Source organism: Zosterops lateralis (genome assembly GCF_965231275.1).
Source record: "Zosterops lateralis genome assembly, chromosome: 2".
Classification (NCBI taxonomy): Eukaryota; Metazoa; Chordata; class Aves; order Passeriformes; family Zosteropidae; genus Zosterops; species Zosterops lateralis.
The window spans coordinates 5,386,770-5,514,760 of record NC_139763.1 but is presented as its reverse complement, the minus strand read 5'-3'; the positions used below and the strand labels follow the sequence as shown (position 1 = coordinate 5,514,760).

The 127,991-nt window shown below is 43.2% G+C and overlaps 4 protein-coding genes across 7 annotated transcripts; 2 read left to right on the top strand and 2 right to left on the bottom strand.

Annotated features, from left to right (window-relative positions):
• Positions 1–9,029: 9,029 nt before the first annotated feature.
• SLC37A1 (solute carrier family 37 member 1) lies at positions 9,030–44,217 on the bottom strand. Of its 3 annotated transcripts, XM_083854666.1 has the most exons (21): positions 44,199–44,217; positions 43,886–43,980; positions 40,256–40,532; positions 38,509–38,590; positions 37,560–37,680; positions 35,704–35,782; positions 34,749–34,884; positions 33,189–33,265; positions 31,165–31,331; positions 30,155–30,192; positions 25,555–25,638; positions 21,611–21,733; positions 19,943–20,033; positions 18,959–19,021; positions 18,042–18,127; positions 17,348–17,396; positions 16,472–16,545; positions 15,569–15,647; positions 14,259–14,356; positions 12,304–12,356; positions 9,030–11,666 (listed from the first exon to the last, which is right to left on the bottom strand). In XM_083854666.1, exons 3-21 carry the CDS (start codon positions 40,309–40,311, stop codon positions 11,651–11,653), a joined length of 1,572 nt encoding a protein of 523 aa, XP_083710792.1. In that variant the 5' UTR covers positions 40,312–40,532; positions 43,886–43,980; positions 44,199–44,217; the 3' UTR covers positions 9,030–11,650. The 3 variants fall into 3 exon arrangements, with proteins under 3 accessions (XP_083710792.1, XP_083710791.1, XP_083710793.1); XM_083854665.1 differs by lacking the exon at positions 44,199–44,217 and having other exon boundaries at positions 43,886–44,100; XM_083854667.1 differs by lacking the exon at positions 44,199–44,217 and having other exon boundaries at positions 40,256–40,527; positions 43,886–44,100.
• A 10,954-nt stretch (positions 44,218–55,171) lies between these two features.
• RSPH1 (radial spoke head component 1) lies at positions 55,172–62,110 on the top strand. 2 transcript variants are annotated; one of them, XM_083855212.1, is made up of 9 exons: positions 55,172–55,247; positions 55,864–55,977; positions 56,071–56,176; positions 57,173–57,263; positions 57,499–57,634; positions 57,935–58,006; positions 59,507–59,672; positions 60,089–60,208; positions 61,954–62,110. In XM_083855212.1, exons 1-9 carry the CDS (start codon positions 55,188–55,190, stop codon positions 61,974–61,976), a joined length of 888 nt encoding a protein of 295 aa, XP_083711338.1. In that variant the 5' UTR covers positions 55,172–55,187; the 3' UTR covers positions 61,977–62,110. The 2 variants fall into 2 exon arrangements, with proteins under 2 accessions (XP_083711338.1, XP_083711339.1); XM_083855213.1 differs by lacking the exons at positions 56,071–56,176; positions 57,173–57,263 and having other exon boundaries at positions 55,864–56,027.
• A 12,776-nt stretch (positions 62,111–74,886) lies between these two features.
• Positions 74,887–97,344, bottom strand: UBASH3A (ubiquitin associated and SH3 domain containing A). Its single transcript, XM_083855495.1, has 14 exons — positions 96,896–97,344; positions 93,029–93,082; positions 91,359–91,545; positions 89,177–89,375; positions 88,315–88,484; positions 86,611–86,819; positions 85,682–85,799; positions 83,506–83,605; positions 81,897–82,019; positions 80,504–80,596; positions 79,399–79,543; positions 77,333–77,439; positions 76,724–76,830; positions 74,887–76,026 (listed from the first exon to the last, which is right to left on the bottom strand). Exons 1-14 carry the CDS (start codon positions 97,000–97,002, stop codon positions 75,889–75,891), a joined length of 1,857 nt encoding a protein of 618 aa, XP_083711621.1. The 5' UTR covers positions 97,003–97,344; the 3' UTR covers positions 74,887–75,888.
• A 2,408-nt stretch (positions 97,345–99,752) lies between these two features.
• TMPRSS3 (transmembrane serine protease 3) lies at positions 99,753–117,891 on the top strand (the record flags this gene model as incomplete). Its single annotated transcript, XM_083854473.1, has 13 exons — positions 99,753–99,770; positions 101,063–101,207; positions 102,777–102,887; positions 103,783–103,899; positions 105,309–105,432; positions 106,448–106,573; positions 107,275–107,318; positions 108,604–108,769; positions 111,448–111,617; positions 112,938–113,033; positions 114,155–114,297; positions 115,460–115,612; positions 117,709–117,891. The coding sequence occupies 13 exons, from the start codon at positions 99,753–99,755 to the stop codon at positions 117,889–117,891; spliced, it is 1,596 nt and encodes a 531-aa protein (XP_083710599.1).
• Between the last annotated feature and the right edge of the window lie 10,100 nt (positions 117,892–127,991).

Genomic DNA, 127,991 nt, shown 5'->3' with positions numbered 1-127,991 from the left:
GAGCTCCTCCATGCAGAGCACGACTGACCTTTCCAGCCCAGCTCTCACTCCTCTCCACAAACCCACAGAAAGAACATGGCATGCTGCACATGGAAAATTTACCTCACTTCTTTGCACATTTCTTTTACACCCTGCCAGATTTCCACAGGCCCAGTCCTGGAAGTGATCATATTGAATGTTAATTAGAGAATGACTGATTATTAATATTGGGACCTCTATAGGATTTGTCCACACAGGCCCTGAAAACCCTGGAAACACCTGAAAGTGGTGTTTGGGTGAGTTTGAGGTCATTCTCCCTGTGTCCTGTCCCTCTAAACCCTTGTGAAACATCCCTCTCTATCTCTGTTATATACAACCATAAATTACATGATCAGGGCATTTATTCTTGTAAGATTTTTGAGGGGTTTTTGGGTGGGTTTTCTTGTTTGCTTGTTTTTGGTTTTTTGTTTTGTTTTGTTTTAACTAATTAACTACCAACTCTGTAAGGCTGGAGTAAATATACAACAGTATATTTAAAAATATTTTAATTACATATTTGTCTATATATATACTATGTATATATATGTATATATATATACATAGTATATATATAGACATATATGTATACTATATATATACACACTATATATATATAGTGTGTATATACACTATATATACTATGACTTTAAAAAAAAAGTTGATTTCTTTCTAAACTTCTGGAACATATTTATTATAATTATTCTACTTGTAACTTTTTTTTTTTTTTTTTAATAAGGGGAGAGAAAGGTTGACCTGCCCACTCAACAGCACAGCTCTCCACCTCACTCCTGGCTCCAGCCCTGGTTTTTGGGTCCTGTTGCTCACCCCAGCCCTATTCCCAGTCCATGCAGTACAGCCACACTCTCTGTCATCCTGGTTTCCATGGCAAACCCCCAGGAACGTGGGCAGGAAGGGAGCTGTGACATCTGACATGGCTGGTCCGGGGCACTGGGGTGCAGGAGCAGCTCTGTGGGCGGGAAATGTGGGATTACTCACTCTGGAACCAGCTCTGCTCTTTAATCCAGCAGCCTTGGCCACCTCACTGATAATTCTGCCTTTGTTTTCTTCACAGCTCTAGGGAAAATTTTGGTACCTCTCAGGAGTTCTCGCTGTGTCTCCACACTCAGAGCCAGTTAATAGGCTCAGATCTTGGGGAAGTGAGAACAGCCACCTCTGTTACCTCACAAATATCTGTGTGTGTGCAGTGCTGGTTTGGAGAAGAGCAGACTCAAGCCATGGGCAATCCTTCCATTTTATAAAGCACTTGTCCAATACAGCATCTGGTGCTTCTTGGCTTTTCTCTTTTGTCTGTTGAGGGAAAAGCCCTTTTTTCCTCCTGCTCTATGTTAGCAGCTTTCCCAGTGATCTGTTTTCTACCACAGTTGCAATACCTGGCAGGTCCCAGGTTGGTTTCCTGAAGGTCTCCCAGTGGTGTCTTTCCCTGCTGGGGGTGGAAGGAGCTCCCTCTCCATTCACTGTAGCATTTCTTTTCACTCTAGCAGAGGCACCAGGTCCTTGGCACAGCCCACCCTCCATCCTGATTCCACTTTCCATCAGCCCCAGTAGCCACAGGACCCCAGGAATCTCCATGCCATGGTGTCCCTACAGAGAGCCTTGGCTGCCTTACTTTCTCACTGCAACCTCTCTGCTTGATTTTCAGCTTCCCTTCCCTCTCTGCTTTCCATTTTCTACCTCTTTGTTTCCCACTGCCATCTCCTCAACCCAGCTGTCTGCTCCTAGGCTTTCATTTAAAGTAGGAGAGAGCCAAGAATCCTGTCCCAGGCACCTCTGCAGGACTTGGAGCTTGCAAGGCAAAACACACACAGACACACACACAGGGGCCCCAGCTGGCTGCTAATGACCCTGCTGCATCCCTGGGACAGAGCTGTGTTTTCATAAGGTTATGGAAGGAATTAAGAGACCCAACTGGAACTTTCAAGAGCTGATGAGAAAAAAAAAAAAAAAAAAAAAAAAAGGAATTAAGTGTGCCTGGAGTCACCCACTAGATCATTTAGAGGGGTGATGGCCAAGAAGTGGAAAGATCAATTCCCTCCACTGGGCAAGCTTGGCTCATGCTCTTGGCAGCAAAGTCTGAGCAGGGGCTGCAGCCCTTGATCCCAGACTGGAGAGAAGGGATAAATGGCTCAACTTAGAGAAAAGCAGAAAGCTGCCTGGCATTTTATGTGGTGCAGGAAAGTGAAGTTACTTCAGATGCCTGTTTTGGGAGGCTGCCATGTGAGCAGCTCGGAGCTGTGCAGTGACTCACTGTAAATCAGCTCCTCCATCTCCCTGACAAGCAGACCTCAGACACCCCAAAGTCTTGCCAACCCAAAGATTAACCCAGAAACTGAGGGCTGCTGGTCCTGGTGCCAGCCTGATGCAATCTGCCCCACAGTTCACAGAGGGGACAGGGGATGTCTGGGCCAAAGACCCGACATGGGCAGAGCACGAGGTGATCATCGCTGCATCCCTGACTCATCCCTGGGAGCCTCCTTGTCTGCAAGCTGCTGATCAGCCCCTCCAGCAACATCAGGAGCAGTGTCTGCAAAGTGTTTCACTGCTTGGAGCTGCTTTTCAATGGGTAAGAGATCGTCCCTCAGCTGCATCATTCCAGAGAGAGTCACTGGAATTCCTGGGGGGGTCAAGCAGACTTTGCACAGTTCTTTGCAGTACGTTAAAAATTAGACTTTCTATGTTAACATTTTAAAAATACCAGTCTTCATAAACAGCTACACAACCTCTCAGACAGATGACTTTTTTTCCTGTGATGGAGGTATTTTCTCATATTCGTTCTGTTTGTGCAGGGCTGTTTCCATTAACAGGCAGAGGAACATTTTCTCAATAGAAGAGATTAAAGAGTCTCAGCTTTTAGGGAGGGAGGCCAAAAATCTGCCACAGAATCCATGTGAAAAAGATGACAAAAGCCTCCAGTAGCACTGAAAGTGTCTGATCTGCTCTGCCAGAACATTTGAAGCCAATGTGAAATGGGGACAATTTTAACTAAATTCCCAAAATTACGAGTACTTGAGTGTCACTTTTCCTGGGAGTCACACGACTCTCCAGAGTGTTCTTACCATCTCCAAAAACCACAGGTCATGACCAAAGGAAGTGAAAAGATTGGATGACAAATCATTACTGCCTGCCTCCAAATAACACATTTGTGGCTCTTCTTTTTGGTTGTCTCCTCTTTACTGAACCTGACTGCTCATCCATGTCAGGTACATAAGATTCCCTCTAGAACTCTAAGAGAGCCAGAAACTCTTGCTGAGGAAAATTGAACTGAGATTTTCATGCAGTAAGACAATCCAATTTCCTGAGGAAACAGTAAACATCATGGATTAATGGTATGGTCAGGAGAGAGGGCAGCATTGAAGAAATGCAGAAAATGAAATAGAAGGAGCTCATGGGGGGAGGGAGTGCCTCATACAGAACTTGAATTTTAGTTTATTTTTAGATTACTTTTGACTCTGCTTTCTCCAGCCTCCAATTGATTGCACACAGCCCAGGTTTTCACCTCAGTGCTGGGTTTCAGCCTCTGCCTCCCCGTCCCTCCTGTACCCACCTTTTCTTAGAGGTGGCTCCAGGCAAACTTTTAGTAAGAAACTTCTTCCAGAGGGGCTTTGTTAGAGGCTGGACCCTCTCCAGTCACACTCCAACACAGCTGAAGCTGTCTCCCTCCTGGTCCTTCATCCTCCTCTTTCTCCTTTTCCTTTGTCTTTGAATGATTGCACCAGATTCACATAATTTTATTTTTTTTTTCTCCCCCATAAATCCTGTCCTCTCACCTTCAGCTGCTTCCCCACAAACCTGGGCACTGGATGTGAAGGCTTGTCCTCTCCTTGGACCTTAGTCCCTGCCTAAAGGACTGCAGTAGGCAGGAAGGAGGTTTCAGACAAGAAACTGAGATCAGGAACAAGAAACTGAGATCAAGGACGTACAGAAATAAACACACAGAAATAAAGTGAAAACCCAAGAGCCCTCCGCTAAAATGGGCACAACGTTGTGCCCAGCTCTTTTCTCCAACCCCACACTTTTTTCCTGCACTTTTACTCATTTGTTTTCCCCTGCTGGTGTTTCATCATCACCATCATCTCTGGCCAATGCTCTGCTCCCCATCTCTGCCTCGCTGTCTTCACCTGCCCCACTCCATCCCAGGGGTGCAATCTCCCTTCCATTTGCCATCCAGCCCTTCTGCCAGCAGAACCACCAGATCTCTGCCTCCCTCTGCCCCAGAAATTGTGCCCAGGGGCAGCAGCAAAGCCCCAGAGCCAGAATCACTCAGCAGCCCAACAGGATTCCTGCAGAGGAACCCAAGCCCTGCTTACTTTGGAGTGCATGAGTGCCTGACCCTGGTGCTAGGGAGAAAGCCAAAGGCAACACAGCATTTTGTTTCTCTTCATAAAATGGTGCTTTTGGGCTGTTTGATTTCTCCACACTGCTCTCCCCTCCTCCCTCCCAAACACATCACTTTCCAAGGGTGAGTGACTGAGGCTGGAGTTGTGTTTGAAGAAGAGGAGCTGCTGCTCAGTGGAGTGCCTGGGTTGTGTGCAGGTCTGTGAGCACAGCCACGTCTGGGAGAGTCTCTGCAAATCTGAAGGCATAACCTGCACTGTGAACAGGCTTCCTTCCCCCTCAAACACACACACCACTGAGACTGGTGGTGCCTCCGTGAATTAAATATTGCTGGCTTCTTACAGCATCACGTTGCTACAAACATCACCATTAGCATTGCTGAATATTAATTTTAGGAATTCCCACTGAGTCCTCTGCAAGGAGACACAGGCCTCCAACAAGATTACGATATCCCAACACAACCCAAGAGGAGCCCCACACTCTCCTCGTGTCTTTGGGATCCAGTTTTTCCCCAGTGCTTCCTCTGCTGCTCCCTGTTTCTTTGGCCATGATCCCTTGGGAGCCTGCTGGCTGCAGAAACCAGCTCTGCCTCTCACTACAAAGGTGAGAAGGTTTAAACTCTACTAAATCCTCCTGAGACACAGACCCCATCACTCAGGATCACTTTGTGAAAGCATCCCTGCCCTTGTCATACCCCAGCCCAGCCTCCAGCAGAAGCAGGAGCTGCTGCAAGGCAGCTCAGAGACCTGCACAGGCAGAGCCCAGCAAAGGCTGCTCCAAAACAACCCAGGATTTGACTCTGGGTGAATTGAACTGTAATTCACAAAGTAATTGCTTGGACAAACCTGCTTGAAAGCAGACTCACACCACAGAATACTAAACCTGCACGGAAGGCATGCAGCACTACAGACTTATTTTTTTTTTTCCTAAAAACTAAGACCAGCAAGGCAGTTTATCATGGGCGTGGGTTTTCTTTTGCTGTTGTTCCAAGCAGAACCCATTTATGTGGACAATTCCAACCATGCTTGAAAAACAGAGACAGAAGAAACAATGCAGAAGGCAGCTCCTGATGTTTACAGAGATGCATAAGGTGAATGTACTAGAGCTGCTAATCATATCTTTTGACTGCTTTTATGGGTCTGGGAAGAAAACCCTGGTCTCCTGAAGAAACGCTGTGTATGGGAGCAAGTCTGTTTTGGAATAACATTTCCTTTTGATGACACAGAGGAATGACATTTGACAGATGCATTATTTTATTAGAGGATTTCAAGCAGACAAACAGGAGAGCTTTGTTTTCCCTGTTACTGTAAAGCTTACATCATCTGCAACCTTTCTACCAGGAGGTCTCATTTCAAATGACAGTGAACACTGTTCTGAGAAATGAATGTGTTAGTTCTGCTTCAAATATTCACAGGATTTCATCCATTCTAGCTCCATTTCTAGGTGCCTTGCTGGTGATGGACTTCACCTTCCTCAAAGGACTATTTGCTGACACTTGGGGTAAATTTAGAGCGACATGATGTGCCTGACAGGGGTTTGTATGGGAATTAAATCTAATTTAGCTCTAACACAGGTTATCAGTCCTAAACCAAATCTCCCCAGGCATCGTTGCTTGCACCCCAGATTTGTCAGTCACGCTGGTTCTGCCTTTTTGGGCTGGTGACACCTATTTTGAGAACTGCCACTGTGAAAATCAGAGCAAGGAAACCCAAAGGTTTCTTTTTTTCCTCTGCTTTCAGCAACTGCACAGATTTACAGGCAGACACACAAACCAGCTGTGATAGTGGATCTCTCTTGGTGGCAAGCAAGTGAGCAAAATTTGGAAGAAAGAGGATGCTCTTGAGACATTTTTTGACCTCTTTTATTCTTTTTTTTAAACCACATTTTCTTCCTTTCATGTAACTGAAAAGCTGCAGCCAGAGAGAGAGAGGAAGATTTACAAAGACTTTTAACAGCAATGGCTAAATTGAATCCCATTATTACCTCTCAGTATAAAATTAAACCTGCAGATTCTGCCACAGGAGGACACAACATTCAGCTGCTTCCAACCAGATGATCCCAGCAATTTAAGAATAAAATCCAGAACCTGCTGTACTCAGTAAGCTTGAAGCCTCATGTGGCCTGTGGTGAAATTGGGTGACTCAGACTCGAATACAGTACCCTGTCCTTGCAGCAGAAACAACAGCAGTGTGTTTGGCGGAAGATTCAGAGGGAACTCACCCCTTGCAAAGGTTTTGCCTGTGTCATTCAGCTGTGAAGGGCTGCCCACACCAAAAACCCTTCATATTACGAGGTGATGTGAACTCAGGAATTATTGAAGGTGAGAACTCAGAAATTATTGATTACTTTGTTTCACCACAGGAACTCAGGCTGCTGCTTCCAGTTCTGGCCCCAACACTGGAAGCAGCTGCTGGTTTCTGCACAACCCATGAAATTCAGACCACCTGTTCAGGGTTTAGGTACCAGATAAACTGAAAATAACTCCAGCCTTGTAACAACATAAAGTTCATTCTTACATGGCAGCACATGGGAAGTGGGTTTAGTGTCCTCCTCTGCTGAAACAAACAACTGGAGCAAAGGGAGTATTGTGGAACTGTGGGGTTTTGTCAGCTGCTTTGTAAGAGAAGGAGGGAGAGAAACCCTACCCCAGTATCATAATGAGGTGAAGAAAACATCCTTGAAATCCTCAGTGTAAAGTACAGCATCAGGAGACTTGGCACACATTTTTGTAGCTGATCTCCTGGTGCAGGAGTTGAGCAGGTTCCTGAAATATGCTGAAGAAAGTTTGGCTCTTGTTCTCAGTTTACAGAGCAGTCAATGGTTCACTGCAGCCAAAGGGTAACTGGTAGACAGAAGAATTACAAAGGGGAAAAAAAACCCAAACCAAAACAAAAAAATACCCCAGGCATTCTGAAATATGCTGCAGAAAAATTGGTTCTTGTATTCCCAGTTTACAGAGCAGTCAATGTTTCACTGCAGCCAAAGGGTAACTGGTAGACAGAGAAATTAGAGGGAAAAAGAACCCCAAACACTCCCAATTGATGCCAATTATCTCCTTATACCAAACTGGAAAATAACCAAAAGAAGGGAGACAAAGGAGGAAAGAACTAACACTTTCTAACAACCCAGTTAATTAAACTCGTGGGCAGTGAGACACATAACCCAGAGCTTCAGGTCACTGGACACGAGGCTGAATTATACCAGCAGTTAAATCCTCCCCTTCCCTCTCCCCAGCCATAAAGATGACAGTCACATTTTTAACTCAGCATGGCAGCAAATGTAGTTCAAGGTCCCCAGAGCCCCAGAGCAGCAGACACAACCCCCAGGAGTGTCTGCAGTCCCTGCAGGCTGTGACAGTAGGGCAGGACGTGTCCCCACCATCCCCTGGCTGGCTCAGCAGAGAGCAAAACAAAAACAAACCAGCCTTGCTCCAAGGTGAAAAGGGCATAGGTCAGCAATCAGAACATCCTATCAGAGCTGAGGACAAACCATGAAATAATTTAATCTAAACACTTACATAACACACAGGCCAAAATTTACTTCAGACCAGAGGCCACCATTACCAGTCCTGGGCCTCCTTATTTGATGGAATTGTAATCAATCCTCCCCAAATTAATTCCTTATGAAAACCATCAGCCTCCAACAGCTCTAAACACCCCCTGATTTAATTTAGAACCACCTTACACCTGCCGCATCAGGAGCAGCACTTTTTTTGCACAAACAAGCCCAGGCATCAGTCGCTGCAGAAACTTCCCAGCATCAACCAAAGAACCCTGAGCCTGAACACGAGGAGTTCAGCCAGAGTCTGAGGCAGCACAGCTTTGGCACAAACACACGTGGAGGATTCCCACTGTTATTCTAAGGATGTTATGCCAGAAGCACATGCAATGATCTCCTTAAAGGAATGGCAGAATTTCCTTCTGGAATTTCCCCTTCTAGCAAAACACACATGATTAAGTCTTGGTGCACGGAGTGGGTTCGCAGAACTTACAGGCAGAAGGAGTCTCAGAGTGACTCGTGAACGCCACACTGCTGTCCCTGCTACTTACTTACCTCCTTCCCACCCTATAAATCCCTCACACACAGAGATAAACCTCCCCTGCAGTGTGTCCAGCAACAGCTTTACAAATATTTTCACAAGGGAGGCTCCTGTTCCCCATCAGCCAAAACAAAAACTGAGGTTTGAATCTCCCTTCTTTTATAAGGCAACCCAGCTAATATTTGCCTATTCCTAGGAAGCATCTTGGGCACATTTTGATCAGAAATTCTGTAACCAGAAGTTGTTTTCCTTTCCAATCAGTTTTTCTCCAGAGCATCTGTGGTTTGGACATTGTCAGGCAGAGGCACAACCCCGCCCCCCCCAAACATTTTAAGAGAATCAAGACAATAAATCTTGGAGATGATCAGAGCTAGAGAGAAAGGATGAAGCTTTTCCATGTCAATTCCATATATACTGAAGAACAAAGCTGACAACAACAAAAAAATCACCTTAAAAGTCACCATAGGAGCCACACTCAGCCCCTGGGTCAGGCAAATGCCCCAGCAGGGATGTCTGTCCTTCCAGCCAGTAAATGGAGCATTTCTTCATGGAGATGTAAGAGAGAAAAGTACTCAACAATTCTCTTTTTAGAACAGAATCTATTTTTATTCAACACAGGATGGTGAATGGATAAAATTCACAATAATCAGCACTAAAAAAACCCCAACAAACCAACCCTGCAGTCACATTTAAATTTGGCTGTACCTACTGGTCACTCACATTTTTACATACAAAATTTTGTCAGTCTTGCCCATTTCCAGATTAATGGATATGGACAGCTGATACTAACAAAACACACAGTTTATTCACTATTTGGGGGACCTTTAGGGTTTGGTTTATTTAAAGGAAACCAGATCTTTATCTTTTTGTCCAACAAATTTGTAGCTTGGAGGGAACTGAAATGTAAATCTGTCATTACCCCATACTCAAGTCACTGCAGTGCAAAAGCAATTCAAATAAATAAATAAATAACAGCAGCAGCCCCAACGAGTAAAACCCAAAACATATTTAAATACCTTCAGAAATACAACCAAAAGCTTTTAAACCTCAGACTTCAGCCCACAGGGAATAGCTTCTCAAAATCTGAGTGCAGCAGAGTTTGAACTCTTTCAGTAAACTGGTATAAAGCTCTACACATATTTTTGGGAAAAGGGATTGGAATACCCAGCTCAAGTGGTTCTTCATCCATCTCTCCCTCCCCACACAGGCACTGAAGTTGTGCCAGGACGGCTGTTTTGGGGTTGCAATGTTATTTTTGCCCCATCAGTGGCTGTTTCAGTGGTGCCCCAGGTTCAGTCTGGTTGAGCAAGGAGCAGTTTGACATTCCAGGAGCAGTTTCCCATCCCGGGAGGATGGAATTCCTTTCAAGTAACACACTGCTGCACAGTTCTGTCACGTTTAACCACAGCCAAAGCACAGCACAGACTGTTGAGTTCACATATTGAGTATCCCCCCTGGTTTACTGAAAATGTGTGAGGTCAACCTTCCACCCAAGTGAGTGCAGGGACAGGACCCTTCTAGAGCTCCCTGCAAGGACCTGGCACCTTCCCCAAGTCCCTGTGGGTCTGAGGTCATCCCTGCACCTCTGCTCAGCAAAACAGATAAAAATGAGCCCGTTCTGACACTGTTCAGGTCAAATGAAGCACTTGTGCTCCACAAGATCCAACTAGTGAAGCAACTCAAAGACTGACCAGGTACAAAACAGCCCTGGAAATTAAGTGTTACCAGCACCTGATGGGACATTCCTGAATATTTTTCAGGGTTTTTAAAGTGTTTTGCTAATCAAGTGGAAAGACTCCTGCGCTGTCTCACAAACCTTAAGAGCACAGAGCAAGACGAAGGCCTAGAGCTTTAATAAATACAGTTAAGGACAACACACAGTTTAAATTACCAAATCTTTGTGATCTAAGTATAAACACCCCATTAAAAAAAAAGAGATTGCTTTTCACAAAAAGAAATCTTTTCACAAAAAGATTTCATACCCCCCAAAAAAAAACAACTTAAAAAATAATCACAGAAACATTCTGTTTGCAAAGCAGACAGCTGTACAAAGAAATGATACATACTGAAGACATTAAACCATCAATTTTCTGGGTAGCACTAGCTACTCAAATGTTCTCTTACAAACTACCACCCACACAGGTAATTTTTCTTCTCTAGTATTTTGGCTCCAAAAATCTGAAACCCAGAGCCACTTGAGAGAGATTTCTGGATATTAAGGCCCAGATCTGACAATGACTTCCACGTGCAGACACCAGCACTGAAAGCCAACAGAGATTCCTGTGCCAGAGGGCACCAAAGCAGCTCCACTGCTCAGTCCTGTGGGGCTGAAGCAGTTCACAGCTCTCCTCCACCCCAAAAAAACCCCTCTCATGCCAGCCCAGCCCAGCAGAGCAGCACAATTCTGTGATGTCTGCACAACCAGTTTATAATGCCCTGAAAAATCATTAGAGCCCTCACTGGAAATTCTGACTCATAAACTGCTTTTTGTTGCTTAGGACTCCTGTTTGGTTTTTTTTGCATAATCCTAATGGAGGACTAACATCCATCCAGAGGATCAGTGAAAACTGCTAACTGCAGTACACAGCCAAGAGTAAATTCTATTTTATAACCTACCAAAAGGCTGGATGGTGTCCTTGGGAAGTAGTACTGGAGCTAGAAACTAATAATACAGCAGGGTGGTTATTGTCTGAGCAGCTTCAAATACTAATAGCAGCACATCTTAATAACCAGCTGATATTGTCCTCTATAAAGTGATGCTCTCAGTGTACACAAGATGACATAAGAGACGCATACTTTGCTCACTGACACTGGCACAGTCACTCAGAGACTCTTAAAATTTCAACTTCCTCCTGTGCTCTAGCTTTGCCTTGATTTTTGGCAAATACACAGTCCATAGTTTCAATTAAAAACATCCTATCAAAAGAAATAAAAAAGGCACTTGGTACTTCTCTTTGGCTCAGTTGAGGCCTGCTGCTGAAACCTTCCCAAAGTCCCCATCTCTTCATCTGATGAACAGTTGCCATCCTGAGGTACTTATTCATGTGCAAAAATCAGAGCTTCAGGGATTTACCAGCTGCTCCCAGCAAACCTGCAAGGCTCTTCACCTCTTCACCACACAGAGACTCTTCAAACACAGAACAAGGTGTCCCTCTTTAAACACAGAATAAGGTGTTTGGTTTTTCAGGGAAGAGCTCCATCCACTGGCACATTTCTTATTCCCAGGTCTGGTCTCGTAGCTCAGTGCTCTTTGAACCTGGGGAAGAACAGCAACCAGGCAGGAAAAGCTGAGGTGTGAGGCAGAACAGACACCAGAAGGCAAGATCCAGCCCCTGCTGTGCAGTTTTATATTATCTCCATTTTACTTCTCCAAAATTCTACAAGGCTCAATTTAGATTTTGGGTATTGATTCAATAGATTTTTTTTCCCCTCAATTTAAAATACTGTAAATTCAGAGCCACCTTTTTCTTTAAGGAGAACTTTTGGAGAAAGTTACATTTCAAACTATTTTAAACACCGGGCAGGCAACTCCCCCATCTGCACAATGAAACACATGGAGGATTAAACATTTGGGGAAAAAAAAAAAAAAATCCCACAAACAAGAAGCTGTGACAGAGGTGTGTTTTCAGATATTTTTCAAAAGTAGATGTTTTAAAAGAAAATATCCATGATCTGAAAACAAACTGAGGTTACTCTTTTGAAGCAGAATTAAGACAGAAATGGACAAAAAAGTTTAACATGTCCAGTCTACATTTAGGTATTATGGGACAAAGGCTGGAATTGATCTTGGAGGTCTTTTCCAACCTCAATGATCATTTATGACTATATATGGAAGGCTTAGAAATGTGTTTTCAAAGTGTTATTGAAGAGCAGCAGCCATAAAAAACACTTACAGGGTGTGATCTGCGTGACACTGAAGTTCCTTCTGGATAAGACGGAGTAAGAGCTGCAAAAACAATCACAAAATCTCCTTCAGTATCATCCAGACAAACAAGAAGCAGAATTATTCACTGTTATTTGGAGAGCCTCTCATTTGAAGCATTACCCTGTAATGCTGAACTTTTTTTAAAAAAATAAATATTTACAGATGCTCAATAATGTTTGGAAGAGGAGATTTCACAATAAGAAGGCAAGAGGAAAATAATTTCCTTTTTGAGTCTGAGAGGTCAATTTCTTCACAAAACCCACAATGGTTTTCTGGTTATTTTACCACCAAATGGGTAAAGAAACCAGCAGAGGGACCCCGAGGCAAGAAATTTTGGAGCATGGAAGTATTTTAGCTGCTATTCCCCAAAACAACCCTGTGTGTGAAAAGTTTTAATTCCACAATTAGTCAAGGTGAGAACAGACAGTCACATTCGCTTGTCTGTGCAGTATCGGGGCTTCCAAGTGCACTTTAAAAGGATTATTGAGATTGTAGCAGGAAAGTGATTTTACAAATACAATTTGGAGGTTCTCATGTACATTAAAGACAGAAATTGAGCTTTCAGGGTTCCTCACTATTTCAGGTTATCTTATCCTCAGAATCTCACTACTGTAAGTTTTCTCACTGTTGTAAATATGAATGTTTTAAGAAGTTAAACATATTCAGAGACACAGAAGTGGCCAAGAGTAACAAAACTGAATGCCACATAAGAGGCTAAATCTCCCTCCAGGTATCCTTGGAGAAGTAACATTTGAACACAGGTATCCATATGCTGCACTGCAAAAACCAGGAAAAGCAGAACAGTTATGCAAAAAAAGTATTTATTACAACTGCAGAGTCAAACCTCTCAAAACCAGAGCTTTGCAAAGGCATTTTAATGGATTCTGCAAAGAAATGTGGCATTTTTAAAATTTTAATCAATGACTGTAAGGGAAAAACAATGAGAACTTTATCTAAGGAAAATATAACAACCCCCCAAGCCTCACTCTGCAGCATGAAATACCAAATACTGAGACCAGCAGAAACCAGGATGTGCTGCTGTGGATAAAGTTGCTGACTACAAGTGGCACCACACTTCAGCTATTAACTTATCCAATTTTTTGATTTAATTTCCAGAGAATTACTCCGAAACATGAAAGAAAAACAAACAAACAAACAAACAAAAAAAACCACACCAAAACACAAAACAAAACAAACAAAAAAAAACAAAACCACAAAACTTTTAAAGTTGGGGTTTAATTTGAATTTAGGGCGGGAAAAAAAGCCTCAGTTGTAACTCACAGGCTTTCTGATTTTCTTGTGTCAGGAAGGGAATAGTCTGACACTCTCAGCTCCTCTGCAGGAGCCCAGAGCTCAGTGCTTTGGACCAAACCACCATCCCTGTGCTCTTTTTATTCCCCCAAACATCTGCTCGTGGTTACTGTGAAAAGCCAGGATTTTCAGTTCTTCATCTCACTTAGTACAGCTGTTTCAGGGCCCTCCTGGAATATGTGATGCATTAACTTTCAACAGCTTCATTATCAGGGTGATTTTAGCGATACAGCAATGTAGGAAAACGTTTTTTATGGCTTTGGTAACCAGGCTTTAAAGAACACTGAAGTGATTCTTCTGTGAGTGGAATTGAGGCAACTTCTAGGTTTAAATATGAAGGTTTACTTGCAATTATGCCTGCCATAAGCTGCTCAGGCAGCAATTAACAGCTGGGTATTTGCTCAGGAATTGAAGTGCATCAGAATTGATCTGCACTTTTCATTAAAATTAGATGAGAATTTCAAAACCAGCAAATCTCCTGTTAGACTGAAAACCTCCTACACCACTGGATGTCTAATACAACACAGAATATTGAAATGGCAAAAGGAAAATTTGCATTTTGAGGTAGTTTAGCACAGAGGAAATACACATAATCTAAATTTTTAGACTTACTAGCAAGGCACATGCATCTGCCACCATGAGCATGTAAAACACGTTGTTCCAACCAGAAGGGGAAATAAGGCCAGCCAGGAGAGGTCCCAAAGCTGCACCTAAAATACAATATTGGCATTATATTTTGGTATTTTAGATTATATACTGACAGAGCTGTGCAATGTAAGATTTACTGTACTGAAATGCAGTTATTCAGAATCAGAGTATTCATTTTTCCACCTAGCTAACTCACTATTACCTGATGTATTAAAAAGTCCCAGGAAGTGCAAAACATTACTGGTACAGATGGGAAGCTGGAAGACTTGGATGTGTGATAAACATCTGCCTCTGGCTCAACAAAATGCTCATCCAGTACTGAGCTGAATTTTACTGTTTTCCCTTCCACAGGGAGGGCATAAATAAAATATCCCTGATCCCAGGAAAGCCCAGTGCCATCTCCTTTTGCTGTCTTTGCCCAGTATCAGTGATCCCCCTCTTCCTCCCACCCTCAGGTGTGGCACCACTGAAGTTTCAGGTAAAGTTTGTGCTATTCCCCATTGTCTTGGGTTGCAATGCAAGATGTAACCAGCAGTATGTATTCTATTGCCAGCTGTTAAAACCAGGTTGGGGAGTGTTCTTTATCTCTTCCACCACCCATCCTCCCTCCATGGGATCTCTGCTGTCCATGGGCCATCCAGGCTCACTGCAGGGCTGATACAATTCCATCATCCCACTGGGATGATGCTCCATCCCACTGGGTGGAAATGCTCCACCCAGCAGGAGGACCTGCATTCCTACCTGGATAAAACCTGAGATTCAGAACACCAGAGCAGCCTGTTTGCACTGGATTCCCAGAGGAAAACCAGACTCATCTCACCACCACTGGACCCTTCTACAGGATCATCTCTGCTCCAACAGAACCACATCTGTCAGTCCAGGAGGATTTATTTGGACTGATCCTAACACCCTGACCCACACGGTGTCAGGTTGTGTTCTCACTCTGTCAGTGTTTTCCTTTTTGTTTGTTTCCTCTTTTTGTACTACTACATTTTTATTTTTTAATATCCCTAGTAAAGAACTGCTATTCCTATTCCCATACCTTTGCCTGAAAGCCCCTAATTTCAAAATTGTAACAATTTGGAGGGAAGGGGTTTACATTCTCCATTCCAAGGGAGGTTTTGGCGTTCCCTGGCAGACACCCGTCCTTCCAAACTAAGACACTGATTCCCAAAACTGTTCTGAGTCCCGGCAAAATGTGAACTGAAGAGCCCAGATTCCCAAAAATGTTTTGTTTTAACCTGTCCCAGCTGGGGCACGTGGCCTTGGCTTACCCACAGATCCCGTCCCATCGATGATTGCCGTCACGGTGGACAAGGCTCTTGCGTTCCCTTTCAGGCTTTTGTGGGTACCCTGGAGGGACAGAGATGGCTTGGACCCATCCTGAGCTGAGCTCAGAGAAAGCCCTGGTTAACACTATCCATCTCCCACCCCTCCACACTGCTGTGTGACACCTTGCAGTGTCAGCCCGTTGAGCAAGGCTAAGGACAAAATGGACATTGCCTAGTGGTCACCTCGGTCCTGCCAACACCACCAGGCCAAGGACAGGGCTCCAGGGGAGCCTGCTCCTTTTCCTGTATTTAAAACATTCCTGCCTTTCAGACAATAGGAGGACTTTTGCCTCTTGCTTGGTGCCCTGAAGAACCAACAACACATTACAAACCAAACTTCCAAAGTCTCCCTACTGAGCAATGTTAATGTCTTCACGTGGCACTTGTGACTTGAGTGAGCTGATCCTGCTGCAGGTGCTGGCAGCTTAAGTACCTGGACTTCTTATTTTCACATACTTTTACTTCTGTGAAGGTCTGTACAAGATAGAGCGTTCTGATGGGAATTAAATCACCAGCTCATGTCCCACACAGGTACCGCTCCTCCAATAATTTAAAAACGCAAAATGGGGACAAGGCACTTGTACAGAGGCCTGGCTTTGCATTCAATCTGGGCTGCCACCCACAGTCTTGTGAGTGGTCAAGAATAATTTAGAAGCCTCTCACAAGCATGGCACTCATTCATACCAGAACATAAACTCTAAAACAGATCTCAGTGGCTGAGTTCAGCACTGCCCTTCCAGCTCCTCACTCCTTTGCTCTGGGACAATGCAGCCCCTTCCCTGGTGACCCTGCAGAAGTCAAAGGACTTTCTCTGGAGGCCAATGTAACAGGGAAAGCCAAACTCACCAAGTCAGCAGAGACAGCAGTGGTGATCAGGGCATAAGGGCCATTCACCAGGGCACCGCTGATGAGCAGCATCACTGTTCCAAGTTTAAAAAAAAAAAAAAAAAAAAAAAAAAAAAAAAAACGGAAAATGTGAGTTGCATGAAAAACTGTTCACCATAACAACAGGAGACATCACAGCCTATGGTTCCAAGTGGTTTAATCCTTCCTTGGCTCCCCTGACCCAATACAGAATTGGGAAAGGATGAAAACCAACATCCATTCCTCTCTCTTTTCAATGCTCACTCCATGATGTGAATTCTCAAACATACCAGAAGATGGGGCTGAGACAAAAAGCACCTCCCAGGGTCTTTACCTTCTGAGAGGTCACAGAAAGAGGAATGTTTGATCAAACTGACCATGAGGGCAGGAGTTGCTCACAAGATACACCCACAAGTCCCTTCCCTCCTTGTACAGCACCAGAGGACCCTAAAAGTGAACTCATGTTTTCATTTCTGGTTTGAGGTAACATAGAAAGCCAAAGGTGAATTCAGCCTATTCAAGTAAAGTTAATGCTGCTGTCTAAAAGTACTACAGGCAACATTTAAACACCTCTGACATTTGGCACAAGGGATATAAAAACGCCTGTGCTGACAGAAGAAGCTCCAGAAAGACCAATGATATTAACTATATCTGTTCTCTTGCCACCCCTTACTCATTTCCTGTCTTCCCACTTCAACCTGTAAAATGCCTGCAAGACCAAATCTAAGGAATTTGATTCCACACTTCGTCCTCTAAGAAAAAGATAAAATAGAAAACAAAGAACAAAAGGAAGATGCATCAAAGGTCATAAATGCGAAGTTCATAGAAAGCTGGGCAGAGTAACGTAAGAATACTCACCTACAGTAGCCTCAAGGCCCATTTTACTGACTGCAGAGAACATGTATAGCTGGAAAGAGAATAAGTAACCACTCAGAATACCAACATATGGACTAATCCTTAGTTCCCCATTTACCCCATGCTAACTACAAGATATCTTAGCTGGCATTACATGAAAGTTCCAGGTTTTACTAAACCCTTTTAGGCCACAGCAGAATGATTGTTTGATTGGACACAGAAAGGAGATAAGATTCTCTATGTCCTTTCAGAAGGAAGGGCTGTGCTATGAGACCACTCAATCTTGAACTTTCCAACTGCAGCTTCAACATAGCACAGAATACAACTAATGAAACATCAAATAAAAATGTCTCTCTCATGTCCATCTGCTGGTTTTCCAACAGTTACAGCTCAGAAATTTTAGCCTTTGAGCAGGTAAAACCCTTGCTAACAAATGAACATCAAACTTTACAAGAGAGTGAAACTTTCCATATATTCTGTAACAAAAAAACCCAAAACATAAGATTTGTTTGCTTGTTTAGTAAACAAGCTTGTTAGCTTGTTTAGCCCAAATATCTATACTTGCTCAACTTTTCATGCCATTTTTTAATCTGGCCTGGACTCTTTACACCCAGGCTGAGAGGTGCTGGCTGCAGAAGTGTCCAGGGCATGGTGTCACAGCCTCAGGCAGGGCTGTGAGAGAGGGACAGGCTCTTACTGTGGGTGCTGCAAGCAGCAACATCATTCCGCAGGTGGACGCCCTCTTCTCCAGCCTGTCTGAAATCAGACCTGCCAAAATCCCACCTGAAAGAACACACAAGGTGTGAGGAAAACGTTCAGTGTGTGCTTTGCACAGAAGACAGCAGTTTAATTCAATGCAACAGAATCCAGTGGCTTTTACTGCACAGTTACACAATTCAGACAGCAACAGCCTGATTAACCCAACCAGTTCTGACCTGAAGCCAGGTCTCATTGTTTCTCCTCATTATTTATTCCATATATCCAAGACAAAAAGCCTTTTACCAGGTGCCACATGGCCCTATTGCTGGAGTTCTGGTATCCACTCACTGGTCTCTTAATTCCTCACATGCAATAGAAAACTTGCTTCCCTGTCCATGTCCCATTGCAACCAGGGAAAGGAACTAAACTGTCTGCACTGGCATGAAAATTTATTCAGTGGTCACCTTGAAAATTATAAAGAAATAGCCTAGTCCTTATCCAATTTTATCACATACATTTATGTAAGACATCAAAAAAACCCCAAACCAAAACACTTGTGGCCATTAACCTTTGTGCCCACGAAATCCACACCACTGAGCAAACAGGGACAGTTCTCTTAATTTAGACTGACAAAAGGATGTATTTTGATGGGGGGTGACCAAGACTCATGGGCCAGAGCTGACAGAGATAAAAGATTCCATAATTTGACTATTCCAATCTGTACTGGAAAGTATCACTGGCTGTGAAAGTATTTTACAAGATTTTCACTTTTCAACACAACTCACAGCTCATTACCTTTACTGCTACTCTTTTTCAGTAGAAATAATGCATGTGAACTATAAAATACGTAAGCTGTGCATACCAGAGCCTTTCCTGAACTGGTGTGATCAAGAGTGAAGTAACATTAAAACTCACCAAAGATCCCACCCACATCAAATAGCGTAGAAAGGTCCCCAGCTCTTTTGGCATCAAGATGCTCTGGTGAGAGAAGCAAAACATTTGTCTCATTCCTGGGCTATAAAACATGGAAATCTCAGCAGTTTTGTAAAGCCAGGACAAAGGCATCTTACAGCAGAATTCTTTATTTAGAATAAGCCATAATAAGTTGATGTTGTGTAAAAGAAATACGAACAAAAGTAGGTATTCAGCAATACAGACTTTCCAATGCAATTACTCTCACTGGAAGAGACATTTTACCACTTTTATAATCACAGAATTCCAGGATGGTCTGGGTTGGAAGGGATCTTTAAAGGTCACCCAATCCAACCCCTCTGCCATGAGCAGAGATTTATGATGGTCTTCAATTAGATCAGGTTGCTCAGAGCTCCATCCAGCCTGAGTTTCCTGGATTGGGGCATCCACAGGTTCTGTGGGCAGCCTGCTGCAGCATTTCACCACCCTCATTGCAAAAAATTCTTCTTTATACCTAGTCTAAATCTACCCTCTTTTAGTCTAAAATCATTACCCCTTCTCCTATCACAACAGACCTTGCTAAAAAGTTACAGATACTCCATCTTGCACTCTGTAAGTATAAAAACATCAAAACATCAGTACTGAACAGATAAATTAATTTGCATTATTTTGTACACATTTTAATAGGACACTTCAATCACGAAAAATATTGTTAGAAAGCAAAACTTTGATTTGTTTGCAAGAGCCAAAGACACAGCATTTATGCCTGGAATTACTGAAGATAAGCCAGCCACTTCTGTTTGCTTTGAAAATGCTCCCCCATAACACTGAATTCATAAACCTGCTTGGTGACTTACAACTCCCCTGCTATGCCAGCAGAGAAAGCCTCTTTTAGAGCCAGTAATGTTTATTTTCTTATTTATTCCAAGCTCATATTTGCAGAGACTTTGTAGCCATAATTCTGTACCCCTTTCCTGTAATACTCACCTACATTTGTGATGTAGAGGGGAAGCCAGAAGAGGAAAGTGTAGCTCACCAGCTTTGCAAACAGGAGACAAAGGGAGAACTCCACGACTCCCTGAGGGAATAATGAAAACAGGGAGTTAGTATCTTGACAGAGCTATTTGCTTTCACAGACCATTATGAAAATGGTTTCTAGGAAGCATTTAGGCTTTTCTTTTCCTCCCATGAATTCCCAAGAAGCATTCTTCCCCTGAGAGCACAAAGATTGCACTCTGAGCAGACTGTGGTATTTTACTTACATGTTTCAATTGTACTCAACTGCCTGAAGAGAGATCACTAAAATGATACTGAATAACCTGAGCAGAGAATACAGAAATTAATGTGAAGGATTTCATACTGTTTGGGACACCTGCATCACTCATTTCCCTTAAATAAAGTTGTTATACAGCATTAGAGCAGGTTTGGAGTGTGTACCAGAGAAACTGGCATATTTTTGTGCTCTTTATCTCCTTTCTTCTGATGGGTTCAAGATTTCTCCCTTATTGTTCAGCTCTTTAAAAAGCCAGTAAACCAGTCTGACACAGTTCAGATCAGAATGTGGTAAGAGCACATCACAGACTGAGCAAAGACCTGCTTAAAGCTCTAACCTGCTCCATCCTCTTTCCTGCTGAGCACATAAAAATTCATTTACTGCACAGAGCTGCAACTAAACTGCCAAATTAACCCATTTTCATTTCCTTCACCATCTGATAGGTTCTTGTTTGAAACCAGAAATCTTAAATCTCTGGCATGGGGGCTGCAGTTATCCTGAGGAACAGGATTACATACATTCCACATGCAGCTGTGACCCTTCCCACCAACAGGCAGGACAAGTATCACAGGGTTTCTGAGATTCCAGTGGCAGCAGCAGCAATTCTTCACCCACTACTTCCACTTTGCCACAGGAAAAACAGTTGAGGACCAGACTGAACATGACAAGAAGAAGCAGGAATACAGAGGTTGGGTGCAGAATTTTTTTTTTTTTATACTCTACACATGGTCCAAATAAATCTCCAAATAATCCTACTTCTGCATTCAGGCTTCAGGTTGAGAGGACAAACAAAAATGACAGGTTCTGACCTTGAGGAAGCTTCCTTTCCTTTACCAGCAGACCAAATGTTTGGGCTGCCTGAAACTTCTCAAGAAAGAGGTTTTAAGATTAAAGCTTTTTAAAACAATGTAAAAAGGGGAGCTATAGGAGGAAGTTCTGACACACAGAAGTGCTTATGGACTCAGTTTGCCATTTCACCCTTAACAAGGACATGTCATTAGGTTCAGTCAACTTTTACAACAGACTTTAGGACAGAATAAACTATTTCAGCCAAAAAGGAAGGACCTACAGCAACCCACCTGTCCAACTGCTAAGCCCCTTCAGGGCAGACACAAGCTGAAGCATCCTGATAAAGCCATTATCCAAATGCCTCTTTAACATTATCAGGGAGAGATCAGCAGCTCTCTCTCCACCTTCCCTCCTTAGGAAGCTGCAACGAGCAATGAGGTCCCCCCTCAGCCTCCTTTCCTCCAAATATATCAAGCCCAAAGACCCCCACATGATGCAAAGTTAATATCCATTACTGCTCCATCCAAGACCTCATAGAAATATGAATTCTGAGGCAAAATTTCATTCTTAAGAGGATCACCACAGGCACTCACAGGTATCCTCAGGGCCCCAAGGAAGCTGATGGCTGATGTCCCATGCCTTCCTTCCCCAGTGCTGGAGCTCAGTGACACGCTGCAGTTCTCACTGTCAGGGAGTAAATGCTGCATCTCTGCATCCTGCAACATCCCCCAGCAACAGATGAGAGGGAGAAAAGAACAAAGAAACAAAATATGCATCAAGAAATCAAACAGTTCCAAAGTAATTTTTAAAAACAAGCATCTACTTTGTCACAGAAAGTTACAGCTTTTAAAAATGTCTTGGTGTGGATATCCAGAGCATACAGACAGAGCAGAGACTATATTGAGAATATCAGCTGCTATCTGGCTGTTTCTGTCTGAGTGCACACAGTCCATAATAGAACCAAGTTTCTGTTCTATTAAAGAACAGTTTCAAGTTGCAAGACTCCCACATATTAAGAGTACATCCAGTGGAATAAAAGAGTTTCCAATTTTCCCTCACCCCACTACATAAATGTGGTCAAATTAAAGCTGACAAGCTTCTGAGTCCTACAGCACTGTGTACAAGGAATTTCCACAAGGATACATTTCTGTATAAAATCACGTATTATCTTCTTTCTGGACAAATACTGAGCCTGTTTCTCAGATTCTGTAATATCATCTTATTGACTGATCTTAGTACAGGCCATCTTTCCACATGAATTATGGACAGTGAGTGCTTTATGTTAAGCAATCACTTCTTTTTCAAATCTGTTCCATTTGAGCATTGCAATTCCCACATTATAAAAGCCTGGAGCTCACCAGCATTGCCTAAGTTGTGAATTCGGAGTTCTTTTCTAATACTAGGAAGGAAGGATTCCATTGGCTGCTAAGAATACTTGTGGAGCAAGTTACCACTCCACAAGAACAAGCCATCCCAGTGTAGCCAGGAAGGTTTATGTTATTTTTAATCCTCTACCAGACTGAAGTGAACTCTCAGAATAGAACTGGAAATTTACATCTTACAGCTGTACACAGAAAAAAAAAATCAGGTATAAACAGACCTCAGTACTTCTTTTCCAACTTGGAAAAAGGATGGGATGTAGCTATGCTCACTTTTATCTGCCTGCTGAAAGGCTTTACCAAGCTGTGTACTTTTCCTAGTTATGTATTCTACACACTGTCTTCTTTCTCCTAATTCTTCAACATCTGAGCAAAGCCTCAGTGAAGAATTAAGCCTCCAATATATATATGACTGTAGGCTAGAAAGGATATAACAGCAGGCTGTTCCATTTGCAGTGCTTATTGCAAAGATGAAAACTTTGATTTATATTTGCTAAGCTGATGGAAGAAAAAAAAAAAGTAAGTGCTGGGAAAATTCAATTCTGCTATTTTACACTCAATTATCCTAAATAAATCCTGTTTTTAAAGAATATCATTTAGGAGAGAGCACCAGGGAACCATCTGGACACCTGAGCCCAGATATTCAGCACAGATTTAGAAGCTGCCATGCTGCATCCAAAATTATTATGATTATTAGATGGGATGCAGGATTTACAGGAGGCCAGTGTCTGGGCTCAGGTGATAAAGCATTAACCAGAAGACAGAAAAAAACCCTAGGGACCTTTGACATGGCCCTACAAACCTGTGTCATAGCCCAGGAGTCACTCCATCATCATAAAAAACATTTGTGTTCTGAATTACTGGAGCAACTTCAAAACTTCATCTATTTTAACAGCACCAATTAAAACCATAAGCTATTGAATTTTTTTTAAAAATCAGAGAGGGGAAAAAGAAAGGTTTAAGCAATGAAGCTCCTCACTGGATACTAGACGGTGTCTGAGTATCTCTTTCATGATCAGCACAGCAAACTCAGGCAGGACTGTCTGAGACAACACCGCTCACTTCTCAGACAAGCAGCACTAAATCTGTTTTAGGAGAGTGGGTAAATATTGCAGCAGAGGTGACCCAAGTCCAAATAACTTACTTAAACTCACGTTGGAAACTTTTGTCAATGATTTGGGGGTTTTTATGCTGCACATAGTCAAAGGATGAATAAACCCAGCAGCTTGTGCTTGGCACAGGTGATGCTGTACAGCCTTGCCAGCTTGTCTCAGAGCATGATTAGGCATATGGCACACTCCTGGTCTCTGGGGAAGGATTCATTATCCCACAATTTTATATCCTACATTTTTAAGAGGCCAACCTAACATAAGCAGCAAAGAAGGCACAGAGGTATTCAAGTCACACAGCCAAAAACACATTCTGCTTTCAATCACTGCAGATCCTGAGTATTTGCTTCCTTTTTACAGTAATTGTAGAGGTCAATGAAAACCCAGTAAAAGCTGCCATCCCAGTGTGCTTGGAGACCAACCCATAAATGCAAAACATCTGCTGTTTGTAGAGGCTCAAAAGCTGACTGTGAAAATCAGCTCCAAATAACTGCAACACAAGCCCTGCAAAAAGGGGAAGATGTTCAGCTTGGCTCTGACAGGAAAAAGATGTTCTCTTGTCACTGGCAGAAAATCAGGAAGCCCCAAAGAGCGACAGAAAAAGGGTTTTAATGATTTTGTTTCTTTTTAAACCTTGTAAAGACTCTGTATCACAAACACACCCCAGCTGGCAGGGGAAGATATTCCCAGGATTGCCAGCAATTCCCCCAGGTTTGTTGTCCCTCTGTCCTGCTCCCAAGGGACACCAGTCAGTGGGACAGGGGGACATTTTCCTCACCCTTTGCTAGGCAGACGCTTCACAGAGTGGCAGTAGAGCCACCAGCAGAGTTAATCAGGAAATCTCTGTCTGCTGATTTGCTGATTTATGTGGTTTTTTACCTTTGTCATCATCATTTAGAATCACAGATTGGTTGGGGTTGGAAAGGACTTGATGATCATCCAATTCCAACCCCTTCCACTATCCCAGGTTGCTCCAAGCCCTGTCCAGCCTGGCCTTGGACACTTCCAGGGACAGGACAGCCACAGCATCTCTGGGCCACTTGTCCCACTGCCTCACCATCCTTTCTTCTGTAAATTTAAATGTATTTCTTCCATAAATTCCATCTTTTCTAAAGGCACCTGCTGATATTCTTACATCTCCCCTTACCTTCCAGCTGCTTGTGAAATAACACTGACAATTGGTTTTTGGGCAGGAGACAGCTGTTGGGCAGCTCAAAACAAAAATAATAAACTCAGAACAGAGGGGGTTTAAGCTGTATTGAAATGTCTCCTTAGTAAAAATTTCAAAACTTCTTTACCAACACTGATTATTCCACCCTGTGAATGCTCATTATTATTCTATTCTATGGACAAAGGATAAAGAGAACAGGAAGTTTCTATTTTCCTGGAAAAGTCTGAAAGAAGTTTAAAAAAAAAAAAAAAAGTAGTTATCCTCCCAGGATACAACATGCCAAGTGTACTGAATACAAATACATAATTTCAAATGGAAATTTTCAGCTCATGTCCATCACAAGATAAAATGGTTTTTGCGCCCACAAAATGGGCAAGTCCAAAATTAATTTTGTAGTGAGAAATAGCAGTCCTTATGGTTACGAGTTTTTAAGCAAGATTTTTGTGAATAATTGAGTATATTTAGAACTTTCCATTTTCACATATAATCTTGTAAGTACAGAGAGCTGTTGAAAGGAAAAGGGAGAGAAGTGAGACTGCAAGGATGGGACACAATAATTTATATTATACATAATTTAAATATTTCAAGTGGGCTGTCTTTAAAGTATTTTGCAGGGCATTATTTTGGATGGAATTGTGTCAAGATCACCAAGAGGAAAAAAAAATCAATTGAGCAAGCACTGCCATCTCCTACAGCTCAGTTTGCATTATTTATGGCAGGTGATGCTTTGTTCCTTCATCTGAAGTTACATCTCTGTGTGAAGATGGAAGCAGATTTCTGCATCATAAAAAGAGGAGCAAACTTTGCAAACAGTAAAGGTTTCATGTGAGCTGTAAGAAGCCTTCTATGCTATTTTACAGCAATATTTTATATTTTACCTGAGGTTTGCCATTTTCCTTAGCATTTAAGGTTGGCATCTGGATTCTGCACCGAGAGGAGCCATTCAGGAAGGTCTTAGAACTCTAAAGAAGGAAAACAAATAAACTTTATATTTTTGCTGCTTGGTTTTTTTTTTTTTTTTTTTTTTTTTTTTTTAAGGATGACATTAGTGTCAACCATCTCTCTGGCAAAAGTTTTTGTGCACTATAACATAAACTTAACCCCAACTGGAGCATCTTTAATTTGATGACTGTGTGGTTTGAGATTTTCAAGCTCTTACACAGATCTGTGGCAATGGACATAAAATGCACTCACAAATTGATCTGAATGTTTATTTCAACACTGGTTTTATACAGAAGAAGCTGAATTCAGAGCACACTCATGCCCCTCTCATTATTTTTAGCTGTTCTTTCCTCTACTGCACTTACTGATGTTGCAAACTAAGTTTTTGCTCTTAAGCAGATGATTCCAGCAACAACTACAGCAGTTGATTTCATGAAAACCTTAATTTTTCACTTTCCTAATCTCTTTTAAGAGAAAAGCTCATCCTTTTAGCTTATATTCTATAACACTACGTTCTTTTAGCCCATAAATGCACTGTGTTCTTCTGCACAGGAGTACTGATGAGGAGTCTGAGCACCTCCAGCAAGTTCCAGAAGAAAAAATGAGACAAAAAGTTGAATTTTAGGCACCAGATGGGACTTGCTTTTAATCCTTACTTATTAACAAGTACATTCCTGTGTCAGTTCACACCAAACTGCATTCACTGGAGAACACCATTCTGAGATCTTCAGTCTAAAGAGATTTACCAGGGACATTCGGATTTGTTTGCTGAAGTAAATATACAGCTCTAAAGTAAGTTTGCAGTCAGGTATGGACAACCTAAGACCAAAAAAAGCACTGTGTATTCCTCAGGGATGAGATGCTGAAGTGTCTGATCACATACTGGATGTCACATTGAAAAAAAAAAAAAACAACAAAAAGCAAGATAGAACACTAAAAAACCCTCAAACTCCACCAAATAACCCCCTACTAAAGATCACCACCACAAATAAAAAAAGAATGCAAATCCTCACTGAACAATTCAGCTCAAAATCAATCACTAGGTAATTTCCCCCCCCCCCCCAAAAAAAAAAACCTGAATATGAATTTCAGTATTTTTTAGACAAATTGCCCTTCATCAATCAAATACTTCTAAGAAGAAAAAAAATACTTTTGAGGATAAACTGTGGTATTTCTGCTCCTCAGAACAGAGCTGAGGCACAAGCAGTCTTGGACATGCATTCCTCAAAATAAACCAACAAGGCTCAAGCCCCCGAGGTCTGATAAAACAGATTTTTAAGTTTTATCTTACAGGAAATCTGGCTTTTGTCAAAAACGTGATTCACAAGAAACCACAGGGAAGAAAACCCATCACCTAGAGACAAGTCATCTACATTTTTCATCAGCAGCTCAGCAGAGGAAAAATGAATGACTTTTTCATTTGACTGCCAAAAAATAAGATTTACTGTGGTAAGGAGAAAATGTGTAGGGAAAAGGACTAGACTGGGAGGCTGCACATTTAATATTCAGACTTTTTCTTCCTTTCCAGGAGATAAAAATTGCAGCCTGGTAATTCTTAAATGCACAAGCACTTTGCAAGAGGAGTTTAAGAGAGGGAAGTTTTCTGGGAATGCAAAGACAAAGGAAGTTCCTGGAGTACAAAGGCAGGTTTGTATGAACATGATGTAACTATGGGGGGAAAAAAAAGACACAGGGAGAAAAGATGAGAAGTAATAAAACCAGTTCTAAATCACATTTCCCAAAGGGGGAAAAAAAGAAATTAAATCTCCTTTTAAACTTTCATAAAGGAAGTGCAGGAATTCTGAATAAAGCCCACTGACTTCTCACTTGCATTTGTCATAGGTACAGCCCTTCAAAAAGTCAAGATTAAGCCTCCAACGCCAGCATTTAAAAGCACTTTATTGTCCTCAAGCATTTATTTGGAAACAAATTTCGGATGGGTAAATCAGAGCCAAGATGAATTCAGGCAAATGAAGCACAGCCCAGGAAACCAGAGAATAAAGAGAAAGAACCACACGCTCGAGGCTCTGTGCCTGACTCTCCATCTGTGGTTTTGGACAACTCAATGAAATCAGATTACTCACCACTGCAAACTCTGTGGAAATATTGGGCTCACGACCACGCTGCAAATAAACAGTAGACCAAATTCATCCAAGACAGTGACATCACACAGAGAGGACCCTGATCTCTGAATCTTAATATAAACCTTAAGTCCTTCCCTCGTGCTGAGCATTTATTTTAGTGGTGCTTAAATTTAACTGGCCTCATTCTTCCACAATGAGATTTAGTTTATAGCAGCAGCCAGCAGAGCTGCCTGCACCTACCCAGGACATCTGGCCAAAATTACCTGCCACAGCCTTATGAGAAAAGCAAGTGTGTACTTTTAATGCCACAAAAAAAAAAAAAAAAAAAGATTTCTAACTGTTTGCAAGAGAACACAAGGTTGTTCAGGTTGTTACTGGAATGACTGAATGAAAAAAAAAAAAAAAAAGGATGGAAAGTATTTTACAGATGCCAAATTCTAACCCTTGTGCGACATAGATGAAATATTTTTTCCCTATTTTACTACATGCTTCAATTAGCATTCACTTTTCTTTACAGTCATAAACTGTCATCACCACACCTACACCTGGACATCCTGAACTCTTACCTAGCTAATTTCCTTAATTTCTAAGGCCACCTTCCTGTGGTGAACAGAAGCTGTGAGCCCTTTCCACAAGGGTTTAGAATCCTCTCAGACTACACAGGACTGAAGTATTTGAGCACTTCCAATGACATAAAGCTCTTCCCAGGACAAGGCAAATCTCAACCTGAGAAGGGTCCAAGACAAGTGGGGAAGCCCTGTCAGAAACTCCTCCCAGATTTCCAGATGTGAAATGGCAACAGGGAAGGAAGAAGTGATGCCTTTTGCTCTGCAGAGCGACGTTTCCAGGGAAACAGAAGATCAAATGCATCTCACCCAGTGAGAGTGAGCCTGGAGCAGTGACCCTGCTGCTGTGCTAGTGAACACTGAGTCAAATGCTTCTCCTTTTCTGCATCTGGGGGAAATAGCTCCTAAAATACTGATTTTTTTGTTGAAAAAATATAATGGCAAATTGATATTCCATGTCAGAATTTTCCACACCAGCTCACTGAGACATATGAGTAACATACTGTGCTGAGCTCTTTAGTTATGCTTTCCAGTTAAACTGTATTTGAAAACACATAAATTTATTTCCATAAGGCTTAACTGGATATTCAGTAAAAACAGTGCTCTGAACTACATAAAAGGTAATGAAAATGGGATTCTTAACAGCAGGCACTGAGAGTCACTTAAAATACTCTCACACTTTACAGAAGTTAAATAAGAGAAATAGAAGTTAAAAAAGAGAAATAAAGGAAGAATACAGAGCATAGTGTGAGCCCCCACCTTGTCTCCCAGCAATAAACTAAGAATGGGAGCTCCACAGACCACCAAAGCATTCAGAAGCTTTATCAGAAGTGCTTCATATGAAGATAAAAAAAATTAAAGAGATAACAAAGACTAGAAAAGTTGCCTTCAATCCCTATTCAAGAGCATTTAAAATGTAAAACTCCATGGATCTGAAAATATAGGTGGTAAAAAAAGAGCAATCAACCCTATACAATCTACCTGTGAGACTGGCAAAGAAAATGCACAGTTCACATGAATCCACATGTACAGACAATTTCCATGTGGGATTCCCTTGGGACTTTCACCAACAGCCCTGATTTGCCCTCAGACATGGGAAACCTCATGGCCTGCTCTGCCAATCCCCGCTACTATTCCAAAAAAACACGTGGAAATGTGGCAGGCCTGATTGCACAAGGGTTCCTGGGAGCCTGGAGCAAGAACTGCTCCAGATTTTGGCTGCAGTAGAGACAAACACAGACCAGAATCTCAGGGAACACGAAACAAGATCAACCTGTGAGCACAATCCTGAACAAAACCGGGCCAGGAATGACATTCTGTTATGAGAAGTTGAACATAGCTGGTCTTCCTAATGCTCCCTTTGTTGCCTTTCCTTGCTTCTTACTTTTCTCCAATTCCATTTGGATTGCCTCCCTTTTCTTGGGTTCACAGCTTCAAGAGGCAGAAAAGGAATCATCTCACACAGTAACTTGGGATTGCCTAGGGAAATCTTTCCACCACTGACACAACTTTCTAAAATACTTAATTCTGAGCACACAAAACACCCTACAAAGATGCTCAGGAAGACTGAAGAAAAGTAGGAAAACTCAAGAAAAAGCAAAATAAAAAACAACAGAAAGAGATGAACAGTTTTCACTTGGTTTACTGTAAGAGCAACTGTTCCAAAACTTTAGTTAAATTAATTCACCTCTTGATTTATTTGCTTTGAGAGAAAATAAGCTCCTAGTTTATCAGTGAAGCACAGAAGACCAATCATTGCCTCAAGCACAGGATCAGGTACAACAGCCTGGCACAAAGAGCCACACAGACAATCTGACTCACAGAACCATCTTAATAAATGAGTATATTAGGAGGCAAAAATCAAAAAAGAAAATGCGTTTACTTACACTGGACGGTGTGCAGGAGCAACTGACATCTTTAGGATCTGAAATAAAATACCACACATAGCTAAGAGTGAAAACAAGCCTTAGAAAGGTCTCTTAAAACATTTTAAATAGTGTAACTTAATGAAAATAAACTGACAGTACAGATAAAAAGTGCTACTCTGGCAGTTCAGCCAGTTACAGAATTCTAGTTCTGTCTGCCAAAATTTACTTCCTGAGACAGGACAGTTCCAGTAAAAAGTAAAAAAAACATTCACATCTCTGAGTGTGCAGAGGGACAGGATGGGGCATTCCTCTTTAATTTCTAATTTAAAGTCTCAAAACCTGCTCCATCAGCTGCCTCCTGTAATTCACAGCACAGAGGATGGATGGCAGCACAGAACATGCCCTGCAGCCAGGTGGAACCTTCTGCTGAGGTACACTTACACCATTTATCAGCACAGGGAGCTATGGACAGGACAGTGGGCTGAATGTCACCCTCTCAGGGGAGCTGGGGAGGGGTCTGGGGCACAAACCAGATGAGGAACAGCTGAGGAGGCTCAGCCTGGAGAAAAGGAGGCTCAGGGGGTGTTTTATTTCTCTCTATAATTCCCTGACAGGAGGGGACAGCTGAGGGGTCGGGCTCTGCTCCCAGGGAACAGGGACAGGAGAGGGAATGGCCTCAGGCTGGGCCAGGGGAGGCTCAGTTTGGACAGCAGCAGGAATTTCTGCACTGAAAGGGTTGTTAAATACTGGAAAGGGCTGCCCAGGGATGTGGTAGAGCCCCCATGGAGGTGTCCAAGGAAGGGCTGGAGGTGGCACTCAGTGCTCTGGGCTGCGGACAAGGTGGGTGTTAGCCAAAGTTGGATTGATGACCTTGGAGGGCTTTTCCAACCTTTGTGATTCTGTGATTCTGACTGGATAAGCTCTTTGAAGGCTGTTTCCACCAAGTGTTCTGGGAGGAAGCTCCCTAAGTACTGACACAGCTTGAGGAACAGGAGCCCTCCATGGCTGTATCCCACTGAAACACTCACGTTCAATAAGGAACAGGAAACACACAACCCCCATGAGAGCCACGATGACTCCAGGCACCACAAAGGAGAGGCCCCAGCACGTGGACACCCAGTAAGCAGCAATCAAGGATCCCAAGATGTTCCCCACAGAAGTGTGTGAATTCCAGACTCCCATGATCAAACCTCTCCTGCATTAATAAAAAACAAACAATAAACACACAAACATTCATTATGAGCACTGATCATATGATACACTTCTGTATCAAAATGGCTGTGCATCTGTGGTGTCAGTGAAATATATCTTATTTCTTTATATCTTATTTATATATATATATCTTACATATATATTTATATACCTTATATATACCTTATTTCTTTATATCATATTTAATATATCTTATTTTCTTTAACTGATCATTTATGTTACAGTCTCCATCTGGCAATTTCAAGGCACCTAAATATTGATGAAACTGCTGTAAATACTCTGTGCATGACAGAATTTATCCTGCACTTACTGGCATTTAAGAACACCACTAGGGCTTGCATATTTCTGGATTTTTTTTTTTGATTAAAACAAATATGCTGATGCATAAAAACAAAACAAAAGTCAGATTAAAACAAAAGTCTGATGCTTCTGGGAATAAAGACCCTCCTGCAAACACATTGCACTGATAATCTGATGCTTGCAGGATGTGTCAGACTTGTCATGGAGAAGAAAACTCTACAGGATATGTGGAACAAATTCAGTATTTTTTGATGCCATTTTGGACCTGCTGGGCTCTGGTAGAACATGACACCTTCACAAGCTTGGCTAAAACACACATCAGGTTCCTGCCTGCCTGGAAATCCCAGACTGAGCTAAGGTAAAACACAAAAATCCCACTGAAGTCATGATAGCAGGGAATTTTTTTTCCCTTTTAAGTCATGGGAAAACTGCCTTGCCCTCAGCAGGATTTTACCTGGAGCAGCCTAACTTGAACAAATCTGATTCTTTTCTACAGCCTGAAGATAAGATCTAAGTCTGCTCATGGTCCATGGAATTACAGCAGAATGAAAACAAGGACCAGGTCACTGACATTTAAACCAGAGCCCCATTCACCAGCCCACTGTGTGGCACCCTAAAAGTAAAGGATGTGGCTTTTGCACAAAGCAAAGCCTGAAAAAATGTATTTCTTTTACACAGACTCCCCAGTCTTGCCCAATAATATATGACAGTGACCATTCTCTGCACTTCCTAATGGAAAATTAATTTGAGGCTACATCTTTTTAACTATCCTGTGGTTTATATGGAAATCAAATACTGAATTTCAGTACATCCTTCCCTGGAACTGATTAACAATAATGCTCTAATACAAAGGATGGTGCCACAGTAGCATTATTAAATGCTACATGCATCAACCATTATCAGAGCCAGTGGGTTTAGCATGCAGTTCTTGCAAAATGTATGGAAAATTACTGTATGGTGTGATAAAATAAACATCATGAGTGATCTCTGTATAAGATTAAGATAAAAAAATAACCAAGCAGATGATTTAAAGAAGGTGATAAAAGAAAGGTTAAATCAGTTGCCATATGTATTTTGTCTTCTAAATTTTCAAGTTTATGCAAGTGTTAGAAAAAAAGACATTATACAAAGGTATTTTTGACAGTTATGCCCTGACAGCTGTTTTGAAACACAAATGAAAATACAGGAAATTTCACATTCAAATGTCATAATAACAGCCTTTACTAAGAGTAGTTTTAGACTGTTTACATTTGCAAGAATTATTCCAATACAATTCTGAAATAATTAATCTGACAAAGAGCTACCACAGAACACTGTTTTGACATGAGGGAGACAATTTCAAACCCATCTATAAATTAAACAGCATAACAAAAGAAGCTCCTCTCAAAATTCTGGTTGCTTTGTTTTGCCTCAAAAAAAAAAAAAAAACAAAACAAAAAAAACCACAGAAGCTTAAGCAAGATTTTTAAATAGATTATAATATCACAGCCCAGAATGTATTGATCTGTATTTCCAAATCTTTGGGTTATGTGTCATTTACCTTCCTTTTCCAAACCAGTTGCCAATACATGTAACGACACTTGGCCAGCCAGTGGTTTGCACCAACCCATTAGCTATCTGAAAGTATATAAAAAACAAAAAAATAAACATTTCCTGTCATAAACCAGGCTCCTACACAATTCCTGCACTGGGAAAAGGAAGTCTACACAAATGCTTTGAATTTAGAAATTTAGTTTTGGAGGGATTTGAAAGCAGTTTTTTTCCCCCAGGAATAAACAAGTCACAAAGTTTTGTAGAGAACTTCCCTCTACCTACATCTCTATAATTAGCTGATGATTTAAATCACAGAATACTGTAATTCAGTCACATGTTTACCAAAAATCACACTGCTCTGAGCTGAACAGGGAAGTGAATTCCTCACACTCAAGCAGCAGCATAACACTTATCTCAACTTGAGCATATGGCAAAGCATGTTTGCAATCAAATAAAGCAGAAAAAAAAAAAAAAAAAAAGACAACTTTAGGGGAGACTGGATAACTTTAAAATGCTTAACAGACATCTGTAAATAAACTGAGAGGAGGAATTTAATATATTCAGGGTAAAGTAAGAACTATTTCAGCCTCCACGCTGCAGAGAACATTAACTCATCTCAACTCTTAAGAAGCTCCCTCTCTCCAATTGCACCATAACACAAATATCACAATACAAAAACCTCACATGTAAAACATTTGAACATACAACAAAAACCAACCTCACCCTACCCAACAAAAACCAATGGGGCTGGTGATGTGAGACCACCCTTGGAGTTACAGGGCTCACTGACCACATCCCACAGGACAGCTCAACCCTGAAGGAGGCATTTCCTGTCCTGGGAAACACCTGATCCCAGAAGGCTGGGGCAGGGACAGATTGGTGACAAGGTGACAGAAGTGCTGTGCCCAGGTTAGTATCTCTGCACGCCACCTTGCTCACTGCCATGCAGAGGTGCCAGAGGTGAGAGTGGTACTACAACAACACAAAAAGCAACAGTGCAAGGTGCAGACCTTCCAAAATGGCCCCAGTGCCAACTTCTACCCTGATCCTGACCTAAATTCTATATCAGACCAATGGCAAAAATTCTTGTGACACCTGATCAGAGCTCTGAAAAATCCCCCACTGTGAATCTTGTTACATAAGCTGCCTGTTCCCAGCCACACCAGTGTGGGAGATTGCTCATCATTAGCAGTGTAAATGGAATTTTCCTGCAGAGAAAGCCAGGATGTGTCACTCAAGTCTTGGCAGACTGACAGAAGTAAACACATTTGTTTTAAAACTCACCCAACACTTAAGCTTGCAAAGATCTGATTGCTGATTTGACACAGAGTCAAACACACTAATTTGCTTTCAAAGAGTTCTTTTACTAAAAAAACTCCCCACCATTTTCCAAAAATAAAGCCTGAGGGTATCCACTCTATCACTTTTCCCTGTCATCAACAAGATATTCCAGCATTTACATCCTCCCACCCAACCACTCAACACTGTGTGCAAGTGAAAAACCCCCAGTATTACCCTAAACAGCACCATGGGAGGAACTCTGTATCTAAATTAACACTGTGCCTACCTGGGCAATTATGTAAAACCACAGATTATGCACATTATAGAAATAACCCAATCCAAACATTGCAGTGAAGAGTCCACTGGCCAGCATCCCCCCTGTCAGATAGTACCGGATGGGCAACCGCTCTCCGATGAGTCCACTTGGAATACGGGAGGAAATAAAGAGAAAAGACATAATTAAAGATGAGATCACACCCCAAAAGCCTGCACAAATGAAGAATATTTTGGGTTGTTTAATTCTGGTTGAGGAGAAACTCTACTGGCAACTGCTGGCTGCCTTTGCAGAGGCAGAAGAGCAACTTTTAGCACTTGACAGGGGGAAAAAAAACCCCAACACAACTTCCAGTTCATTAATTGCTAAGTTCTGACATCTGCACAGCCATCTTTCAGGGAGATACTCATCTGGAGCACATTCAAAGTCATTTACTTACAGATTCATTTTCCAAATTACGTGTCTCCATCCATTTGAAGTGAGACTTGTCTCCCTTGCTAATGATTCAAGTGATGAAGGTTTTCTCTTTAGTCAATAAAAAGAAGCATCTCCAAACAGCAGCTAAGACTGCACACTTTAAAATGGGTTTGCTATTATTTTTAGGAGGTGTCTGCTCCCATTCTCTGACTAAAGAAAGCCAGGACAATCATTTTAACCCAATCAGTGCAATTTGGAAACTGGAGACTGATTGATTGATTTACATTCTAGATGAAAAAAAAAAAAGACAGGCTAGACTTCAATCTGGAAAATATTCCTGCACAAGGCAGTCAAGATTGGTGAAGGTAAAAAGCTTTCTGTGTATCAGAGATTGATACCACTGGGGCTTAGAATCATGCTGGGTTTTTTTTTTTTTTTTCCCTCAGCAATCAATTTCTCTCTCTCCATCAGAAACTCTGCAGTAAGAAAGCACAATATCACAGCAGTCACACAGCCTCATAAATAAACAGTAAAGAGAGTGAGGTTTTACCTTAAATACATTCCAACTGCATATGCACACAAAAATGAGTAATCCAGTGCTCCCAGTAGCTGTTTGTAGTTGCTCTTATCTGAGAATAATTTTCAAAACAAATTATCACTTTAAATGTACTAATTACTTCCCATTTTTACATATAACAAGAAAAATGTCAGTGAATGTATATTGTCATTCAATTTTCCATAGGAACATATAAACTTCAGCAAACATTTTGCCAATCTTTTATTTAACAAAAAAATACCCTTCTGCCTCTAACATACTAGGAAAATATTGGCAGGCTCATTCTAAACTCTACCTGATTTTAAACAGCATTTTGGAAAAGAAGAAACATCATTTGTTAGCAAGGTGCCCTTTTCTTATAACGCCTTAGGCAAAAGAAAATCCAAAATCCAATTTAGCAAACTTGATCAAAAGTGGTAAGATGAGTTGCATAAGCAGGAGGTCCTAACAGTCAAAATGGCTAAAAAAAAAATAATTCCATCATCAGAGAGGCTTTTAAACAAACAGCTTAATCTTTTTTTAATGGGTAAATCCTTTTGCCTTTCATTTCACAAAGCACAGAGTTCTGCTGAAAAACACCCTGCAGTTCTGCCCTGAAGAGCAAACAACCATAATCACACCAAAATGGGAACTGCAGACAGGATGGAGGGAGCAAAGGGGCTCCACCTTGATGGAATCACCGACTCTCAAGGGACCTGAGCTCATACCCAGACAAATTATTTATTTATTTGCAATAAATTGCCACAATTGCTATTGGCTTTGAGCATAAAGTCACAGACATGAAAGCAAATTCCTTCCTTCAGTGTCACCCCCAGCTTTGCCAGAAAAACACCTGAAAGAACAAGCCTAGAATGCCTTTCCAAAGGGGCAGCTTGGCAATAATGTCCATGGAAAAAGGAGGAGATTTGGGCTGAAAAGCCTCCATTAAAAAAAGTCAGTCAATATTTCAGACAAACAAATTCAATCCCCTCCTTGTTCAAGGGACAAGAAACACTCCCCAGGTTTAAGTGCATCCCACCAGGGGGACTGAATTTTTTCAGCAGACCCTGCAGCAGAATTTAATACACTGGATTTTGTCCACAGAAACCCCAGAGCTCAGATCTTTAATTATCTTTGAAGAGAGCAGGACTTTTTTTTTTTTTTTTAATTGCTAATTAAAGACTAATTAGAATGTATGGCTGCACAGAATGGGGTGGACTGGCACATTGACAGAATGGACTAATCTGTTTCACTGATGTTTCTGGGAGCAATAAAAGTGTCAAGGAATGATTCAAAGTCCCATTTAAGTCAAATACGATTAAATTAAAACTTAATTGTTCAGTAGGCAAATATTTTTTTTCTATTCAAGTGGAAGGCCAGTAAGTTGTCAAGTCTCTCCTGCAATAAAGTCTCCCCTTTTTCTTCATTAAAATGGAGAGAAAAATATTCCTTCAGGCAGATAAGGACTCTGAAAAGTTCCAATTTAGATAAGCACCAAGTAATTTCACTTAAAAGATTGCTTGAATTAAACAAGCAGAAAATGATGATTGATTTTATTCTTCATCCTTTTTTCCTAAATAGACATGCTAAAGACAAAACCCATTTTTTGACTGAAAACTGACCTACTGAAACCATCTCTTAGCTATAACAAGTAAAATAATATCACTTGTTTAAGTGACTTTAGGTAGCAAAAAATCATAAGGTAAGTCACAACTTCACTTTCTGTGGAGTAATCAGTGAGCATATAGAAAACAAAACACCCCTTCCATGCACATGTGAAGAAATATCTAGAAGCAAATAATCTAATTATGAATATCAGCTCATTATTAGGAAAGAAAATACAAAACCAAAAAAAATTCCCCAAGCTTTACCAAATGGTTCCCATCCACACTGAGAGGCATTAAATGACTTTTTGACAGGCTGGATCTGGGCAGCATATTCTTTGTAGGAGTCAAGCTCAACTTGACTTGCACAATGCTTATGCAGCTCTCCCTGAAACAGAAATGAAAATGGAAAAAGGACATTTGAAAATGGAAAATTCACTTGCAGACTGGGGACTGAGAACTCTCCTACAACAAGAGATGTAACAATTCTAGATTTATATGTACCTGTGTCAAACCTACCCAAATCAGTAAAATTGTTGGCCCTTATTAAGTGCTTGGCATTTTGCTGGGTGAAGACATCATTTCATGAGAGAGTAATGACATGGTTAGAAAAAACATTCTACAGTGAACTGGTGTTCCTGACAGTGAAAATCTTTGAAATTCTGCAGTAACATCAAGTACTTTGCCCACTGTTACTCATCAGTTTTATACAATGCAGTACTGGGGGATTTGGTTTGTGTTTGGCAAATTACAAACACTGAAAATTAAAGCAACAAACCCAGAATTAGAGCATTTGTGTCATCAGCTTCACTGGAACAGGGGTACAGATAGTGATGACTATGATGCTCAACAGTACTGGGAACACTCCTGGAAATGCCAGTGGAATGCTCAACTCATCAGTTATGAGCAACTTTTCTCAACCATCAGAATGTAAACCTCTCAAATATCTCAAATTAGATTAATTCACATGAATTAAGTGTAGGCACAGCTGTTTCCACCCAAACCCCAGACTTAGATACAATCTTCTAGGTGTGGCCTCACTCAAGTTTATCAAGCAAACATCACTGTGTGCCAGCTTTATCAATCTTTCATCTTGAAGGCATTTCAAGTTAAAATTTAACCCTGACTTCCACAACAGGATATAGTGAAAAAGACAACAACTTCCGTGTCTTACAGGAGCAGGAGGATGTTTGAACAAGGACACCACCTCTCTTACCTTCACTATACTGATAGGTTTCCTTGATAGATGGAAGCTGGCATACAGCAGGAAAGTGAGAGAGAAAATGAAAGCTCTGTACCTACAAGAGAAAAAAAAAAAAACAGAAAATTATTTTATTTAGATTTTCTTTCAGCGTCAAGTTGCACAAAACCATTATACAAGTCATTGATAATACTGGAATAGTGGAAGACAAATTTTTGGATTCTCCAGCAGCCTGAAGAACCACCTTCCCTGTCATGCTGCTTCCCATCTGCTCTGATGTGGCCTTGGGACGGAGCCTGGTGGCACATGGGACAGGCAGGACAATGTGAAAGTGCCCTGAGCCCACAGAATTGGTGTGCAACCCTCCTTTGGTGGCTATTAAATATCAGCTCAAAATTATTAAACATCAGCTGAACACACTGATAGTCAGATCCCACTCCTCCCTATCTCATTGGGTTTTGTGGTATTGCCAGGACATAAGTGATGGCTCTTTTAATTGTCAGTTTGGATAATTCCTTCTTTTCTTACTGCTTTTAGGATTTTACTTTACTTTTGCCTTCCTCTAACAATAGAAATCAGTCATTTCCAGAGATGGACAATGGGACTGACACTGGAGCACAAGAAGAGAAATTGAGCAGCTTTGGGATTGAGAAGGAATTCTCCTTTGTGCTTCACTGGTCTTTCAGGTCTTTCTCTACAGCTGAATTAAAAGGGCATCTTTATTTCACTGTCCCTGCAAGCATTAAATAAAGATAACAATCTGATCTATTCTATTCCCTATCTGTAGTTTCAATTGTTTAAGGAGAGCATTTTGTGGATTTGTGCTTTTCAAAGTACCCAAAGTGTGCCTACTGGCTCCTTCTAGCCTTGATCTTAAAATTAACATCTGTAAATATAAGTACATACATACATACAAATATCTGAGATCACACTGCCTACTACACTCCCTGATTTTTAATTAACCTTTTTCAGTGGTTTTTTTGCCTTATGAACTTTTACGTGACCAGGGTCTTGTTTTATAATTCTGTCACATCCACAGGAAAGAGTCATCCCATGAGCAGAGTTATTCACCCTCATGACTGAAAACATCCTCACAAAGAGATAAAACTGAAATTACTTTGTTCCTGCTGCTCAAGTTGCGAAAGTGTAATAAAATGGCTGAGATGGAAAGTGCTTGGTCTTTCATTTGTTATTTTTTTGTTATTCACAAACAATTGACTCAGTATTCTATCTCAGGAAGCACATGAACTGTTGCCATAAAACTTCCAGGATTAGTTTTTCCTAAAGCAAGGAGGATTTGATTTTTGTTTGGTTTTTGCTGGAAGGCTTTGCTGGTTTAGTTTTATTTTTTTAAAATATTGCAGTAGCAAGAAACCAAAACCATAATTGTACAAGTCTGTATCACCCATCAAATTATTGGGGAGAAAATACACTTCTGGCTAAGAAAAGAAAGCTGATCTTGAGCACTCCTCCCACCTAGAATCTTGAAAATGCAATTTATTCTTTCAAATACATACCTTGCACAGAAAAGGACAAAAGGCTTTATTCTCTAGCACATTTGTTTAGTAAAGGTTTGTCTGGGTTGCACAGCAAAGCATCTCCCTTTTTAAATGTCAGCACTATTTATTTATTATACAACTGGCTATATGTTCTTCCTGTATACATTAAGCAATGAAAAAAAGAAAAATTCTGAGCAAGGCAACAGATACAAGCTCACACTGGCCACAGCAAGGATCACCACCACCAACACTTGCAGACTTACCACTGATCCCGTGAGAATGAAGTGATGAAACGAATCCCAGGAGGAAGCTGAGCCATCTACACCACAGCTGGTCCCAGATCTCAGGTGACACAATTATGTACGTGTGACAGTGTTATCTGTTCTTCTGGACATGCAACAAAGATCCCCCAAAGCTTCTGGATTCCACAAATGTGGAGTATCTGCTGCTGGGCTGATCTCCTTGCAGGTTTGTGGTTTTTTCTTCTTCCTTCAGTCACGACGTGGCAAATTCTTCACTCTGCCTTTGTTTACTGCTGGTCTTCAAATAAGAGAATCTGGTAAGTAAATAGTCTGGCCGAGCTGTTTAGGGTGTTTTTTAATCATAACATTTGAATCAGCAATTATCCATTTCAGAGGCAAGTAATTAACGTCCCTAATCTTCACATGAAAAATGCAGGGGAGAATTTTAAGCCTACATAAATTGCAGCCTTCTCTGATATTTATAATTCATAATTTATTTTGAGAGCTCGGCATGGTACAAAGCAGTGGAGACATAAAGGGAAGATGCTCTCAGAACTTGACCCAAAGCCAGCTTATATCAAAACACTCTGCTTTTGTCCCACAATGACTACAAATAGACAACTCCCCAGCTCACAAAGATCTGTTTGAGCACATCAGAAACATTCATGAGCTTGCAATTTGTTCAAAAATGGCTTTAGTGTTTCCAGCCTGGAATGAGAGACTCCTCCAGCTTAAGAGTGGGTGCTGCTAAACAATGCTGCCAGCAAGGCTTGACCAGCACTCCCTCTTCCACCTCATTTCCCTGACCCAGTATCAGCACTGCACAAAGCTCCACATGGTCAGAAAGCCTTGGGAAAGAAAAAATCAAGTTTTTTTCACCACTGGAGCTCCCTACACCAGCACAAGGGAGAAGGCAGGATCACATGTGTCCTCAGTACACAGGGAAGAGTGAGCCTGTGGTGGTTTGCTTTAAACTTTTCACAAAATCCCTTATGTTTGTTCCAACGTGGGCTGAAGCCTCTTGACAATAAAAGCCTCCACAATTTATTCCAGGTACTGGAACAGGAACTGGCTTCACTCTTACCTGGCAGCAGCTCAGGCAGCTGCCAAGTCAGGCAAAAGGAGCTGTAGGCACAAGGTGTGACCACAACTCGTGTGTGCAAACCCAGACACCCCAGCAGGATGCCAGGGAACACTCCAGAGTCTGCAATGACCACACAACCCTCCTGGCAGCCCTGTTAAATGTCAGCACAAGCCACTGCCATGCTCCTGATGGGAAGCTGGTAGGATTCAGGATGAGCTCTCCTGGTAAACAACAGGAGGTGAGCCAAAGCAAGAAAGCACAACTGCCAAATGCAGGGTTAGTGTTCACCTAAGAATTTTAGGGGCTGCCACAGGGCAGGCAAAGGTGTGAGACTGTCACCTTCACTGCCCCATCTTCCTACAGAAATCAAAGCTGCTCCTCCTGAGCCAGTTAAGTGACCACAAACAGGATATGCTGTGCCCAAGCTGGCAACTTGAAAGCTTCACCACCTGCACAGGCTTTCTCCCCAGGAATAGAGGAACATTCCCCCCTCTATACATAACTGAGATTCTCACCAAAAAATCAAGGCTCTGATCCTTTACCCTAACACATTTCTGTCATACCTCTATTTTTTCTACAGTGTCCTGGTTCAGCTTGCCACCTCCCTACCCTAAAAGTGAATTGACTTGCTAATCTCGTTTGGCATGTTCCACCCCCTCCCTGGCCCTGAATCAGATTGTGCAATTAATGCAAGCCCACAATCATTCTCACCCAACACGAGTCTCCTACCACCTCTCTGAGGTGGCAAAGGTTAAAGAAAGTGCAACCCTACCCCCCTTCTTCCCCTTTCCCAACTCCAGATAAAGATCCTTGCCCTCCCTTGGTCAGACCCTGTAGTCCTACAGCCATGGTTCAGCCTGATCCATCAGAAATCCTGTCCTGAAATACAGCTGATCCAACAGAGAATATTAACTCATCCCGTGGCCACAGAATTGCCACACGGGATTAATCCAAGGCAGAAGGAGCACAAACACAAGGACTAAAAGCTGGGATTGCCCCTTACAGCCACAGCTGGCTGGTTAGGTCAGGTATCAAAATTCCAATTTCAAAACAACTATTTCTCATCAATAATCTGTGTTTGGTTGAAATGAGCTGCAGATAGTTCCAAGTGGGAGAAAAAAAGGTAAGAAAAAAAAAAGGTTGGCACAAGTAGCTCACAGCAGGAGTGAATTTTTCCTCTAGCAGTTACAGATTCATTTCAGGTTTATCCCAAACCCCATTTCTCCTCTCTCCAAACACCAACATTATTTCACCAACCACACCAAGTGAGGTGACAGAAATACCTAGGGGGGAAAAATACTTGAAAAGCCAGCAAAGAACAAACACCTGAGGTCAAACACCTCCTAAAACAGTTCTCTTAAAATACAACAGGACAGGTCAATTATCATTATAGCAAAGCAATTGTTTAGCAGGTTACTATTTAATAGCTCCAGTGCAAGCAGGAAAGGACTTCACACACCTTACAAAAGGTTTCAGGGCTCGGTGGTCAAGCCAGGCTGCACATTGTGCACCTGCTGCACAGATCATACTCACACCACCTCCCAGCAGTGTATCCTCAGGATAAATCCCATCACAAGGATCCCAGACATTTCCCAGAAAAGATGACTGGACTGTCAGCAGCACAGACAGAACTGCAGCCTAACTCTACTTGACAGGGGTTGATTTCATTTTATGTACTGCAGGCAGAAAACACCTGAGTTCTCATTTGCTTGTCAACAACTTGTTTCTGTCTCCACATAATCTCTAAGTTCCTCTGACATTCATGCATGTTTCAATAAACATAAAAAATATCCTCCAAATGATGCCTTAAGTTTCAGCTTTCATATGTTCCAGATTCCGTACTGCGTCAGTGTATAACTCTGAACTTCATATCAAGTGTTAGCAAGCTCTCCTCACAGTTTAGTCAGACAAAACAATCCTTTTCCAGCCCAAGAACATTGTTGTAGCTTCAGGTCCAAAAAGTATAAACAGTGAACTGAGGAGAGGAATTAGGGAAGATGGGACTTCATAACCTTTAGCCTTAATTGGACAATTAACCCCAATCTGTAAAAGGACCAAAACTTTCAAAAGTGCGAAAATACACCCACTGTCCATCTTGGGTGTAGCCTTGGCCAGGCTCTTGTACTGCCCAAGGTGTGTCCTTTGAAGGCCTTTTTAATAAATACCTACTTTAATCCTTTAGCACTGTCTAGCCTCTGCTCTAGGTAGCCTCTCAAGGCATCATATCTAAGCAAAGAAATTTGTGGCAATAAAACTTGTGATAACAGGTTGTAAAGATCACATTTTACTGCACATTAAAGCAGATTTTAAAAACCAAGCTATACTTCAGAAATCACACTAACAGGCTACAACACATAACCAGTAGTTTACCCATACAATTTTTTATATTTCAGTTTTACTGATGAACCCCAAGGACAGTGCCCCATGCAACCACTCAAACTTGTTTTCATGTTCTTTCATTTCCAGCAACTATTTCTGCCAATAGTGAAACCAACCCTCCACTTCCTCCTTGCTGCACTGCAACCTACAAAGCCATATTCCCGCATTTACTTTGAAACCACATTTACCTTTCAAACTTGGTATTGCTCCTTGGCTGCAGTGGCTGAAGCATTCCTTCCTGCCTATTTCAGGAGAAGAGTGGCTGGTGAGCGGCTTTTTCCCCCTGCAAACACGGCAAACCCCGGATCAGCTGTGCCGGAGAGGCAGAGGGAAGGTCCCGCCTGGTCACAGCGCAGCTCCCCCGGGGCTGAGATTAATTAATTCAGTGTCTGCAGACACCGGGTAACCAAACCCTCCCCGGGGCGTCCTCAAGGGCTCGAAACGCCTTCGCACACACGCGGATCAAATGCACACTGCGCTTAATACCCGGCGGCTCTGCACCTGAGACAGAACCTGCCAAATCCATCACTCCGGGGCCTTAAATAGCCGCGTTCCTTCTGTTTAATATAGAGAAGGGAAAGCCACAGAGGAGCACAGCCCCATGTGAGCGAGCTGGTGCCCTGGGGACGGGCAGGACCGGCCAGGGCGGCTCCGACCATCCCAAAGGTCAAGGGCAGCGGGGGCCGAGCCGGGGGAAGGGGCAGGGACCGCCTTCCCCCAGGACCCACAGGCGGGGCAGGTGTGGGGCAGGGCCGAGCTCTGTCCCCCGGACCCACAGGCAGGGCAGGTGTGGGGCAGGGCCGGGCTGTGTCCCCCGGGACCCACAAGCAGGGCAGGTGTGGGGCAGGGCCGGGCTCTGTCCCTCGGGACCCACAGGCAGGGCAGGTGTGGGCCAGGGCCGGGCTCTGTCCCCCCGGACCCACAGGCGGGGCAGGTGTGGGCCAGGGCCGGGCTCTGTCCCCCCGGACCCACAGGCAGGGCAGGTGTGGGGCAAGGCCGGGTTCTGTCTCCCGGGACCCACAGGCAGGGCAGGTGTGGGCCAGGGCCGGGCTCTGTCCCCCCGGACCCACAGGCGGGGCAGGTGTGGGCCAGGGCCGGGCTCTGTCTCGGATCCCACCGGAGCCCCGCGCCCCCGGGCCACCGACCTGCAGTGCCACCCCCGACACTGAGGAGCGCCTCCCAAACGACCAGCAGGATGAGCGGCTGCTGGCACCGCCCGCCCGTGGAAAAATAAAGGGGAGAAAAGGAGACAAAAGGTGGCGGAGCGCCGGCAGGGTGACGGAACGCCCGCCCGCTCCCCGGCACCCACAGCCGGCCCGGCCCGGCCGCCGCTCCCGAGCGGCCCCGCGGCTGAGGGGCCGCCCCCGCTCCGCCCCCGCCGCGGGCTCGGCAGGTGCCTCGCACTGCCTGCCCTGTGCTGCTGCCTACCCTGTGCTGCTGCTGCCTCCTCCTTCCTTCTCCTCTTCCTGCCTGCCAGCCTGCCGGGCCGGGCGCGGTGCGGATCGCCGCCCGCCGCCGGAGCTGCGCGCCGGGACCCGGCGGCCTGGGCCCCTCCCCGCCGCGGAGGAGGAGCCTGCGGAGGGAAAAACCTTTGCTTTAGGAAAAGCAGAGCCAGCAGGTCAGGGAGGGGGTCCTGGCTCCTTTGTTTAGACCAGGTGAGGCTCCTCTCTGGTGCTGTGTGCAGGTCTGGGCTCCTCAGGACAAGGAAGATGTGGAACTCTTGTAGCGGTGGAGGCCACGAGGATAAAGAGACTTTCCTCTGTGATGGGCTGTGGGGAGCTGGGGCTGTTCAGCCTCTAAGATAAAGGGGCTGGAGCATCTCTGTGACAAGGAAAGGCTGTAGGAACTGGGGCTGTTCAACCTCTAAGATGAAGGGACTGGAGCATCTCTGTGATGGGGAAAGGCTGTGGGAGTTGGGGCTGTTCAACCTCGAGAGGGGACAGCTGAGAAGGGCCCTCATTAATAGGTATAAATATCTAAAGTGTGCCACCAGGACGGATCCAGGCTCTGTTTCGTTGATGCTCAGCAACAGGACAAGAGGAATGGGCAGGATGCCCAGGAAGTTCCACCTGAACAGTGACCGAGCCACTGGGACAGATTGTCCAGAGCGGGTGTGGAGTCGCCCTTACTGGAGATATTCCTGAACCATCTGGACACAATCCACAATCCTGCGCCACGTCCACTGGGGAGGTTGGACCTGTGACTCGCTGTGGTCCCTTCCAGCCTGACCATTCTATGATTGTGAACTGCTGCCCCTGGTCTCTGACAGAACCCCAGCTTGCCCCTGTCCTGCCAGAGAGGGAAGAGATGCTCCCTTGTACCTGCTGTCCCCATCTGTCACCCTGGCAGCCTCTTCCACTCCAGGTGCTCCAGAGTGGTGGCCTGAGCCCTCTGCACTGCCCAGCATTGCCAGAGGGATCCCCAGGCAGGCAGCCCCCAGCCTGGGCAGGTGTGCATCGGTGCTCTCCTGCAGCACTGTCAGGCGTACATGAAGGTATTTCTGGTGCCAAACGTTACCACAGATCACACAGCAGATCATCTGAAAGCCCAGGGCTTTGTTAAAGACCAAAGAATTTATTTTAGTTGTCTCCTGGTTTCCTGATCCTGCAGTGTTTCAAAAACCATGTATTAAAGGTAGTTTATTTATATAAATGCACATTTTGTGCTGCAGGCTTATTTCTTCATCATGACCACCTCACCAGAGCAAAAATCCCTGTGCTCTTTCCTTCATCCAAGACTGAATAGCTGCTAAAGTTACCTCATGCAGGTTTAAGTTTATCTGTGTAAATCTGTGCCTTTTAAGTGTGCCTGACAAGGCACTCACTGAGGTGTCCAGTGTTGTTCTCTTTTTCCCCTCTTACCTTGTACTGCCTGTGCTGGGAATATCAGTAAAATAAACTCTGACTCCCAGTGTGATGTTCCTTCAGCCCCACATGTCAAACACTTTGACACGTGCTCAGCTTTGCTCCATGATCCCAGGGCTTCTTTCCTTTACTTTCTCCCAGTCAGTAAAGGAAGCCTTCATCCTTATTTTGACATTTGCATAATCAAGAACTCAGACTTGCATCTGAACCATTGCAAATGCAGGTGGGTGCTGTAAAATCTGCTGCTTTAAAGCTTGTTGGTGGCAGATGTTGATTCTATCTTTCTTGCTGAGATTTGTAAGTAGTGAATCAGAGATTTAAAAAAAAAATAATTTCTCCAAATGCTACAAATGTTCTACTTGAGAAGTAATGCACTACTCTTGATTATCACTAATCTTACCTGCTGAGGAGAAGAGTTGCATGAATTATGTGGCTGCACTTCTGCACCAGCATCAGAAGGAACCAGGCACTGTCTGTTCAGGCTGGTGCACAGACACACACATGAGAAAAAAGATTGGTCTTTTTACAGCAGAAAAGGTCAGACCCATCACTGTGCATCTGTATACATGGTTTGCCATCCCAAATTATCACAACAACTATTCATCATCATGCGAAATCCTCATTTTCTAAAAAGCTGTTGTCGCCTTGGCCCTTTAAAAATTCCTTAAAGAATTTAACCTTGCTTGAGTATCTTACTATTCTGTTACAAGCAGCTTGCAAAAAGCACAAGCCAAACAAAAAACCCTGATATTTTTCATACTTAAAACATTAACTGCATCTCTCATTCAAACAAATGTTTCCTGTAATCTATTCCCCCTGGCATCACAGAAACCTGCTGGCTGCCACACTTGGCACAGCTGCTGTCTCTGCTATGCCAGTGTGGGTCACCAGCAGCTACAATTGCCAGAAGCCATCAAATAAATAGGAATACAGGGAGAAGCAGCAGCAGGAGCTCGTGCTGCTGGTTGCACAACAACCTGCTGGTTGGAGCATCACAGAGGGGCCACAGGTCAGGCAGAGATAAAAGGAGACCTACATGGTTAAAAAAACAGAACACGCACACAGACAAGGCTTAAAACAACATGTGTAATCTGGAGCCTCACAGAAAAACAAACAGCAAACACGCTTTGCTAGTTGCTTTCCAGAAGGAAACACAAATTAAGGGTTTGGTCCAGGAAGTTGTTGTGCTGGGTAGGATGTGTGGCAGCGGTTTGGCTTTTTAAGCCCCTGGCAATGTTCGTACCGGAGGAAATAGAAAAGGATGAGTTCTTGTCTGCAAAAGCAAACAGAAGTAAAGATGTATGAGTTGGCAGATGCTTTCGTGTGCTTGTGATGGTGCTTCTCTCAGGAGAGATAATCTAATTTCCTGGTTGACAGTTAAATTTTACTTTCACAAGTGGTGCTCTTAACTCCTCAAGTCCAGACAAAGCAAAACACTTTGAAGTCAGTGGATGTCGGTGTCATCTTTCCTTCACTGAATAGGTGATGCTGGCTGAGCACAGGTCTGGATGCCAACTATTGCATCCCTTATCTGATTAAAATATTTATTTTCTTTCCAGTAAATTGCATAAAAATATATATTTTATGATTCATAATTGCACAGATGGAAAAGACCAATCTGTTTGGCCAAGGAGTGATTGCTTTGTCTTAGGGGAGTAAGAAAATTCATAACTTATTTACATAATAATGGGTTGTTAAATAGTATTTGACTATCTAAAAATTGATATTTACTTAGACTTTATTCCCGACAAGTGACAGGATTCTGAGGACTGATATAATCACTGGTTTTGGCTGCCTTTATTAGTTTTACATGTTTTGTTTTCCCAACAGAGCAGCTGGAATATTGTATAAACAATTGACATCAGCACTGGGTACAATCCAGATATAACCTGCCATCGAGCTTTGGCAGACAAAACCAAAAAATACCCAAAGGAGCCAGAAAAAGAGAGGCTTTGAAGGCTGTGCCTGTATGTTTGGGAGTAGATGGGCACTTGGAGGGGCACATTATTGAGCTAACACATTATGTCCTGCCTGTTGAGAAATTTTAGTGCTGGCTCAGTGCCACACGAACATGACCACAGAATGTCCACACTGGTACTTTCATTGCGTGTATCTTGCCAGAAATCCAGTGGGAATCACCAGCTTTAGGAAAAGACACCAGCAGACAATACCACTGGGCCAGCACAGGCTTTTGCCCAGGGTATTACCTGGGTACTAAAGATGACTTATGAAGAAAACACCCTGTAACATGTGGAACATGGACAGGGAGGGGCAGTAACATTGTATAAAGATGCCGACATAAAATAGAAATTGGTCAGACTGGAGGGGCCAATTAGAAATTACAGCATTTATTTGAAGCCTGTGAGTTTTCTATTGGGCTCTGCCTGCTCTGACTCTTCCCAAGGCTTTCCAAGGGGCTGGAGAGTGGGATGGTTAAACCACCTCCTGCTGTCTAAGGGAAGGATCTGTTTAAAAAGTGGCTGTAGCAGCAGTGGTGCTTTTTGGGGATCTGCTGAAGGGAGCCCTGGGCAGAGCTGCTGGCCTGTTGCTCCTGGGATCAGCGGCTCCTGTAGCAGGGATGGAGGTTCCCTGGAGCAGCTCTCACACCTTCAGCCACCTGCTCACAGAAAAATTAGCAAGAATGTTCTGAGAAAGCAGAATTTAAAACAAAAAACCACAAAAACACAACCAAAGCCAAAACACAACCAAGCTGTATTGTTATAGATGGAATCTGTAAAACATCATTAGATCATCATCCGTTACAAAATGCGAATCTATTTTGAGGAACTTATCTTGAAGAATTTAATTCTGCTTCCTGCAGGAAATGGGATAGTTTTTCTTATTATTTTGCCCTTATTTCTACTCTTAAATTTCCTGGAGAACTGTGTGGAAGTGCAAGACATGGCTACAGAAACAATTGCTGAGGAGTAAACAGAGCTGATTAGGCAGGTATGCTGCTGGCAGATTTCCTTTCTCCTTGCTCATATATTTGGTCACTGAAGGGTAGTTAAAAGAGAAGGGAGCACTGAGGCATATTGTAGCAGAAATCAAATACCAGAACCATGGTAAAATAGCAGACCAGAACTTACACTAAAGCAATTGCCTTGAAGTCATGAATAAGAAGAGGAAGTATAAAGCTGACAGGAATGAGGAGACAGCAAATTAGTCCCATCTACCTCAATTATTTCATTATTGTCTATTGAATTAATTCTGAATTACCAGATTAGGACTTCAGGGGGTATAGACAAAAAGATTGGGATGCTTGAGCTTTATGTCATTACAAGCTCTGCCTGGATAAAGAAGTTTAAGCTTGGGGTTTTATTTAATGAAAAAAAACCAAACCAAAAACACCTTCAGAGAAAAATAAAGAAAACTGTAATATTGGTGCTGCATTATTCTTATATATACGTAAGATTTTTTTTTTAATCTCATGAATGCCTACTGCTTTCTTGGCATCACTAGTAACATTGACTGTCATCAAAGTCTTGAGAAAAGACATCAAGAACAATTTCCTAAAAGGAACCAAAGTGACCTCTGTATGTCCCCACTGCACTTTAGTGGAAAGGGAGACCCCTTAGGTAGAAGGAAAAACCTGACAATTTTCCCAGATGTCTGAAGAATGGAATGCAGTCTGTACTTCAAACTGAGCAGTGAGGTCAGAGACATGGGAGGCAGGATATAAATACAGCAGAACACTTTCCCTTGGATAATCTGCAGGAGGGAAATGAAAGGTCACATTTAGCCAAGAGACAAAAAAGCATTATCTGTATTTCAAGAATGGCTTTCACGCAAACTTAAGTTTTTGAATCGTCCTGCCTTCAGGATATGCAATGTTAATTGTACTTGGAGGAGGCAGTTTTAAACTGAGTGGCCAGAAAGGTCATTTGCTTGTTCCTCTGACTTAGTTATGAGCACAAAAAGAGGCCATCTTTTCTTGGCATACACACAGAGTAAGCAGATTTCATTTTGTCAGTAAAGAGCTTAAAAAGAGCTGGGTGGAAAGAAGTTCCCATTTTGCAAAGGATTTTGACATTTAAGCAATCTTGCTTAATTCTCAATTCAATGCAAAAACCCCAGTGTATGGAAGTTAGTGACAGTAAATTCCATTTTGTCCACTGTTTGTTCCCATGATCTCAGAAAATATTGAAAGTGTGCCTGAAGATATTGCAGAATATTAAAAATACCTGAAATGTATATTCCCAAACAAGAACTCCCCTTAGGATAATATTTCAATTCCATAATCCCACATTTTTTCCTCCAAAAAGGCTGTTGAAAACAATCTGGTTTATATTTAAGTGTCAGGAGGAACAGATCTGATTTCATTAAGTTTTTCCTGGCAGCTCCTGTTTACACTTTGCTAATATCTGTTACCAGCCATGCATTACACTTTTATAAGGAAAAAAGATGGAAATTACAGTCTTCTAAGAGAGAAAAAAAGTATTTCCTTGCATATTTTTGTTCTTTAAAGTCTTGTCAAAAGACACAATCCTGCCCAGGTCTGCCCTATCAAAAGCAATGTAGGATCACTTGCATCTCGAATTGAGCCCGGAGCAAAACTCAAACTGATTTGAGTGCCAAGGGCTGGCGCTCCCAGAGTCACCAACTCTGTCAGGAATGACTGAATGACGTGTGAAGTGAGGAAACCAACCTGTGAGTCAGGCAAATTATCTCCACTCGTCCTGTTAATTTTGACGGCAGAAAATGAAAATGGAGCTCCCTGCTGGCAGGGTGGAGAACAGCCGGCTCACCGTGACACTGCCCCTGGAAGAAGGAAGCATGTTAGGACAGGGGCAGAGATCAGTGAGTTCCTGGAGAGCAGGAATTCCAAAGTGCACTGAGTGGGAATTAAGCAGCATGCTGCCTTTACCTGGTCAGAGGTCGTGTGTGCACCCTGCTGTATTTTTATCACCCCTTTGAAGCAAGGCACCAATTGAAACCTAGAGGTCAAACAGTCCTGTAGTTTCTAATGTTCATTGTGCAATGTGTGTTTTCAGAGCTTGGTCAGTGCTGGAAGGAAGTGCAGTTCAGGTTGTTTCACAGGCCTGGCACAGCAGTACTGGGGTTCCCAACACTTCTGAGGGTCCAGCCTTTGCAGAGAAATGGCTTAAATCAATTAGCAAGACAGCATGATTGGAAATGTCTTTAAAAATCAAAAGGGTTTTAATAAAGGAAGAAAATAATACAAACACAAAGAGTAAAGCCAAACACGGTATAGGGACAGGTCCCATTCACTTGCTACAACACCCCTAAAATGTGTCAAGCTTCTTTGTTCTGTCTCTTTAGTACTCAATAGTTCAGGTGGGCTATTTGCATTTTGGCCCAATGAAATAGGGAACGGGCTTTGAGTTACACTTTCTAAGCCCAGTCAATGCCTCTGTGCTGGCACTGACCCAGTTACTGTCAGGACAGCAAAGAAGTTTCCGGGTCCTTTACCTTATAGGAGATGCAAGAGGTGAGTCTTAAAATTTTCCCTATATGGAAAATACTTGCTGGGGGTGTGGGGTGCAGGTCAACACAGCAGCATTTTCCCTGCAAAATCCCTGAACTGCAGAAGTCTCCCCCTCCTAAGAGAGAGTAAAGTCCAAGGAGAAACAGGAGCATAACTGGCCTTAAAAGTGCTTTTTGGCCATTTCTCTCTGCAGAGGATATGAAAACTAAAAGAGGATCTTAAAATCAAAGTGAGGACCTGCAAGGCAGGATAAAGGGACATCCAGGACTGTCCTCTTTCCCACATGAGGCACCTTCTGGCATCTTAATCCCAGCAGCCTTTTCCTTCCCCTTCCCTGTGTTGTTGTATTTCTGTGTTTTTAAGCACCTCTGGCAGGCTTTGGATTTTAGTGGAGCTCTGGCTCCCTGTGAGGCTTCTGTCAAACTCAAACCAGGAGCTTCCTCAGGGCCACTCACAGCTGTGGCAGCTTCTGCTGTCCCTGCCAGGGTGACTGGCAGTCGGTGCTGGCAGCTGCCCGCTCAGCCAGCAGCAAGGGCAGAGCAGGTAATCAGCACAAATTACCCTTTTAGGAATTTGGACAAATGAAATTTGTATACAAGATCAGCAGGACCTTAAGAATATTGGTGCTTTGACAGAAAAGAGAAAAGAACAGGAAAATAAGGATGATAGCAGACCTCCTTTCAACAGTGACATACCTGGAGCTTAACTTTAATCTGACATTGAAATATATCCAAAATCAACTAGACGAGAAGAAACTACGAAATAAATTCTTCTTGTCATTAATTATACATAAGCTGTAGCTGTCCTCACAAGACAGTTTCTAGGTACAGAAAACTTTAAATTACGTCTCCTTGTTCAAGTAAAATGATCCTGTCATAAAGTCATTTATTCTGTCTGCCACTTCCAGGTGCTAAGCAGTTTAACTTTTATAAAGAAAGAGTTCTTAGCTGCTTCTCAAGAAAACTGAGTTGCTTCAGACCCTTTTCGTCCTTCAGAACTCAGAAACAAGCAAGAGCAGGTAATGATCATTATTAGTGGTCATCCGGGGGAGTGACTGATGTCTTGTCGCTGCTTCCTGTTTGTGTCACAGCTGTTCCCTGAGCCACGTCACCTTCCAGACCAAAAGACACATCTGGTTATTTTTGTCATCAAATTTCACAGGGAGCACCTCCCTACGCATTCCAAACATTAATTCCCTTGTCACTCTGAGCCTCAGTGTCTGCTTAGAACGAATTTGCCACACACAGACCAAGTGAGCACTTTTGTAACTAGGGACATTACCTTATCACAGATAAAAGAATGTAGCCAGTCTTAGGTGCAAGGGAGAAACAGGAATCATCAAGAGTAAGAAAGAAGGAACTGCACAGACTGTGCTTCAGATAATGTGCAATTGCTTATTAACAGTGCATTATGCAAATTAGGCTTCCCTAGTCGAATGCTGGGAGTGTGCAGGAAAGAGAAATAACCATACAGTTTGGAGTCAATAAATGTATAGCTTCTTAATGCTTTGCCAGGTAGCAAAATTTAATTTCAGTGTTCTTAACTGCCTTAAAGGCGAAGTGCTCTCAAATTAATTACTGGACATTAACTCAGAAGCTGGAGGGGTTCCTATGAACATGGAAGTATTTAGCAATAGTATCTTCCTTTTTTGTCTTTACCCAACTGAAGACAAAAAGAGACTTGCCACAGAAGCAACACCTTATTGCTATTTATACATTCTTTAAATACTGGCTGTTTAGATTCCTACCTATGAAAAGGAAGAAACCCCCCCTGAACATGGTGTCTCTTTATGTATGATGTGTATGATGATCCTGTTTTTCTTCTGGTTTGGGTGGTGAAGCTTTGATTTAGGGCATAAAGTGACCTCCACCACATTTTCCAGCCACTTGCCAATCCTGTCTACCTCAGAAGCGTCACCTGCTCTGCCCAGTGCTTGTCTTGCTTGCTGTTTTTCACCAAACATATTCTTGCCTGGCTCCTCTTGTGAATCCTTGGCCATTAAATTACTGTGCAATTGATGGTGAGGTGATTTGCCTGACTCCCATACGAGAGAAAAAGTGGACTGGTATTTCTGAACATCAATAAACCTGCCAAAAAAAAAAAAAAAAATCTAGGTGGAGGAATGGGTTTAAAATCTAAAATGATGTTTTCAAGCCAGACCAGCTGAACTACTGGCAGCTCTCCAAAGGCTGAAGGGATCTCAGGTCACATCCCAGATGTCACCAGTTTCAACACACAAAAGGCACTGGCTGGGAAAAGCTGAGGGGAAGAGGCAGAGGGTTGAAGGGACCTCTGGAGATCCCCCAGTCCAACCCCCTGCCAAGGCAGGGCCACCCAGAGCAGTGACACAGAACACATCCAGGTGGGTCTGGAATGTCTCCAGAGAGGGAACTCTGTGTCCTCCCTGGGCAGCTGTTCCAGAGCTCTGCCACCCTCAACATAAAGAAATTCTTCCTCATGTTGAGGTGGAAATCCTTGTGTTTTATTTCATGGCTGTTGCTCCTCATCCTGACGTTGGGCACCACCAAAGAGTCGTGCACTGTTTTAAAAGGAGCCTGTGCAGCAGTGGGGGGAAATGCTGAGAAGGGCTCTAATCTGTGAAATAGTTAATAGAAAAAATAGTTAACTGTTAATAATAGTTAGCAGCTGACCGGCAAACTCTGGGTGATGTCCATGTGTTAAAAAAACCAATAAGAGTTTAGGGCTCAACACACTTTAGTGCCCTCAGGCCTGGAGAAGGAAGTTGGCAGAGCCTGGGAGGGAAATTCATTGTTGAGAACTGAACAGATTTTATAAACCACATTACAGAAAGCAGAGATGGGGAAAAGATAATAAAAAAGGCTGGTAAAGGTGGACTAATTAGCATGAGAAGCGAGAAATCAATAACGAATATAAGCCAGAATACTAATTATTGAGGAGAACTATGTGAATTGCAAGGCAATGAACACGAATCTCTTTGCCGCAATGTATAAATAGGTAAGCGCTTTGATGACCCACACGCCTGTTGTGGGGAGCCATCCCCACGTCCCTTCATCCACGTTCCTTCCTGAATCATTAATTTTTAACAAAGAGATTGGAGAGTTTATTTTCATTTCCCGGTGTCCGGTGCCGGGTTCCCGCTGAGGGGCGGCCCCGCCGGGCCCGCTCGGTTGTCACAGCGACGGCGACGCCGCCGCCATGTCGGACCTGGGCTCTGAGGAGGGCTCCGAGGCCGGGGAGAAAGCCAAGGGCATCGGGGTCCGCGGGGCCCGGGAGGGCAGAGGGAAAGGGAATGGGGAAGGGAAAGGGAACGGGAACATCCCCAGGATGAGGCGCTCAGTGCCCGCTGGGACGGGCCGGGGAGAGTTGCCCAGGGACGGGCCGGGGAGAACTGCCCAGGGACGGGCCGGGGAGATTCCCCCAGGGGCGGGCAGGGGAGAGTTCCTCAGGGACGGGCCGGGGAGATTTCTCCAGGGATGGGCCGGGGAGAGTTCCCCAGGGATGGGCCGGGGAGAGTTCCCCAGGGACGGGGCGGGGAGATTCCCCCAGGGATGGGGCGGGGAGAGTTCCCCAGGGGCGGGCCGGGCAGAGTTCCCCAGGGATGGGCCAGGGAGAGTGAGTTCCCCGGGGACGGGCCGGGGAGAGTTCCCCAGGGGCAGCCGCTCGAGCACGGTGGTTTCGGGAGTGCGGCCGTGCCATTCCAGCTTTTAACACGGGTTTGAAACTACCCGTCCACGCTTTTTTCACCTCGGGGTGCCAGGGTGTGACTGAAGCCGAGCTGTGGAGCAGCTTTCCTCAAACAGCTGATTCCCTCTGATGAGGTTGGCTGCTGCCGGGCCCAGTCCTTTAACCATTTTCCCTCCGTTTTTGTCAGGAATATGATGGCGATCGCAATTCCGAAGGGCAGCGGCACGGATTTGGGAAGGCACTGCTCCCCAATGGTGACACCTACGAAGGGGAATACGACTGTGGTTTGAGGAATGGAGCTGTAAGACACCGGCCCTGGTTGTGGTATTTGGGCTCTATATTGAGACAAGGGTGAGAACTGACGGGTCTCTCATCTGTACCAAATGTGTTTCAGGGGACCTACAGGTTTAAAAACGGTGCTCTCTACACTGGGAACTACCTCCAAAACAAAAAGCATGGCAAAGGTGTATTTTTTTATCCAGATGGATCAAAATATGCAGGTAAAGCACTGAACACAATTGCAAGGATTTCTGTAGCCAAAGGGACATATTCCCCCTTCACTCCTCCTCCCCCACTCACACTTCAAAGAGAATGAATTTGAAAATGCCTTGCTTTAGGAAGACACATTTGCTACATGATATTTTCCTCTTATTCCCTTTTTAGCAAAAGTTCTGAGAAGCTTGGGGTTTAATTATGGGAGTTTATGTTAGGACCTTTAGGTCTATCATTAGAAAAATAGGCTGTTTATTAGAACCCTTTTTTAGGGATTTGGACACCTGAAGTTTGAAGAAGTTGAAATTCAGAGTTTCCCTGCTTGCTGGAGAGTACCTGAAACAATCAGAAACTATCAGTTGAGTTTCAAAGGACAATATAATTCCTCCTATCATTTCTAAGTTAGGAAAGAAAAGATGTTCACATTGTGAGGGCTAAAAGCTGAGAGCAAAAAGATCATCTCAATCTTGCCTTACAGGAACATATGCACTGAGTTGTTTTTTTTAAAAAAATTCTTTTAAGTTTGATTAGGAGAATAATTAAGATACAAACCATCTAGCATCCTTCTGAATATATGTGCCCCAATACTGACAGGACAACTTCAGCAAATGAGTCAAATTAAAGTAGCTCCTCTTTAAATTTGTGTGAAAATGTCACATTATCTAATGCAACTGTAATATATTACCCAATTTAAGGACAGGACTGGGTTGTTATGTGCTCATAATGGTAATAGAGAGTGATAATGGAGACAGATAATTATGGGAAAATGGAAAGGGAGGTCAGGCAGCAGCATAAATACATCTGGAAAGGAACAGACTGATGAAAAAAGAGCAAGGGACTCTTTTGGAGTAAGGAGTGGTGTAAGGAGCAGTGAGAAATCCCAGTAGTGCCATAGCTTTCTTTTCCTTCTCTAATACCTGTATGATAATGTTACAAACTGGCCACTGTATCACACGATGAGATAAACCAGGTCTCACGCTGCTTTTATCCTTTTGTCCTTGAAGGAGACTGGGTGGATGACCAGAGACAGGGCTTTGGAGAATATCTGTATGCAAATGGAGACTCCTATACTGGAGAATGGGCTAACAACAAGAGGTTTGTTTCATTCTCACAGGGATGTTTCAAGTCACCCAACGGCATTAAAATGCAAATGTTATTTTCAGAGCATGTTTGACTGCAGCAAATGAAGTCCAGGGGTGACCTTGGCAATTTAGTCCAGCTTGAGTAGTTTCAGCTGCTTAATTATTACAGTTTTAATACCTTAATTATAACAACAGCCTAAATTCTTAATATTCACTGGTATAAAACAGAATTATTATTTTCTGCCTAGGCATGGGCGAGGTACATATGTCTATAAACAGACAGGATCTAAGTATGTTGGTTGTTGGGTAAATGGAATCCAGGATGGACCAGCTGAACTTATCCACCAAAACTACAGATTTAAGGGCAGGTTTCTCAATGGAAAGGTAAGTGTGCAGGAACACTTTCTATTCATCTGAACAGTTAGCATGGAATTGCCTTAATATGACCCATTTTCACTTAAGATAAGAAGTTAGGTTTCTGATCTTTTGTGGTATTTCCTGTACCATGAGTGTAACACATGAAACTGAATTATTCTGTGGAACACAAGTTTCTTTGCAGCATTGCTTTCAAGCCGTAGTGTTACTGACTATTGTATGGAATTTGTAGTAAATGATATTTTACATTTCTGTGCTTAGAATGGATTAACTGTGCAGTTCTCCTGATGTTTTTGTGGTTTTATGCAGCCTTTAGGTCGTGGCAAATTCATCTTTGATATTGGATGTGAGCAGCATGGTGAATACATACAACCAGGGCAGGTAAAAGAAATAATGCAAATTGTAGTGAGTATCAGAGGACTCAGTAAATCAGATCTATTGTTGAGGAATCTATAAAATGCCTTACAGACAGTGATGTTAAAATAGATCTTATGAGTCAAAAAAGGTGGAAACTCATGCATTCTTAAGAACTAAATGAAGTTTCATTTTCTTTTTTTATGTTCTCTATTGTGTAAGCTTTGAAAAGTACAAGGTGTGATTTTGCACTGCCTGCAGACATGAATTCTTTCTGCTTAAAAAGAATCAGGGCCTTCCCAAAACATTTGAAAATGTTCTTCCCAGAACATTTCAAATCACAGCGGAACATAGATATATTTGTATACACCTTTAGCCTCTAATGCATTTTCTTCTGAACACCAGAAAATAATGAGCAATATTTTTTGTATTTCTGAACTGCTTGGTGCTATGCATACAAATGGTAATTTCCAGCAGAGTCATGTTTGGGAAATATGTCCTATTGTTGTTCTGGTCAGGTTAGGGGATTAATATCCACAGCTCCTAATAATTGTAGAGAGTGGTTGGGATCAAAGTCTGTTTTCCCTTCTCTATGCCTGAATGTTTTGAAACATTTCTGATTGACATGGTGCAAAAATAGCTACAGAAGTAAGAAATATATTTTAATATGACTGTTTGATTTCAAGGAAAATTGCCACATTTTAGCTTCGAGTTTGCTACCTCTGTTGTCTGACACATTAGTTCCTGTTACACACTCTTTGAAAACTCTGTGATGCAGCAGTCATTTCTGAAGGATAAAATAAAAATCCTGTCAATTGTGATAAGAGATTTGCAAAGCTTGGAGACTGTTTCGCTTTTTCAAGCCATCAGCAAGAGATCTTCAAATTAAATATCAGATTCATAGGAGTATCCAGAGTAATGTGTGTTTCCTTAGTTCAGTTGGGAATTCTTAAATGAGTTTTTAAAGCAAAGGGACAGTGCTATCACTAAAGTAAGATTAAATTTTGCCCTTTTGCTTTAGTTGAAATAATTACAGAAAAACCCCATTTTTAAAAAGAGAATAAATTAGCTAATAATACAGACAATTTAAATTACAGACAATTTAATTATTGACTCCTTCATATTTGTAAAAACATGATTTTCTTTTTAGTTTTAAATATATTTTCACATTTCAAAACCATAAGCTCTGTGCACAACCTTACTGCTTCCTAGAGCCTTTCAAATGTCCTCCCTAGGCAAAGATTGAGGCAGAAACAGCTGGTTTTTCAGTCTGTTTCTGTGTGAGACAGTGCAGCATCTACCAGACAGAACATCAGGTGTCAATAATCAGTGATACCCAACTGACTTGATCAGGGTTCAGAGTGTAGTTCTTGTCCAAGATTTGCAGCTGTTGAAGTTCTTCCACCTGTAAATACTTTTAAGGTCGTTGCCATTTTGATCGCAGATAAGGAGGTTTTAGTAGACTAACCCATCATCTTAGTTGCTGTCTGTAGGATGAGATACTGGATTTCATGGGTTCTCTTCTAGGCAAGAGATGAGGAAGAGGAGGACGAACCACTAGTGCCTCTTGAACCAATATGGAGAGCATCAGAAATTACCAAATTAACACCCTGGTCTCCCCAATATGAGGATCTTCTGGCCTCCAGAGAAGCAGCAGAGGCAGCAGCTGAAGAAGAGAAAAATTCCCTCAGTTGTATGTTTATATGTTGTTATCTGGAAACTCCATGCTTTGACTGTGGTGACCATTATTTTATAGGTTTAATATCAAGTGATGTGAGAGGGTTTTTGCGTTTTGTTTTTCCTATGATTTTTCCATGTATTGATTGTTTGGAACTACCAAGGACGTCCATAAATTGCACAGTATGTATGTATCTGTTTTATGTCCCACAAGCATGAGAGATACAACTGTCTTGGGAAGCCTGTGACTTATTTTACTCTATATCATGGCTTATTATACAAACTAGATTAACAGAGAAGGTTTTGTGGTGTTTCTCACATGAACATCTGCAGCCTTCAGTAGGAGTTAGGAGCTATTACATAAAAACAAAGGCTGAATGCAAATTTGTAAAATTTGGTTTTCTTTGGTATTTCTAATTTCTTGTATTTCAGTCATTGAGGAGGGTGGGAGTCAAGAGCCCTCCAGTGAAATTCTTAACCCAGAAGGTGATGCAGGAGGGGAAGGTGAGGAAAGAAGGGAGGAAGAAGTAAACGAAGATCAGGAGGATAAAGGTGAGAAATGGCTCATTCTTTAATTAGCAGTCAGGGTTTGAAGTTGTGGATGTCAATCAGCTGCAGCCATGCTGCTGCTGGGAGACCATGAGACTCTACCTTTCATAACGAGGGCAGTCCTCTGGAGAAGTAAACTATGAGAAGTTAAATTCATATACTACAACAGAACAAATTAAAAGTGACATTTCTGTGCATGTACACTTGACAGCACTCGCAGAGGTGAATTTATAAGAGATTGCATTTCCAAACTGTTTTGTTTTTTTTTTAACAAAAAGGAGAGAAAAGATGTCAGATCCTGAGAAGTTCAGGGAGTTTTGAGCACTTCACTTTTCTCTCATGAATGCAACTGTGTATTCTTAATTCTATCAATTGTAGTTCAGAAGCAGGCAAAACAAGTATGAAAAAACAATTTTTAGGTGTTGTTATGCATTCTGCTTTGAATAGTATCTGGTTGGTTTGTTTCTTCTACAAACCAAGGAGATTTGAAATTCAGGTGTTCAGGTTTTCTTCCAGGCAGTTCAGAAGTCTGTTTTAATTAAAAGAAGCAACAAGGATGCATCCATATTTTCTCATATTTAGCTTAAAAGCCTCCAACCAATCATGTTCTTTGTATTTATTTATAAAATTTACAAGCTTGGCTATCTGATATGAAAATATCAGATAAATTTGTCCCTTTGTAATCAGTCCATTTTACAATAAATCCAAGCCAACCACTGTCTTTAGAGGTTAGAAAATCTCTTAAACCATATGAAAATGCCTCGAGGTATACACTAAATATTTAGGTCAGCTCTTGTAGTTTTCAGTTTATTTGCTTTTAATTTTCACTTCTAAAGGTGTTTTCCAGTTTGAGGGCAGAACAAGCAGCTGGCTGACCTGGTGTGTAGGACTGATATCTTACAGGATCCCTGGGCTTGGGTCAAATCCAGCAGAAATGCCAGCAGATTATAGCTCTGCTTTGGATTTGGCAAAAGTTCATTGAGCCTGGTTTGTCTCAAAGACCCTCGGACTCAAATAACCCTTTGGAGTGAACTTGATTCTAATAAATTTTCTGGCCCACCACAACAAGCAGTTCTGGTTTTCCCAGTGGCTTTTCTGGGTGTTTTTGAGAATAAATGAGCCCAGATATCTGTCAGATGGGGCACAAAGGCAAATACCAATGTCTGGAAACACAGCAAAGTGATAGATGTTCTCAAAGTTGCCTCCAACTCTTTATTTCCAGAATCAAGGAGTTGGATGATTTTAAACATTTTTCAGCACAGATCACCATCCATAATTAATGAGGCAACATAGTGTTCCCCTTGTCTTTATGTTTAGCAAGACTAAGTTATAGGAAGAGGGAATGATTTGAAGAAAATATGCATTCTGTGAAGAGCAGATATAACAAAATCTGTTTTCTTTGCAGCCTGGTATTCCCTGCCCCTTTACCATCATTCTTTTTCAGTACAGGAACTCCCTCTTTCTTGTTCTGCATTCCTTATGATACCATCTAAGCAGGAGACATTTTTTGGCTGTTCAGAGTTACATAGAGGCTGGCTGGCAGTCAGTGTGGGTGTACTGAGTCTGTCTGCCAGCTAACAAACAATACAAACAACTTCAGTTCAAGTATTGGCACTGAAAGGCAGTGGGTGATGAGAACTGAAGTGGACAGCAGGGCTCTAGAGTTATGTTTTAGATTATTTGGGTTACTTTTCAGTGTTTTATAATAAAATGCATCTCTGTGCCCTGTCTTTCCTTCTACTTCACAGAAATTACTGATACAGGAGAATGAACCAGAGGAAGCAGAGGAATTGGATACAACTAAAGGAAAAACCCCAAAAAATTAAATTTCAAAGTAGATGATTTAGTATGGTAAGCCTGCAATATTTTTATTTGTAAAAGGGTGTGTTAAGATGCTTCAAATAAACATTTGTCAATGTTCTGTCTGGAATGTTTATTTTTGGACCTTTTATAATCTCGGAGTCTCACAGCAACTTCCTTTATTCTATGGACCAGTAATGAGGTGTTGAATTCCGTGTGGAATTATTCTGTGTTCACGAAGCCATGGAGCTGTGTCCTTATAACTTAATCTTCTACTACTGGTAGTTGCTGTCTTACTTGAACCTTGCCTCTGGGCACAGAGGCATGGGGATCTTACTGGTGAAGACAAAGGCAGCACTGGAGTTCCCAGCTCTTTCCATTTTCCCTGTCATTAGGGCACCATTCCAGGCCTACGTTTTCCTTGTTTATTTTGCTGTTGTCATTGCATCTGCAGAAGCTCTTCTTGTTGCCCTAAGTCTTCCCTTGGCAAGTCTGAACTCCAACTGAATATTTTTATCCTAACACACTGGTGCTGTGTTTGTAAATTTTTCCTTTTTAGGCTGGTTTTCCTTCTGCTTCCTGTGTACTACTTGTTTGGCTTGGTTTGGTGTGTTGCAGCTCAGTCCTAAGATTCTTCTTTACCATGTGCCTTCCTGAAGCTGTTTCAAGGACACTCAACTGATGGGGGTGAGGAGGTGGCTCTGTAACACATTCCTGGCACTGTGCCACATCATCAGAATGACCATCAGTGATCCACAAGCAAAAATGCTGTCCATATGCAGAACAGTTTCATGCATTCAAGCAGCTTCTTCACATGGAGGAAAACTCTCCTTTAAATTTTACCTGTCTGTGTTTATTAATGAGCCCTTCATTCACTGCAGAGTTCTGGTTATGTGAGCTGTCCCACCATTTTTCAGTTTTCCCGAGGATGTCACCGTTCTGTGTCTGAAGCAGTTCCTAGTTCCTCCTTTCTTTTCCCAGTTTTATACATATACTCTAAGGCAGGCTCCCTTTTGAGTTGTTGATCTTCATGATGGTTATCTTGCTACCATCACCCTGCTGTACTTACATAGCAACCCTGAACTTAATTCCTTAGTGTGAGCAGTTCTTGCCATTCTCCAAGATACCAAGTTTTTCCTCATAATATTTTCTCAAACCTGTTGGAAAACACACTTACTTTGTTGCTCTAAGAGGGAGCCATGGTGATTAAAGCTGAAGCAGGAGCACCGTGCTCCTATTGCTACTGAGGTACAAGAGATGAGAACAGCAGAAACTTCACCTGCCCTGCTCAGCTTCCCATCCCCTGCAAACATGCTGAGGGTGAGCTGGATCCATTGTCTGTGTCATTGAGGAAACCATGCAACAGCCTCAGGGACTCCGTCAGGAGGAAGCAGCTTCTGGGATGTCTCTAGAGCACAAAAGAGATGGAGTGGGACAAAGGGAACTCCAATTCCCAGCCACCCAGCCCTTTGCCCAGCTGGCCAAACACCAGGCCCTCAGTAGGCACTTGCTGGTGGCTGTGAGTGTCTCAGTCCTGCCCCTGTCAGAGACTGAGGAGGAGGGGGCCTTTTTTAGTGTGGAGGAAGAGTGGGAATCTGACATGGATCATGAGCTTTCCCAGTGGGGAGATGTTAGGAGGCATCAAGAGATCTCCAACTGGGAAAAATCTCTTAAGCAAGAGCTTTCCCAAGGAGATGTCAGTAGCTGTGGAGAACTCTCTGGCTGGGATGAGTGCAGTGAGCAGGAGCTGTCCCAGGGAGAAGCCCTTTGCTACCAAGGCTTTTCCAGCTGGGAAGAATGCGTGGAGCAAGGGCTGTGCCAAGGAGGAGTTGGTAACTCCCCAGAACCGTCTGACTGAGAGTACTCTCTTGGCCAAGAACTTTCCAAAGAGGAAGATTCCATTGGCCAAGAATTGTCCCAAGGCAATGGTAGCAGACCCTCCGTCCAGTCCAGTCAGGAAGATGATGGTGACAAAGATCTTGCTCAGGACAATTGGGAACACGTGAGCATTCAGTGTCCAGGACAAGCCCTTGCTGCAGGAGAAGGACGTGGGACAAACTGAGCTTCTTTGAGAAGAAGAAGATGATGAAGATGAAGGCCCGGAGCCTGCCCAGGGTCACACGGGCTGCCTTTGCCTGGACATGTCCATCCAGACTGAGCAGGACTGCCACACAAACCATTCTTCCAGAACAATGGAAGTTTGGTTTTAAGAAATAGTAGTAGTAAGGAAAAGAATACACACACACAAAAAAAACCCACAAAAAACAAAAAACAAAAAACAAAAAAAAAACAAAAAACAAAAAAAACCAACCCAAAAAACAAAACCCCACACCAAAAAAAAAAAAACCAAACTCCAAACAAAAAAAAATCAAAAACAAAACCCACCAAAATTCCTGTCCAATAAACAAAGTAAAACAAAACAACAACAACAAAAGAATAGGAATATGAATAAGAGTGACATTAAAAGGAATAAGATGATGAAGAAATATTAATAGTAAATTATAATGATTGTAAGACGAAAAAGAATAAAAGTCATAAGTTGAAGAAGAAGAATAGGAAGAAATCATTGTAGTAGAAAAGAAGAGGAAGATGATAAAGAGGAAGAAATTGTAAAAAAGGAATAACAAATAGAATAAGGATAATAAGTTTAATAAGAGTTAGAACAAGATAAAAATAATAATACTAGTAGTAGTAATTAATAATGAGTTAGAATAAGAAAAACAATGAGAAGAACAAGAATTACTAAGATGAAAAAATACTAGTAATAGTAAATAAGAATAAGAATAATAAGATGAAGAAAAAAATACTAGTAATAGTAAATAAGAATAATAAGATGAAGAAGAAGATGAAATTGTAGTAGTAGTAAATAATAATATCAAAATCCGCATCTTCTAGAATCACAGAATGAACAGGAGGGCCTTAAAGATCATCTAGTTCCAGCTGATTGTCTTCTCTCTCTCTCTCTCACTCTCTTTCTCTCTGAGACCTTTTTACTATTTCTTTCTACCTCTCTACCTTCCCTTCCTTGGTAAATAAAATCCGCGTTAAATAAAATCTATATGTAGTCCTCACATGGTCTCCTTTGCACCTTCATTCAGGCAGAGTCATCTCTCCCTCATAACTCATAACACCTGCACAGGGTCCCTTCTAGACACAAACATTCCGGGATTCTCTCAGCTCCTCCTTCCCTTCCCTTCTTGCCTCGGCTTCCAGCTGGGAATGTGCTGGAAAATGTCCAGCAAAGAAGCCTTTGCTGTCAGCTCTGGGAGCCCACACGGCTTCAGGACCCTGTCACAGCTCCCTCGAGAGGCAGAACCAGCACCCCGAGAGCTTCGGGAATTCCCCTCTGGCATCAACTGCACACACTGCAACGGTCTGGAATTCCAGGTTCCAGCAAGGAAAAGATGTTCCTGCCCTCTGGGCAAAGCTCTTAAGGTGCTGAAAGCCAAGTGGAGCAAGATCTTACAATGATTTTTCACACCCAGCCTTCATAACTTAATCAAGGATTGTTCTAGCATGTGGATTGGGAAAAAAATTCAGGGGGGGGGGGTCTTTTGCTGGGGGGTGCCATGAGTAAAGAGAGACACTAGGAAAGAAACAGAGCAGTCAAAGAAAGGAAGAGAAAGGACACAAATAGCCCTAAGCTGAGAAGGTGGCACTCTGAAATCCAAAGTGAAACTTCTGAAAAGGAATGAGACAGAAGCAAAAAAATCTGAAACTCTTGTTTACTATGCAATTTCCTCCCTTTATCACAAACCTCCTCCTGATAACAACAATCATGCAGCACAGTTTTCAGAAAGTCCGTATTTCTGAATTGATGTTGCAGGCTGTGGACATGATGAAACATGGAATGGGCTTTCTCCTCCTTTTGTTACTTTGACATCCTCAGGAGAGGAGGCAGCAGAAAGAAAAGGGCACCCTTGAGTTCACCCTTCAACAGGACACGGGGCAGGGGGAGTAAAGGTCTCCTTATCTCTGTAGCTGCTCCCACAGGGATGTGAAGGCTGATCCCAGACCCCCAAGGGTCACATTAAGAGGTGCCTTCGTGCAATTGATGGGTATTGAGGGGCAGCATGGCAACTTTATTCATTAGGTTTTGTAATTCTGCCACAAGCCAGGTGAGTAGGCCTCAGCCTCCTGGACACAAAGATTCTGTGATCTTTCTTTTTTGGAGGAGAAAGCCAAGGCCTATTAGTAGCCAAAGCCCAGTGCCCACAGGTAACATTAGTAGGGTAACATTATAGCATGAAAAGATGTGTGGGGCTGTTCATGTAACTCTTCGGGAGGGATGTCGGGTGTGGCTTTTGTGACACAGGCCCGTTGTGTCAGGGCCCGTGGTGACACAGGACAGGGGTGACACAGAGAGGCCTTTGTGACATGGCAGAGCCCTGCCCTGCCAGAGGGGTGTCCAAGGGGCACAGAGCCCTGGGGTGCCCCGTCCCAGGAGAGACGCTCTGTCAGGAGGAAGCAGCTCCCCAAGAGCCTCAGCAGCAGAGCACGATGGAGACGCTCAAGGAGGAGGCAAACCCCAACTCCCCCCCTGCCATGGAGCAGCCAGGCCTGTGTGTGAGGCCCCAGGGGACAGCCAGCCCCAGAGGGAGAGGGGACAGAGTGGGCTGGGATGGGGCCAGCCCCAGAGGGACAGGGGACAGAGGGGGCTGGGATGGGGCCAGCCCCAGAGGGAGAGGGGACAGACGGGGCTGGGATGAGGCTGGAGGCAGCGGCCTGGAGGCCAAGGCCGGGCTGGTGGCTGTGCCAAGGTACCTTCTTGTGTTGCCTCCTTCCCCCAGAGCCCGGGCACAGCCCCAGGGCCCTGCCCCGCACAGCCCCTGGTCCTCCCCCAGCCCCGGCCCTGTGTGGCTGGAACCCCTCGGGGAGCAGTGGGAAGGGGCAGTAGGGGGGACAGAGCTGCCAAGGCCACAGTCTGTGGAGTGGGACTTGGCCAGGAATGAGAGAGAGTGGAGACCCTACTTGGGCCAGGAACTGCCCCAGTGGGGAAATGAGAGGGTCCAAGAGCTGTACAAGCGGGAATATGAGAGATACCAGGAACCTTCCCAGTGGGAAGGCTTGAGAGTCCAAGAACTGTTCCCTTGGGAATATGAGGGATACAAGGAGCCTTCCCAATGGGGAAATGAGACTGTCCAAAAACTGAACCAGTGGGAATATGAGAGGTATCAAGAACCTTCCCAGTGGGAAGACATGAGAGTCCAAGAACTGTTCCCTTGCGAATATGAGAGGCACAAACACCCTCCTCAATGGGAAAATGAGACTGTCCAAGAGCTGGACCAGTGGGAATATGTGAGACACCAGGGGTCTTCCCAACGGAGGAATGAGAATGTCCAAGAACTGGACCAGTGGGAATATGTGAGACACCAGGAGTCTTCCCAACGGAGAAATGAGAATGTCCAAGAGCTGGACCAGTGGGAATATGTGAGACACAAGAAGCCTTCCCAATGGGGAAATGAGAATGTTCAAAAGCTCTATGAATGGGTATATGAGACATATGAGGAGCCTTCTCAGTGGGGAGATGCGAGAGTCCATGAACTGTTCCCAGGGAAGTATGAGGGACACAAGAAGCCTCCCCAATGTGGAAATGAAAACATCCAAAATCTCTATGAATGGGAATATGAGAGATATAAGAAGCCTTCCCAGCGGGGAGATGTGAGAGTCCGTGAACTGTTCCCATGGGAGTATGAGGAACATGAGAAGCCTTCCCAATGGGGAAATGAAAATGCCCAAAGGCTTTACCAGTGGGAATATGAGAGATACCATGAGATTTTCCAATGGAAAGGTTCCATTGACCAAGAGCTGTACAACAGGGAAGTCAGACAATATCCAGAGTTGTCCCAAAGGGGACACAGGAGTTACATAGAGGAGTTTCAGGAGGGTTGGGAAGAGATCACCATCTGCACTATTTGGGTCAACCCCAAGTACCCACAGCTCTTGCAGGATCCTGATGCTGCTCCCCAGGACTCGGCCAAGGCAGCAGCTTCTCCAGGCTTGGTTGAGCAAACAGCCTCCATCAGTGACACTGAGCAGATGGAGGCAGCAGGGGCACAGAGCCAGGGCCCTGCCCCACCCAGCCCCTGCTGCCCCCCAGACCCCTCAGCCCCCCAGGCAGGAGCCCAGGCCCTGGGGGAGCAGGTGGCTCCCCCCAGGAAACGCCCGTCCCGCTTCAGGCGGGCGCTGCGGGGGCTGTTCTGCTCCTGCCTGAGGCCACGGCCGGACAATCAGGGCTCGCTGCCAGAGCCAGGCCAGGGGGCAGATGGCCCAGAGCCGGCCCAGGGCCTGCCCGGGGTCACACGGGCTGCCTCTGGTGTCCGGGTGTCGGGGACAGCAGCTCCTTGTCAGGACAGTGGCCTGGCTGAGGGTTGGCCTTGAGACGCACCAGTGGTGTTGGAGCCAAGGGCAGGTGCACAAAGCCTGGGGAGAAGGAGCTCCTGCTCAGAGGAGACACCAGGGATGTGTGTGACAGCCACAAAGACATTGGGCAGAACTTTCCAGATCAGGGCAAAACTCATAAAGCCAACTCAGCAACTGGGCTGAAATCGGCTCCAGCTGGGGAAAAGGTACTTCTGGCACAGGGAGATGGCGACCACCAACTCCTGGCCCAGTGACCCCAGAAACCCAGAGAGAAAAAGGAAGAGACAAACTGAACACAGAGAAAGACTGGTTAACATAAGAAGCAAGGGAATCTTTAAACCAGTAGAAGAAAAACATCAATATTAAACTATTAATGCTGAGATACTAATATTAATTATTAGGTTATTGAAAACTAATATAATTCAATAATAAGATAAAAGATTACATTAATATTTAATACGTACTAAAACAAAATACTATAATAAAATACAAATATAGATATTGTATAATATTTATTATTTATAACGTCTATATTTATTATTGAGAAAGAACGTATTTTGAATATTGTAAGACAATATCATAGATGTAATACATGATATAGAACATTATAGTTACATATAATATAAATGTAACATCTAAATATTTATATATTACTATATATAGTATATATAGTATATACTATATATACACTATATAGTATATACTATATATATACTCTCTATATATGTATATATATACTAGATACACCAGATATACTATAAAATATTAAAATAATTTTTAAAGGAAATAATATGTGAAATTAGTAAGAGAACCATATAACTGGTAGCCAATGAACATGAATGCCTTTGTTTGCTAAAATGTATAAATAGTGAAGGTTTGATAGTCGTTGTTCTGGCTTTGTCAATTTGCCACCCAGCACCTCCTTCTGTGCAGAACTGTAAATAAAGGAAATACCTGAACTCTGTGTGAGGATTGGCTTCTTGCACATGGGGTGGAAGAATCCATTTTGGGACACCAGCTTTGCCATGGACACCCTGATAAAAGATGCTGCTTTTCCAGCCATGCTCACCTGTGCCTGGCCCATCCCGGGAGCCGGACGGGCACGGCCAAAGCAGCCGAGATCGGAAACTTGGCGGCCGCGCGGTCGATATGGCCGAGACAATCCCAGGGCAGCTCCAAGAGCCTCTCTGGGAACAGCCACAAACACAGAGGGCTCCTCTCCCAGCCGGCTCCCCGAGTCCCTGCACAGAGAAGTTGTCACCCAGGTGTTTGGGGAATCTCCTGGGGCTGTTTGGACCAGCTGTGTGGTGTTCCCAGTGCACGCCCGGCAAGGTGAATTCCCCCACAGGGACAGGGGTGGCTGATTTGGAGGTGTCCCTTGGTTCCTTAAAGAACCATTTGTTGATGTCATTGTCCTGCCTGGGTGGCCAAGAGCAGCCCCCCAAAATGATAATGCGCAGTATTCTCTAACAGATGTCCAGAAGTATGGTCACTACAGGTAAAGAACTGTCACTTTTGGATAAAGAAATTTTGATGCAATATTCCATGCTGAATTGGCATATGGGAGATGTTATGTACTTTACTTTCTCTTCATCATCTCTAGAGCATCCATTATTTTAAAGGCTCAGGATGTCATATTTACTACAGATAAAAATCCCAACTGAGAAACAGGTGGGCCTTCTTTCTCACAGCCAGACATGGACCCAGCTCAGCTATGGAAAGGCCACACGGTCCTGTGGCTGCCCTTATTGCTGTGATCCTGAGAGGCAGCACCACAGAACACACCACAACTTCCTCCCTTTCTTCTTTGCCTTCCCTCCAAGCTCCCATCCATTTCTGGGATAGATGCTTTTAGATGGTATTAGAACCTCTGCTATCTATGTTGACAGATGCTCTTAAATTAACTGCTGATATGAACACAACATCCATCTACTGGATATGATTACATGGAACAGTTGAATCTTCCAGGGCAGGAGCACCTTTACATTTCCTGCTTTCTGTACAAGGTCATTGACTTTTTGAAACAACCCAAAAACCTGAACTCCTGACCAGAGCAATTGCCGTGTAAATATCTGTCATTTGATGCAATTCTCCAGTCCATGTTGTGAAGCTGTCAGATGTGCAAACTGAATTGCTGACTGCTAGGGGGTTAATTAAAATTCTGCTTGTGAAGCCTGTGATTCTGCTCCATTTGTCTGTCCTTCAGTCCTTCCCCAGGGGCTCTCTGGTGCCATCACCAGCAGCAGCTCTGGACATTCCTACACCTCCAGTACATCCAAAGCTTCCAGCAGTGTCCTGCACACAGTCCTGCACACTGTGCCCTTAGGTCTGAGCAGGGACAAATCATGAACTTCAGCAACTTCCCTCAAGGGTGTCCTCCTCCACTGCTCCACCCAGCACAACCCTTGACATCCCTCCACCTCAGGTCCAGGCTCTCACCTCTGTGGAGCTCCAGCTGATATCCCATTTTCCCTCCTTAAAATGGAGTAGTCTGCACACATCTTCCTGCAGTTCCTTGGACACAGCACCTGGACCCCCACACACCTCCCCCGGGAAAGAGCCCATTGCCCACACTGCTTGGAGGAGAGTTTCTGCCATTCCCCAGCATCCACACAAATGACAAAAAAAAAAAAAAAGTTCTGCTTGCACTGCTCCCATCTCCCAGTGGAAAAAGCATCATTACAGTGCAGACAATCCCAGTCCAGAGGTCCCTATCAGCAGGCAGATAATTACTTAACATGCAGCTAGTTTGAAATCAAAAACCTGTCAATCAGGAAGTGGCTGGCAGGACACAGCAGCTACAGAACCCTCCTAGAAGCTTCCAGAATCAAATGGAAAGACATAAATAGTAAATTAATAGTACAGAGCAAGGCAGAGCTGAGCAAAGTGTTGGTACAAGCACTAAATGCCACTGACAGATTGTTTTCTCTCTTTCTGCAGGTGAATACAGCTGCTCTGAAACTTTTTTCCCTGATAATTTGTAAGCAATACCTTAATTATTACATATATCTGTCTGGGTTTAATTGGCTCTCTCACACTGTAGGAATTTTGGTATGAATATTAATGGACCTGGAGCCTGAGGCAGAGAGTTGCCAGCCAGTAGTAGTTTTGTTTTGAAGTAAAACAACCAGGTTGGGCCCATTTGGGATGAGCTATTGTACTGACATTGCTGAAACAGGACTTACATTTCCTAGTTCTTCACCTCAGAGCAAGAAATGAATCTTAAATTTTTAGTTTAGCAGAAAGAGGAAAAACGTTTTAACAATTTCCATTTCTCTACAACTCAGAATTTCTATCTCCAGAAAGTGGAGATAGGGGAAACCAATCATATGAAATAAATAGAGTTTAGTACTTTTTCCTGGCATTTTTTTCTATTATCAGAAATATCATAGTGAGAAAATTCCCATGCAATATTTCCTCTCCTATCTTATATTTTTTTTGCAATTTCTTGTCACATTGATGTTATCCCAGTGAGCATTTTTAGACGAATTTTCTTTTCCTATTTTTGCTTTTTGGATGAGGAGCTGTGCTGCATTTCCATTATTACTGTGGCTAGATCAAAGCTAACTTGGTCCGCTAATGTTGTGGGTGTGTGGGTGGTTAGTCTTTGTATAAGAAAATTAAGATAATTTGTTTACTTGCTACTTTTATTATAGTCTACTGTAAATTTGAGGAATATCTTCACAACATAATTCCAAATTCACTTCCATTTTAATGTCATCTTCAAGTCAAGCTGAGTTCATTCTTGGATAGTTTAAATTACTCTTTTCCCCTGCAGCACTGTTTGCTAGTACATGAGTGACCTCCAGTGGTATTCCTGAAAAAAATAAAGTTTCCTGCCTGGAATACAATCCAGGAAAGCTGAGAACATCCAGAAATCTCTAATGTGTTATAGGTTGCTCCTGAGAACAAGACTTGCTCCTTTTGTAGACCACCAGTGGTTTTGTTGGAGAAGTAAAAAAATCCACTCAACAGTTTTATTCCTCACCTGTGACTTAAAATTGTGCAAAGAACAGAAATATCTACTTCTCCGAGTCAGCAGAACTGTGCATATTTCTTACACCAGTATTAATGCTGGCACAAGGGAAAAAGCTTTGGAAAAATCAAGATCAGAACTTTCATAGTATGTTTTATCTCACTTTCCAAAAGAATTTGTCTCAAGTGTCTTTTCAAGCTCCTCTGCCTAAAAGTAGTCCCAAGGAATATAATTTGTGATGTAAATATCCTTTCAAAGGCTGTGGAAGAAGCATTATTGTTTACAAAACTTGCAGCTCTATCTCCTCATCCCTCAATCACACCAGACCTTATTGAGGTTCTTTTCCCACAAGGGGTCACCACAGATTAGCTTCACTGCAGGTCATCATCAAAAGAATTTATGTTCTCACAATTTAAGGTACAAAGAAAACATTCAGATTCTCAGGGCAGCACTAAAAGCATCTATTAAAGTACATAACTTTGTAATGAAATGGATACAGTGAAATAAAACTACAATGGAGTAAAGCAACAACTGGTTTTAGAAGTTGCATTAAAAAACAAAACAAACAAACCCAACCAAAAACCAAACAAACACCAAGAAACTAGAAAATAATTTCTCATTTCTTTTGCTTACCACAAAAATAACTTGGAAGATTCCAAGGACATTTTCCTCATTTCACCTGTGTTTAGTGATTAGTCTCACGCTGTGAACACACCACATGAAGAATTCTCTCTCTCCCCCAAGCACCAGATTGTACAACCAAGAAACTTTGTATGTTAAAGACATCGTTTCAGTTCTGATCTTAAAGAGTGTTTAGATTTGAATCTGTGCTCATGGGGTCCCAAGAAAGCCAAAAGCAGGGTCCTTGGAATAGAAAGAAGAGCTTCTCCTTGCCCTTCCATTATTAAGACTGAGATAGTTTCAATGGGTTCCTGACTGTGCTGCCTGTTCCTTCTATTCATGTTCTTTCTGTTCAATTGACTCAAACAGCAGACATGGAGAAGTCTTTATACCTTTAATACAATATTTTGTGACTAAGCATTTGTCCTCACCTGCCTAGCACTGTGGTGTCTGGATTAGAAACCACCACAAAAGAAAACTTAAGTTCCCAAACCCTCTTTTCAACATGCTCTGAAGTTTAATTCATTGCTTTCACTGAAGTAAAAATCAGTGGTGTGCATCTGTATTGAGAATAAAAGGAAAGCACAGTGGGATTTTGGTTTGAGTGTTTTAGGAATCGGCCTGTTGAGTATATTGAGCTTGTCAATAGTGCTGTCCCATGCACTGTGGGCATCTGATGGCAAGATTGGGTGGGGCAGTAAAATCCATCCTCTGTAAGAGACAGACAGACAGACAGACAGACACTTCCCACAGCCACATCCTTCTCCCTTCCTGTCACCTGTCTCTAGGGAGCTGCAGACACTCATTAAGGATAGGAGCTGGATGGACAATAACAGGATTAGAATGCCATTAACTGGCTTTCAGTAACATTATTTCTGCAGACCAGAAGGACTGAAAAGCAGAAAGAAGTATTTCATTGTCATGTTACACACAGCAGCAGCAGCATAGGAAAGCTGTTAAAGAAGGAGATGATCCTGTTCTTACAGGTTATTTTTCACAACAGACCCACCCTGACAATACATCTGATGTCGTTGGGTGAAGGGAGAGATCTTACTTGGTATTTTATTTTGGTATTTTAAAGGAAGACACAGATTCTTAAACCAAACTGGCATTTGCAACCCAATCTAGGATTAATGTATAAGAGCATTATGGAAAAAATCCATGTTATCTCTAGAAAGAAAAAGAAGAAAATTCGTAATGAAATTTAATGTCACTAATACATTAAAAATAACCAGTTTTTTAAGTGGCTTTGCTGATTTTCTTGTATCATGCAGCCCTTTCTCAGCCAGACCTGTGAGTCACTGTCCTCCCTGCTGACCACAGAGGAGCCTGGCCACCATCTTCAGAGCTGAGCAAAATCATCCTCACCACACCTGCCTCTCTTGGCTGAGAGCAACTGTGTGCTGGGTTGAGATGTAGAAAAGTAGCCAAGCCACAGTCTCCTCAGCACTTCAGTGGCATCCTGCTTCCCCTGATTAAGAAAAGGTTGTGGTGACATTTGGTGTTTTTATCTTTATCTACTGCAGCTGTAGCCACCCATCTCCTGAGCTCAAATCCTCTGCCTTTGCCCATTAAAGAGCTCCTTTCTTGGCCCTGGGACATTTGACTTCCACTGTAAAATTGCAGCACTGTCAGAAAACTGAGAGCTCAAGCGACTCCACCAGAGCTGGAAAGTCAGAATGAATCATTGAAGCTGCACAGCTGAGATAACAAAATCTCTCCACCCACAGATAAAGGTGCCTGTCAGACACTTTTCAGCCCCAAAGCTGGAATGTTGGATGGGCTTCTCTGCATACCCCAATGGCTGATGGCATGCAGGGAGATGTCACATAGGAGCAGGTAGTGAGGAGTGAAAATGAAAACATTTTTAGTCATGCTCTGAGAGAATTTATTTTTTTTTCCTTTCATTGAAAGAAGCATTGTACTTTCCTGGAGGCAGTTATCTGATAACCAGAAGGGAAAAGCAGGAGAAAAACAGGCAGTGGAAATTCATGTTCCTGTATTTGTGCATAAAATTTCAGGGCTCCATTCCCTTAATTAAACACATCACCCAGAGAGAAGCTGCAGAAACCTTCCAGGTGACCCACTGGGAAGGTGAATGACCATTAATAAATTCAGCACAAACCAGCACAAAGCAAAGCTGTTGTGCTCCAATTGCCACCTTGGGAAGGGTTCAGAGCTAAAGTTGCACATGTCACAGTTTTGTCACCAGTACAGTGACACAGGGCATCTTGTTTTGTTCCAGAAACAGTAAAGCAATCAGTGCATTTCCCTTCAAAAAGGAATAATTTAGACCCTTTTGCAACATGCATCACTTGAGAATTGCTGGATGAGGAGCTGGTGATAGAAAATGGACTCCCTTGGTAGAAGAGGTAAATAAAGAGTCAGTGTGGTATTTGCTCTCACAGAACTGATGAACAGGAAACACAGTGGCTTTAGCTAGAGCTGGTCTCCCCTCTTCAGGTAGGAGTTGACTTTTTTTTAGTCTCAGTTTTTCTGTTGTCTGAAAATATCCAAGTGACTGAAGAAGGAAAAAAAAAATGAATTCTTGCTGGACGTAGTTTGGTCTTGAAAATACAACATTTTTTACTTCAGTGCCCCTTGGAGTGAAATTTATAATCAGGTAGTTATATCCATATTTATTAAACATTTGTATGCTCAGGAAGGGTTAAAAGGTACTTTCCTTACTACCACCAGAAATGTTATTTCTCAGTTGAATGCCGCTTCATAAGTTCATTCTTCTCAGTCACCAAAATAAAAACAAAATCCAGGCACCACTCTCAGAAGTGTTTACTGTGCTTTGACAACTCAGAGAGGTCATTTCCCACCCTCTGTGTGTCTTCTGGATGAGTCACTGGACTGTGATGAACCATAACTCTGCCTTTGGCTCCTTTTTGACGACTGCAAAGGCAGAGATGACCTTTTAATCTTCCAGGATAGTATTTCTCCAGTCAAATACTGTGTTTGCTCCATGAGTTAATGTCTTCACTGGTGGGTTGACCATCTGCCATTTGTTCTCCTCTTTCTGTTCTTCGCAGAAACACATTCCCAGGGAAGGGATCTGGGAAGAAAGTTACCAGCAGGGTCATTGCTTTGACATGGAGGGGAGGCTTTGCTACAGAAAAGAGCCCTGATATCCTGTCACTTCTGAAATGAACTAAAACCAGGCTGGAAGCCTGAGGGGTGAAAGCTGAACTTGTGTCACCACTGCACATTCATACCTGGACAACCTGTTCCCAACCCTAACCCTCACCCTCCTCCACAGTAAAGAATTGCTTCCCAGTATCCAATCTAAACCTACTCCATCTCAGTTTGAAGCCATTGCCCCTTGTCCTATAACTCCAGGCCCTTATAAAGTTTCTCTCCATCTTTCTTGTAGGCTTCCTTCAGATACTGAAGGGCTGTAATTAAGTTACCCCAAAGCCTTCTTTGTCCACTTTGAAAGGGAGGAGACTAGTTTCAAGTGGAGAGGTTTCCAAATATGCCTCTTGTCTGTAGGTGTTACAGGGCACTGACTTTTCAGATAAAAATCTTCTCCAAAGACTTAGCTGCCAGTCACATACAAAGTCCTCAGAATAAAATCCTTCTCTTTACCTCGAGTGCTTTGCTAAAACTGTGTGTGATTCCCTTTGGAACGAGAGAACTGATGTCATTGGTGTTGGCGTGCTGCTACACAAGTCTTGCTGCATAAGCAGTCTCCTTATTAAAAATATAATGAAACAACCCAAAGGCTTCCTGATGAAATGAAATCCTCTTACCTTCCTCACCATCTGGGCAAAGTTTCCGCTGTCTCTGCTGGGGAGCCCTGCCAGTGCTTGGGTGAGAGATGCCAGGGAGGAGCCATGGCCCACGATGAGGATGACACCTGGCACACCAGGAAAAGAAAAGAAGGGTGGTAAGGGACCTGCAGCACTGCCATGTTCCCCATCAGCACAAGGGGATGAGGTGGCTTTAGGGCTGTTCATCCTTGCAGGCCTTTTTGATAATGTGCCAGAGCATCAGAAAATATCTGGTGTGTTGAGCATATCAGCTATTGAGTGAAGGCATTTGTGAGGAAAAGAGAAAAAAGCTTTCCAGGAAAGTGTATCATCTTTTGCTGAGCCTACATCCTGATGCAGAAAGACCAAGAAAAGCATATACTTTTTCAATTTAGTAGTCTACTGTCTCAGTTTTATTCTCCTTTTTTCATTTCTATCCCACAAATTGCTTGTATGTTACTCCAGTGTAGCCCAGTGCAAGCACTGAGTCTGCCATAAGCTCTGTGCAGTGCCAGCAGCTCACATTAAACGTGCTTCTGTTGGCAAATCTCTGCCAGCTCCTGTTACTGCAAGTGTCTGACAGAATATACAAAGACCTGAAACCTTTACCTTTGCTGGGGCAGGCACTGGTGATGTGTTTTATAACTGCAGAGCTTCTGCTGACATAGTCTTCATAACTTTCCGATGGCACCAGAGAAGAGAGTGAGAAGTGAGTCCTGACAATAAAAACACAAATGTATGTTAATCTGGATGAATACTGGAACATCACTAAATGACTACACCAAGAAAAGGCACTGAGATAAAAGGTTTATCTACTGATTTGGCTGGCACACTGTTACCTCTGCTTGTCTGAAGCATTAGCTTCTCTCTGAGTAATTTCCATTAAATCTCATGGCTAAGTCTCATAGCTCATAAAGCATAAGTTGCAGGGAAAACCAGTCTTCAATAAAACTTGTAGTTTACAGTGGAGATTATTTAAAGTAGAATTTATGCCTAAGAAAAGCTTTGAGTAATTCTGCCAGCAAGGACCACTGCCCAGACATGAGCTGCAGAGCTGCTTGGGTCTTCCAATCCTGGCTGAGTTCAAACAAAGGAGAGGCCACTAATGATGTGAATGCTCCAAGATTTTGTACCTCAGCATTAATCTCCTCAATAAACCAAGTCAACAAAAATCTACAATGAACGAGGCTTATCTGCACTGCTGGTCAAATGGGTAGTAAAGACCTTTCACTGCTGGAGTTAAAAAAAAAAAAGTGTTTCCAGGGACCATAATCAGAATGCATCACTCCAGAGTATCTGAACATTTCTGCTGAGACCAGGCATTCTTCCTTCTTTTATATACCAGGGCTTTTCAGGCACCTAAAAAACTCTAAGAGCCAGACCTTCACACTGCTGTGAATCAGGGCAGCCTCAGAGGCCTGATGGAGTTGGGTGATGGACAACATTTGCAGTGGTTGAATATGGTAAAACCAGACCCTGCTGTCCAACGAGCTCAGTAGTAGAGTAAACCTTGCCAGTGAATTTTGTTGTGCTGATGTTCAATATTATATCTGATTTTTACTGATGCTCTTTGCTGGTGATTCTTTAAGTGATCTCAAACACTCATTCATAGCACCTGGAAAACCAAAGATTTTTTTAACCCTGCATGTGATGGGAAGAAACTTACCTTCTATGTGCAAGTTTATAGTTCATAGACCCTGTTTTTGCCTGGACTTGAGTGAGCTGTGAGGGGCCTAAACACTGTAGTTAACATTGCCTTAGAGATTCCCCTCTGAACCTCCCACTCCTGTGCACTTGCACAGTTTCTTTTGAGGCAAGTGATTTTGTACCAAAAAACCCTGGAGAATACAGCCTGTTAGTGAAAAACATACCAGAAAGTCCTGTGCTCCAAAGAAAAGGATTTTGGAGACTTTATGTAGTCTCAAACATCTATCCTTGGCTGTAAGGAATGTATTAAGACCTGAGATGTTTCCTTTCCCCCTTTCTTGAATACGTGGGAAATCCCAGAGACAGCTGAGTAATTTCCTGGATCTGGCTGTGCACTGCAAGCACTGAGCAGCCTGGTTTGTGAACAAGATGAGGAGCTAGATTGACTTGGAGCTTCATCGTTTCCTGCCGGGCTGTGGTTTGCAAGTGCTCAGAAAAGGCTCTGACCCTCACCCTGCCGAGTTATGAGGGCTCCAAAAAGTCCTTGCTGAACACAGTATTAACCTCTGAGCAACTCAAAAAGATGCCACAAACATTAATTAAAGTGAAATGCTCTTATCTTGCCTGCCTCCAAAACCTCTTGCTGCTGCCCTGCAGACCCTCAGCCAAGGGCTGACTGACCTTATGTAACATCACATTTCTTTGTCATTGAATATCAGGTTATTCTTCACACTTCTGAAGTGTTTTTCACATGAACCAAAGGTAAAAACAAAGCCCCTGGCACCTGACATTAATGACCATAATGTCAGGGCAAGACCAGAGGAGGGCTGGTCCCATGCACAAGATATTTGTGCTAGTGCACCTGTGTGCTGGTGACAGCATATCTTGTTTTTGTATCCTATTTTGATCTGAATTTGATCAGAATCACCCCGTCTTTGCAGTGTTTGCAATGATTTATGACACATAAAAGGACAAGATATCTCAGGGAAAAACCCCACAGCTTTATCAGCCAGACACAGAGCAATTACCTGTAACTTGTATCTATGTTGTAAGATGCCTCCAGCAGTTCTGCCATAGTCATGAAGTTAGGGATTGCTCTGCTTACTTCCCACTTGGTCCATTCAAACAGTCCTGGTTCCACCCTGATTCTGACTTTTGGATTTAATTTAAGCCCTGCAAGAACAAGAAATAGATCTTAGGAGAAAGGTACACTCGAAGTGCTACATTCGGGCTGTACATTCTGCCTTGTTTGCTGTTGTACTTTCATTAATGAAAATGAATCACTTATTGTCAAACAATAGGGTAAATGAAGCCACCATTATATTCTTGTCTGACTAATGTTAAGGGACTGCAAATTATTACCATCATTATTATCATAATCAAAATTTTTGAAGCTATCCTGTGATGCTCTTCTAGAAGAAAAAGCCTCAGTAATGTTGCTATCTGAATAAACTTTAGACAGGCAATGTTTTTATCATTTTTATATAGCATTTTTCTCAGTGTTCCTCAGTGGGGCAGTAAGTTGTGCAAATTGTCCAGTATTAGAAATGGAATTCACACGTCAAAAGAAACATTGGTTTTTTGAGTACTCTCAAGAGAGGTTACTGAGTGGCAGTGAATGCATTCTGATGTAAAGATGCTAATGAACTGTGAACCTGATGAAAGGAACAGGAGATGAAAAAAGAAGAGAGGGAGAGGAAAGGAACAGAAAAATGTTCTGCAATATGAAAGATTAAAGCAGTTTGGCTTGCAAATGGGAGCAGACTTCCGTGATTCACATTCAGATCCTTCAGAGCTCTGGAAATACTTGGGTCAAAATATTTTCTGGAAGGGATGGCAATGATGATTTGATGAACAGCTACTAATGTTGAATTCAAGCAGACATGAAACACCTCTGTTTCATATAACACTAGATTCCATTTTAACTATCAGGGACAAGTGTTTATGTGCTTACATCCCACAGACTGTACACACAACATCAGGTTTGTTGCTGCCTGCATTACCAGCCAGTCAAAACCACAAACAACCACAGAGTCATATATCTTCCTAATTGCTCATGTCAGAGATTTCACACAAGTTTGGTGAAGATATTTCCAGCGTGGCAGAAGCACCTGGCAGGTTTTGCTGCCTTACCCTGCAGGACGTGCTGAGCCGTCTGCACGCAGCGCAGGGCAGGGGACGAGTACACGTAGCTGACTGTCACCTCCTGCTCCAGCAGAGCTTCCCCTGGATGGCAACAGCAAAGTGTGACAGATGAGAAACGACTGCAAAACACTTTCTGCAAAAAAAACAGCTCTGAGCTTTGCAGTTTCATCAGCATGGAATACATTGACAGTCCCTTTCTATTAATTTTTTTCCCCACTGTCTGCTGATCGAGCTCATTAGAAGGATCATTCTGGTGGAAACATCAATTCTAAAATAGGTGTTGGAAAGATAATTACAGAAGATCCATCCCAAATCTGCAAACAGCAGTCAGGCATTTGGCTGTCTCCATATATCTGAACCATCAGAGACAAGCATTTGCAGCAGACCAGCACTGTCACAGTCATGCATCTTGCTCAGGGAGCACAAACAACTTCATCTGGTGTGTGTCAGGCTTGCACAAGGGAGACAGGACCACCGAGAGAGGTTTAAAGCATTATTTATTGCCTCAGTCTCATGAAGGAGTGAGAACATCTTCACCATGTAAGTTAGAGGTCGGGTGTCCATGGTCACAAGATCACAGCTTACAAGGTCTTTTAAAGGTTAATTAGCCAATAAACTACTGCTACAAAGAATGTTTCCTTTTTCACACCTATCCCAAATTAATTTGTATCACACTTCTTGCCACAGTGTGGACTTTCTTAACCAATCATATAATGACACACCAACTACGTGCTATACCTCAAAACTTTTTGCTGTTTTTGTAACTATATCTACACTTTAAACCCTTAAAACTTTCCACTAACTAGCTTAATATGTTTCTATCTGAACTACAAACCTGCATTCTTACTTATGGTCTCAAAATTTGGAAGCCTTTTCCAAGGTCTCAGGTCTGAACTCTGTATTCATTACTGTGTTTGGGCCTGCAATGCACAAGATTTTGAGGATTTTCTGTGCCTGGAATTCCCACACTGATGAGTAAATTGAGTCAGCTTAACCCACACCAGCCATCCTCCTGCACGGAGGTGACCACACTCTGCTGACCATGGAGCTGCTTCCCCTGGCCAGCCCCTTCACTCCTCACTGCCCACTCAGGGACAGCTACATAAGACATTCATCCCTTGCAGACAAGCAGCAGGGCACAGAAGTTCTGGCTTCTTCCTTTTGGCTTTCTCTGCCAAAGGGGGTCTCAAAGACAAATAAGCAGCTGTGTTCTCTATTTTACTATTTAAGAAGATCCTGCAGTGGTTGTCCATGGAGAACTGTGGCCACAGGGAGTGCTGGCAGGAAATTTTTCTGCTGCAAAGCCAGCATGAGCTTTGGCAGTTGATGACAGCCTGCTTCCCAAACCCTTACGTTTGCAGGAGGATAATATCCAGCTTACCTATAAGCCTTGATTGGAAAATACCACAGCAAGATAAAGGAGGATCACATTCAAACTGCTTCATGCTGTCTTTCTGCCTCGGCAGGGAGGAGGGGAAGTTCAGATCTGCTCTGTAGTATTTCCCTGAAACAAGGCAGGAGATTTTGCTGTGGCACAAGGAAGACAGCAGCTGTGTTATGTTTGTTTCACAGAGTCAGTGTCTCACTGATGAAAAACAGCAGTGGTATTACCTTAAAGGGGTCATGTTTTAAGGTCACAACACTGGCTTGGGAAATTTGAATGGTCCCTCTTCTTCAAGCTCAGGTAGAACAAATGGGGAGGAGGGGAGAAAGAACAGGAAATCAAGAGAATTTGGCTTTGTGGGACTCAAGAGAAACAAAAAATAACTGCCTATCTACATTCTTTTACAACTGCCAAAATGACCAAAAAAAAAAAAATCATTTCCACTGAATCAAAATGGAACCAATGCATTGATTATGCAGCTGTAAGGTACCACTCTCCTTATCTGGTGTGAATTCCATGCATTAAACATGGGGAACCTCCAGCATAGCAAGGCAGTCTTTCAGCATAAAGCTCTCACTTGTTAACTCCTACCTTCTTGTTCCCCTCCTTCTTCCTGACACAGGTTTGCCCATTTTGGGTCAGTTTTCTTCTCCTGAAAACATACCTTTTTCTTTTTTCTTAGAGAGAGAGGAAATTCAGATTTTAATTTAGGTCAGTGCTGACATTTCATTTTTCACCACAGATTCCTCAGGTTGGACTAGTGACGCAGTGTGACTGATCAACAGCCCATGGCTCTGACTCAGGCACAGAAAGGTGGAGGGGTCTGACAACCACACCTCGTGTAATGAGACGCGATGAGTGTGCTCCTGTGATTTGTTCATGTACCAGTGAGACACACTTCCATCAGCAGCACAAAAGCTTTGTTTATCTGCAGAATTTAGTGAGCATAAACATGAAGGGCTTTAGGACATTGTGGCCTGGTTATGTGCAGGCTGAAGTGATGCCTTAAGTTTTAGGTTTCATGCTTTCCAGATTCTGTGCTGCCCAGGGGTGCAGTTCTGAGTCTCATATTAAGTGTTAGTCAGCTCTCTTCATAGAGTAGGGAGACAAAACCAATCCTTTTCCTGCTCAAGATCAAAGACAACAAGTACAAGTTTTCAGGCCCAAAAGCATGAACAGCTGTGCGCTGAAGAAGGAAAACAAGAAGGATGGGAGTTCATAATCTGAAGCTGTAATTGGACAATTAAACCTCAATATGCAAATGGACCAAAACTTATAAAAGTGTGAGACCTCATGACTGGTTGTCCATTTTGTGGCCATTTTTGGGTCCACCTTGGGTGTAGCTCTCGCCAGGCTCTTGTCCTGCCCAAGGGGTACCCTTAAAGGCGTTTTAATAAATACCTACTTTATTCTCCAGCTCTGTCCAGTCTCTGTTCCAGGTCAGCCTTCCCAAGGCATCAGAAGCAGTGCTGTGCCTGACTTGCACTGTTATCACTCCTTTGTGCCAGTGTTGACATTCACACAAAGACTGAATCTCTTCTACCCATTACTGGGGTTAATTTGGTTTGGTTGTGATTTTTGAAGATCCTCCCATTACCTTACTCACCATCTGCAGTCAGGCACTGCTGAAGCCAAGATTTGCCAAAGACCTGATCCACTCTTTCCCCGTGGCGCATCACCAGCACCGCTCTCCGCAGGGCAGCGTTCTGAGACAGGGGGGAAAAGGGAGTTTCATAAGGATGTTATCTACAACCTGCAGGGAAAGTCTGGATTCCTGGAGAAGAGGCACCATAATAGATGCCTGTCTTTAGGACAGTGATAAGCCTGACTGGTTCTCCACTAAAGGCAAATGAATCATGAAATCATTAAGGTTGGAAAAGACCGCCGGGATTATTGAGTCCAACCTTTGACTGATCAGCACGTTGTCAACTCAACCATAGCACTGAGTGCCACATCCAGTTGTTTCTTGTATACTTCTAGGTTTGGTGACTTGACACCTCCCTGGGAAGTCTGTTCAATGCTTGACCATCCTTTCAGTGGAAAAATTCTTCCTGATATCCAGCCTGAACCTCCCCTGGTGTGGCTTAAGGCCACTTCCTCTTGTCCTGTCGAAGGTCACATCCCTGACCCTCACAGGCTGCAGGTTCTAATTCTGTGTTAGCACTAGTGAAAGCCAGTGCTGGTAACAGATCTTTTAATCTCAGTGTGGGAAGGAATCATAACTTTCTTTTATATCATATGGTTGATATAAACAAAACCCAGAAAATTAGCTAAGATCTGAGTGGTAATGCCCTTTTCTACACCAGGACTAACACCAAACTTCTCCTTATTTTCCTATGAAAATACTACTTCTACATTTCCATAACTGTGTGGCCAAATCAACAGTGAACCCAGACCGACTACAAGGCCACTTTTTCAACTTAGACTGCATGGAACAACGAATAGGTTTGAAGTAGTTCAGGGTTAGTATACAATGCACATTAAATAAAAATGAGAAGAAGATAAGGAGAAACAGGTCAAAGGTTTTAAAACTTTAAAACAGTGTTGCTGCTGCAGCAGTGAGTTAAGTGCTCTGCATCTTCAGCAATAGAGAAGAGAACTCTTAAGAAGTGGTTTCAGGTTGATATCCATGCATTCTGTTAAATAGTTGCACTTCTGCCATGAAACACCCATCAACTGCCACAAGGTCAGAGTATAAACCCAAGGTTTTATGGTCTTCCTCTTCAGCATGCTAGGAACCCAGAGGCCAGGAAAACTCTAGACTGGAGATGTGCCCATGTGCAAAACACGTTTCTCAGGCCAAGCCTTGGCTCTGCCACAGAACTGATGTGGATAAGAGAGGCCAAGAGCCAGAGAAAGGACGTGTGACGTGTTCAGAAACTTCTCACAGTCATATCCATGGTGCCCTGGAGGCCCCAGGATAGAAGTTCCCTCTCTGATGTCAGCACAAACCAGCCCAGGGTTATTGCCCAGCACAGCAGGAAGAGAGGCTGTGGGGCCAGCAAGCTAAAGGGGTTTCTGAGATGTGTCTGTGCTGAAAATGAATTTTGGCATCTCTGACAGAGCCAAAAAGGCAATGCAGGTGCAACTGTGCTGTAGGAAAAAAAAATCAGAGTCCTTATTTGTTTTGATCTTCCTACCAGAAGACCAACGGACATTGGAAAAATTGATACCTGTTGATTTTGAACCTGGGCAAAAAATGTGATCCTACCAGTGCTGTTAACCACCCCAGCTAGCTGTTCTGTGCAGTTCTCTGCACTAGCTACATATCTAAAAATAAAATAGAAAATGGAACGTTTAAATGTAATCTGGGACCATGGAAACCTCCAGGATGACATCCATAGAATCTGGACATAAGAGCTGCCATGAAGAGTGAGCCTAATCCCGATTTAGTTACTCTGCCTGAAGCCACATGGAAGTCAGGGGAGGTTTTGCCTGTCAGACTTGTCTCCATACCCACTGAGGCTGTGCTCAGAGAAACCTGAGCAGAGAACTCATGTGTTGTGCTATTATGGCAGGAGTAGGGAAAGATTTATGAAAGACAAGTGTGATATACATCATATACATTACAAAGAAACCCTATGAGATATTATACAATACAGTATGAGTATGTATGTATATATAAAGGTACAACATAATAAATAAAATTGTGTCTATAAATGTACAACAAAACATGAAAATATGAGGGAGGGAAAGGAACTACTAACTTTACAAAATGCCATTAATTAATAGTATATCTGCCAAAGCATGTGGCAAAGATAAAAAATGGAAAAACCAATTACCTGAAGAGAAGGAACATTGGTGACACTCCTTGACACACTGAGATTATGGGCTTCCCCATTCAGCTTTACATTGGGTTCCTTGGGGAAGGATCTTGAAGCTGTGTCAAAAACATATTCCCTGTAGAAAAAGTAGAAGCAACACACACCCACAAACATACAGGCACACAGACAAATAGAAGAGACTCTTGAGTCATGATGTTGTTTACAGGATCAGCAAGTCAGGATTCATGGTTTACTCAATACTTTTTGCACACTTGCAATCCATTTCACCACTTTGCTGTTCATTTAGAATACAACCCATAAAAACGAGGTTAAAATATTAGGAACTGATGGTGTGTATTGGGTGTAACCCTGCCAAAGTGGGACCTTCAAGCAGGAAATACTACCTGGTGGCCTCCTCCCTTTCTCTGAGACACCAAGAAGTGCACCAAAACTTCCCAGCTTACAAAAATCAGCTCTAATCTACAAGTAGCATCAGCTGTGCTGCAGAATGTCAGCTGCAGAATGAAGTGCAGGAAGCCAGACAGGTGCCTTCTGATGCAGGGCACATCAACAAGATAAGGGTGGTACCAAGGTGGTGGAGCAACCTTTGTGTGGTTTCATTTGAAGCTAACTTTACAAGCCCTTGAAATGAGAAAAAAAACAAGAAGAGAGCAGAGAGCCAGGCTGAAGGCTGAGACTGCCCTGGCAGAATGTACTCTTACAAAATTCATCAGGGTGTTCAGGTTCTTCAAGAGCAAACAGGGGTCATCCCTCGAGCAGCTGAACTTATGAACTCTGGGTGTCTCCAGGTATGTCTCTTCTCCCAGGAGACATCCCAGCAACCCACCCAGACACTCAAGATTCCCCCTCTACCCACAGATCCTGGCAAGGAGGAGCTCCCATGGCTCCTCAGCAGGACAAAAACCACCCATGAAAGCCCAAGCTACCTGTGCTTGACCCAGGTGTCAGCCTCGTGGGCTCTCTCGGTGTAGTTTTCGGGGAGGAAGCCGCGGCAGCCGGTGCGGTGCGAGGTGCCGATCACCCATCCCTCGCTCACGTCGCTCTGCTGCGCTGGGTTCACGTAGATCAGATCCCCAGCATTGATCATCAGCTCATCGATGTTCTGGGGCTTGTACTGGAACAGGGCCCTCAGTGTCTGGGGGAACACAGAACAGGGTCAGGATGGTCAGTGTTCTGGGTCTTGTCCTGGAAAAGAGCCCTCAGTGTCTGGGGGAACAGAGAAGAGAGTCAGGATGGTCCCCGTGCTGCAGCTGCTCAGGGGGTGGTTGTTTGTTGGAACCCTGGGCACTGAGAATTTTGGGCTTTCTGTGCTGACAGGCTCTGATCCTCAAGAAAACTGCATTTGACCTGAGGCCTTGGAAGAGGCTTCCAAAATTGAGTGATATAACTGGGATTGTGGGTGTGTGGTTTGAATAGAAGTGTGTAATATCACATGGTGGAAAACGTAGGGTTTAAGGTTTTAGAATATAATAATATATATATAAAACAAGATGGAGTTTTAGGGCATAGACTAAGTCCTTCTTTTTCACATTCTTCTTCATGGGTTTGGTGGTATCTTGTAATTGGGTAGAAAAATCCAAATTGCAGACAACAGGCATTTGGTTATTGGGTTAAAAGTAAAAATAATTTAGGTGTCATTTTATAATTGGACAGTTTGTTCTTAAAAGGCCTTGTAGAGAGAGATGGAGGCATTTTTCATGTTGTTAGCCAGAACTCACAGCTTGTGAGACTGTAACATAGATAAGAATTAATAAACATCTGAGTCCAAACACAAAATCAATGTCTCGTGCAATTAATCCCGGCTCTAACAAGAAAAAAAAGATAAAATGCCACAGTTGTTCACCTCTCCTGGACACAGAACCAGTTATGTTTTCCATTCTGCAATCTGCTCCTTAGTGGCACTTCAGCAGAGGAAAAAGAGGACACTACCACACTTACAGTGTGTGTAAAAACAGGCACTTGGTTTTCACAAAAAGACTTATTTCCCCCCTGTAACTGGTACAGACTTATTTGAAAGCAAACATAGATCTGACCTATTTTTGTGATTGCTTGCAGCTCTCCTGAGTGTGACTAAAATCCAGTAGGAGACTTGTGACAAAGTGATTTACTGATCTGACAGAAAGCTCTTGAACAATCCATAATTTAAATTTGGAAATGAGAATTGAAGGAATGTTGACTGCTATCAACTAAGAGTCTGCTAAGCAGAAAATAATCAGTGGGAACTGCCCTCTGCTCAGTGCTGCAGTTTCCATCATGGCTGGAACAATCACAAAATCTAATTATGCTGAAGGGAATTTTGCTGCAAAACTGTAAACTGACAAATCCTAGAAAATATTAAAGGATAATGATTTCCTGTCTCTTATTTTCTCATGTTAAGATTAGGGGTTTTTTTCCTGTTGGGAGTTGGAATTAGATTATGAGTCATGCAGGTCAAGCAACCTACCAAAATAAGGATATTACCTCCTGATTGAGGAGTGCAGTTTTTCAGCCCAAAATGGCACTGGAAAAAACCTTGTTCTTTGAAACACTGTGCTAAGCAGGCAGAGATTTTCTTAAGGGTAGAAAAGGCAAGATGACTGTAGCAAAGAAAATTAAAGGCTCAGGAAATGAAATAAATCTGATTCCAGTACCTGGTAATACACAAAACGCATGTCCCGGGAATAGAGAGCAGCCACCCACTGGCAGGGCTCCCCTGGGTTAATGCATTTGGCTAATTGTTCCAAAGTCTTCTGATGGTGAGGATAAAACCTGTGGGCCAAGGTGAGGTGGAACTGCTTCAAGGAGGGTTTCACGTGGCAGTCTAGGGATGAAACAATCACATCACAACATAGAAACAAAGGTCATGTAAAGCTCCTCTTGTTTTATGCTACACAATTTGCATAACTAGGAAATATCATAGGAACTAGTGGTAGAGTAGATCTACTGAATAATGGTTTTGAAGGGTGTCGTGGTTTTAATCACACCAAAATCATTCATAAATGTGGACTGGATTTGCTTGCTGGCTTCATCTGTGAGGAAAAGAAATGATCACGGTTTGATTTCCTCTCCAACCTGAGATGTATTGAACTCATTTCTCCCAGACAAAGCTGTGGTGGGGCTGTGCCCCTTCAGTCTCCACTGGTGATGCAGTTTCCCTTGTAAAAGGTATTAGGCCCTGTTCCTAGGGATGCAGCCAGACCATCAAGCTGGGCCACAGCACCATGAGGGTGGAGATCTGGGAAGTGTTTTGTCCCTGCCCATTTTGGATAACCTGGTCAATCACCTACCAAGTTGCACACAGGATCATTTCAGCTTCTAGGCAAAAGTGCTGTGTCTTCAAAGACTAAAACATGCTCCTCTGGCTACTCTGCTTGCAAATCTCTAGGAGAAAAGGCTGTTTGCTGACAGGAAAACATCATCTAAGCTCCCCTGGAAACACAGGGAATGTTTTCAGTATTGCAGTTATGCATTTGTGCTACAACCCACCCATTTTCCCTTTGCTGTTGGTCCTACCTGCCAGGGCTGAAGCCTCTGATGCAAATGCTGCAGCAAAGCTTTTGAAGACATTTGCCTGGCTGTCATCAATGAAGAAGCCAAGGTAGCTGGGAGATGCATGTAGTGTTAGGGAAATGGATGGTGGAAAGCTCTGGGAAAAGCTGTCACCAACTCGCTTTAAGATGTCATACAATAATTCCACTTTCTGGTCTTCACACTGAAAGAAAACAGAGGAGGAGCAGACTTTACCCACCAGCTCACAGCCAGTGTTGTAGCCCCTGCCATACAGCACTGCCAGAAAACTGTGGGGCTATAAACTTCCTGAGAAACACAAAATACCTAGGGATTTGCCTGAAATTCCTGTCATCAAACCCAGCAGTATTTGGCAGTTGGATCAGCACAGTGTCCTGGTTGTATAACAGATGTTATAGAATATCAATCTAAGGTGTATCTAGCCTGGGTAGAAAAAAAGTCAAAATTTTTACCATCTGTCAGGTGTGCAGTAACCAGTTTGAAATGAGACAGGGATCATGATTTCCCTCTTCAATTCTAAGTAGGAATTTGTCTTATTGTTATCCTACAGTCCTTTACTGAAATGTGCAAGGTGAGGGTTGCAATGCAGTCACCTCTTCCAGACAGGCCTTTAAACTTGATGCCTCCCAAGACCATGGCATTCATTATTAATTAATGATTTTTGTTCTGTATAATTGTGTTTAATGGTCACCACTCAGTATTTTACAACAAAATAATCTTGTTTTCACTGTCTCTACTTTTTGGCATGGCTGTGGTGACCCACCCTTAGGGGGAAGGAAACACTTAATGGTTTAACATAAAAGTATGATGAACAAAGTAATTTTTGTCCAGCTGCTCTAGCCCAAGCATGTTTTAGCACATCCCAGATACAGCTGATGTTCATGTGTTGCACCATCAACATGCTAAAACTGGATTCCAGGAGGCTCCAGAGTTTTTCCAGACCAGTCCAGTGCTGGGCTTCACAAAAGATTTCCCTAAATCTTCAGCTTCAATAAAAAGAGTAAACTCTGGGGCACGCCACCTTAGCAGTGAACTGCTGATGGAGGTCTCTAGGGAAGGCAGAGCTTTTCCTGAGATTCCCACAAGCTTGTACCAAAGCTGTCTGCATCCTGTGATAACACTGTCCCTGCTGCACAGCTGGCTGATGGCAGCCACTGCTGCCCTGGCTGGGAAGGCTTAACATCCTAAATCCATGCGGCAATGGACATGTGGAAGCCTGACGGCAGCTGGACTGCACAGGGCTGCTCTAGATGGATCAGCTACCCTGGAACATCCCACTCAAACATTGACTGACTCAGACATTAAGCATCATTCAGACTGTCTTGTCTTGCAATGCAGGATTGCAGTGCAGGTTGGAATCAGGGGTCTGTAATCTATTATCATCTGCTGAAAGCTGGTGGGGAGGTGTTAATGGGCCAGCTGTTAAAACCAGGTGGGGCAGTGTTCTTTATCTCTTCCATCCTCCCTCCAGGGGATCTCTGCTGTTCATGGGCCATCCAGGCTCACTGCAGGGCTGATACAACTACATCATCCCATGGGGAGGAGCCCAGCATTCCTACCTGGATAAAATTTGAGATTCAGAACACCAGGACAGCCTGTTTGCACTGGATTCCCAGAGGAAAATCAGACCCATCTCACCATCACTGGACCCTTCTACAGGATCATCTCTGCTCCGACAGAACCACATCTGTCACTCCAGGAGGACTTGATGGGACTGCTCCCAACACGCTGACTCACAGGGTGTCAGGTCGTATTTTGACTCTGTCAGTGGTCTTTTGGTGTTTTTTGGGGTTTTCTGTTTGTTTGTTTTTGTTTGTTTATCTGCTTGTTTTATACTACTACTTTTGTATTTTCCTAGCAAAGAACTGTTACTCCTATTCCCATATCTTTGCCTGAGAGCCCCTAAATCCAAAATTATAATAATTTGGAGGGAAGGGGGGTTTACATTCTCCATTCCAAGGCAAGCTCCAGCTTTCCCTTGGCAGACACCTGTCTTTCCAAACCAAGACACAGACATTAAGCATTATTCAGACATCAAGCAACATGCCTCGACCTGGGTCACGTTGTTGGATCATCAACAATTTCTGGTGCCAGACAACAGCAGATGACCCAGTCTCACCAAACATCACCCAGCTGAAATCCAACCCTTGCCCTCCCCTGGCCTTACCGTGAAGAAGTCGCAGAGGGTGATGTGTGGGAAAACCTCGTGGGCTCTGTTCTTCCCACACTGGCGCTTGCTCTCCTTCCAGAAGTCCTGCAGGCGGCTGTGCAGGCGGCCCGTGGGGCACAGGTAAAGGGCATATTCCTGAGGGATTGGGTCATCCAGGGAAGGGTCATTGCAGTGGGAATGCAACCTGGAATCCAGAGCATAACACCGAGGGTGAGTGTGTTTCCTGTGGCTGAAAGCGTCCACAGAGGAGATCAGAAAAAGATGCAATGAAATTGCAAAAAATACGATTTTATTATTTTCTTACTAATGAAAAGCTGAAATAAAAATCTCCCTTTTCTCTTTGAAGCACTAAATAATGAAGAAATTATTTTTCTGCTTGTTTTTGAGTACTTTACATTTTATTGTGTGTCTTCACTTCTATCAGTATCTGAAAATGACAGAAAATAAAAAATACCTTTTTGTGATGTGTTGGGCTTTTTGTTGGTTTGTTGTTGTTGTTGTTGTTGTTGTTTTGGGTTTTTTGGTGTGGTTTTTGTTTATTTGTTTTTGTTTTGTTTGTTTGTTTTGGTTTTGGTTTGTTTGGTTTTGGTTTGGTTTGGTTTTGGTTTTTTTGTGTTCCCCCCTTTTCCATAACTGGAAACAAAGGACTGGAGGAGGAAAAAGGCAATGGGTGCACCATGTGGAAGAATGACAAAATTAAAACTTGCCAAAAATTTTAAAAAACACTCAAAAGGAGCCTTTTTATTCAGCCCTAAGAAAAGCAAGCAAGACAAATCAGAAATGCACAAGGAAAGGTCAGAAGCTCATATGCCATGTGATGATATCGTTCACCACGTCTTTCACTTGCTGTATGTTTATCTTTGCAGCTTTTGGATTGGGAATTGTTGTTGGGAAGTGTGGCAGCATCTCTGAAAAAAATTATTTGGAAAGAAAATGCCTCCTCTGGCTTTTCACAAAAGAAAAGAAAATAGAAGAAAAAAGAAAAAAAAAACCATCTGAACCACAGGAAAAAAAAGAAAAGAAAATACCCCAACAAAACCTGAAAGAAACTGCATTTAATGTGAAGGTGAATTGAAACAACAACAACAATAAAAAAATCAGTTGTCAGCACATGAATGACATATAAATACTCTGTGAGAATCTTAGTAGAGAGGAAAAAACTTTGTGGTGTTCAAAACTGAAAAATTATTTTAATTGTAATAATACCTCCTCTGACCATCAGCCTTTCACCCTACTTTGTGGTAGGTCTTCTATTCCCCTTCAGCTGTTGTTCCTGCACGTGTTTGTAGGTGCAGTCACGGGTTTACAAAATTTTTCCCATTTTCCTTGTTCCTTTTTCTCAGGAGACTTAAAGCTGAGGAGGATTTTCTGACCAGACCAGCTAGTCCCATGAACTGACTCACCAGTAAAAGCTGCTGCTTGTTTTTAATATACCAGGACCTTCTGCAAGTTATCTTGTGTCCCAGAATAAGTACAAATACAAATATTTCTCTCTCTGAGTGAAATAGATTAAAAAAAAAAAAAAAAAAAAAGGAAAAATCTCAAATTGAGGTTTGTGTTTTTTTAATGGTAGCTAACTTCAAATTCAGTGACAGGATGAGCACATCAATAAGGATTTTTAGGCAGGTTTAATGTGAAGGCACATCTTAGAAATCACAGGTACTTACCATTTTACTGCATCTTCTGTTGTCTTTTGTCCAGTTGCAACCAAGGCTTTTTGCCTAGAAAAAGCACAAAATTGGTTCCTCAGAATACCAAAAAGAAAACATTTATATAGTAAAGGCATTTAGTGACTATGATCATCAAGTTTATTTTCCAGCACAGGCAGGACATTTAGCAAGAAGGTTTTTCCTAGCAGCTGTTATTGTTCCTGAAGCCTTCCAGATAGCTTTTTTCCCTCACTGCAAGTATTTAATTCCTTGAAGATTGGTAACCTATTCTCCCCATAAGAAGCCTTCCTTTGTGTTCTGGATGAGTTTCCTTAGCAGCCTTACTGACTGTAAGAATTTCCTTGGGTTAGGTAAACCATCCATCCAAGCACTGTAAGAACAGTGGGTTTTTTTGGTTCAAAGCAAAAAGGTTCTGACCACACCAGGGCCAAGCCCATACATTAAAACTAAGCAAAACATGCTTATATTGGGGCTTGAAATCTGGATTGAGGATGCCCCACAGCCATCAGAGAGCCAGACCTAAGCCAGCAGCTCAGTCTAAGATGAGGGACAAAATCTCGTTTCTCTCTGTTAACACGACTTCCGTTCTCTGGTGCGGGATTTGATTCACATTTCCTTTTCTAACTAGAGCTTTCAAAAAGCCAGCTCTGTGTTTCACGTGAGCAAATCTTTGTGCCTAAATACTGGATGATGGGTGAAAGATTCCAGTGTTGAAGCAGGAGCTGCACTGATGAACCCCATCTCCACCCCTGAAATGCACCTACAAACTTCTGGGAAGAAACATGAAGTAGAGACAGAGGATACTGGAAAAAAGTTACTGAATTTCTTGGCGTCTGCTGATGTTTTTCCTTCTTTTTTGAGTCCACCTTTTCTGGCCACTGGCTCCTGAGGGCATTGAGTTGTGTTGTCTCCTGCCATTTTTGTTCTCCATCCATCCCCATGATGCCCGAACACAAATCAGCCTTGTGTGCATTGAGCTGCAGGACTCAGGCTCATCCTTATGTTCCCTTCCAGCCTTCTGTCTTCTCTTCAGTGTAAAAAGTTACATTTGGGCTTGTTAATAACATTTATGTTCAACCATTACTGGCTCTTTAGTGGGGCTCAACAGAGATAAGGACAAACATGAGACTTTCCACTCAAAATTTACTTTCTACCTCTCTTCTCCGTAAAATAAATCAACTCCCATGGCCAAGTCAATGCACAACCACAAGGTCTAAAGCCCTCTGGGGCTGAATACTGCACATTTCCTTTCTGTGCCTTTGCTGAGCTCTCCTTCTCCACCACAGCAAACACAAACAGCTGTGTTTCTGCCCCTCTCCTCATGCAGCCTTTCCTGCTGTGCCTTGTGGAAGTGTCAGTGGCAGTGATGCCAGGGTTCACAACCATTAATTGCACCTCCAAGTGAGTGTTTTACCACTTCATCCCATGCTGCTCCTCCCACCTGGGGACAAGCCCTGTGCAAACATCTCTGAAGCTAAAACAGAGCTTGGCTTCAGGTTTTCTTTACCACAGGGCCTTCAAAATTAAATGTAATAAAAGTGAGACCTGAGGCCATGAACTGCCATCCTGCCCAGTCCCACCTCGTTGCTCTCTTGTGCTCCTCTCCATACCTGTCCCCACCTTTTGTCTCATCACAAATGCTGGCTGTAGGATGATTTCCAGCAAGGTTTATGGAGCCCTCAGCACTAGGGGTGCATTAGGCTGTGACTAATCCTACACTTCCAAGATGAGAAGTGAAAATTGAAAAATAGTGCAATAAGTTCTGCACATACCAATTTCTCTCAGAGAGAAAAAGAAACCATTGAGAATATGTAATGAAAAGTAGATTAAAAATAAAACTACAGTGAGAATAAGTGGGCTCTTCCCTAAAACAGAAACTGCTTGCACAGTTTCTTGTGGAAATTTTTTGATCTTAAGCTAGACTTGGCTCTCACTTATTTGAGTTTTGTTCATTGGGGAAATGCTGCTTTGGCCTGTTGGTTCTACATAATGGAAGATTTTGTAATATTTCCACCCCATCTCACATTTCTCAGGCCAGGACTTCTGAAAAAAAACTTTTCAGTACTTTCATTCATGGTTTAATTAAGGGACAAGAGAGACAGCAAAAAGGTTTTTTAAAAACGCCATCAAAATTTTGAATGTCTTAAGGTCAATAGTAGGAAATAAAGTTTTTTAAAATTGCTTTTCGATATTTTGTTATCTTGCACCAATTTGCACAGTATTTATGCTGCTGCTTCTTGTTTTTGAACTGGGAAGCACAAAGTCATCTCAGTAACAGCAGAAAGTGTTTTGAAAAATTGAAAAAGTGGCCATTACTTTGGGCTGACCAAAGTTACAGTATTAATAGAGAAATGATGAGCCATGTTTTCAGCCCATAGCTAAAATCCCATTGCGCATCACTGGGAACAAGGGACACACAGTTCCCTTGTGAGCTCTGCCCATCGTGTCTGACATTGATTGCTACCACGGCTGTTCCCCAAAAAACAATACAGCACTTACAAATGGAACCTCTTCCAATGGCTTAATTTTCAGTCACAAGGTAGAGACATATTGCTCATCTTCCTAAAATATTTTTAGGAAGAGAGATTTTTTGATATTTAAATAATGAGATTTATTTTTTTAACAGTTTGAACCAAAATGTCCCTACTTGCCATCCAGAAATTGGAAAATCCTCCCCGAAACTTGCCTGTCCAACAGGAAAGATGTTTGGGGGAGGAGTGACTGGTACTTTTCTTTTGCATTAACTTGTTTGCCTGCCACCAGTTACTCTCGGATCCATTGGAGTTGCCAAGAATAGTGCCTCATTCTTTACTATGATATTTTTTAGGCAGGACATGATTTTTGGAACAAGATCCTGATTCAAGACAGGAAGAAAAATTGACACACTTAGGGAGCCCCTTAAAGAAAAAAAAAATTTCCAGTGACACCATCCAGCAGGAGATTTTTGCCAGGCCTGAAAAAAAACTTTGTCTAGAAATTACATCCATGTTTAATTCCCTTCTAATAAGAGTAATAAGCAGAAAAAAAATGAAAGAGGATGTATTCTGAGAGCAAACTAGGGTCAGCTTCTCAACTCATTGAGAAGCCTCTCAAAACTCAGGATGTAGAAGGGTGTGCATCTTTAGATTTTAAAATACACAGTATTTTAAAATATTGGATATTAAGCAGGTTGGTTTTGCTATGTTGTGGGAAAAGGATTTGTAGAGAATTCTCAAGGCCTGACAGAAGGCTCACACAGTCTTGTGCATCTGTGTGCAAACTTTGAGATGAAGTGTGCTGACTTAGAAAGGCCACAGAATAGGACAGACATTGCTGAGAGAGAAACTGAACTAAAAAAAAGTTTCAAATGGTGACCTTGCAAATAGACTGGATATTTTGGAGAAAGAGAACTGTGAAAGATGTATTGTACCAAACCCATATGGAGTATTTTTATAGGTGACTGGCTTAGAAGCATTAGCAGCATTGTGTGGCAAAAGCTAATAGACCAAAAAATGCTTATAATGTATTGTAATTAAGAAATAGTTTGGCTTTTGATTGTGATGGTGTGCATTGTAACATCTGTACCATCTCACCCTTCTCATGAGACTGAAAATGGAACAAAAGTCTTTAAAACGCCTCTCTGGAGCCCCATCCCTGGGTCAGAAACAGGGTTTTTCTGACACTCTCTAGGCAATACACACTGCTCTATATGAAATTCAGAGCAAGACAGGACTGATCCCTGCATGGGGACATCACCCCCCAGGAGCAACACAACCTCCTGATCAAAAAAAACCACCCCAGGCTGCCTGTAGGGGGATTTTATGGCAAACACTTCATATCTTAAATAAATCTCCTTGTGCACAGGCATCTGAGGACGCTACTCACGCGATATGAGCCGGGAATCCTTTGGCCAGGAGAGGCTCCAGGAGGGCAGAGCTGCTCCTGCCCCGGTGCTTGTTGGCCACCTTTGCATACAGCTGTGCCTCTGCCATCTCCTCTGTGTCCTGCCCTCCCCGTGTGCTCAGCACTGTCAGAAACCAGGGGGTGGGAGGAGGGTGTGAAGTTGGGAGGGAGGGAGTCAGTCAGAAAATGAAACAGAGAGAGGGGGAAAGAGGCAGATTAAAAAAAAAAAAAAAAAAAAAAAAAAAAAAAAAAAAAAAAAAAAAAAAAGTCAACCAAACCTCACACCCCCTCTGATCTTTTTCTGACAAAAGCTGACATCCTGTTTTCATAGAATCTGGGCCTCTGAATTTTTTGTCGTAGGATGACTGAAAAAAGCAAAAGCTCTTCCTATCTGCTCTGGCAGAACAAGATGAGGAACCCAAAGGGAAACACTACAGCTGGAGTGGGCTTGCTGAAGGCGCTGAGATGGAATCTTCTAGCTTTTCACTTTAAATTGTACCCTGAAGAAAGCCAAGAAATCCACCTGAGCTGCAACTGCATCAGGAGGGGACAAGTGGGGCTGTCCTGCAGTGTGTAGGGAGTTAGTCTGGAGGCCAAAACTTTCCTTTTGGGCTCAGTTTTCAAGTCCTCCTGCCCATACCATGTGTGGCTCCTGCTTTGGTCTTCTCAGCCAAAGGCAATGAGCAACCAAACTGTGGGAGATTAAATCTAATGTTCCATCTAGACACCACACCCTGAGGCTGAGCTTGGAGCAGCTCAGGGAGAAGAATTTGTCCTTTCCAGTGGTGCCAGTCCCACTGTGGGAGCCTTTGCAGAGCTGCCCTGGCTGGTCTCCAGCCTCTCCAGCATGGCCAGAGTATGTGAATTGGTTGGAGATGCTTGTTTCTGTCCTCATTGCAGGTATCAGTGTTCCCTCTGAAGGACAGGACACCTCACCCTGTGGACTGAAAGGAACTCCTTTTCTAGGCAGGACACAATTTTTGGAACAAGATTCTGATTCAAGTCAGGAAGAAAAATTGACAGACTTAGGGACCCCCTTAAAGAAAAAAAAAAGTTTCCAGTCACACCATCCAGCAGGAGATTTTTTGCCAGGCCTGAAAAAAACTTTGTCGAGAAATTACATCTATGTTTAATTCCCTTCTAATCAGAGTAATAAGCAGGAGAGAGGGAAAAAAAAAAAAAAAAAGAAAAAAAAAAAAAGGTATGTATCCCCTGGTCACCTGAAATGAGCCCTCACGTTTTCCCCACTTTGGCTGAAGTTCCCCTTGGGACACCTGGCCAGCTTGAGCTGCTTCTCCAGCCATTTGGAGAACCATCAGAACAATCTGAAGCCTGGTGGGGAGAGTGTCCCCATTTCCAGGGGAGGCTGCTGAAAGTGTGACACAGGAGATGATGAAGGATTCTTGATGTCATGGCTTAAGTTAACAGGATCATGATGTGGTGTCCTCTCCTTTGGAAGTGCCAGTCTCCATCATGCACAGGAAAGGAACTGAAGAGCTTCTCTCATCTCAGCCATATTCCAGGGACAAGGGTTTTACAACGGAAAACCTTCATTTCCTCCCTGGCCTCTCAGGAGCCTTGTTTCACTTACAATTCTGTCACTTTTTGCATCACCCTTCCCTCTTCTTCTTCCCTCAACCCTTCCCTCTGTCAGGAACCTCTCTTCTAAGTGAAAACAACCCAGCCAAATTATAACTGCTCTTGAGCATTCCTTGCAGCTGAATGTACATTTCCATTTTCTAAACCCCAGAGTACATCTGAGTTCATCCCTCAGCAACACAAGACGCTGCTTTTTTAAAAACTCTGTGCAGGGACATGGTGAAGGCCAAACCAAGCAAAGGAGGAGCAAGGTGAGTCTGTGAGCTCTGTGTGCTGAAGAGATGAAGGCCTGGGGCTGCTGCTCTCTGCCACCCACAGCTCTTGGTGTTCAGAGCCCTAGGCTTTGACAGAGGATGAGCAAGTGCTCACATAGTGTTCGTGGGGTGTTGCTTTTATCTTCTTTTTGCCAGGGTTGGGATTAAATGCACCAGACGGTATTTCTTGCTCAGACTCAGATGTTTATTAATTCTTATCTATGTTACAGTCTCACAAACCATGAGTTCTACAGAACTTCTAGCTAACAAACTAAAAATGCCCCCCCATCTCTCTCTCTCTACAAGGCCTTTTAAGGATAAACTGTTCAATTATGAAATGACACCTAAATTATTTTTACTTTTAACCCAATAACCAGACAGCCGTGGCTCACAACGTGGACTTTTCTATCCAATTACAAAATACCACATAGACCCATGAAGAAGAAGGTGAAAAAGAAGGACTCAGCCCATGCCCTAAAACCTCCATCTTGCTTTATATATATATATTACTATATTCTAAACCCTTAAACTCTAAGTTTTCCACCACGTGATATTGCACACTTCTATTCAAACTACACACCCATAATCCCAGTGCTATCACTCAATTTTGGAAGTCTCTCCATGGCCTCAGGACAAATGCACTGTTTTCTTGGGGTTCAATGCCTGTCAGCACAGAAAGTCTAAAATTCTCAATGACCAAGGTTGCAACAGTGGGGCTCTATTACTAAGGGGTTACAGGGAAGGTTTTGCAAATCCCACACCAACGTTGCCTGGTGTTCTTAGGCTAATTAAACAGCGTGCTGAATTTTTATCTCCCCCTGTCCGTAGCCATGGCCATCCAGGGCCACCCGATACCCCCATCCAGGTTGGGTTACAACGGCTGCTGGAAACGGCTGCACCGGCCCCGAGCAGAGGGCTCAGCAAACCCCGGGCTCCCTTTGGGCTGCTTTTGATAATGAAGAGGGAAAACAGTTTTGCTTTTAGCTATGACTTCTCAGGAAGAGGTGAGTGAAGCTTTGGGAGTGTGCGATAGCCTGTGAATAAGGGAAATGTCAGTGTTTGGCTTGCATGTAATTTAGTTCACTATGTTGTTTTGTTTCCTGATGGGCAAATGATGCATCAGCTGGAAGGCTTTTTGGATTTAATATTTAACAATTGTGCTGGCAGATTCTCTACAAAGTTTGATTTACGTTCGTTGAAATGTAGGTGAAATTTTACCTAAAGTGAATAAACCTTATTGCTGAAAGGTGAAAAAATACTCCAGGTTATATTCTATTCTAGATATAATGTCAGAGATAAAACATGTATTCTATGCCTAAAATGTGTCACTGTAAGCATTTTCTGCGACTGAGTCTGCAAACATGCTGCTTTTACAGCTTAGCAGCTCCACTGTCTTTAACAAAACTGGACCTATTTCACACCACTCTGAGTTCAAAAATCTGATTCCTTTTGCCATTGTGCAGAACCAGAGTCAGAAATTAGCATTTTAAATTTATTTTCCCCAAATTCTAGTGTTGCTAACTTTAGTTTTTTACTTGTTGTAAGTCATCAAAAGTTTACTGGAGTAAAATTCCCATGAATGAGGATCCTGTCAGGGGCTGTGCTGCTGTCCTATATTAATTTTAGTCTTTCTCTTGTTTCCTATTGCAATTATAGAGCAGGGGATGGATCCACTCCCCCAGTGCGAGTTATTAAAAGTAGCTCCAGTGCTTAGACAAATCTGAACAAAAATTAACCTCAGTAGTTTGCTGGTAAATTAATTATAAGTGCTTCTCTCATGAAAATTAAGTATGTAACAATGTACTGTGTCCAGCTCTGAGGTCTCCAGCACAGGAAGGACATGGAGCTTGCTGGAGTGAGTCCAGAGGAGGCCAGAAAGGTGCTCAGAGGGCTGGAGCACCTCTGCTGTGAGGAAAAGCTGAGAGAGTTGGTGTTGTTCATCCTGGAGAAGGCTCCAAAGAAATCTTGTTGTGGCCTGCCAGTTCCCAAAAGGGGCTACAAGAGGTTTAGATGAGATGTTAGGAAGAAATTCTTCCCTGTGAGGGTGGGCAGGCCCTGGCACAGGGTGCCCAGAGAAGCTGTGGCTGCCCCTGGATCCCTGGAAATGTCCAAGGCCAGGTTGGACGCTGGGGCTTGGAGGAACCTGGGACAATGGAAGCTGTCCCTGCCAGTGGCATGGGGTGGAATAGGATAATCTTTAGGGTCCCTTCCAACCCAAACCATTCTGTGACTATGACAACATTCAAATGATTATTTTCTTCCTTTTTTCTTTTTTATTTCCTTTATTTTGAGTCAGGTTCAAGAGACAAATCCCACGACTGGAAGTCTTGAAATCATCTCCGTGACAGAAGATGAACCGCCAGTACCGCAAATTCAGTTTACCTTCAAAAGGTTTTTCTTCATACCACAAGCAAGGGTGGACCCGAGTGCAGATGGATCTGGTAGGGACAATCCACAGCCCTTTGACCTTTGCAATCCCAGTGGCCACTGTGGGCCAGACTGTGCTTGCCCACCCAGAGCGAGCAATCACAGGGAGGAGGAGGAAACACAACCTCTCTCCCCAGGTGTGAGATTTGTCAGCTCAGGGATGTGATGACATCTTGTGTTGACTTGCACACTCGAGCATTTTTCACAGCCAGATTATTCACACACGAGCAAATGTTTCCCCCCCACACTTTTCAGGCACATTTTTGAATGGTTTGTTTGAAATTTTGCCAGCTTGGAAATTGGTCTATTAAAAAACCTGAATAGACAATGCAGCAGCCTTGGAGAGTTTGTCTGTTTGCTGCTTCCCATAGGTTTCAAAATAACCACGGGTTCCAGCAGAGACAGGCTGAGCATCCAGAGTGAAAACAGAACAATTTAATTTTCTAGTCCATTAGCTGCTACAGCTGTCTAAGATTTTTGGCATACCACACACCAGCTCCATTGCCAAAACCAGTTATTCAGCTGCTTCTGAGAGGCTGAGGAAGCTGGGATTTACTAGAGAGTTTATAAACCCTTGGAGACACTCCTTATTATCCTTGACTGATTGGATCTGCCAATCTCAGTTATAAAGTCTGAGGAATGGGGAAGTGAAGAGCTGTATGAACTAAAATGAAAGACAAGGTCCTGCCAGTTCCTGTGTGCACCCATGACCCAGCAGTGTTTGCTATTTCCCCACAGTTTGCCCTTTGTATATCAGAATACATTTAAGACAAGTGAACCACTCATTATTTTCAGCAGGATCTCTTCTTGTCTTCCAGTCTGGCAACACCACTAAGTAGAGGTCAGTTCTGGAGGTCTGTGGTTGGTAAACAAGTCCAGCTCATGAAATGCATTCAGCAATAACTGCTAATGTTTATTTTAACTTTAGATGCATCATTTTGTACTTGAAAACTCAAGACTCAGCCTCGACCCATCACTCAGTTCTCTTCTTGCCTTTATAGCAAAACTTTGAACAGATCACTTTTTCACAGTTTTCGAGATTAGTTGAAGGATCCTACTTTTTTTGCAAATTTAGCTTTGAGTAATTTTCAGTTAACCTTGCTTCCATGTCCAAAGGGACCAGTGACTTTCCTCCTTCTTGTCTTGAACTTCTATTTATGAGCTGCGCACAGGTTTGATTACACAGACAGAACAGGTCTGAATTTCATTTTAATCCCAGGACTCAGGTTTTCAGCAGAGATGCTCATATGCTTGAGAAGCTCCCAGTGTGATGTAGCCCATGAAAATGAAAATTTGGAGCTCACATTGTTGATTGCATTGAGGACAGACCAGGTGCTCTGCAGGGGCACAATTCAGATCCTCCCAAGGCAGATGCTCAAGGGTTATCTGAGGGCAGCAGCAGCCCCAAAGCATTTGGAACCTTCTTATTCCCTTAAAGAGCAAATCCAAATCCCTTCAGGTGAGGTCAGCTCACGAAGTACATCCAGGAGTTATTGATGACATCTAATTTAATGTTAGATAAATCTTTTCTATTGCAAACTCAGCTGCTTTATCATCGCAGAAACTTTCTCTCTGTTTTCCAGGAGATATTGAACCACCTTCAATGTGCCATGCTCTTGCCTCCCTAAAATACTTCCCATATATCTGTGGTTTATTCCTTGCAGTAATCCTAGCAGTTGCCATTGGCCTGGGTGGTGAGTACCCTTAGTTATTCATTAAGTTCTCACTTAACCATTCAAATGCTTAATTTTTCATGAGCCTTTTACTGAGAATGGAATTGAACTGCTACTGTGGCTTGTTTGGGGAAGTAAAAAATCTTGTTGGTGTGATGGCTTTAAATTTTATTTACATGTAGGGATGAAATAGGTCTGGCACTCCTGAGAGGATTGGTGTAATATTTACAACACTGAGGAACCTGCAGCTTCAGGAAACCTTCCTCTAGTAAAATTTTGTCAGCTCCCCTCAAGCAATGATCTGAGTTTAGAAACCGGGGGTAAAAAAATCCCCTGAGGGTAGCCCACACCATATTTTTGTCTTGTAATTCACTTCTCTAAGTTTGCTTTCAAAGAATTAAAGAACATTCCCCTATCAAAAACAACTTCTACAAAGGAAAAAAAAATGCAGAATGAGTTTAGTTGTGGCTGGGAAGTGTGACCTGCCTGGGTCCAGGGGTCAAATATGTTGATGTGTCTCCACACCTGGAATAGGGATCAGATTGTGGGATATTGAGGAATCTCCTTGGGAAGAGGAAGCACTGGATGTGTTTTCCAGGAATCTACTGAATTTGCTGCTCAGGGTCTGAGGCATCAGGCAGGAACTCACCCTGGAGTGAAACTTAAACTGTGTAGAGGGAGCTGGGAAGGAGTCAGCACACACAGCAAGGCTGACTCCTCCTACAAGTCATTACTAATAAATGAGTTTTTAGCAGCACAATGTAGCAACCTCCAGGTTGTATTTCAAAGGTTCCTGGAGGACAGGAGGTGGCTTTTCCTCAGCAAGACTGAAATCTGGACAGATAATGGAATGCAGAAGTGTTAAATTGAAATCCAAGTGTGTTTTCATTGCTCTATGTGCTTTCATTCCTTTTAGTTCAGTACAACTGCATTGGGAAGTTTCGCTGTCGATCATCCTTTAAGTGCATCCAGAAATCAGCCAGGTGCAATGGTGTCTTCAACTGTAAAGAAGGGGAGGATGAGTACAGATGTGGTAATTTAATTTTGATTATAAATACCTCCTACCTCCTCCTGTCGAACTGGCAAGCTACCAAGGAATGCTTGTTGTAAAGAGTTTGGATGAGACAGGAAAGGCAGAGACCAGTGGGATATCTAAATCACCACTTCAGAGGAACAATCTCTCTCAGGTGCTGATTTACAGTTTATGAAAAATCAAACGGCTTTTTAGATAAATGTGATGATTGCTGAATTTCGTTACTGCCATTTTTGATCATTTTCTCCATTAGAAGCCCAGATGCTTTTTTTGACTGCTCACATTTCATCTGCCTGCAAGGTGTAACCCCACTGCCTTATGGTGTGTAAATACAGGACTCTGTATTCACTGGCACACTGTGCTGTGTCAGTTTTTAAATTGCAAAATCCTGGCATTATTGTAGGATAATAAGGATTATAAAGGATGTGGGAATGAGAGAAATCAGCCTTTTGTGCATTCAGTGCTGCAGAGTTTGCTGCTTCATGTGTGAAATGTATAACTTCTTCCTGAATTTCTCTCGGTGGTAGTTTTTGGGAATCAGGGATGTTTTAAATGATGCTCCCCTGTCCTGTGTTATGGAAGGTGGTGTTCACAGCCATTGGAGGGAAAGGACTCTAATATTAATAAACAGAATAACTGGGTTTTAGCTCAGTGCACTTGTAATCCTGGCTCCTGAATCTACAGGTAAAGAGGCAGCACAGCTTTCCATCTGTGCAGTAGGAGGAATGACAAGAACAACGAGCTTTTGGCCCCAGCTAACCCTGCACAATTTGGAGAGTTCAGCATTTGGAGAGTTTTCCCCAGGGAGGTTTGAGGCTTCTGTGGAGCCACTGGCAACACCTCTACTTTTCCTGTCTTCCTTTGCAATTCTGTAACACTGGAATTGTGGGCACATGTGGGAAAGCGCTGTTCAGCAGTGACCACATCCATGGCCTCTCTTTTCTCTGGAAACACCACACAGATGTGCCCTTTTCAGGTCCAGGACAGCTGGGCACAAGTGCATCCAGCTCTCTGACTCAGGAGGTGCTCACCACCTTCCATCCCATACCCTGACCACAGTTTTCCTCAGGGCAAAGCACCTGCAGCTCCAACTCACTGCAATCAGCACGACTTGCTTAAAGCTCACTGGAAGGCCAGGCAGTCTCCACCACCTGTATTACAGCTGACATTCCCATGAGCAAAGATATTTTTTTGTCCTAGTTCAGAGTACCTTAGCTCCCTTCTTTAATGGGAGGGGGGAAAAAATAAAGCACAGAAAAATTCCATCAAAGAATCCAAAAGATGAAAAAGACAAAAAACTCAGCAAGCCAGAAAACACAGACACCACAGTGGTGTCCAGGTGTGCCTGTTGTGTGCCTGATGCTCATCCTCACAGCTCACTGAGGCTTTTCTTGTCCTGAATCTCAAAGTCAGGCTGAGTGGGAAGAGGGCAGTGCTGCAAGTGTTCACCTTTGGGTCCTGGAGAACGGTCTGCTCCGACGACTGGAGGGCAGAGTATGGGAACACAACCTGCAAACACCTGGGCTTCCCAAGGTATGGACACCAACTGCCAGCAACTTTATTTGGTATTTTGAACAAACTCTGAGGCTTTCAGCCTTTCTAATGAAACCTTGTGGTAGTTTGTGCCTTGAAAATGACTTAACAATCCACCTTTGTGAGGGATATGATTGAGGAGATTTGAGATGATGTGGGAAATAGTTCTGAGTACTTGTACATGGAAAATACCTTTATTACTGCTATAAATCCTGCATGATGGCTAAATATAATGGCTTGGCTAAATCTTCTCTGTGTGATGCAGGCGCCCAAATCCTATTTGTCACTCTAGTGCCTCTTTCAGAGAGGCACTAAAAACATATGAGCATTTTCCACTTCTTTTACTTCCCCTGTAGGTAAATTGTATACACAATTCATGTCATGACATCTGATAGGATTTAAGATCCACCTCATAATTAGAGAAGAATATTAAGGCAGTTCTTGCTGGATTGATCCCATTCCTGAAAAAGCACCATTTCTTTCACAAACTTTCACAAAATTGAGAAAGATTTGAAGTTGTGATTTGGCATAATGTTCTGTTATTTCTTACCATGGCATCATTCTGATTGCTGTTATAGTTAGCAGTAAAAACTTCTTTGAGTGAATTCTTATTATCTTTAGGATAAAATACATCTCAATTTTTCAACAAAGAGAAGAAAAAAATTAAAAATTATTCATTGTCCCTGCAGCAAAACATAACTCTAGAGAAAGGAGAAAATGAGCTTGTTAGTGTCTCAGGAAATGTGCCAACCACTTACAATGAAAAGCTTCATTGTAATATTACAATTAAAATTTACTTTCTCTGCCAGTTAAATGCAACTCAGCATGTGTGGATTCCACACATGATTATTTCAAAATTACATGCACGTGGTAAGGAGTGTAGGGGAAGGATAGAATTACTTTTATCGAATGCCAGGATCTGATTATTGTGGTTTTCATTAGCAGATCTGGTGAATTATTTAAGCAGATTACTGCAATGCTGTCTGGAGAAGCTGTGTTTATGATTTATTTGCAGTTACGTGAGTTCAGGTTACCTGCCCGTGGCTGCAGTCGAAAAACAGTTCCAAAGACATTTCGTGTCCCTCGGCCACTGGTTCTCAGCTGATCAAGTGACATCCCTGCACAATGCCACCAACCTCAGGTATGCCTCAGCTGCTTCAGGAAGAGAGGAATCAATAGAAGGGGAATTATTGATAGTTTGGGATTGTTGTTGTTTTCTTAGGCGTGTAGTACTTCGTCAGTGTTTGGTGGTGTTACACATGCTAGACTGAGGTTCAGCAGCAGTCTTGCTGGAATATGAACTAAGAGTCTGTTCCAACACCCATTAAAATCAACAAAGGCTTTCAAATGACCTGTTTGAAATGACTGTTTGTCCCATGATGCCATTTTTGCAAATGGATAGGCACCAGGCACTTTTGTTTTTCCATTATGAGGCAGTTTGTTTCAGTTTGCAGATCCTTACATGTTTCCCAGTGGGTTTGTGAACCCTTTATGGTCCATTTATTCCTCCTGACAAATGCTGATTTTTCTTAGTTACCTTTCAGTGAGAAGGGAGCAATGGATCCAAGGAGACTTCAGACCTGCTGATGAGCCTTCCCTCATGGAAGACTGAATCCTCTTCAGCAGGGCAGCAGATGGTCTGCAGCCTCCTTATGGTGGCCAAGCTCCCGACTTCAGTGTCTCAATTAAAATCCCTGATTAGATTGGATGAGTTCATTCCTTTGTACCTCTTTCAATTTATGAGTTACTTATATTTATGTGCACAGGAAAATGATATAATATTTGAAAAAAATCAAGGCACTTGTGAATTGGGACTAATGCTGCACTGTCTTGTCATCTCAGGGAGGAGTGCACTTCTGGCAATGTGATCATCTTAAAGTGTTTGGGTAAGAATCAGAAAAAGTGAAAAAAAAAAAAAAAAGCAGAAACTACCCTTCTTTATCCACTGCATGGCAAGAGTTGGGAGAAACCGTGTACTCAGGGCATATTATATTATCAGTTTATCACACCAAAGAAAAATTATATTTTTTATGTAAAATTTCCAAGTATTTCAGAAAGTGAAAATACGCTGAGGGAAGACTGGGAGCATCAGATGGCAGGAGCATTTCAGTGAGAATCTCAGTAGGAAGTGTATATTCAAGGACTGTGTGTTGAGTCCATGGACTCACACTGTAATTCCAAGTCTTTGGCATCTTGGCAGGAAAAGGGAAATTCTGCCTTAATTGAATTTTCATCCCACACCTCTTCATGCTATCTAATTTTAAGACTGGGATACAAAAGTTCAAAATACAAAAGCAAAATCACCACAAGGGGAAAGGAGATGCTTGAGCCTGTCTGTGTGGGACCCTGAGGATGAAGGAGGGAGGAGCAGGGGGATTTTACAGCTCAGCTGAGCACTGCACCTGCAGGGAACGGAGGGACATGAACTCCACAGCCACAAGACCATGAGCGACCTGCAGGGATGGGAAGGAGGAGGAGAAACCTCTGGGATGTTACCATGGGGATGGGGTGGGGATGCTCCAGCTGCAGAGACCTCCCACCCTCAGCAAGGCTGGGAGAAGAGGGGCTGAATGTGACCCAAACCAGGGCTGTGTTTCCTCTCTGGAAACACACCCCAGTTGTGTCCATGATCCATGTACAGCTTGGGGAAAGCTGCCAATGGGAGGGACTTCACAAAAGCAGGTGGCTGTTTTTATGAGAATTTAAACACAAAAGAAAACTGTTCTGAGTTGTCAGTGGGGAAATTCCATGGCAGACTAAAAGAGATTTCTCTCTCTGAATGAGCTCATGAAAGACTATTTTATGTAGACTAAGAGTTTCATGTTTTATCTCTTTGTGTTATTAGTGGGAAAGTGAACAGTTTGTGGGGAGGGAGAAGTGTTTTGAAGGTTTCATTTTGATTTTCATTCTCTTCTTTTAGAGTTTGTTAATAAACAAACGATCATTATCCCTTTTAAGTTTGACCCTGCTTTGCTTTCCTCCTAATCCTATCGCACAGCGGGAAAAGGCATTAAATAATTCTAGGAGTCTCTCAAACCACCGCACTAAATTTGGGAGGCGGGAATTGGCAGATGTGAAATTTGGGAGGCGGGAATTGGCAGATGTGAAAGTGCTACATTGCATTGGTTACGATTTAAACCATCACAAACTGTAACCTTTCCTTCCCGGCAGCGTGCGGGACCCGGGCCAGCTACAGCCCGCGCATCGTGGGTGGCAACGCGTCGTCACCCCGACAGTGGCCCTGGCAGGTCAGCCTGCAGTTCCAGGGCCACCACCTGTGCGGGGGATCCGTCATCACCCCCAGCTGGATCCTCACAGCCGCCCACTGCGTCTATGAGTGAGTGCCCAAGTCCCCTCAGTGTGGTGGAGTGGGTTTTGGGAGTGGAGTTGGGGCTTAGGTCGCAATAGGACTCTCTTCTGGTGGAAAGGCTGCTTGGGGAAAGTCAGGCGAGAGCAGTCAAGCTCACACATCCACACAAGACCCATGGCTAGCCCAGCAAGGAGAGGCAGAAGGCCTTGGCACTAGATCAGTTCCAGCCAGGTTTATTTCCTGGAGCCAAAGGGAAATCCAGAGCAAAAAGGGATGAACATGTGCCGGTCTGTAGGACACAAAAGAAAGACACCAAATATTCCAGAAGGCAAAGAGCATAGAAAAAGCTTTATTGTCTGAATTTTTGCTACCTTTTATAAGGTGTTCTGATACAGACTTAACATGATTGGTGAATAGGGACAACACCTCTCTAACCCCACTGGTTAAACTAAAGAAACAGCAAAACACCACCTGGAGAAAGATTGTTTTTAGAAAGGACAATTGTTTGCCAAGATTGTTTTGAGAAGAAGCTTTCTTGAGAAATTTTTCCTTGGGAAAAGGTTAGCAGCTGCCAGCAGGCTAAAATCTCTCAGAAATATCAGGCCCACACCAGTCTCAGGCTTAAATTTGGGGTTCAGCAGTCAGTGAGCTTGAGGTGTGGGGGCAGAGCAAAGGGCAGGTGAGGTCAGTGTCCTATAGGGAAAACAGGGCTGGTCACTGGGTCCCAAAACCAATGGAGACAACAGAGAAAAGGAGAAACCAAAGGGCCAAGGGTATTAGGGAGGAGGGAAACTGGGGAAAACCATCGTGTACAGAGCACCATTGAGAAGAGAAATTCTCTCCCTCAGACTGGGCAGGTAACTCCGATATGTCCTGCCAAGGCCAGACCCTGGGTATTGTGTCAAGGGGACTCCACACCCCCACTCTTAGAAATGTCCTGCCGGGTATGCTGCCTTGTCCATGACTGGTGCCCTAGGGTCTCAGCTTTTATGCTTTTCATAGATTTGTAATCCTGCAATTCTTTAGTGTATAGCTCTAAACTCCATACTCCATTCCCATATTGGTCAGACAACACAATTCCTCTCCAGGCCTGGGAATCAAGGACACCTCATTGTCTCAGGCCCTGAGAGATGGAAACAAAAGTGAGTTGGGGGAGCAAACTTGGGGTAAATGACTTCATTACCTGAAGCTGTAATAGGAAGATTAATCCCAAATATGCAAATGGACCAAACTTATAAAAGTGTGAAAACCTGTGACTCATTGTCCATTTTGGGTGTAACCCCTGGGGAGCTTCTCTGCCTGAAATGTACCTGAAGGCCCTTCAATAAATATAACTGCTTTTTATTCCCTTAATTTTGTCTGGCCTCTGTTTTTAGGTAGTCCCCAAAGGCATAAAAACATTTAAGCTGTTCCTCTCTCTTTTTTGCAGGAGTTTTTACTGAAAAAAAGCTTCCCCAAGAAGTGGTCCAAACCCAGGGCCCCAGTTTTCGGATGTTCTGGCCACTCCCAGCTCCCTGGGAAAACATCTTATAACAAAATTTAAGTGCTAGATTTTAGGTATCCCAACCTGCAATTTCTGTAAATTACAAGTATGGAAATTGTATTTGGCTTATCTGATCCACTGGAGCTCCAAAATAAATTACAGGATTCTTTTCAAGTTGATAAGTTGATTGATCCTTTTCAAGGATCATTCAATGATTATTAGTCACTTGTACTGTGCTTTGTGCCCTTTGCCACTTACTCACTGCTCCTTTTTATGCAGCTGAAGAGGTCTTTGAGCTGTAAATAGATGCTAAATAGTTATTTAAACAATTCTTCTTTATGTAATTGCAAACAAATTTACAATGAGCTGTCTGGTTTTGCAGTCTTGTTTGATGCTAATAGTGCAGGAGCACTCCTTGCTCTTACAAACCCCAGGCCACTTTCACCAAAGACATTTAGACAGCTAAAACTGGATTAGTCAGACCATTTTTAAGCACCTACAACATGGATGCCTTCTTCTGAGTAAGTTCTTGTAGGATGCTTTTATACCCAGTGGAGAGAAGAGATGGGACAGACAAACCTCATTCCTGTTTAGAGCCCCATGTTGCCATAAAAATAACAACTTAGGAATTCAGCATTTTAGAACCTTTGTCCTTGACTTTGTCCCCCCCATCCCAGGTGGTTGTGATGTGTTTGAAAGGTGAGAGGGATGGGAGTTGGCAACACAATCCACATCCCTGGAAGCCTTTTCCCAGGGGAGTGAGGCCAAAAGGAGAGGAGCTGCTCGTGTGCTGGAGGCTGATGCTAGCCCATGAACTGGGGCAGAAACACCTTCCAGAAGGGAAGCTTCTTCTCGAAAATGCCTTGCCAGAAGTGCTGCTGAGGTCTGGCTGGGTGCAGCTGTGCCAGGCAGCAGCTGTGGGGTCTCATAGCAGCACAGAGAGTGGGCTGATGAAAAACTCTCACACATTTGTAGTGAGATACATATAATTGCACTGATAATGTACCAGTAACCCATTGTCTTACTAAGATTAGTCACCTCTTTCACATTTTTAAAAAGCAGATGCAAAACATAGCCATTATTAACAGAGAGGTAAGCCAGTACAGCAGACTGGAGTTATTTGCCTGCAGAGCTTTATGAGGTCCAGAAGGTCAGGGGACAATTAGAAAATTCTGAGGGTTTTCCTGGAGGTTTGACCCTCTCTTCTCCCTCTTTGTTCCAGCCTGTACGTGCCGAGCTCATGGAGTGTTCAGGTCGGTTTTGTGACTAAGCAGGACTCCCAGGTTCACCCTCACTCCGTGGAAAAAATCATTTACCATCGGAATTACAAACCCAAGACTATGGGGAATGACATAGCACTGATGAAGCTGGCAGCACCTCTTGCTCTCAATGGTAATTTATCTCTGTGAGCTTTCACTTGACTTTCTCACCTTCCCAGCTATAGCACCCCTGTGCACACAACTCCAGCAGAAACCCCCCCGCCTCAGTGTGAGCACCTCCTCTGTACTCCATATCCAGGCATGGACAGCAACAACGTGCTGCAAAATGTTCCCAGTCCACTCTGATATTGATTTACTGCAGGCCTTTATTAATAGGCAAACATTAACTTTATTCTTTCTAAATATTCTTCCTATCTAAAATAAACACCCTGCCTTATTCTGCTTGGAGGTCACAGAGATTTTTATCATGTCCTTTCTGTGAGTATTGGGGGATCTAGAAGTGTCCAAAGCTGAAAATCAAGCTTGAATTTCAAAGAGAAGAGAAGGGAAATTGAATATAATGATGATTTAAATTAAAACTGCTTTTATTTTCTGGATAGGATGCTACCTGGAGTTGATACAATGAGTTGAAAAAATATGTAATAATATTGTATGAATTGAAATGCTCACCTGCCAATAGCTCCTAATCACTGTGAGCTGACTGCAAAGAGGAGCTGGCACTCTTTGACACATCTAGACAGTTGTTTTCTAAATCAATTCTCTTGTAATGGTTTAAAGTTTTACTTTAAATTAAATTTAAGCTTGATTTTATTCTGTTTTTTCTCTCAGCTACTGCTGATTTCTTCTGCTCATGAATAGCTTTGGGAAGCTGTAAGGAACAGTAGTGGCTCTGCACCTGAGCACAATCCCTCTGTGTTCCATGCTGGGGGCTTGATGCCTTGAGCTGGGATCACTGCACTGTGGAGAGCAAAACCACAGAATACTGGAAAATGCCCAATTATATTTTGTATAATACATTTTTCTCAGCACCCATTTGTCCCTGCAAGCATCAAGCTCTGATTTTATCCCATGAAATTCCACGTCCCATAGCACAGGGGTACCACAACTCTGTGAGCTGATGAGAGGGAAACAAAGAACTCTCCAAGAAGTATTTTTGCCCTCTCAGGGACATGCACACCCAGCTCCTTGTGTCACCCCAGCAGCCCTGGGGTCTCTGATCTTCCCTTCAGCTGCATGTCTTGTTTGCACATTCTTGAATTTATTGACCTGCTGACACCTCCTTGTGTTGCTTCATTCCCAAAACTCTTTGGGGCTGCCGTGGGTGTTGTCTCAAAGCCTCAGTGTTGCCCACAAGACAAAAAACATGCAGAAAACTGCCAAGCTATTTATGTGGGGAGTGGGTGGTATTTATCACAAGTTCACTGCAAGCCAAATTTTTCTGAGGCATATAAACTTTTTTTGCTAAATTTTGATTTATTTATTTTTTTAATAGGTCACATTGAACCGATCTGTCTGCCTAATTTTGGTGAACATTTCCCAGCAGGGAAAATGTGTTGGGTATCAGGATGGGGAGCGACTGTGGAAGGAGGTATTTTAAATTGTCTGCTGATGATTTCACTACATGCACACATCTTACATACAGTAAATACAGGATTTGGTTGGGGCACCGTTTAACACTAAATTTTCTGGAATATTTGGAGGGGTAAAGAAGACATATTACTAAATTTTATGCACAAACTGAACTGCAAAAGCGCTGTGCAAAATCTTATCACAAGGAATGGATGGGTATCTTCCAAAACAGTTGAAAAGTACACATATAAAATGTTCCCAGTGTTGTACTCAGCCTCAGTAAACAGGTTGTGCCCTTTAGAACTCCAAGCATAGGAAGCACAGGGTGAATGCAAGAATTAACTATCCAGGTTTTTTTTAGAGAAAGGATATGTGTATTTTAAGGCAGGTTGGGTGATGTAGAAATTGGATAAAAAGAGAAAAGGGAATTTTTTCTTTTTTACCATGACTCATGGGTGATGTTAATCAATAATATAAACTGAACCACCTTCACGTGAAAATGGGTGAATTGTCAGGCAATTGTTATTTATCACTCTTCATTCATGTCACTGAATGTGCTCCTGTTGTTCAGAGAACAAGAACAGAACATTACCTGACCCACAGATAACAGCCAAAGGTGGGGAGAAAATGAAAGCAAGGTTTGCCACATTAAAAAAAAAAAAAAGCAGCCTTAAACTGACAATAGGCAGTGTGCAAATACTCCCATTTGTAGAAAGGATCCTTTCAGGCTCTGAATGAAATAAAATAAATATTTATAAAGTAAATCAGATGATTTGTTGACTAACAGAACAGGCGATAAATCCAGAACAGGTTTTGGCACTAGTATTGAACACAATGTTCAACAAGTTTTTTAGTTCATTAGTGTCATTAATTGCCTAGTTTGAAGTGGAAACACACAATATCCAGGCTTTATTGTTATTTTATGCACTGTGATAATCCACATCTCTACAGAGTGGAAAATTGCTGTGTTCTGTATGTGATGAGACACCAAGTGGCTTTACTTTTGTCTTGTCATTGAACCACGTTCTTTCATTCTTCATTGCCAATTCTTTGTGTATAAAACATTCTCTGTTTATAAATTGAGATTATTTTCAAGGACGGGAAGGTTTTTTCTGGGTTTTTTTCTGTTTTTTTCAACAGGTGACACATCTGACACCATGAATTATGCAGGTGTTCCTCTGATTTCCAATGCAATTTGCAATCACAGGGATGTCTATGGTGGGATCATAACTTCTTCCATGCTTTGTGCTGGTTTCCTAAAGGGAGGGGTGGACACCTGCCAGGTATGGAAGTTTCCAAACTGCAACTGTGCTCATTGGAAATGGAAAAACATGAGTGATAAGTTATCAGAAGGCACTCCCAGGCTTTTCTTGGGCAAACATTTGGGTTTGTGCCATTTATTCTGCTTACCACGATTATCAATCACTGACCATGTGCATTCACACGTTACAATTTCCTCTTTATACTTCATCTCTGGACCTTATCTGATACTTCTGAAGCCAAAATTGCTTAAGACAAATTTTGCTGCATGTGCTGCAGCACAGTGCCATCCTTTCCCTGCTTTGGCTGTGATCTCTGTACTGCACTGAATTTCACTTCCCTGCACTGTGAGCAGCTCCAGAGACCTGCAAGGTGCACAAAGCCCGTGGTGAAAAGCAGCCAGATAGGGCTGGGGAGGAATTCCTAGTGGTAGGTGTCCCTGTTCCAAGCAGGGGGCTTGGATCTACAGGGACTTCAGTGTCCCTTCCAACCCAAACCTCCCCATGAGTCTGTGAACTTCATGTCTCCAGATTTGCTGCATCCCAATCACACCTGGAACAAAAAAAACAAGCAAGGGCAGTGGGTGCCTAGATTTGCATTTCATTCCCTTTTTGCACACAACACCCCCCAAAAAGGCCCTTGGCACCAGGTCTGCCTGGGAGACTTGCCCAAAGGCAGTGTGCTCAGCACACAGCTCCACGTGACAGGAGGAGCTCTGCTCACCAGTGAGACAGGCTCACTCCAAATTCCCTTTTTTCCAGCTGTTGTGCTGGCTCTGATTCTCGTAGGGCAGGTAACTGCCCCAGCAAAAAAAGAAATGGGGAGTTTTCAGTACTTAGATGCGAGTCCATTGAGTTGAATCTGCAGAGCAGAGTGTCTGGGAAGGGCTGGAAAAGCAGGCAGGAGCAAGCAGGGAAGGAGTCAGACATGAGCTTGGTGTTGCAACCTTGGGCTCAGCTCAGCTCAGCTCAATAGCCAGGAGCCAGAGAAAGAAAAATATGGTCTCATACATGTATCAAAAGTCTCCAAGTCCTCCTGTAATGTGCTTTTCCCAAGACCCAGAACAGAGCAGAAACAAGAGATTTTGAATTACTGGACTATGTCTCTCCCCCTACCTCCCCAAACAGACATATCCCTCCTTTTCTGGGATGCTGACATTTGTTTTAATTCTTTTTTTCCCCTCAGGGAGACAGTGGGGGGCCTTTAGCATGTGAAGATATGAGCATCTGGAAGCTGGTGGGGACCACCAGCTTTGGAGTGGGCTGTGCAGAGAAGAACAAGCCGGGCGTCTACAGCCGAACCACTTCCTTCCTGGACTGGATCCATGAACAGATGGAGGTCTGGGTTTGCCCTGTTCCTTCACCTCTGCTTGTCCCTTTGCTCCTCCTGGTTTAGCCCATATTTGTCAGAGTTGAGCTGTGTTGTCTGGCACATGAAATTCCCAGGGGGTGTTTGGGGATCAGGACTGGCCCTTGGGCAGAGCAGGGTGCAGGGGTTTGGTGAGGGATTTGGGGCACCCCACAGGGGTGGAAAGGAGAGGACAGCACATCCATAGGGGTGGGAATCACAGGGGAGGGGGACTGGAGCAGGACAGGGAGCAGGGAGGTGTGGAAGGGCTGAGTCAGGGGATGGGGATCGAGGAAAGAGAGGCTAGAGGACTATGCTGTGTACAGGTCTGGTGCCCCCAACACAGGAAGGGCATGTAAGTGTTGGAGCAAGTCCAGAGAAGGCACACAAAGTTTACAAGGAGGACTGGAGCACCTTCACAAAGAAGACAGGCTGAGAAAGTTGTGCCTGGAGAAAAGAAGGTTGTGAGGAGAGCTCAGAGCACCCTCCAGAGTCTGAAGGGGCTCCAGGAAAGATGGAGAAGGACTGTCAGGAACTGCAGTGACAGGACAAGGAGTGCTGGGTACAAACTGAAAGAGGGGAAGTTAAGGTTAGACAGGAAGAAATTCTTTACTGTGAGGGTGGTGAGGCCCTGTCACAGGCTGTCCAGGGAGGTTGTGGACACTGCCCCATCCCTGGCAGTGCTCAAAGCAAGGCTGGATAAAGCCTTGGAACAGCCTGGGATAGTGGGAGATGGCCCTGCCTGTGGCAAGAGAGGTTGGGATGAGCTGATCTTAGAGCTGCCTTCCAACCCTCAACATTCTGTGATTCTGTAACTTGATTTGGAGCTGTGGGGCTGATACAGAGAAGCCTGGGGAGTGGCAGCTGAGTGGGCCAAAGAAATTGCAGAGGGAGCACTGTGTTGGCTGGAAAGAGGAAAGCAGAGACAGGGAAATGAGGAGACCCTGCAGCCACCTTCACCTGACCCAAGGGTTGTCCAGTCACAGGAGACCTCTCCAGTGCTGACATGGAGGTGTGAGTGACAATGACACTGACACTGACACCCAGAGAGGTGCTGGGTTCAGTCAGCTGAGCACAGACAGGCACTCTGCTCCAGCTGGGACTCCCAGGCAGGGCTCCACTGCCTAAGCAGGGTCACCCAGAGCCATTTCAGAGCTCTCAGGCTGCCCTGCCTGGCTCACAGGTGTTCCTGCAGAAGACAAGGCTCTGCACCTCGCCCTGGGTTGCATCCACCATCCATCCCATGGGGATGGCTCCGATACCCTGCAAAGGCTCAGGTGGGGCCAAGTGCACTAAGACACCTCAAGTGGAACTAGAAGGTGCAAGTGCAAGGCAGGAGAACCTTCCTCCAGTGCCTTGGAAGGATTCTGGACAGGTGGAAAGTTTTGCATAGGCTTTTAATTGTGATTTTCCTGTCTTTGTGGCAAGGCCAACCCTAAACCCCATTCTGCTGCAGCCTTGCCCTCACAGACAGAGCTGCTGTTCCAACACCCAACTTGCTGGAATGGGAAAATGCAAGGATAGAAATTATGTCATTTCAGCACCAGCAATCCAGCAATGCAGGCATGTGCTGAAACCATCCCTGCCACCATCTAATTTGTGAAATATGTGAGACTTCCTCCTCAAACCAAACTGCCAATATCGAACTTTCACAGACTAGCAAATGCCCAAAAATAAGGTGATGTGTGCAATTTCAGCTCAGCCCACGTCTGGATGCTGTATGACATACACTGTTTTCACAACTTATATATTGCACATGAAGATTTAAGCTATCACAAGCCTATCTGTCACTCAAAGAAAATAGAAAAACAGGATATTTCTGAAACTTTAAGACCTGTAATATTACTTGATTTCAAGTAATGTGGCTTGATTTTCTTCCCTAGAATATATCATTGTGATTTATTTGCATATACAAACATTTCAGATGAAGAGCTCGTATCACATGAAATCACAGGTCTCCATTATAAAGTGATCAAAGGACAAAAAAGTACAACAGAATCTTTATTGGGCCAAATGCTAAAATACTGAAATTTTTCCGAGGGAAACTCTTCAGATGTAAACATTAATTCCTCAGTTTATCCCCTTAGAAAGGATTTTCAGGTGCAGCATGGAAACATGGACACTTTTTAATGGACTCTGAAGCAAACCTAAAGAAAGTAGAAGTAGTGTGCCTTTGGAAGTGGGGCCAAGGGAATAGCTTGTACCTGGCAGAGCCGTACTGGGGCATAGCCCACATCAAACTGGAACAGAGAATCTTTGGAGTGACCTAATTGCAGCCTTCCAGTGCCTGAGGGAACCTGCAGGAAAGATGGAGAGAGACTAGTGACAAGGACTTGGAGTGACAGGATGAGGGGGAATGGCTTCAAACTAACAGAAAATAGATTTAAATCAGATGTTGGGAAGAAATTCTTCCCTGGGAAGGTGGTGAGGGCCTGGCACAGGGTGCCCAGAGAAGCTGTGGCTGCCCCTGGATCCCTGGAAGTGTTCAAGGCCAGGTTGGATGGGGCTCTGAGCAACCTGAGATAGTGGAAGGTGTCCCTGCCCATGGCAGAGGGTGGAATGATGTTGGAATCCTGAAGGGTGAGAATTTCAGGCTTTCTGTGCTAAGAGGCACTGGCCCTCAAGCAAGTACTACATTTGACTTGAGGCTGTGGAACAGGCTTCCAAAATTGAGTGACAGCACTGGGGTTGTGGGTGTGTAGTTTGATCTTTAGATGTAGATGAGCTTTAAGGTCTTTTCCAACCCAAGCCATTCCATGTTTCTATGATTCTGCTGGCAGGATCAGCTCCAGCAGCTCCTCAGTTCCCTTGGTGACCTGAGGGCAGTGGGAAAACCCTTTCAGAGATCAGCAGGTGGCAACACCAGCGTTTGCAACAGATGCATAAATGGGTTGTTTTATTTTTTATCCCAGAGAGAAGAACTGCAGACCTGAGGAGAGTGGCTGTGCTCTGGGCTCCTGAAAACCCACATCACACTCCAGCCCTGCAGAAGGACCCAGCCCATTCTTCTGGTCGCCTGCTCTGAGCTCTGGACCTTCACAGAGCACCTTTTACTGTTTCCTTTTGCTACTGGCAACTGCACTTGATGCAAACTGTTGCACGTTCAGCCTGTTTTGGGTGGAAGGAGCAGATGGGTGGTGGATGATCAGCATGTGTGTTTACTGTCAGCTACAAATTTTACATGGAGAAAAAAGCTAAGAATGATAACCCTGAATGCTGTCACGATGAAGTTTTGCAAGAAAAGACTAGAAAAACTTTAGATCAGGTTGCTCACTGTTATTTTAGTACTTACCTTGCAAGAACCAGACTACAAAAATACCTTTTTTTCCTGAAAGTATTCATATAGGTCCACAAGAGATCTATGCTCTGTTGCACAGGCAGCAGCAGCTTACTTTGAATCCAAAAGAAAGCAGGAAGCAGAAGGTTGGCACTTTTGACAAGTATGTTCAACTCTTGGAAAAAATAATCTCTGAATTCAAATATATTTATCATGTCACTCTGAACAAAGTTCCTAAAATCAAATTCTTAGGTGTTTTCCTGAAGTAAATATCTCTGAAATGAGCAACAGGTTGTAACTTGGCTGGAAAATTCTGAGATTACTACATTTAAATGGAAGAGGAGCTTCTTTATGCTCTGCTTTCCCTCCTTTTCTCTGCTAATGGGACAATACAGATCCCACACTCTTTGTGCCTCGTGGTGACATCAGTGTGTGGATGGGCTGATGCCAGCCAGACAAAGGACAAAATATCTGAAATGCTGCTGTGGTTTCCTGATTTCCATTTTAATACAACAGCCTCAGCTATTTTTAGGCTGGAAAATGCCTGATTGTTTGACATTTGGCTTTTGTAAAAATCCCGGAGTGAAAGTTGTCAGTGTTAGAATTGATTGCCGGGGATGGCGTGGGCTGAATAATGGTTAATATTGTCAGAGCTTTCCAATATCAGCCAAAATTGATCTTATCATCTGATCAGGTGCTGGTGATCTGCTTGAGATGTGGTTTTGGATGCAGCCTGTGTGCTTCTAAATCAGTGTTTGCATCACCACTGCTGCACGAAAGCGCCAGCAGAATCAGAACTTAATTTTTTGCTGCAACTCATCAGGTCAAATTCAAGAGAAAACAGCAAACCCACGTGAACTGTCAACTTCCACTTTGTTCTGTGGATACAAACCTTGATATCACAGGACACTGCACCAAAACCTTTCACCTTGACTGAAGAAACTGCAGAGCAATGGAAACAGCCCTTCCCAAGCCTGCATGTTGTTAAAAAAAAGACAGAATCATTATTGCAAACTGGAATTAATTTCAACTGGCAGAAGCATGGCAGAACTACAACAAAGTATGTTGAACCCTTGTGTAGCTGAGACATTTCCAGAAGAGTTTTAATGTTCATTGCTTGTTATCATGACACTTTCACAGCCCAACATGGCTGATATTTTGTATTATCAGCAGTCTGGAGATGAGGGTGTTGCTCTTGGACTGACAGTGTTGTTATTTCACATTTCTGAAAGGACCCCTGAAAATTACCTTTTGAACTCTTCTGTTTCTATAAAAAGACTGTATGATAAGTATCCATTGTGGTCTGCTTTTGTATTAAAGAGAAATCCAGTGTAAAATGTGGAAAGCTACTGAAATCTTCTCAACCAGAAGCCACATTGATCCCAGGTCAATGACAGTCACTTATGGGTAGACCCAGCCCAGTGAGCCTGCAAATCTTCCTTCAATCTTCTTTCTGATTTCTGTTAGACCCCTTGCTGTGCTGTCTTAATAATTTACAGGCAGGATATAGAATCATAGAATCATGGAGTGGTTTGGTTTGTAAGGGACCTTATATCATCCAGCTGCAACTCTCTTGCCACATAAAACAGTCACTCCCTACAGCTGGATTTTCCTCCCCTACAATATCCCATAAACATTCATGCCAGAGGCTTTAAAATAAATATAATTACAATATTAACATAATTCTTTATATTAAGCCAAGTGAATATACCTAGGGGTTCAGGGCATTTGTTATGGGAGGTGTTTTCTACAGACACGGGCATTATGTTTTATTCAGAGATGTGGGACTGATGAACTGGTTATCAGTGTTACAGCTGGAATGAACTGGTACACAGAAAAGCAACTTTTCAAAGAGTTTTTAAGGCATGTTACCAAACCTTTCATTCTCCTTGAGCTTTCTTCTCTTTATTCAACAAAAATAATTTTCAACACCACATGTGCAGCAGGTACAGAGGGCTGCCAAAGCAGGAGGGGCTGAAGGCAGCTCTGGTTTAACTAATCCTGATTAGGGGTTTCATGGCAAACACCTTGGGAGTGTTTAAGACCTTTATATTAGGGGAGTGTATATTTGCCACATTATTAAAGAGGCTGATGAAAAAGCCTCTGATTTGTGAACTCAGATCACTGGTGTGACACAGGGTTAAATTACAACCACAGTATCCCTTAGAAACACAACCTGCTTGTAGGCACAGCCTTGCAGCAACATGTCACAGGCTGTCAGGAATTAATCCAACGTTCTTCACACGCTGGACTTTGCAAGAAACGTCCAGCACGTCAAGAAAAATTCCTTTGCCATTCATCATCTGTTCCTGTCACTGTGACAGTTTAGTCAGGAAACTGAGACAAAGCTGGTAAGTTTGGATGAACCACAAGTGACTTTTATTCAATATGCAGTTTTCCCAGACATTCTGAAAAATGTCACATGGATGAACTCTCCTTTGGCCAATCCAAAATATTTTTTTTTCACCTGTGATGCACAAATAAGCAGGAAATTTCTGTAAGGAGGCAGAGATAAATGTAAAAATGAGAGCCTAAGATTGGTGTCCGAGGAAGCCAAAGTGCCTTCTAAGAGCTGACATGTATTTAACTTGCTTTTGACATGTTTTTAGCACATCCTGCACCAGGTACATCCCAGGACAGGGGTGAGGATCTGCCCAGCTCTGCTCTTAGGGCAGGATTCAAGCAAATCTGTAAATGCAAATTTAAGAACTGTACATTAGGCTTAAAAAAAATTACATCTGGCTCTTCACTTTTTAGTGTCTCCAATATCCAAACAAAGCAGGTTGAAAGCTTTCATTGTAAGTGCTGCACTGTGCATCCTGCTGGTTCTGGTTCCAGCCTAGTTTGATCCCTGAAAGGTGAACACACTCCAGCATCTCTGTGAATGTAGCCCTCGTTCAAGATCTGCAGGCCAAATTTATTTCCTCCAACAAAAAATCCCTGTGAGAAGCAATATCAGAGCTGTGGGCACCAAGAGCCCCAGATTACATAAAGCACAGTAAGAAAGGAGCTTACCTGGTGTGTTTGACTTTAGGGAAGGTACAAGGAAGTGTTTCTTATCTGGACTGAAAGAGCACACTCGATCATTGCCTCTAATCTCTCTTTTGATGTGTTTAACATGAGCAGAGGCTTCCAAGTTTGTTTTGTTGCTTTTGTCACACGTGCTCTTGCTGGTGGAGCTCCAGCAGCTCCAGTAGAGGACAGCAGGTTGTGGCCCCAGTATCCACACCAAGTATATGAGTGAGTTTTTGAACAGTTTGCATCATTTTGGGCAAGGGAGAGGTAAAAAAATGCACCAACCTTATGGGTTGTCAAAATTATAATCAGACCAGTTTTTCCTGATCAAAAGAAAACTGACTCCATCACCAGTTCATTTCCCCGAAGAGAGCTTTGATAGCTGCCAGTCTGAGCAATGCAATTGTAAAATGCAATGAGCAAGAGGAAAAAAGATTATTGATTTCCTCACCTCCTATTGCTGGAGTGTATTTACCCAAGGTAAATGCAGGCACAGGGCTGGCAGCTGAGAGACAGGAGTTTGGCTTGCCTCAGGCATCCACGTCAGAGCTCTGCTCTGAGGCTGCCAGCCATAAATGTGGTCCCCCTGGAGCTCTCAGGTGAGAGAGGGAAGGAAAAATGAAAAGGGGAGAGAAAAGAACAAGAATGTTTTGAATCACCACAGCATGAAGCACTTAGGGGAAATAATTTCCCCTTAAAACCACCAGAAAATTATAATTCCTTCCTACAGGTTTCCCACTGTTTGAAGGACATTTTGCATAAAGTGTAAAGTGGAAGGGAGTTTTAGATCCTTTTCATACAATTTCACATGTCATTTATTTGGTCACCTCTAAGCAGCATTATCTCTGTCAGAAACAAATTTGAAATGCTCATAATCATATGAAACTCACAGCAGATGGCAGCATACAGCAAAATTTTGCCTCCATCCTCTGTTAAAAAATAAATAAATCAACAAACGCTGAACAGTTCATGCCTCAGCCACCAGCAGTGGATAATGCAAATGCAGTTACAGCACTTGTCACATTCTTGGCTGTTGGAGGAGAGGTTATTGAGGAGATGCAGATCCTTCAGCAGAGGAGGCACCTGGAAGTGTGGTCAGAGCATCCACAGACTTCCCCAGGTTTCCTTCTGGTGGGTGTTTCCCCAGCTCCCCAAATTGTGGGATTGCTGTGTGCTAGTGCTCCTGATTTCTCATGCTTTGATATATATTTTATATATTTTTATTTTCAAAATATTAAAAACTATTACAGTGGGATAGCAGTAAGATGTCACCGCAGAGCTGGCTTTGATCCAGAGAGATCTGTTGAGCAGTTTATTATCCACATCTCCAAATACCTGTCTATTCCCATTGGAGACTGAATTTATAATTGGACATTAACAGTGAAAAAGAACCTTCTCCTTAGAAATTATTTTGTCACTCACCAGTGACAGAAAGAAAAAAAATATCTAGAGGTTTAGCAATCTTCATTTTTATTAGCATTTTTACTAGGACTAGGATGGGATTACAACTTACAGGGCTCAGGCCAAAATTAAGACCATCACATAAAAATAGTTCTGCACAGGTACCTAGGGCTAGACACTTACAGCCATGCACAGGTACATGAATTTTAAGAAACTCTTCGAGCTGGTAGAGAAGTGGAAGTTAAACTTCTCCAGAAACAAAATACTTCATTTCACCATGGCCGCAATGAAGAGGGAAGAAAAAGGTGACACCTATTCAAGATTTCCTCCACCTCCTCCTCCTGCTTCTCCCTGCAGAAGGAGGAAAACACATCCATGGCAGCTGGAGAGCTCTGTGTCCCTGCCCCTCCACGGCTCTGCATCCCCACATCCCACCCACCCCACAATAATCCCTGATTTTTATAGTTCCTCCTCTGCAAAACCCCAGATCCTCTCCACCTCTCAGAGACCTTCTTGCCTCACAAGCCTTTTGCTTTCTGCACAGGTCTGTGTCCCTAAATGCCAACCTTCCCTCTGCTGGCTTGTCCCTCATGTTCCCTGCCCCTGAAATTGGCTGGGCAGGAGGCAGGGCAGGCACCAGACCATCAGCCCAGCAGTTGATGCCAAGCCAAATCCTGCAACATCCCTGATTTTCCCTCAGTGGGAACAGTCCCAAATTTGCACAAAACCTCTCAGATGTTGGCATCACTGGTTCAGTAGTTTCTCCTGCAGTTTCTTTCTCAAATTCTGTCCAGCAGGTTGGGGAGTGTTGAGTGACTCCAGTCCCACACAACTGCTTCATTCCCCTCCCTGCCACAGTGGGGAGGAGAATCAGAGAGGAAAGATGAACCTTGTGTGTTGGGATAAGAACAGTTTAAAGTTGAAAATAATAATATTAATAGTTGAAAATAATAATATTAATAAAAACAACTACAACAATGAAAAGGCGAGAGGGAGAGAAATAAAACCCAAGAGAAACAAGTGATGCCCAGTGCTCACCACCCACTGACCAATGCCCAGCTCAGCCCCCAGCACCTCACAGACAACTGCCCCCAGTTTGTACGTTGAGTATGAGGTTCCATAGCATGAAATATCCCTTTGGCTGCTTCAGATCACCTGTCCTGTCCCTCCTGGCTTCTTGTGCAGCTCCTCACTGGCAAAACATGGGAGACTTGAGAAGTCCTTGGTTAAAGGTGATCACTACTTAGCAACAGCCAAAACATCCGTGTGTTATCAACATTATTCCCCTGCTAAATCCAAAACACAGCACTGTACCAGCTCCTGAGAAGAAAATTAACTCTATCCCAGCCAAAACCAGGGCATGGAGTGACTGGGGGACTGGGAAGCCCGGAGGGAGGAAGGCAGATGTGCTCCCTGCTTGCAGGAAACAGGCAGAACCCCAAGGTATAAGATAATTTCAAATCTTCATTCCTTTCCAAAGGCAGCACTCTCTCCTTCTCCTCAACTCCTCACCCCTCTGGGGTGGAGCCACTTGTCACACTGCCCTGTGCCCTTGTCACAGTCCCAGTCACTCCTGGAGCATCCTTCCATTTTTCCTGCTGTCCCTGCACAGGTGTCACTGGCAGCAGATCCTGGTCCCTGCTCCAGTGATGTCTGAGCTCCAAGCACTGCTCCTTCCCAATGGAATCACAGCCCCAGTGGCCACCTCATCCTTCATTCTAGTGGAACTGAGCCTCCTGGGTGTTTGCAGAGAAAGGAGGAAAGCAGAGAAAGAAATGAGGTCTCAAGCTGCAGATAGGCTTGAGAATAAACATAAAACAGCAAACCAAAACCGAAAAAAATTCCTAGGAAAAGTTAAAGAACTTTACTTTTGTGGTTTGTATCCAGGACCTTTTGCTCCTCCCTTTCACAGTCCAGGAGCACCCAAAAGGGTGTGTTTGGTGGAGATTGGGCTCCACAGAGAAACTCAAGCCCAGGTGAGTGGCTGCAGAGGCAGAGCACAGTTCAGTGCCTCAGGGGGCTGTGAGGACTCAGAGCTGTTCCCCTCCCTGCCAGCAGCAGATGCCAGCAGCAGATGAAGCAAACTGGGAGCATCCCACTTTGTGTGTTGACAAATGCCAGGTCTTTCCCTCTGTCAGCCCTGCCTGCTGTGCAGTGCCAGATGTGCTGCACTGGGATCAGCGCTTCCCAGCTTTCTCAGCCCAGGAGCCACAGTCATTTAAACAAAGTCAAGACCATCTTGGACCATTCAGCCAAATTATTTTTTTATTTACAAGTAGAGATGCTTCTTTGTAGCCCTGGTTTTATTGCCTGAGATGTTTTGGTTTTCTGAAATTCTTTTTCCGGGGAATTTTCTGTAAACAAGAGACATGTTTTTGTAGCTGTAACTTTGTTTTTCATTCCTTCTCCTAGGAGGGACTTGTTCTTGATGTTCCTCTGGTCTGACCAATGTGATTGAAGAGGTTTGTCTTTTTGTCACCAATCAGCTTCGTCTGTGTAAAATAGTGTATAGAGGAGACACAGCCCAAAAATAAAGGAGTAATTTTCAGCCTTCTAAAGTCAGAGTCTGTGTCATTGTAGTATAAAACAGAGTCACTTCTTTACATATGTGACTTCCCTTTTCCTGTTCACCCATGTATATGCATGGGCATGTGTTCATATTTATAGAGTTCTTTTCTTCTCTTTTTGTTTTTGGCAGCTGCTGTGCTGGCCAGCAACATCTCTAGTCACTGACAGACTGGGACTGGAAATTCAGAAATGCTGTTTCAGGTGATTAATTAATTCCCTTCCCATTGCAAATGCTGATTCTGGGACCCAAAAATCCTGATCCTTGCCTGAGATATGGATTTGCTGGAGAGGAGGGTGATGACTGCTGTTCCTGACAGCCCTCTGAGTGCTGCCAGCATCCTCCTGTGACACCAGGAGTGTCACTGTGAGACCTGTCCTCACAGGGAGCTGCATGACATGGGGGATTTGTCACTCATGAGAATCACACAAATATCTCACACAACTCAAGTGTCAGGACTGCAGCAGAGCAGGGACAGAGCCAGAACCATCCCAGGGACAGGGGAGCTACTGGGGAGAGCTCCCAGCCCACAGGGCATCATTCCCCCCAGGAAGGGCTCCTGCCTGTTCCCAAAAGCTGCCTGTTCCCAAGGGCTGCCTGCACCCAGCTGGTGCCTGCCTGGGGTAACCCCTCCACCCCAAAACTTGGCAGGCAGCAGTGTCACCTTTTGTACCCCACTGACGTCACCAGCTCTGCAATGTTGACTGAGCCCTAATCAGTCCCTATGGATAGCAATTACTGCAACGAGTGTAACATTTAATGACCTTTCTTTGGGCCCTGTGGAAGTTCCTGGGAAGCAGCAGAACCCACAGGCACACAGGGGAATGGGGCTTCTTCCAGACTTTTTTGCCAATGATGGTTTTGCAGCAGGAAGAACTGCAGCTCCTCCAGATCCATAATCCAAATTTTCTCAGAGCTATGACCTCTGCACATTATCCAGCAAGGCAGGGAGAGCCTGGAGTGGAAGAACTGCACCACTGCTCTGCCTTTTACCTGAAAGCACAGGTACCACATCTACCAAACACTGGTAAAAGAAAGGAGGAAGAATAACAAGCCCCTCTGCAAATCCTGTCTCATTTGGGTCTGCATTTATTTGCCTCACTAAACAAAAAACCCAATTTCTTCCTTTTTTCCCCCATCACTTGCAGCCCCTGTTCATTTTGTCCCTTGGACTGAGCACTGCTTGAAGGGTCCCCATCACTTGCATAATTTAAGAAGCAAATAGAAAATATTGCTGCACACAATCTGGTGATTCACCTATTGAAGATAACTTACTTAGCAACTGGCAGAACACACATCCAGTAATAAATGAGGGCCAGCCTGGTGAGAATGCCCAGCTTGATGGTTGAACTTCCCTTTGCCCAGGATCAGCCACTAGCCTGCTTTAAATGCTAAAAACACATAAATCAAAAGTGACTAAAAAATTAAAACACACACTCCACAATTAAAATCAGGGTGTTTGAGTAAACACAACCAACGTAAAATAAAAGTCTCGAAAGGGATTGTTTCCTTTGGACACATATCCTGCCTAAAACCTGCAGATGTACATTATCCTGAATCCCAACTACCTCCCTGGCTGTGGGGCAGCAGTGACCCAAAGCTCAGGAATTTTGAGTCTAAATGCTCTATCAGCATCCAGGAACTGTAAAATCCAGCACTTGAAATTAGCCTGGGCTGCTACATAACAGTTCATAGGGAGCTTCCTTCACTATCAAGAAATACAAAACATTTAGTGAATACTATGCTAATAGTTGTAAAATTATGTGCAGAGGTAAAGTTATGCGTAAGTGTAAAATGTAGCTCAGTAGAGGATCATGATGGACATGATGGACGCAGCAAAGGAAGACAATTTGAGCCTTGTTCCTCCTTTAAGGAGGGAGGGTAAAGGTTGGGATAGCAATGCTTTGTGTTTCTCTGAGCTGTGGTAGCACAACCACACACAGAGATCTGCTTTCCCAGCAGTGCTGCTTCTTGAGCAAATTAAAAAAAAAAAAAAAATTCTGAATCAGATCAGGAATTATTGCAGCTTCTTTCTTTCTTGAGTTGGTGAAAAGCTGTTTTAATTTTGGACTGAAACCATTTAACAGCTCAAAAGGAGCAGCCCCATTCTA

Bases quoted from the DNA above. Each gene is read 5' to 3' on its own strand.
- SLC37A1 (XM_083854666.1), bottom strand. From the start codon at position 40,311: ATGGCTCAGCTTCCTCCTGGGATTCGTTTCATCACTTCATTCTCACGG. The intron at 34,885-35,703 runs GTAAAACCTCAC...CCGTATTCCAAG, and splicing joins GCAGTTGGAATGTATTTAAG to TGGACTCATCGGAGAGCGGT. The intron at 15,648-16,471 runs GTGAGTTTGGCT...CTGTCCCTCCAG, and splicing joins CTGCTGTCTCTGCTGACTTG to GGTACCCACAAAAGCCTGAA.
- RSPH1 (XM_083855212.1), top strand. From the start codon at position 55,188: ATGTCGGACCTGGGCTCTGAGGAGGGCTCCGAGGCCGGGGAGAAAGCC. The intron at 55,978-56,070 runs GTAAGACACCGG...AATGTGTTTCAG, and splicing joins GTGGTTTGAGGAATGGAGCT to GGGACCTACAGGTTTAAAAA. The intron at 58,007-59,506 runs GTAAAAGAAATA...GTTCTCTTCTAG, and splicing joins AATACATACAACCAGGGCAG to GCAAGAGATGAGGAAGAGGA.
- UBASH3A (XM_083855495.1), bottom strand. From the start codon at position 97,002: ATGGCAGAGGCACAGCTGTATGCAAAGGTGGCCAACAAGCACCGGGGC. The intron at 83,606-85,681 runs GTAATTGGTTTT...CCCCTGTCTCAG, and splicing joins CCAATGTTCCTTCTCTTCAG to AACGCTGCCCTGCGGAGAGC. The intron at 76,027-76,723 runs GTAAGAGGATTT...CTTTCTTCCCAG, and splicing joins TTGCCCAGATGGTGAGGAAG to ATCCCTTCCCTGGGAATGTG.